Below are 144,179 nucleotides of genomic sequence, written 5' to 3'. Positions count from 1 at the left end.
CAGAAGCCCAGAGGATCTCGGCATCTCTCTTGGACAGCAGGTCCTATGAAACCCTTGTGGATTTTGATAACCACCTGGACGACATCCGAAATGATTGGACGAATCCAGAGATCAATAAAGCTGTTCTACACCTATGCTAGGGAGGGATTCCACTGACTGATTTATGGGCATTTCCACTACACTGAAGAGGAAAAAAGAAATATTTTTAAATGTAAATAGAATAATTCTCCTACCTTGCGTGGAAAGGCAACAGTTTTAAGAAATGGCATGTGGCTCAAAAGAGGCAGTGTGTCTAAGTGGTCACCTTTTTAAAACAAAGATCTCTAGGGGAGATATAAGCTGTCATGTCTAGCTGTCCCTGTGGATTCTTTCCCACTTGTATGTTGCTCTAACCTTCAAAATCAAAGCAATTTCTGCTTGTCCAAGATTGTTCTATTAAATGATTTTAACCAACCTTTTATAATCTTGAGAGAATACTTTTTAAGACATGAACTATCTTTCCAAAAACAACGAATCTTGTCCTTTAATGCATGTTTTGGGGAGTTTTATTTCTGTGTCCATACTGTCAATACAGTCTTAGGACCAGGTCTGAAACTGTACAGTGGATACCTTAGTACCAGACCAACTACCCTGGACAACTGCTTGAGCAAGGAAAACATCTCTGTTAGAGCAGTTGAGTCTGTTTGGGGTTGTAAGACTGTACTACTTAAAGCAATATTGTACTCACAAAGCTGAAGTGGGAATAAGGCTACTGCCGTCTGAGCAACATTTATAGTTGAGGGCAAAAACAGGGCTGTGTCCCAAAGGCTCGCCTTAAAGCACACACAGCATCCCAGTCTCAATCAGCCAGAAAGTTCTAAAACCCAGAAACAGAGGGAGGGGAAATAGACCGTGCTAGGATTTGACACAGTCTCTGCTTTTTGGAAAAAAGGAATCATTCCTAGTTCTTGATTCACTTGCATGATCATCCAAATAGTCTTCAAAATAATTGCCATTGCTTTTGTATTTAGAGCAAAAACTCTTCCGTTCATAAAGCTGAACAAGAGAATGAATGTATCTTTTTTATCGGTACCTTTGGTGGTTTCTAACAAAAATCTTACAAAAGGGATGGGAAACTTTATAGCACCGTTGCATTTGTTGTTCCTTTTTCTATTACTTATTTTGTACAGTGTTCTGTGTACTGTACCTTTCCTACTGTCTGTCTCTTTCCTCTTGCTACATTGAGAAAACTTGTAACAATTGGCTGAACCTAACAATCTTGAAAAGGGTTCACTTTATAGCATTCAGTATTTTACTCTAACCAGTAAAAATCATTTCTTTGGACCATCATATTAAAAAAGCATGCTTTAGTCCATGACCTCATAGGATCATAGATTTAGACCTGGAGAGAACCTTAGGAATCCTCTAGTCCAAGCCCTCATTTTTGCAAATGAGGAAACTGAGGCCTAGGAAGGTTAAGCTACTTGCCAAAGGTCACATGGGTAGTAAGTGGCAAACCCAGCTCCTTGGACCCCAGATCCAGTGGTCTTTTCCATATACCATGCTTTTGCAGATGTTATTTCCCCCTTTCTCTTCCCTTTCCCCAGCTTCCTTCTCTCAAATTTTTCATTCCACAAATAATATCTTTCTATACAGTGCATTGTGGTTACAAAGCCCTCTGCATGCATTATCTTTTTTGAGACTCCCAACCACCCGTGAGGTCGGCTGAGAAGTTGGCATGACCCTCAATTTGTAAACGAAGAAACGCTCTCAAAGAGGTTGAGTGATTAATTTGCCCATACTTAAACAACGTTATTAAGTGTAGCAAAGTTCAGACACAAACCTGATCTCTCAACTCCTTGTCCAGTGTTCTTTCCATTACACCATGCTACCTCTCTAAAGCCATGAAATAAACATTTCATGTGGGGAACAAATATGAAATTTCTGGACACAAATGAAGGAAAATTATATCAGTGAACTTAATCTTTGCACTCAGATGCCAAGAATACCACAAGTGGGATGTATTAGATGAATCTGTTCCTAGTAGAATTGTTTGTTTCAAAAAGGGGGGAGGGGGGAATCACCATGTAAAACTGTGTTTTTTAGGGGACTAGAGTAACAGTGTGTTCTACAGGTCAAGACTAGAATGAATTGACAGACCTGTTTTGACTGTTTTTGTTTTTATATAAGCCTTGTTTTGAAAGCAGCTAATGTGCTGAGTATTGCCATCTTTTTTCCCAGAGGGTCTATATGTTAAAAAGTAAAGAGAAAAATGACAAATATCCAAAGAAGCAAAAACAATAAAAGGTTTGACTTTTATGTTTATGATTTGCCCCTACAGTCAGAAAAAGTAAATGCTAAAGAGTTGGCAAATGTCTAGTAGCACCACTGCCACCTTCAAATGGCATAGGAAAAAGAAATACAACTTTCTTGGAACATCCAAAATCACCTTCTAGCACTTAGAAGTATCCAAGAATGGAATAAGCATCTACAAGGTAGTGTCACTGTAGGTGTTCTGTCAGAGCAATTGATCGTGTTAAAGATACTGTAGAGAGAATCCTGGAATGGCAGTAAATAAGGAGCTAGGTACGATCTAAGGGAAAGGCTCCAGAGCCCCAGGACTGCTCTTAACTAACTTTGTGATACAGGGCAAAACCCTTCCCATCTCCTGGCCTCGGTTTTGCACATCTGTCAAATAACAAGTGTGGGACTAGATGGCATGAGGTCTCTTCTTTCTCTTAGCACTCTGATTTGATGAGGCCTCTGAGATCCCTTTTTTTTTTTTTAAGTGAGGCAATTGGGGTTAAGTGACTTGCCCAGGGTCACACAGCTAGTAAGTGTTAAGTGTCAGGCCGGATTTGAACTCAGGTACTCCTGACTCCAGGGCCGGTGCTTTATCCACTGCGCCACCTAGCTGCCCCCTCAGATCCCTTCTAACCCAGCTCCTGTGACTTTCCTAATAAGATTGGTTCTGTTCAGAATAGAACTCTGCACATCTAAACTTGGGAAGTCTGCTGGTTTTATTCTCTGTAAAATAGTTTCCACTTACTTTGCCTTCTTTCTTTTAAGGCTGCCTCAACTATATCCCTTTGCATAATTAACTTTGATTTGATTTGACTTGGAACTTTCTTTTTGGGTAGAGTAATAGTATTGTAAAAATGCAGTTCCTCCAAGTGCAAATTTTAAAATTTATTACCTAGACTTTTTTGCTTTGCTCTTTAAAAACCAACTTACTTGCTTTTAAAGATACAATCCCTTTTATTTGAGTTCCCGAAGTCATGATCTCCTATGGCATCAGAACTGTTGCTGGGGTGGCTTTTTGTGACATGGGATAAAGAAAATGAGAAAAATGGCAAAATGACATGGATCCATGGGTGGATAAAGAGATCCTCAGATGTTATTTGTGATTATAGGAAAGAGAGTTGGCTTTAAAACTAGATCTCCAGTTTATTAATTGATATTTCTTGAGGCTCTCTATAATCTTATACCCTTTTAAGTACTGCAAAACGTTTCAGTAAAAACAAAACTGGCAGAAAATGCTGCATATGTTACTCTTGCCAAATCCTCGATGTGTGTGTGTGCATGTGTGTGTGTGTGTGTGTGTGTGTGTTGTGATTTGTTACCTTAACCTAACCTCATTTCCGTACCCTTTCAGAAGCCAAAGGATGCCTTTTTTAATTCTCAAGATTTTGACTTGTTCCTCCTTCAAACTTTGATTATTACTTTGAAATATATGTGAAATGTAATCAAGCATTATTTCTTGGAAATAGAGGTTGAGTGTATGAAATTCTTGTTCCTTAAAACTGTCTGATAAAAAGAAAACTTCTTGGAGGGGTGCATTTTCATTATGCACACAGTGAAATCCTCCTATAGGTAATATCAGACTTACCAGTGAAATGAAATGTAGAACTACCAAGTCACATTGCCGTGTGCTCGTCGGTATTTGGCATTGTCTTTAGCTACATTCCTTCAGAAGTAAAAGGGGACTTTTAAGCTGAGCCATGGAAGATCATTGGGAAGTGCTTGCATTGATTGCTCTGCAAGAAACCTTGGAATTGGACTTTTGTTAACATCTTGTAAATCAAAAATGTGCTCCTCTGTAAAGTACACTACTATTTAACATATGAAACTGTAATAATAAATAACTTTGTTCCCTTGATGAATGTGAATGTGATTACATTTTCAAAGCATTAGCTCCATACAGGAGGTGCTGTGGGGGAAACCAAGATGCAGTGCCTGTTCTCAACAACCTTCAAATCAACATGGGGAGATAGTGGGGGAAATGGTTTAGAGTCAAAGGGCCTGGGTTCAAATCTTAGTTCTGGTAGTCATTGCCTGTGTGACCTTGGGTGGCTCACTTCTCTTTTCTGGGCCTCCTTTGAACCACTGACCTCCAAGGCCTCTTCCAATTCTAAATCCATGATTTCATCACTGAGCTATGGAGAAGGTGGGCCTTGGGCGCTGGAAGATAGCAGGAAAGGAGGGATGGGGACTGTGTATTTGGAAGGCAGTGAGTAGACCCAACTGAATCAACAGAGCTGGTAGAGAGGAGCAGAAGAAAAGGTGTCAGGGGTCTTCTGGGTCCTGATTGAATCCTTTCCCCTTGCTCTGATTTCATTCACCTTTCCCACTCACCAGCCATTGCTGACCGACCTGACCACCTTCACCTTTGTAGGAGCTGTGATCAGCTGGCTCCAGCTGTGGTACCAACTGGGGAGGGGGGGCTTTTCATGTGTTAGGATCCCTTTATAACATGAAACCCATCTCATGGACTGCCTGCCCCACCCTGCAGAACAGTAATACTGTTGTGGGAATATAGCGGGACCCCAAGAAACCTAAGGATCCCAGGCCCCAAGGAATCCTTAAACTTTTCCTAGAGAAAAGCAGCTCTGCCCCCCCCAACTCAGGAATGAGTACCCTGATAAGTAATACCCAGGTCTGCCAGATAAAACACTGGATATCCTACTGATGCCCATTATTCAAAGATCCCCTCCCAGTCGCTTTGCCCTTCCCAGTTGTTGCATTTCCTCTTACTTTGTAATTCCTTCCCCCTTCTTTGTTTGTAAACACACAAAAGACCTGGTCTTCTCTGTACCCCCTGCATTGTAGTCCTCTCCTAATAAATCTTTTTAATTTTACAAGATTCGTGATGAGCCTCCAATTCTTTGGGTGAGCTAGCCAACCCCCCCCCATCCAGGTTGCAAGTCCCCCCAACAATACTATTTTTATTCATGGAGAAAGTACATATGGAGGGGCAGCTAGGTGGCAAGGTGGATAAAGCACAGGCCCTGGATTCAGGAGGACCTGAGTTCAAATCCGGCCTCAGACACCTGACACTAGCTGTGTGAACGTGGGTAAGTCACTTAACCCTCATTGCCCTGAAAAAAAAAAAGTGTTATGGGCCCAGAGTACCCCAGAAGTTCTCTGGGGCACATCAAAGAACCTTCTCCTTGAGAAACTAAACCAGGGGACAGACACGCCTAGAGAGATAAGTGGGACCAGATCGGACTGAGCTAGCTTGGGGACCTCCACCCTTCATTCTGATCTCCCTTGCCCCTGGGGAGATAAGATTAGGTGTGGCTGCTTCCTTTGTGTCCTGAAGAGATGGCTTGGGAGATCTGCAGCCACTCCTCACCCAACTCCTCCAGCCACCACCAGTGGGGATGGTCCTCCCTCACTAAAGGAACTTTCGACAGTCAGATGGTCACCCCCATCAGTCTTCTATAAAAGTACCTGCCAGTCTCCTGCTCCAGGAGATTGGTATCTCAGAGCCACATGCTTTGTGATATGCCTCTCTCCCCATGAGAAGTCCAAGGATTTCTCTTGGTTTCCCTTCCCTTCCTCAGCCCCGAAATAAACTACCATCTTATTCTAACTGCTTTTGTGTGCAAGAGGGTGTAATTCTTTAAAGAGGAATTCCTAAGGACCCCAAATTCCTACCCCTACCCCTCCCCAAACCCCATACCCTATTTCCCCATGACAAGAGGAAAGTACATACTGACCAAAAGCTGTAAAGGAGGAACTCTTAAAGGAGTTTGCATTTAATTATCACATCATCTACATACATTTGAAAAATGGTCACATTTGTACAAAATGTTGACTGAGACTGTAGGAACTATTTTAAGAAACTCCTCCAATAACTCCACAGCTCACATGTAGCACTTTAAGGTTTCCAAAGAACTTTCATCACAAGAATGGTGATAAAAAGTGTATTGGGGGGCGGGGGGGGGGGGGAAGGGACAGCTAGATGGCACAGTGGATAAAGCACTGGCCCTGGATTCAGGAGGACCTGAGTTCAAATCCAGTCTCAGACACTTGACACTAGCTGTATGACCCTGGGCAAGTCACTTAACCCCAATTGCCCAACAAAAACACCCCCCCCCCCAAAAAAAGTGTATTGGGCCAAGGAATGGAATAAGAACCAGGACAGTAGGAGTCTCCTTCAGACAATCTAGATATTTACCTGCTTAGGATGTTTCTTGTCCTGACAAATAGTCATGGGTCCTCTGAACTTCCAAGGATTCCTGGATTTAAGTATGGAAGGGATCTCAAAGCTTACCTAAGGCAGCTAGAGTACAATGGATGGAGTACTAGGCCTAGAGTCAGAAAGACCCAAATTCCAATAGGGCCTCAGACCTATAGCTGTATGATCTTGGGCAAGCCCCTTAACCTCTGCCTGCCTGGGCTTCCCCAAGTGTAAAATGGGAATAGTAATAGAATCTGCCTCCCCTCATTTTGTGAGGATCGAGTGAGATAACATTTGTAAAGCACTTAGCAGTGCCCAACGCAAAACAGGCACTATATAAATGCTGACTTATGATCTAGAACAATATCCTCATTCTATTCATGAAGAAACCAAGGCCCTCTGAGAGGAACCGACTTGCCCAAGGTGATAGTCCAAAAACCAATGGAGACTAGGGTTCAGATGGAGAGCCCTTCTCAATTCAGTCTATGTCCTGGAGCTTGTGCACAGCGTGTGGGCAATTTGGGTTGGGGCACAGGCTTTTTGTCCTCTAAATATAAAATGGGGGTGAAAGTTCTGGCCCGACTCGGGGATAAGGTAGAAAAAGAAACTTATTCAAGAACATTTCCAAGTATGTTTTGTTGTTCAGTCATTTCAATTGTGTCCAACTCTCCATTACCCTATATGGGATTTTCTTAGCAGAGATACTAGAGTGGTTTGTCATTTCCTTCTCCATCTTATTTGACAGCTGAAGAAAATGAGACTGATAGGGTTAAGTTACTTGCCCAGGGTCACAGAGCTAGTAAGTGTCTGAGGCTGGATTTGAGCTCCAGATGATGAGTCTTCTGACTCCAGGCCGATTACTCTATGCACTTCACCACCAACTGCCCTATATTTTCAAGTATATGACATTAAATGAAGTAAACTAACAAAGAATGTGAACCAAGGACCTCTGGTTAGATCCAGAGTTCTTTCCACTGGGCAGCAAAGAAAATCAAGACCTTTGTATTCTCAGTCCCTAACTCCCCATTACCAAATCATGCTAGTAAACTTCTTGGTGTGAAATACATTGAGTTGAATCGAACTTGTTTCTTTAACACTCTAAGCCAGAATACTTGGATCTGCTTCTAAGACCTATCATTTACTTCTAACCTCAGGCCAAGTCACTCAATCAACAAACACTTATTAAACACTTACTGTGTGCCTCCCAGACATTGAGCTAAACACTGGGTGTACAAAGAAAGGCAAAAATACTATCCCTATGTTCAAGGAGCTCATATTCTAATAGGGGACAAGTAAAAACTGCTGATATGAGATATATATACAGTGCAAATGAAGATGATCTCTTAGCAAAGGCTCTGAAGGGGGTTTTAGGGGAGGGAAGAACATTCCCAGCATGAGAGACAACCAATGAGAAGACACAGAGCCTAGAATTGTCATGTCACCTTGGAAGGACAACCAGTAGACTAGTTAGTGTCACTGGATTACAGAGTGCTTGGAGAGGAATAAAGTGTAAGACCAGAAAGCTAGGAAGGGTCCAGGTCAGGATGGGCTTTGAGTGACAAAGAAAGGATTTTATTATATTTGATGCTCTAGGTACTAAGAAGTCATAGATTACTGAGTTGGGAGTGAGGAGACGGTTAGAGCTATACTTTAGGAAAATCACTTTGGTAGTTGAATGGGGAGAGACTTGAGACAGACACCAACCAGAAGGCTATCACAAGAATCCAGGTATGAGGTGATGAAGGCCCACAGTGGGTGGCTATGTGGGTGAACAGACAAGAACATACATGACGGATGTTGTGAAAGTAGTAACAATAAGACTTGGCAACAGCCAGATGGGTGGAGTGCATGCAAGTGAGGAATAAAGGATGACACCAAGGTTGTGAGCCTCTGTGAGTGAGAAGATGATGCTAATGCCTTCTATATTAATGGTGAAAGTTGTAGGGAAAGAATGAGTTCCGTTTAGAATGTGTTGAGTTCAAGATGTCTATAGGAAGGACACCCAATTCCAGAAGTCCAAAAGGAATTTGGCGATGCAGGACTAAAGGTCAAGAGAGAGGTTAGGGTTGAATAAATAAATGCAGATCATCCACTTGGGTAGGAGAATAGAATCCTTGGGAGTTGAGGAGATCACCAAGTGAGAGAGTAAAGATTAGAAGTCCCTGGACAGGGCCAAGGGCAACACTACAGTTAATGGGTGTGACCAGGGGAGGAGCCTGAAAAGGATTTCTCCCAACAGGTAGGAGGACAACCTGGAAAGAGCTGAGTCACAGAAACCTAAAGAGGAGAGAGGATCTAGGAAGAGAAAGTGATCAACAAAACTTGGGAGACAGCAGTTTTGGTTGAATGTTAAAATCAGAAGCCAGACTGAAGAGGGTTTCAAAGAGAGTGAAGTAAGGATACCAAACATAAATGGCAAGGAAGGAAGGAAGGAAGGGAGGACCTGAGTTCAAATTTGACCTCAGACACTTGACACTTACTAGCTGTGTGACTTTGGGCAAGTCACTTAACCCTCATTGCCCCACAAAAAAAGAAAAGAAAAGAAAAGAAAAGAAAAGAAAAGAAAAGAAAAGAAAAGAAAAGAAAAGAAAAGAAAAAAAGAATTACAACTCTGGAACACAATACAATTAGAGTAAAATGGTCTTTTTGTTGGGCTCTGGAGAAAGTGAACAAGAGGGAAGGCAAAGACTGCCTTGAGGGGAGGAGATGATGGCTTAGAGACTTCTTTCTCCTAGACATCTTCCTCCTGGACCTGAAGAGAGGCCAAATCCTTTATAGAGAATGGAGGGAGGGAGGGGGGAAATGGATGGGGTAACCACCTGACTACGGAAAATTCCTTTTGGGGTTGGGGAAGGCTTTAATGAGGGGTGGGATGGGAAAGACTTGAATGAGGGGTGGTGGTCCTGACTTCTGGAAGTATTTTTTTATGAAACCCTGGGTTAATAATAGGAACAAAATGTCCTTCAACTGACCTCCAAACTGAACCCAGATAGCTAGCAGATAAAAGACCCTACCTAGTGTTTTCTTTTCCCTCAGGATAGTAAGTCCCTATCCTATGGTGACATCTAGGCATCCTCATCCTTGCCAAACCCTTTTTTTTTTTTAGAATCCTGTAATATGATGCTTTGGTATTTCCCCCATACTTGTTATAACTGAAATTATTAAACTGCTTTTGCCTCTATCATAGTATTGATTTGTTTTTTGGGTTTTTTTCTGCGGAGCAATGGGGGTTAAGTGACTTGCCCAGGGTCACACAGCTAGTAAGTGTCAAGTGTCTGAGGCCGGATTTGAACTCAGGTACTCCTGAATCCAGGGCCGGTGCTTTATCCACTGTGCCACCTAGCTGCCCCCTGTATCATAGTATTGAAACTGACAATGCCCTGTAATCAGTAGACAAAAAAAAAAACATACATAGCCTAAGAAATGGGGAGTCTCTGAGCTCTCTTCTTAGGAGGGAAGTCTCCACATGATCATGTGTTATTTTTCTTCTTGGGACAAAATATTAAATTTATATTATGTTTTTCTGCCTGTCTCTGATCTGTTTTGTAGGACGACAGGTATGGATATCATGTTCTCTGATCTGGTTAGTAGGAGATTAATTTCTCTGATCTGGTTTTGGTAGGAGATATTATCATTTCTCTGATCTATTTATTAATTTTGTAGAAGAGATTAAAGATTATTTCTCTGATCTGTTGTAGGAGACAGGCAGATACAAAAACTATATTTTAATATTCAACAATGGTAATGGAGATGGCAGGATCAAATAAGGATTTTTAAGGGTGGAGAGACATGGGCATGTTTGTAGGTGGCTGGGAAGAAACCAATAGATAGAAAGACTCAACATGGGAGGGGAGGGAAAATAGTGTAGGCAGCATGCTGTAAGGAGGCAGATGTGGTGTGATCAAATGTGCATGTACATGGGTTTGCCTTGACAAAATGGCCACCTCTTAATTCAAAACAGGATGTCTGATGGGAGATCAAGAGAGGAAAAGAGGAACCTCTCTGCAAATGGCCTCATTTTTTTCCCCTGAGTGTGTGAGATAAAGTCCTTACCCATCTCTTTGCCTCAGTTTTTTCATCAGTAAAATGAGAGGAAGGAGAAAGGGAACAAGACTTTATTAATTACCTATGATGTACCTTGCCCTGTGCTACATGCTTTACAAATATTATTTCACCAATACTTGAGGTAAATTTAGCCCATCCAATAAAGGATTAGTATTTTCCAGTTCTAAAATCCTGTGATCCTAACAATTACTTAATCAGCAATCTAGGGCAGATACAAAGATAAGTCAAATATGGTTCCTACTTCCTTGAATGTTTTGGTCCAGTGGATAATCACTTCTCTGGTAATAGCATGTATTTATACTACTCTGTCAAGTTTACAAAGTTTACTTTGTTCACAAACCTATGTGATAGACAATGAGCAAATTAGCCCATTTTACAGCTGAGGTAACTGAGATGTTAAGTAAATTTTCCCAGGGGAAACCCAACTAGTGAATGTCAGGATTCATACTCAGTACTTCTGGTGCTAAAACTGGTACTTTTCCCACTAAACCCCTTTGCCTGTCACATAGTACTTGACAGTTTACAGAAGTTTGATTTATTTACAGATCAAACTTCTCTATCCTAGTGACTTTCTCCTACCTAATTCAAGCTACCAGTCCAAAATCCAAAAGAGACTGGATCACAGAGGTCCCTGATCAATTCAGGCTATATCCTAGAGCTCACAAATTTTGATTTTGGTCAGATCATTCGGTCTTTGTGCCCTTCCATTTCTTTGGCTATAAAATGGGGTTCAAAGTATTGACTCAACTCAGGAGTATCACGGAGAAGGGAAATGAGTCTACAACATTTTCAAGTATAAACTATTAAATAACGTAAAATCCCCAGGTTGTGGGGCAGTGAACCAAGAAAGTACTAACTGAATAGGAGCAGTTCTTGTCAAGTACAATGGTTGCCAGGGGCAACAAGGGGGATTTCAGTTCAGACATACTCCTTCCCACAGGGTGATGTTATAATGATTAGTGGCCCATTTCAAATGCTTAGCTGAGTATTTTGGTCAATGCTCTATATTTAATAATACTCTATATTTATATTTATATATTTATCTAATATTCTATATTTGTTTGCATGTTCTTTTCTCCATCAGACTGTAAACACCTTGAGGTCAGACACTATCATTTGCCTCTTTTTGTATTCCCAGTGATATCCCCATAGATTGATTTGCTGAGGATACATCGTAGCAGTGTTTAACTATAGCATATAAGAAATCTGCTACAAACACAATCCCTACAAAAACATTAAATAGGGCTTGATTTAGCCATCCTACCTAGTCTAGCACTAATCTAGACAAAAGATTCAAGAGTACTTGTAATGGCTAGAGTGGCTATTAGTAAACATTATCAAGTTCTAGAGGAAAAAGAGCTGTTTGAAGTACCCAGTCAATATAAGTGTAGTAGTGTTGGTTTAATCACAACAATGATAAGAGAATTATAACATGATAGACGTAGGTTTAAAAAGGACCCTAGGGGAAGTTAGGTGGCGCAGTGGATAGAGCACCGGCCCTGGATTCAGGAGGACCTGAGTTCAAATTTGACCTCAGACACTTGATACTTACTAGCTGTGTGACCCTGGGCAAGTCACTTAACCCCAATTGCCTCACCAAAAAATATAAATAAAAATAAAAAGGACCCTAGAAGCAACTGAGACCAACTCCCTTGTTTTATAGATGCCAATACATTAAGTCAATGTTAGAGCTGGAATGGGGCGTTAAGACATGGAATCTCAAAGCTAGGAAAGACATTGGAAAATTAAATATTAGTGGAAATGTGTTTTGCGTGACTTCACATGTATAATGGGTATCATATCACTTGCTTTCTCAATGGGTTTGGGAGGGAATGGAGGGAGAGAGAATTTGGAACTCAAAATCTTTTAAAAAATGAATGCTAAAAATAAAAAATAATAATAGAGGGCATCTAGGTGGCTCAGTGGATAAAGCACCGGCCCTGGATTCAGGAGGACCCGAGTTCAAATTTGACCTGAGACACTTGACATTTACTAGCTGTGTGACCCTGGGCAAGTCACTTAACCCTCACTGCCCTGAAAAAAAAATAAACAAACAAACAAATAAATAACTAAAACCTTCTATATTTTGAGTAGATCTATGTGGTGAGCCCAAATTTCAAAATCCAAGAAAATAAGATCCTGAATATGAGGTATCTCTAGGGTACAACCTAATATAAAACACTGCCCTTTGAACACTCTACTGGTGTTCTTTCATTTTGATAATCCTGTTTTCTATAAGTATAAGCAATTAAAAGTGAGTGTTAGTGGATAAAGCATCCACACTGGATTCAGGAGGACCTGAGTTCAAATCTGGCCTCAGACACTTGACACTTACTAGCTGTGTGACCCTGGGTACTTAACCCTTGTTGCCCTGCCCCCCCCCCAGAAAATTAAAAGGCTGAATTTACAACAAATCAAGAAATGAAGGAAGTTGTTAGAAATTATTTTGCCCAATTATTTGAAATAAAATTGACAATCTAGATGAAATGGATGAATATTTAACAATAATGGCTAACATTTATGTAGCAATTAATATGTGCCAGACACTTTACAATAATTATCTCATTTGATCCTCACAAAAGCCCTAGGAGGTAGGTACTATTATTATTGCCATTTTACAATGAGGAAACTGAGGCATGCGGAAGTTTAGTCACATATATAAAATGCCCAGGTTAATAGAACAAAAAAGAACGGGCTCAAATTAGTCAATTTCAGAAAAAAAAAGAAATTGAACAAGCCATAAATGAGCTCCCAAAGAAAAAACTGTGGAACAAGTTGGATTTATCTCCAAATTCTGTCAAATATTTAAAGAACAAGCAATTCTACTGTTATATGCAGTTTGATTTTTAAGTAGGAAAAGAAGGATTCTATCAAGTTCCTTCTATGATACAAATATAGTCTTAAAGCCTAAACCAAGGAGAGTCAAAACAGAGAAATAAAGCTACAGGCCAGTATCTCTCTTGAATGTTGATGCAAATTGTTTTAAGTAAAATATTAGAGCAAGGAGACTATAGCAACACATCACAAAGATTATAAATGATGGCCAGGTTGGATTTATACCAGGAACATTGGGTTAGTACAATGTTAAGAAATATAATTATATATATAAACAATGAAATTCATATTATTAAATCAATAGATACAGAAAAAACTTTTGAGAAAATTAAGTCCTATTCCTGTTTTTAAAAAAGAACACTAGAAATCTTAGGAATCCTTTATTAGATCTTTTGTTAATCCTTAAATCCTTTGTTAACATCATCATTAGTATTTATCTTTTTTTTTTTTTTTGGTGAGGCAATTGGGGTTAAGTGACTTGCCCAGTCACACAACTAGTAAGTGTCAAGTGTCTGAGGCTGGATTTGAACTCAGGTCCTCCTGAATTCAGGGCCAGTGCTCTATCCACTGCGCCACCTAGCTGCCCCATTAGTATTTATCTTAAACCAATATCTAGGGCAAAGCAAGGATGTCCTTTTTAACTATCACTATTTGATATGGTGGTGTTGTTCAGTCGCTTCAAACTCTTCAGTACCCCACTTGGGGTTTTCATGGCAAAGATACTGGGATGATTTACCATTTCCTTCTCCAGCTCATTTTACAGATGAGGAAACTGAGGCAAACAGGATTAAGTGACTTACCTGGGATCACACAACTAGTAAGTGTCTGAGGCCAGATTTGAACTCACAAAGATGAGTTTGAGGCTTAGTGTTCTATCCACTGTGCCTCCAGCTTTTTGGTCAAGTGTTCAAAATTATGGCTATAGTAAGATAAGAAAAGGAATCGAGGGAATAAGCACAAATGAAAAGGAAACAAAATTATCACCTTGAGGCAGAAGATATGGTTTACTTAGAAAACCCTAGAGAGTCAACTAAAAAACTTAAATGAAACAATTAGTAACTTCAGTAAAGTTGCAGAATATAGAATAGACCTATAAGAATTATCAGCATTTCTGTGTATTACCAACAAAACTCATCAGGGAAAGATGGAAATCAGAAATTTCATTTAAAATAACTATAGAAAATATAAGATACATGAGATCTGCCTGCCATGACACACCAGATCTATCTGAATACAAAACACTCCTTATACAAATAAAGACATCTAAATAATTAAGGACTATTAATTGTTCATGAGTAGTTCAAGCCTATGATGAGATTGTATTAGCTCTTTAAGCTCCTATATCATATCATTTACTAATAGAATATGATATAACATAACATAACACAATACAATAAAATAGTATTTTATATTATATTATAACATAATACAATAAATATTTATTGTGTCTAGTATGTGCAGAGTATATGCCTACTGATTCATATTGGGCTTGAAGTGAAGCTCCAGGCAACTAGATGGTGCAGTGGATAAAGCGCCAGCCCTGGATTCAGGAGGACCTGAGTTCAAATCTGGCCTCAGACACTTGACACTTACTAGCTCTGTGATCCTGGGCAAGTCACTTAACCCTCATTGCCTGGCAAAGAAAAAAAGGGGGGGGGGAGTGAAGCCCCAAGGTATTTTCCACACAAACTGTTATCCCATTATGTCTTTCTCATCAATCAATCAACAAGCATTTATAAAGTCCTTTCTTTGTGCCAGGCTTGTGCTGAACACACAAGATACAATGACAGAGGCAAAACTGTCAGTCCCTTCCCTCAAGGAGCTTAGATTCTAATGGGAAAGACATGTATACCTATATATGTACAAATGCAATGTATACATACACAGTATGTATTATATTGTACAATGTGCACGTATAAGACATGTTCAAAGCCAACACAAAGTAACCTTAGATGGAAACATGCCATCCCTAACCTATATTTGTTGATTTTATTAACCCTAAGAGTTTTACATGTATCTCTTATCTTATTAAACCTTTCATCTAGGATTCTATTAAGATTTCCTCTTCTTAGAGTCAGCCTGTTACTACAGTATGTCAGGGTCTTTTTAGATCACTCTTCTGTCATCCCCCTTCTCAGTTTCATGTCCTCTTCAAATTTGATGAACTTTCCATCCGCCCCTCCATTCAAGTTAAATGATAAAAACACTAAGGACCTTCCTCCAGGTTTTTACAAATCGATTAATCTTTGCTCTTTGGACTCAGTCACTCCCCCAGTGAAGCAACATGGTGCCCTGAGGGGACAACATGTGCTAGACTAGTCAAACCACCACCTCGACGTTGACCATCAATCTCTTCTCAGAGGCTGATAGAGATAGCCCAGGACCCTGAGCCCAAGAGTCTTGGGAACAGTAGTGCCCTTCAAATCACCATACCTGCTTCTAGTCCAGCCAATGCCATCAATAAAGCACCAACCTTCTTCATCACCACCAGCAGCAACTGCATACTAAATGTCACCAAAAGGAGGCTAAAGACAAAAGCCCCTCGAGTGGCAGAATCACCCACCCACCACAGCCACCAATTCTGCTTCCAGCCCAATTCCAGAGATGGGTCCTGTGAAGAAGGAGCCAGCCATTCCCACCAATTGGCAACCACAGGGCAGGAGATAGAGACATCCCAAAACCCAGAATCCAAGGGCTTTGGGAATAGCTGGGCTTCCAGCCTAGTCTCCTCAGCCCTCAGCCCTCAGCCCTCAGCCCTCAGCCCTCATCCTAGGAAGCTATCCCTGTGGAGATAGAACCTGGCACCTGCTCCTGCAGGGGCAACAGCCACAGCCACCAAAACCCAGAAAGGAAGGTTCTTGTCAACAAGTTCTTGGTACTGTGAGGTGGTTCAAAATCAGAAACTGATAAGATTTTATTAGTGGAAATTACGTTAAAGAGCATTAACATCTGCTTTGCAGCTGTACCCTGAGGACCAAGGGACCTTTCCATATGGCCTGCAGCTGAAACCTTCCATGTGTGTCTCCACTTCAGAATGGGAACTCCTTGAGAGCAGAGAATGTCTTACCCTCTTTTTGTATCTCCAGCATTTACTTTACTCTTGCACATAGTAAGCACTTAGTAAATGTCTTCTTCATTCATTCATATCCACCTCACCTACCACCTACCCTACAATTTTCTATTCTTTCCATGAGGATATTGTAAAAGACTTTATCAGATCTCTTGCTGTTATACAGGATACTTTCTATGGCATTCCCCTGATCTACCAGGATGTAATAGCTATTGAAAAGGGAAATTAGTTAAATCAGTTAAACCAAAGCTGGCTCTTAGTGATTCCCGCTTCCCTTTCTAATTGTTCACAACTTTTCCTTTAATAAGAAATTCTAGAAGTTTTCCAGGAATTAAATTCAAGCTCATCAGTGTATAGTTTCAAGAAACTACTTGCTTCCATTTGTTTGTTTGTTTGTTTGTTTTTTAAGTGACTTGCCCAGGGTCACACAGCCAGTAAGTGTCAAGTCTCTGAGGCTGAATTTGAACTCAGGTCCTCCTGAATCCTGGGCCATTGCTCTATCCACTCTGCCACCTAGCTGCCCGCTTCCATTTATTTTTGCCTTTTTTTTTTTTTTAGTGAGGCAATTAGGGTTAAGTGACTTGCCCAGGGTCACACAGCTAGTAAGCATTAAGTGTTTTGAGGCTGGATTTGAACTCAGGTACCCCTGAATCCAGAGCCAGTGCTTTATCCACTGCGCCACCTAGCCGCCCCTCCATTTATTTTTAAATGGGATCTTTAGCTGTCTACAATCCTATAACCTCTCTTATATGAGATCACAACCTGCGGTTCAGCTTTCATACATGCACATTATTGTTATACTTTGCGATGTTGTTTGTCAGGGCCTGGTAACTTGAATTAATAAAGGGTAACTAGGTGTTCTCTTGCCATTTCCTAAATTATTTCAGGTTTTGATTCCCTGTCCCTCATTTTTATTCTATACCTTCCAGTCAGAAGATTGTTTTCTTTTGTGGAGAAAAGAGATGCATTCTGCCTTCCCTCTGTGGCCCTTATCATCATCTCATTCAGCCTGAGTGTAGTTATCCTATCCCTTCTTTCATCTTCCTCTGGTCTCCAAGATAGCTTTAAAAAGCTTCTCCCCTCCCCCATTAGGAAAAGCAGTGCCCTTGGGAAATTTTTTCCCCAAACTTTGGGTTTGTTTTTTTGACCTTCACATTTTTCACAAGCTTTATCTTGTTCCAAGGTTTGGCAGTGCCCGGGCTATTCTTACCAGAGCATGGCATTCTGGTGTTTCTCCTCAGATGACTGCTGTTGCTTATATTTTTCTGTACGTGACTTTTTTTTTCTTCTTTTTTTTTTTTGGTGGGGCAATTGGGGTTAAGTGACTTGACCAGGGTCACACAGCTAGTAAGTGTGACTTTCTAAAATACACATACACACAGAGAGAGACTATGTAGTTTTTTCTGTTAGATCACTATGCCAGGGATGTATTTGAGGGAAAAGATAAGAAAAAGAATGAGATCCACAAGCTTTCTCTGAGCCTTCCACTGCTAACAGTTATTTATAGTAAAAGTCTCTGTATTTGTGCTTTTTCTGTTGTAAGAAAGGATTAATTACATGTTCTTCAAAACCCAGCTCAGATGGTACCTTGTCCACAAAGCCCTTCCGGAACTCTCATGTTATAAATAATGTCCCCTTTTCCAAGCTCAAAAAAGCACCTTGTGCTATGTATGTATGCATCACCCTGATACATTTATCACAAAGTGTATATTGTTGTTGTGGATGGCTTTTTGTCCTACTAGACTAAATATCTATTAGGTGCTTACTCAAGAACACTGGGATAGCCAGTGGGATAGGTAACCCAAAAGATCTAGAAGATAGGTATGATATAGCTCATGCACTCAGGGAGTTTACAGTTGAATTGGGTGGTAAAACACCAACACAGATCATTTAATGCACGGCATTTCATAATAAGTACCTTGGAAAGGTGAAGAGAAAAGACATCAGAGAAAGATTCTTTCTTTTTTTTCTTTTTTTCTTTTAGTGAGGCAATTGGGGTTAAGTGACTTGTCCAGGGTCACACAGCTAGGAAGTGTTAAGTGTCTGAGGCCGGATTTGAACTCAGGTACTCCTGACTCCAGGGCCGGTGCTCTATCCACTGCACCACCTAGCTGCCCCAGAAAGATTATTTCTGACAGGAGAAACATCAGGGAGTGCTTCCCTGAGGAGGTGGCATTTGCTCTGGGGTCTCTTTCATCACTGTTTGACCTGGAATCTGTCCCCCATCCCCATGGTGGGAAAGGCCATGTCAGGTAAATAGAAATAGGTGCCCTCATCAAAGAAAACAAAGGGTTGAGATGGGCTGAGAGGCTGAATCACATAAACTTGTTGGCTCTTTTTATAAATAAAATGGAAGCTTCCTTTCTTTCCAGCTAAGATCATGAATGATGTTTCTTGAGGCAAAGTGAGTATCCAGACCATGAATAGTCAAATTCATAATCTAGACCCCAGGCTTATAGACCTAGAGCCTTAGGGGTTGTCCAAGCCAACCCTCTCATTTTACAAAGGAGGAAACAACTCCAGAAAGAAGTGGGTTCCCCAGGGTCACCCTGGCAGGAAGCAGAGTGGAGAACAGACCACAGACCATTCCAGGTCTTTTATCTTGTTTGCCTCAAATGACAAAATTCAAGTTATAAAATCTGCCCTTGCTCATTTTACTAATAGGAATACTACAGGCTCCCAGAGGGAGCCGAGGTTTTGTTTTCATTTTAATTGCAACAGGCCACAAAGTTAAATTGCCACCTAAGAACCATGCTCAAATCAATGGAGGCAAGAAATTTGGCTTGGCCAGGATTTTTGATCACCCTCTTCCAATGAGTATCTTACACCGGCTCCTGAAGATGGTCCTTGTATGCTAAAGAAGTGTACTGTACTCTAGTCAAATCAAATCAACAAGCATTTATATAGCAGGTACTGTGAAGCAGGCACTGTGCCAACTTTCTGAGATAAAAAGAAAGGCAAAAAAACAGTCCCTAGGAAGGAGATGCAGAGGCAAGGACAGATAGAATTTGGAATTCAAAACTCTTTCAAAAAATGTCAAAAAATTTGTTTTTATACATAATTGGGTGAATACATACACACACATAAAACAGTTCCTATTCTCAAGAAGCTTACTTTCTAATTACTTTCTTTTTTGGTTTTTTAGTGAGGTAATTGGGGTTAAGTGATTTGCCCAGGGTCACACAGCTAGTAAGTGTTAAGTGTCTGAGGCCAGATTTGAACTCAGGTACTCCTGACTCCAGGGCCGGTGCTCTATCCGCTGCACCACCTAGCTGCCCCTCTCTAATTACTTTCTAATAACATGCAAACAACCATGCACAAACAAGATATATATGGAGTAAATTAAGAGCATTCTCAGAGGGGAGGCAGTAGCATTAAGGAATATGGGGAAAGTCTTCTGGGAGGCAGAGGAGGGAAAGAGCATCTTCCAAGCCAGTGAAAAAGCCTAAAGTTGAGAGATGGAGGAAAAGCAGAGGCCAGTGTCACCAGATCAAAGAGTACACAGAGAGGAATCAGGTGTAAGAAAACCAGAAAGGTAAGAAGGGCCAAGTTGTTAAGGGTTTTAAAAGTCAAATAAGATTTTTTTGGTTTTGTTTTTTTGTTGTTGTTGTTTTTTGCAGGCAATGGGGGTTAAGTGACTTGCCCAGGGTCACACAGCTAGTAAGTGTCAAGTGTCTGAGGCCAGATTTGAACTCAGGTCCTCCTGAATCCAGGGCCAGTGCTTTAACCACTGCGCCATCTAGCTGCCCCTCATCAAATAGGATTTTAAATTTGATCCTGGAAGTAATAGAGAGCTGGGGCTATAAAGCTAGATAAGCACCATGCTGGGGATATGCGCAAATTACAAAGGGGCTGGATCGAGCTGTGGTTAAGGAAACTCCTTCCAGTCCTGGAACCATCTTATCCCAGCTCATGAGAGCATTTACACCTCAGAAACTGACCAAAAAAACCCCCCTATAAATCAGGCTTTGAGCTATTGTTGGGTTGACTTCTAGACTTGGGAAAGTGATAGATAAAATATAGTAATGCATATTAAACTGTAAAGCATGCCATGTGTTTATCATCTCCCCCCCCCCCCCAGAAAGCCAAGTGTTAAACGTTTACCAGAACTACCCTGTGTTGGTCTATGTTCTTGAAAATCCCCTTGGAAGTTAGACTGAACTGGACTGGGTGAAGCTGGAAAAGCTATCACCTTCTGTTCTACTTCCCCTCAATGGTCAATGACTATATTCCCTTCCCTTAGCAGATGGTCTTCTAGAGATGCTGTGTCCATACACCCAATTGGGAGGAGTAATCTATTTAACCCGACGGGAAAGTAGGAGGGGAAGAGGATAAGGAGGGAAGAGTGAATGAAAGGAGGGGAGAGCAGGGAAGGGGGCAGTCAGTAGCAAAACACTTTTGAGGAGGAATAGGGCAAAATAAGATAGACAACAGAGTAAATATCATTAGAAGGGAATGGGATGGAGGGAAATAGTTATGACGATTGACTACAATGTCAAAACATATGGTACCTACTCTGCTGGGCTATTGTGAAGAAAATTCTCTGTGAAGTTCAAGGTACTATATAAAAATGATGAACAGGATGCTATCAGAAAAACCTGGAAAGACCCACATGAACAGAAGCAGAGAGAAATGTACTGTATACAAAATAACAGCATTAGTGTAAGATGATCTGCTGGGAAATACGTGGTTATTTTCAGCAAGGCAATGATCCAATATAACTCTGAAGGACTTACGAAAATTGCAGTCCATCTACAAAGAACTGATGGTATCTGAAAACAGATTAAAACACATTTTTTTTGACAATTTCTTAATCTGAAGTTTTGTTGTTATCTGTTTTCTCTCACAACCTAGATAACGTAGAATTGTTTTCCATGACTACTCATGTATAATTTATGTTGAATTGTTTGAGTTCATGGGGTGGGGGTGGGAGGAGAGAGAGGAAGGGAAGTTGGAACACAAAGTTGTTTTTTTTAAATTGATGTCAAAATTTGCTTTTACATGTAATTTGGTAAATCAAAGTCTATTTATAACATTGAAAAAGAAGAAGAAAACCTCAAATGGGGTAACGGAGAATCAAACATGATTGAAATGACTGAACAACAATGTATAATATTAAACGAAATTGAAATAAAACAAAAATATGTTTAATTGAAAAAAAAAAGAGAGAGATGCTGTATCCAAACATTGAATCAGTCTGTGACCAACTGGTGAAAAGCCTCTGCAGACTTCCCCAGGCTGGTCCTTTGAGCAGATGTGCACTCCATTTCCCGATGCCTTTCCCAGCTGGCTAGGACCTGCCAGGCTTGTCCTCTGATGGTAGAGTCTTCTAGAAGTTAAGGTCACCTCTATGCCTTAATGAGGCATTGAAGGAGGACTTTAGTAGAAGATTAAAATGCCCGGGAATCAGCTCTTACAAGAAAATACCAGCATCCAGAGAGAAGCCAATGCAACCAAAAGCCATTGCCAGAACAGAGAATGTTCATAAGATGAGAAAAACTGAAAATGATGAGACGCTGCCAAAGATCAAAGTCAGCAAAATTATAAGAGCACAAGAAACCATGAGACCAGACTCTCTGGGGGAATCAGTTGGTCAATGAAGATGGAAAATGTTCAGCAAGGTGAGAGGACACTTACATAAAGACCTTGCTGAGCGAAAGCAGGAAAAGAACAAGTATATGAACATTCTGCATTAGAGTCCCTGAGAAGGAGCAAAGAATTGCCAAAGAGTAGGCAACCCTCTCAAAGATGTTTTCACTGGCAAAAATAGAAATGGGAAACAATTAAAGGAAAAGACTCCAAGGAAAATCAAGAGGAAAGGGATAAGGAAAATGACATTGAGAAATCACCAAAGGCCAGAAAAGGATATCGATGAGAATAAGAAAAGTCCATAGGGAATAAGAAAGAGAGATGGATACTTAGATATGAAAGAGAGGGACACTAGTGACCCCAAAGATTCCCTGAAGGGGGAGGTTGAAAAGGAAAACTACCATAGGAAAGTGAGCCCAAAGGGATCCAAGAAAAGAGGAAATGCAGATAGAATGGGACACAGTGAAGTTGGTGAGAATGGGAGACCATGAGAAAAGACTGGGAAGGAGGGGATAACAAAGCCTTGTACACAGTAAGCATTCAGTAAATGACTATTGAATTGACTATAATTTTGTTATTGCCTCCTCACATTATACTTATATTGTACACCTTAACTACTAGACTGGGAGCTTCTTGAGAAGAGACCATGGATGCTATCGTTCTTTGTACTATATTTGTAGCCACTCAACACAATGATGTGGGAATAACTCTCCACCTGTCATTGGCTTCACTGTGAGCCGGCCCTGCCCAGAACCAGAGATAACATTCATGACTTGGGCACTAGATTGGTTCTTAGAGTATATAACTCACTTCGAAGGGGAAAATTCCATAAAATCACATCCTTTTTAAGAACTGGAAGGGACCTTGAGACATTATCACCTATAATCCTCTTGTTTTACAGAAGAGGACCCTGGAGCCCAGATTCTTGCCTAAGGCTACACAGTGAGTTAGTGGAAAAGCCACGAAAAAGTCCAGTTTTCTGACTCCCAGGCTTGCATAGACATACAGAAAGAATTACTTTCTGGAAGTATTATTATATTGTTTTCTAATTCTATTGCTCAGAGATTCTCCATATTACCCTCAAGACTTCTTCTACCAGGCCTCCTTTTCACAGGATATCCCTGTCTCCCTGCTCCCTTCTTTTCAGCTTCCTTTCATGTATTGTCTTCCCCCACTAAAATGTAAGATTCTTGAGGGCAAGAACTGTCTTTATTTCAGCTTGTATTTGTATTCCTGATGCTTAGCACAGTGGTTGGCACAAAGTAAACAGTTAACAAAGGCTGGTTGACTGGCTGTCTCACTGGCACTGTGCTATCAGGCTGAAATCTTGAAAGATGGTTACTAATTTGATTCAGTTTCATGTGGAATCTAAGCTAAATTAGATCCACAGTTAACAGTGGGAGCTTTTAATCAGAGCCATGGCTAGGAGTGTTTGTTCCTGACAAGTCAGGAAAAGCACCTTCAGTTTGCGGGATAGGGAGACAGAGACCCTGGGACATTGGTGTGGGATGGGGGAAGGGAGGGTCTCACCCCTACAAATCATATGAGAGCTTCCAGTATAATTCAGTAAGCTTTCAATAGGTACCAGATGCTAGGCATACAAATCCAAGATGGAAAACAGTCCCTGTTCTCTAAGTTTTGTTGTTGTTCAGTTGTTTTCAGTCAGATCTGACTCTTCATGATCCCATTTGGGGCTTTCTTGGCAAAGATACTAAAACAAAGTGGTTTTCCATTTCCTTCTTCAGCTCATTTTACAGATGAGAAAACTGAGGCAAACTAGCTTAAATGGTTTGCTAAGGGTCACACAGCTGGTAAGTGTCTGAGGCCAGGTTTGAACTCAGGAAGATGAGTCCTCCTGACTCCAGGCCCAACACTCTATTCACTGTACCACCTAGCTGCTCTCTGTGATGAAATAATGAGATTTAGCAGATACTCAAAGACCCACCTGGAGATTAATCTAGACTGATTGAATCAAGTGAGAGTGATTAACTGCTGATTAGCCTACTTCAAGTTAACTGGATTGTAATCACACCTTGAGAACACCTTCAGAACCAATCAGCTTGAAGCAATGTGTAAGGACTGCCTCTGTTCCAGACCTATAAAAAGCTTCCACAATCAGCTTGCTGGAGAGAGTTCCTGATTAAAGCAGGCTCCTGGAGGAGGACTTGAGGAAGAACCCAACCAGCCTGGAACTTGAGGCTAGACAGACCTTTTCTTAACTTTCTGAACTCCATGTTAATACCTGTATGCTTTAATAAATGTTTAATGCCCAAAGACTGGTGCTGAAGCTTCTAATTTAAGGCAACCACAATTTAGATTTTAAACATCACATCTCTAAGAACTTACATTTTATCAAGGAGGTACAAAAATGTAAACAAATAAACACACCTCGAATAATTTGAAGTGAAAGCTGGTATTCATGATAAGGAGGATTGGGAAAGGCTTCTTCCCATGGGAACTGGCACATGAAGTGAACCTTGGAGGCATTTGAAGATCTCGAGAAGTGAAGATGAGTAGGGAATGCATCTCAGGCTCCAGGAACAACTTATTCAAGGGAACAGAGGCTGGAGGCAAAATGCTGAATTTGGCCAGAACCGAAAGTGTGTGAAAGGACATAATGTGAAGTCCTGGAAAGGTAAATTGGCCCCGGCTTGTGATGAGCATCCAATGCCAAGCGGTGGGGCTCGGATTTTAGCCTATGGACAATGGGAAGCTGTGCGAGGCATTGGGCAAGGATGTCACGTGACCCAACTTGTGCTTTTGAAAGATTCTCTTGGCAGCTGTGGAGGCTGCTCTGGGGAAAAGAAGATGAGAAACCAAGCGTCCAGGCTGACGAGGGTCCAGATGAGGGTCGAGGGTCGCAGCTCTAGGAGTGGAGAGGATGGGAGCGTGATGGTAGAATCAACCGCACTTGGCAGTGGGTTGTAGATGGGTGATGGGGAAGGAGTGATGCTGCCGAAGTCATGAACCTGGGTGTCTAGAAGCTTGTTAATACCCTCAAAAGAAGTTTGGAGGGGACTAAGTGGCGCAGTGGATAAAGCACTGGCCCTGGATTCAGGAGTACCTGAGTTCACATCCGGCCTCAGACACTTAACACTTACTAGCTGTATGACCCTGGGCAAGTCACTTAACCCCCATTGCCCCACAAAACAAACAAACAAACAAAAAAAGAAGTTTGGAGGAGAGGAGGGGAGGGTTTAACGGGGACAGGGAATAAACTCCATTTTGGACATGGTGAGTTCTAGATGCCTATGGATGTCTGCTTAGCAATGGCCAACAGGCAGCAGGTGATGTTGTCTCTGCCTCTCTGCACTGGCTGTTCCCCATGTTCTGGGTGCTCACCTTTCTCCAATCCACTTCTTAGAGTTCCTGGCTTTCTCCAAACTCAGCTCAAGTGCCATATCCTGCAGGCCTTTTCTGGTCCCCCAAGCTTCCCTTCAAAGGTTACCTTGGGGCTACTTTCTGTGTATCTTGAATGTGCAATACTTCTTCTATGTATGTGTTGTCTGCCCCCAATGGAAAAAACTATTTCATCTCTGTCATGTGCACTTAGTAAATGCTTATTGATAAATTGGCTGAGGGATTTGCCCAAGATCAATCACACAGGTCCTAGGCCTCAGAATCGAGACTTGAACCCAGGTCTTCTGACTGCACAGCTGGTCTTCTTTCCCCCTTGCCCATGCTATGCTGACTCTGAAGCACTGGGCACTGCTGACCACCTCATCCTCTGAACGTTCCCTCCTCCATCAGCTTTCATGATGCAGCTCTGTCCTGTTTCTTCCAACCATCTGACAGTCACTCCTTGGTCTCCTTTGCTGGAACATCAAGCATGGACTATGAAGCATGCGCCGACCTTGACCTCCAGGGTCAGTGCCATCCCTCCCTGTACCTCACCCATTTCGAAGGTCGAGTTCCATATCTTTGGGACTCTTTCTGGGCCTGGGCTGTCCTGCTGTGAGGGCACTGCCAAGATCAGCAGCCTGGGGCTTGCCGACCACCCTGGGGCCTTTGAAGGGGGGCCAGCTGCTCATGCTGCTTCATGCTACATGTGTCCCTGACCATCTCTGGAAGAATCAGGAATCCACGCTGTGATCAAGTTGTCTTGACTGGCAGCTGCTCCCTTGGTTTCTGGAGTGGAAGGAATAATTTCCTGTAGCTTCTCATTCTATTTCTTGACCATCATTCAGTCTGGTGTGAGCCTCAGTTTTACAGGAGCAGGCATATGGAGCAGGGTATTTACCTCCTACTCAGGCAGTTATCTCCTGGCCAGATGCCTCCTTGACCACATCTAGGAGCACACTTGGGCATAGTTTTATGATGGAGAAAATGTCAGGTGTAGGTGGATGAAGGTGGCAGCAGTTTAGAAATTTCCACCCAGACAGTGAGGCGATGGGAGCAAGAATTTTCCCACCAGCTCAATCTAGGCCAAGCAGATTCAGGTTCTAGTGGTCTCACCGCCACTGTCCAGAGTCAAAAGGAGTGAATGGTCCAGGTACACTACCCTTATCCTTATTTACCTTGTTCACCGTCATAGGCTTGGCCTCAGAAGCCTCTGTCAGGCACAGGGGGGATGAGCCAGCATCCTATCAAAGTGGGAGATGGTAGGGGATGGCTGTTCCCAGTGCCAATAGGATGCTCCTCCCACCTTGGGATGCAACAGAGGTGCTCCTTCTTCAAGGGTTTTCCAGTCCTGGCTGTCACTTCATTCTGAACAGCTTTCCATCACAGGGGAGATCCCAGAAAGGCCAGGCCCAGGCCAATGATGGGATGACCAGCCAAGGCTCTGGTGGAGCCCACTGCTTGGAGGTAGGGCAGCCCCATTCGCCTGCTCCTCTGCCCCTGGCCCTGTGCCCAGACCCTACACAGAGGTTTACAGATGAGGGCTTACCTCCAATTCCAATCTCTATACCCCTCTTTGGCTTCAGCTTATGCTGGAAATGTCTTAGCCTTGAGATTCAGAGGAAGACCTGGTGCCTATCTTTGAGTCCCCCCAAACCATATGAAAAAGCAATGTAGGCCTGCTGCAGGGCAGACTGGTGGTGTAGAAATCAAATTTGGAGTGCGGCGACATATTCCAGTGACATCCCCTTCCCGGACACAGATATGTGAACATTCACCCCTTTGCCTATAGAACCAATTCGGTACCATCAGATTCTAAGGCACTTGGATCAAAGCACTTCACTGTTTCAGGTTATGGGTTAGCCTTTCTTTATAGATCTCCTAAGAGTTCATTGGATTTGAAATCCCATTTCTCTCAGAGATGCAAGGGACCTCAAGAGTTGGTTCAGTCAAGCCCCTTGCCCATACAGGTCACGTGTCATCCTCACATTTCACAGATGATGCAATGGCCCAGAGTCACAATGCTAGTCATTAGTGGAGTTGGGGATTATAGCCATGGGATCCTTCCCATTTTCTTGTCCATTCTCTTTCCACTCTACTGCCGTTTCATCCTCATTGGATAATAGAGCCCTCCCATCTGTTAGAAGGGAACACTTGCTACATTTCAAGCTTCTCTCTCATCTTCATGAGAGGTGGACTTAACAGCACTGTGTCCTGGAGGACACAGGATTATTGAACAATAGGGCCTTCAGTCTTGGAATTCTGTTTTCTATGTGCAGTCTAGCATGCAGCATGTAGTCACTGCATTTCACTACTTTAAGAGATCCAGTGTTTCACTGGCATGGGTGCTCTCTCCTTTATTTAGATATCTTTTTGTGTGTGTGTATGTGTGTGTGTGAGGCCATTGGGGTTAAGTGACTTGCCCAGGGTCACACAGCTAGTCAGTGTTAAGTGTCTGAGGTCGGATTTGAACTCAGGTCCTCCTGACTCCAGGGCTGGTGCTCTATCCACTGTACCACCTAGCTGCACCAGGTGCTCTCACCTTGAGGACAGATCACACCTCCTCCTCCAGACCCCATTAGGTACTTTAATGAGGTCAACCAACATATTCCTTCATCCAGGAGCTGACCTAGAGCTAAGCCCCTGCTCTGCATACACAGCTAGGCTGGTACAGAGTCCAAGTACACGGTCCATTGTGAAACCTCCTGACACTCAGAGTTTTTCAAGCTTCAGCTCCCTTGGCATTGTCTTGGGAAGACCAGGATTATCTCCATGCCAAATCACGTGTCCTCTCTGAGCTTCAGTTTCTTCAACTGCAAAATGGGAGCAGTAGTACTTATCCTCCCTGCTTCACAGGGTTGTGGTAAGGATCCAGTGAGATAATGACCTGAGAATGTTACATAAACTCAGGCTGATGTTTTGAGAGGAGGCCTTTGCTTCATTCACAGTTTCATTTGTGAACCACATCCTACAAGAAACTTCTTTTGACCCTCTTATTTGTCATTACTCTCTCCCTCCTCAACTCACCACATTTAAACTTATCAGTCCTACAGGTCGTATCCCTTAGGTAGAATGGAAAGGCCTGGGGTGGGGGCAAGAATGTCACGCCTTTGAATATTTCAAGCCTGCCCACCCTGGTGCCTTGCACATAGCTTGATAAAGGTTTGTGGGATTGAATTGGATTGGAGACTTTGGTGATGGTGATAGAGTTTAAAAAGAGCACTGGATTTGTACCCAGAAGATAGAGGCTTGAGTCCAACGCCACTAGGAGTTATGTGACGTTGGGCATCACAATCACTTGCCTACTCCTTATTCAGCATTGCTCATTTCCCCTTTCTAAACCTCAGTATCCTGATTTGGTAAAGCAAAGGCATTAGACTAGATTATCACTCACTCCCCCCTTCCTCCTCCTCTTCCCTCCTTCTCCTCCTCCTCCCTCCCCCCTCACACACACACACACACACACACACACACACACACACACACGTGCACAGGCATATACACTCTCTAAATCCTGTAATCCTTTTAGCTCTATTTTTCTGTGAATCTCTGGGTTTAATGCTGTGCCTAACACTAATAACAAAATACTTTGACAAATGATAATTCAATTCAGTAAACACGTACTAAGGTATCCTAGAGCCATGGGGGTGAATGCACACAGCAATAATGGCTTTTCCCCAGCAATAATAATGAAGGCTAGCTAGCACATTCCTCTGTAAGGTTCCACGTATGGTCACTGAGAACAGTGGGACACTCAGCTGCCCATTGGTTCATTTAATGATTTCCAGTTATTGGAGCTCCTCAAAGCTGGATCCCAGCTCAGGTCCCGGTGCAAAGCTGTCTGATCTGCACTGGGAGTAGAGATCATCATGCCCAGAGTCTCTGGTCCTGGGGGGTTACACAGCACTCCACATAAAACATCTGTGAGCCTCAAAGCAGTCCTGTGAGAGAGACAAGGGTTATGTGGAGAGAAGAGTGAGTGAAGAGTACACCTCTGGGTCCAGACCTGCCCCAATACTAACTAGCTCTTTGACCCTGGGCAAATAACTTCAACTCTTTCAACCTTGGTTTTCCCTTGTGTAAAATAATGTACCTGAGTGTCTCAAAGGGCTCTTCCAGCTCGTAACAACAATGACAACAAGAGCAGTTGTTCAGCTGTTTCAAACTCTCGGTGACCCCACTTGTGGTTTTCTTGGCAGAGATACCAGAGTGGTGCGCCATTGCCTTCTCCAGCTCCTTTGACAGATGGGGAAACTGAGGCAGACAGCGTGAAGTCACTTGTCCCAGATCACACAGCCAGTAAGTGTTTGAGGCCGGATTTGAACTCAGGAAGAGGAGTCTTCCTGCCTCCAAGCTGGGCACTGTCTCCACTTTGCCTGATGACACCACCAACAACAATAATTTATATATTACTTTAAGTCTTGAAAAAGCTTCACATACCTCACTTCATTTAGTTCTCATGACTCTGGGAGATAGGTGCTATTATTCTGCTCATTTTACAGAAGAGGAAGCTTGCTCAAAGAGAGTCTGTGATTTGCCCAAGGTCACACACTGTATGAATGATGAGGCCAAGACTTGAACAAGTCTTTCCATTCTGTGCCCAGTGCTCTTTTTACTACCCCCTTGGTGGGTAATTAGGAAGTGAGCCCTCTTCTGTGAACTTCACAGTTCTTTCCTTTTCCTAAGCCACTGAAAGGATAGGCCAGATTGCCCAGGGTGGTTGGAGGGGTTTGGGAAGAAAGGATGGGTGGCCCCTGGCCCATTCTTTTTCTTCCACCAAATCCTTGCTAGCTCCTTGTTCATTCAGCATTACTCACTTACACCTGCATATGTACCAAAAAGTCTAGGATGAAGAAAGAGTTCTCTGCTCTCCAGTGATGAGTTGGTAACCAGGAGGAGAAATGACCCACCCAGGTGTGAGTCTTCCTGAGTAATAGAGTTCACAGGATTAAGAGCTTAAAAAACTTTAGGGATCATTTAGAGCAAGCCCCTCATTTTAGAGATGAGAAAATTAAGCCCCTGAAAGAAGAATTGACTTGCCAAGGAATCAGTATAATTCATTCATTCAATAAACACTTATTGACCACCCACTGTATGTAGACTCCTAGGCAAGGTGCTAGGGGAGTTACAAAGTTTTTATGATAGGGTCTCTTCCATCTGGGAGCTTACAGACTAGGGAGAAGACACGACCAGAAATAACTCTAATACAGAAAATTAGCCAATCAATGTGTGCTGAATGCTATGTGAACTCCAGCATGGAAGACAGTTTCCAACTGGGGGAATCAGAGACTTCATTAATCATAGCTATTCTTAAAAGGGAAAGACCCTTTAGAGGTGATCTACTCCAGTGGTCTCCAAGCCGTGGGCCAAGGACTAGTGGGTGGGAGAGTGGTAAGACATCATAGGGGATTTCTGAAGTCATGTACACTCCAACCAAGCATTGGGATTTTTTTAATCCTTATTTACCTTCTAAAGAGTGAAGATTATATTTCCAAAATATACGTCTTGGTATTTTCTGAATGTATGTAGGTGATCTTGTGATTTATGAAAAGGCAGCACAGAACAGCAGAGAGAATACTGGGTTTGGATTCAGAGAGACCCGAGTTCAGATTCCATACTTGACACTTGCTTGTCATGGATGGATCACCCAGGCCCCGCACCAAACAAAATCACAGATCCTTGCGGTGTTCTCATGTGGTCAATAAAATATCAACTCATTCAAATTCAAAGTAGCTTCTTGGTATCACTTATTTTTCTCAGTCGACAGATACTTAATAGGACAGCCAGTGTCATGGAAGGAGTCCCTTACATTTCCATTTAAAAGTCCATTAAAAAGTGTTCTTTATACTTGAAGAAGTTGGAAACTCCTGACCAAGTCTTCCCCTGACTGCCCACCCTATTCTACAGATCAGAGGAGGGGAAATGACTGGGGCAGGGTCACACAGCACTTAAGCTATTCCATCAACTCACGGGATTTAAATCTGAAAAGGAACTTTGAAAGGACCTGGTTTATCCTTTCATTTTTGAGAAAGGGAAACAGGCTTTGGCTGAATAAGTTAATTGCTCAGATAATAGCTATTGTGGCACATCCCGAGACTCAAATCCAGTTAGTTGCTCCAGCTCTAGGCCCACGGTGCTGCCTGCCATTTGTTGGATTAGCCAATAGAATTTGTCCAGGCCTCAACCCCGGGAGTCCACGATTGCTAATGTTCTCCGGACAAACACATTGGGCTGTCACTGTGGAGTTCAAAGAAACCCAGGCAATGCATCCTACAGTCACAGGAGCCCAGGCCAGTGCTGGCAACCCAGGAGTGTGCTACCTACGGGTCCAAGACCCCCAGGAAGCAAAACAGAAAGGGTCTTGTTGTGGATTTGGCCTGGTCCAGATCCGTAGCACTGGCAGAGTGCCCCAAACCACAGTTGAAACTGTGCTTTGACAACCAGTGAAAGGCTTTCTTTGAAGCTGGGGCTCCAGTGGACCAAGGCAGGCAGGGCCAAAAATAAAAATCTGTGGTAACCCTTCGGAATTCCAGTGGAGACCGTCTCTCAGAGTGGGACTGTGGAAAGAGCATGGGGCTAGAATAAGTCAGGAAGCTGCCCAGGAGTCCCAGCCTGCCCATGAACTGTGTGACCTTGGATAAATCACTTCCTCTCCCTAGACCTCAGTCGCCTCACCTGCAAAATAAAGAGGTTTAGCAAAATGATCCCTAAGGCCGCTCCAGGGTTAAATCTATGATCCTAGGGTCCTAGGGGCAGCCAGGTGGCTCAGGGGATAAAGCACTGGCCCTGGATTCAGGAGGACTTGAGTTCAAATCTGGCCTCAGACACTTGCCACTTACTAGCTGTGTGACCCTGGGCAAGTCACTTAACCCTCATTGCCCTGCAAAAAAAAAAGAGTAAATGGAAGCAAAAAAATCTGAACCCAAGCCTTCCTGCCTTCAAGTCCCTGGCCTGTCCATTACCCCAAGCTGCTTACTGTGTGCCAAGCACCATGCTAAGCACTGAGGCTTCAAACAGAAAGGAGAAACACAATAGACTTTTCCAAGCTGTGAAGCAGGTCCCCACCCCCCACCCCCAGCCCCCAGCCCCACAGGAGGGAGCAAAACAACAAACAAAATGATGGGAAATTTGTAAATACAAGTCCTGCACAAATACATCCACTTTTCCAAAGAAAACTAAAGTTCAAGTCACTACAAAAAGTGAGAGACCAACATGGCAAATCCACCCCAACCAATAGTGAATAAATAAATGCAACTGCAATTATTTAATACTATCTCCTCAAACGAGGTTAAATTGAAGTCAGTGCATGGGGAATCTCAACAAAGATACAGGCTCATGACATAGATGACTTGTGTCCGAAGCTAAACATTCTTCCAGTGAAATCAAAAGTACCACAGGTGGCTCAGTGGATAGGATACTTGACCTAGAATCAGGAAGACCTGAGTTCAAATTCAGCCTCAGACACTTACTGGCTGTGTGACCCTGGGCAAATCACTTCACCCTCTTTGCCTCGGTTTCCTCATATATAAAATGAGCTAGAGAAAGAAATGGCAAACCACCTTAGTATCTCTGCCAAATAAAACCTCTCAGGAAGAGTTGGACACTACTGAGAAAGGATTAAACGACAAAAACTTAAGTACCATAGTATCTGCCAGATCTCTTAATATCATTAACTTGGATAAGTATAATCTAACAAGATGGCTTCCCCCAAAATTGAAGTAACTCAAGAACAGTTACAGACAATTGGTTGAAATTTTCAACAATTAAATAATTTAAAATTTGTGTCTAAAGTTTTCATCTCTAATTTTTGCAAAAGTGAAATCATATCCCTTTGTGAAAGATAAATATACAACTGGCTTGAAGAGAAAATACCATGGGACAGCTGAAACTGGCGCGAAGACAATAGCGACAATTTATGTAACAAAAATCTAGAAGTACAAATTTAACCTCAATATAGAAAATTGTATGTTTATCAAGTATAAACATATTTCATTGGAAATTTTATATTTAGCCAATAGGCTTTTCATTGGGATTTTACAAGTACTATTACCATTAGAGAGAAGACTACTATTTTTGCTTTGTATGAATATTTTAGCTTGTAGATAGCATGAAACCTAGTAAATTGGAAACACATCTGGAAAACATGCATGCAAAATATGATGGCAAGACAGAAGACATTTTCCAGAGAAAATTCGATATTTTTAATCAACAAAAATGATGTGTGTGACATCAGAAAAGATTATTTGCATATAAAATTGCTTACAAAATACAAAGTATAAAAAGCCTTATTTGCTAGGAGAAACATTGGTGCTGCCCACAGTGGTCAAAGTGAACCCTCATGGTTGAGGTGAAACCTCTTCCATTGGTTACACTTGAAGTTAAGACTGTGGAAAAGAGAATTGCCCAGATGGCTGAAGACCTTTGCAATAAATCATTGAGAAATTAAAATCTTTTTTTTGGATTGCAAGCCAATGAAGAAACAGATGTGGTTGAAGATACTCATTTGGTCAAATGTGTACAATGTATTGCTGAAACTGATGTAAGGTAAGATTTGTTACTCTGAAAACCTATTGATGGCAAAGCCACATTAAGGGAAATTTTCAATTTAATTGCTAGATTTTTTTAAGTCAGGACAAATTTTGGGGGGGGATATTTTTTTGGTTTTGTTTTTTGGGGTTTTTTTGGTTTTGGTGGGGCAGTAAGGGTTAAGTGACTTGCCCAGGATCACACATCTAGTAAGTGCCAAGTGGTGAGGCCAAATTTGAACTCAGGTCCTTCTGAATCCGGGGCTGGTGCTTTATCCTCTGCACCACCTAGCTGCCCCCAATCAGGATGGATTTTAAAGTGGGAGACTTGTACTGGACTCTTCAAAGACAGAGTCTGGGCAATGTTGGGATGAACCATAGGTCTGTCCACAAGCACTGATTAAAAATATGGCAGTCCCTCTTAATTCAATCTGGATGCAATTCATGTGTCACAGATAATCGCCTGAATTGAGAAATATGAGTAAGGATCTAGCTACAAGCTGGGTTTTTTTTAATTATTATAAATGATCAATTTTACAAAAACAATCCATTGCAAAACTTTGCAAAGCTGTATGACAATACAAAGGCAGAGCACAGGGTTCTTCTATATGATCGTAAAACATTCCAGCTTTCTCAGGCCAAAGTAACTTGAAGGGTGTTGGGCCTAAAAGAAGTTGTCATTTTTCTTAGTTGTAATATTAAAGATGAATCATTTCTTTTATGACAAAAAATGCTTCTAAAATGTTCATGTTTAGGGGGCAGCTAGGTGGTGCAGTGGATAAAGCACCGGCTTGGATTCAGGAGGACCTGAGTTCAAATCTAGCCTCAGACATTTGACACTTACTAGCTGTGTGACCCTGAGCAAGTCACTTAACCCTCATTGCCCCATCCAAAATACAAAAAATAAATTAAATAAAATGTGCATGTTTGGTGGATAGTTCTAAAAATTTGAATAAAGAAATAAATGCAAAGAAGGTCCTAAGATTCACACTCTAATCCAGAAAAAAAAAATATAATGACCCCATTTCTGAAAAAGTTAAAGCTGTGGATAATATTTTTGATATGTTTCTTTTGGGTTTTTTTGTTTTTGTTTTTTTTTTGCAGGGCAGTGGGGGTTAGGTGACTTGCCCAGGGTCACACAGCTAGTAAGTGTTAAGTGTCTGAGGCCAGATTTGAACTCAGGTCCTCCTGAATCCAAGGCCGGTGCTCTACCCACTGAGCCAATATGCTTCTCAATTTGAAAATCCCTGCCCTGCAAATAAAATAGAAGAAAGTAAAGATATGTTGTTAATACTTGACCTTATTTAGAAGCAGTCTCATTTTATTCCAAGGACTTAGAAATTTAGAAATATGAATAGACAAGGAATGTATCTGCCACATATAAATCAGTCAATGAACAAGCATTTAAGTAAGCACTTATTAAGGACCATAGAGGGCACTCTGTCAAATACAAAGAAAGGAGAAAGCAAAGGCCCCGCCCTCAGAGAATTCATGGTCTAACAGGGGAAACAATAAGCCAAAAAAAAAGGTGTACATACAAGATACAAATAGTATAAGGGAAAGCACTAGAAATGGGGGAGGAGGGAAGGGAGAGGGAAGAAGAGGGAGGGGAGAAGAAACAAGGGGGGAGCTGGGAGGGAAGCAGGCAAGACCTCGTGCAGAAGGTGGAATTTGAGCTGAATCTTGAAAGGAGCCTGGGAAACCAGGAGGCAGGAGTAAATGGAGTTGGAAGAAAGTGTTTAATGGGGAACATCGAGGCCAGGGTGGACAGATTGTGGGATTTGTGGAAGAGAATAAAGCTTAAAGAAAGGAAGGCAGGAACCAGGTTGTGAAGGACTTTCAAAGTCAAGCACAGGGGGCAGCTAGCTAGGTGGCTCAGTGGATAGAGCACTGGCCCTGGAGTCAGGAGGATCTGAGTTCAAATCCAGCCTCAGACACTTGACACTTACTAGCTGTGTGACCCTGGGCAAGTCACTTAAACCCAATTGCCTCACCAAAAAAAAAAAAGAAAAAGAAAAAGAAAAGAAACAAACTCAAGCACAGGATTTTATATTTGACCCTGGCGATCACAGGGAGCCACTGGAGTTGAATGAGTTGGGGGAAAGGAAGGAAGAGGAAGGAGGAGGAAGGGGAAAGGGAGGATATGACCTCATGTGTGTTTTTTAGGAAGATCATTTTTGGAGGAGGATGCACTGGAGTGGGGAGATAAGCTGTGTCTGGTCCTTCTCCAACTGAACAAAAGCAATTAATAGACTTTTCTATTGAGATAGACAGATAGTATCATGGAAACAATGAAGATGAACTTGGACCGGCTTTGAGAGACAGTGGAGGACAGAAGGGTCTGGTGTGCTGTGGTCCATGGAGTCACGAAGAGTCAGACACAACTGAACAAAACCAAAAATTGATAGTACTTTGAGATAAGCATTTGAAGCTGAAAATGGTATGTTTTTGCTAGAGACAAATGAAGAGGGCAGCATGACATCATGGATCAGGAAGACCTGAGTTCAAGTCCTATCTCTGCTTCTGTTATTATTGTTGTTCAGGCCCATCCAACTCTTCATGACCCTATTTAGGATTTTCTTGGCAGAGATACCACAGTGGTTTGCTGTTTCCTTCTCATTTTACAGCTGAGAAAACTGAAGCAAACAGGGTGAGGTGACTTGCTCGGAGTCACACAGCTAGTAAGTGTCTAAGGTCAGATTTGAACTCAGGTCTTCCTGATTCATGGCCTGGTGCTCTACCCACTGCACCACCTAGCTGCTCACCTGAAGTAGAATAAGGAATAATAATATTAGAAAGGCAGGTTGCAGTCAGATGATAAAGGGCTTTAAATGTCAAAAGGGGGAGTTTGACACATACTAGCTGTGTGACCCTGGGCAAGTCACTTAACCCCCATTGCCCCACCAAAAAAAAGGGGGGGGGGAGTTTGTAGGGAGCCACTAGAGTTTATGGAGTAGGGAAAGTCAGGCAGTTGCTTTTGGCAGATCACTGTTATGCGAAGGTCAGGTTGGAGAGGAGAAAGATGAAACAGGGAGTCCAGTTAAGAGGTTACCAGAGCAGAGCAGGCAAGAGGTGATAGGGCGTAAACTAGTACAGTGGCTGGAGTATGAGTAGACAGAAGAGGAAGGAAACACGAGATGCTGCGGAGGTAGAATGGTTAGCATATTAGCTGGATGAGGAGGAGAAGGAGGGGGAGCTGAGAACTGACTCTCAGGCTTAGAATCTGAGTGACCGAAGGATGGCAGGGGCTTTGACAGAAACTGGGAAGTTAGCCAGAGGGAAAAAGTCATGTGTTCTGGGGCAAAGTGGAATGTTGTTCTTTTTTTATTTTTATTATTATTTTTTTTTTTGCGGGGCAATGGGGGTTAAGTGACTTGCCCAGGGTCACACAGCTAGTAAGTGTCAAGTGTCTGAGGCCAGATTTGAACTCAGGTCCTCCTGAATCCAGGGCCAGTGCTTAATCCACTGCGCCACCTAGCTGCCCCCTTTTTTTAATATTTTGAGTTGGAAATGTATGGACCATCCAGGCCTCCACGCCTCTCTAAGATGCAGATCTGTATCAGTGGAGGGAAGTTTTTACCTATCCAGGTGAAGTCACAAGTCCAGTTTAAAAAAACAGATGAATAAAAAATTCTCTGGTTTATTAGAGTAAACTCAATTTCACTACTGTTGGTAGCATCTTATTTGTGTCAAATGGGGTTCCCTATTGCAGCTGTTTTCAAGACAAAATATTAATCTCAATTCTTGACTGGAAAAGAATTATGGGTAGCAATATCACCAATGGCACCAGGTTTTGAGAAACTTTGTTCCAAAAAACAAGCCTACTATTCAGAATAATAACATAATTATAGTCTTATAAGTATTACAATTGTAAAAGATTTTAGAAAATAAATATCTGTGCATGTTACATTATTTGTATTGGATATTTGAGATTGTTATAAAATTATAATTATTGATTTTTACTAATAAAATAAAAACTAAGAAAATTATTTGTATAAATTACTTTATAAGAAATGGGGGGGCAGCTAGGTGGCACAGTGGATAGAGCACTGGACCTGGAGTCAGGAGGACCTGAGTTCAAATCCAACCTCAGACACTTGACACTTACTAGCTGTATGACCCTGGGCAAATCACTTAACCCCAATTGCCTTACCCCCCCCCAAAAAAAATGTTTTTTAAAAAGAAAAGAAATGAGGATATGATTTTTTTGTTAAATAGGAGAGTATTGCTGTTTTTAAATTTTATATATATATATGTGTGTGTGTGTGTGTGCGTGTATATATATATATATGTATATATATATATGTATGTATATATGAGTGTATGTATGCTTTACCCTACTTTTTTTTTGGGGGGGTGAGGCAATTGGGGTTAAGTGACTTGTCCAGGGTCACACAGCTAGTAAGTATCAAGTGTCTGAGACCAGATTTAAACTCAGGTCCTCCTGACTCCAGGGCCGGTATTTATCCTACATTTTTAGGTCCAAGTCTATGAGAAACAAGTTTTATTTAAATTAACATTATGTAGCATCCAAGGAAGTCTAGCTTAAAGAGAGAGGTGTCCAAAGGTATCTCTGTCTCTGTCTCTGTCTCTGTGTGTGTGTGTGTGTCTCTCTCTCTCACACACACACACACACACACACACACACATACACACACCCATGACTCTAACCTAACATGATTTCAGTTAATGTTTATCGTAGTCTTGAAAAAGGAAAAGATCACAATATGTGAAATAGTTTGGGGGTTAATATTCCAGAATACTTGAGTAGCAAAGTCACCATTCCATTCCCTCCTGGACTACACTTCTCACTCCAAGAGTAAACAAAGGGGCCTCTTCCTCACTTTGATCAATATATGAATCCTAAGGTGTACCCTAGCGCAATTACTTCAGGGGTAAGGAAGGTAAGGATGGAACAGTTAATTTGATAGCACCCTTCACCATTTTGTCTTCAACCCATTGTCCACCTTTCTGAGAGGTTTTCCTAGGAGTCTGAGATAGGTTTGAGAGAAATATTTTCCATTTTACTAAAAAAATGTATATGCTTCCATACTATATAAAGTTTGAGAACCACTGTTCTAGTGAGAATAGCACTAGATTTATAGAGGGAAGAAGGAGGGAGGGAGGATAGAAAGAAGGAAGGATGGATGGATGGAAGGAAGGAAAGGAGGGAGAGAGAGAAAGAGAGAGAGGGAGGGAGAAAGAGGGAAGGAGAAAGAAAGAAAGAAAGAAAGAAAGAAAGAAAGAAAGAAAGAAAGAAAGAAAGAAAGGGAAGGAAGGAAGGAAGGAAGGAAGGAAGGAAGGAAGGAAAAGAAAGAAGGAAAGAAAGAGAGGGGGGAGGGAGGGAGGGCAGGATTGGTTGATTTATGAAGTGTTTGGTATATACAAATAGAAAAGTAAGGCACCCCCTGCTCTCAAGGAACTCACAGTCTAATCTGCCAAACAATACATTTACAAGGTTTCAGCTTCAAGTCAGATGGAAAGGTCCCATGGTCCTCAAGGTGCAAAGCAAATGGTAATAGCTCTTCTTTAATGTCATTTTCACTGACAAAATGGCAGCAGTGCCTGATGTTGAACCATTTGGCGGCACCAAGGGCTTTGCCAACAAGGACTCTATTTTGTGGGTGTCCAGGAGCTGTGACTGTAGCACCTGCCGGAGCAGCTGCCGGGCTAAAGCTGTGGCTACACCTCCACAGGGAGGCTCCCTAGGGTGGTGGCTGAGGGCGCTGAGCTGCAAGCGTTCCATTCCCAAAGTTCTTGGATGCAGGCTCCTGGGCTGTCTCCATCAGGGGGTGAAGGGAGATGATGATCAAGTTGGTGTTGGGAGTGTCTGGCTTGCCTGGCCCAGGCTGCCTCCTGTCTCTCCCTCAGGGTCTCCCCCTTGCTGCTCTAGCAAAGCTCGTTTGTCTGGCCTATGCGTGGCAATCGATTGAGGTTGGTGGGCATGGCCGGGCTCTTCTCCACTGGGGCTGCCTCCCCGTGTGATGACATGAAGGCTGGGCCAGAAGCAGGACCAGTGGCCTGGGCAGTGCTCTCCCTCCACGGGCTGTCATCCTTATCTGCTGACTAGTGACAGTTGGTCAACAGTCACTGCTTGTGGTGATGAGGAAATTGGGCCTCTTCCCCACAGTTATCTCTGCCCTCAGTAACGGCTCTGAGGGTAGCGCTGAAGCAGTTCTGTGGTTTGGGGGACACTGCTATTCACAAGCCTCTTGGGTTCAGGGTCCCCGGCTGTCTCCATCAGGGTCTGAGGGCAGGTGATGGTCCAGGTGGTGATGATGGTTTGACTCACCTGATACAGGCTGCCTCCCCTGTCTCCTTCAGAGAGCCTTGTTGCTTTAGCTAGCCTGGCTTGCCTGCCCTGTAGGTCACAGTTAGCTGGCAATTCGTGGGGATGGCTAACCCCTTCTCCACAAGAACTGCCTCCCTGGCTGACGACTGTGAAGGATGGACTTTACATTTGCATCCCAGCTCTGACACTGTCTTCAGATGTAATGGAAGGTATTGAACCACTAGATAGTCATTCCCCTCTACGTCTCAAGTCCCTTGATCTCTACGGTCTTTCCCGACTCTAATATTCTCTAATTCTTTGATAATACCTTGGATGAGTCCCTTAATTACTCTGTGACTATAAAATGGAGGTGACAATAGTTGAGGTAGAAAGGTGATGAGGAGAATAAATAAATAGAATGCATCATCTCCCATTGTACTTCCCTCTCCTATAGCCTTTTAAAAAAATTTTTTTTTTTGCAGGGCAATGAGAGTTAAGTGACTTGCCCAGGGTCACAGCTAGTTAAGTGTCAAGTGTCTGAGGCTGGATCTGAACTCAAGTCCTCCTGAATCCAAGGCCCAGTGCTTTATCCACTGCACCACCTAGCTGCCCCTCCTATAGCCTTTTGAGGGTGGAAATCTTCCAACAATGCATTATGGACTTCTATACATCTGAAAAAGATCATGACATAATTTAGCCTTTTCCTATTAACTCAGGGTTATCATTATGAACATCTATAATGCTACACTGTAATATGATAATACCTTCAGGGGCTACTGAGCTATATGGGGTTATTTGTACCTGTACCAAAAGATTGCTGTGCTTGATGTGTTTGTGTACAATTTTTATAGTTTTTCTGCCTTCTTCCTCAATCAGCTTAATAATAATAACAATAACAATAATATAATACCTACCATTTATATAGTGTTTTACCCCATTTTATCTTCAAAGCAACCCTGAGAAGTAGGTGCTATTATTAGTTCCATTCTACACATGAGGAAACTGAGACTGACAGGTTAAGACTGAGGCAGAAAGAGATTAAGTGACTTGCCCAGCGTCACACAACTTGTTAAGTGTCTCAAGCCAGATTTGAACCCAAGTTACCCTGACTCCAGGCCCAGTGCTATCTTCACTGCATTACCTACCTCATCATCTGTTTCTTGTTTGTATTTTTGTGATATGGGTTTTTGGCTGCCTTAAGACCTTTTCGGGGGGCGGGGGGGGGGTGGGGGGGTGTTGCAAATCCAGCCTCAGACACTTGACACTTACTAGTTGTATGACCCTGAGCAAGTCGCTTAACCCTTATTGCCCCCCTCCCCCCCCCACAAAAAAAAAGATCTTTAAGGCTTCCTTCTGTCCTCTCTAGACTTCACCCTGAACTCTCCAGACTTTCTCTACCAGGCCAGAGAAGCTTCCTCACCATAGAAAGTCATTCCCCACCCTGAATTTCTTATACCTGAAGTCCATATGCGCCTGTGGCCCTTTCCTCTGATTGGCTGGTTCCTTCCAGAATCTCCTTTTTAGAGAAAACACCCAAGCCAGTCATGTCTTCTTTCCAGGCTCTTCTCCTGATTTTTCTTGCCTTTCTCTACCATGCTCTTCTTTCATAGAAACCTTTTGTTCTCCCTGACACCACTCACAGTACCCTGCCACACACACACACACACACTTCTTCCTTTTGTTGTGGTATCTTCCTCTCTTAGAATGCAAGCTTCTAGAGTTCAGGGATGGTATTTCTTTCTACTTGTATTTGTATTCCCTACCCTTAGCACAACCCTTGACACATGGTAAGTAAGTGTTTTGTTTTGTTTTTTAAAAAAAAAAACATTTGTTGACTTGTTCAGTCATGTCTGATTATCCATGACACCGCCCCCCCCCCGCCCCAATTTGGGGTTTTCTTGGCAAAGATACTGGAGTGACTTGCCATTTTTTTTCCAGTTCTTTTTACAGATGAGGAACTGAGGCAAATGGTTGAGTGACTTGCCCAGGCTCACTCAGCTAGGAAGCCTCTGAGGTCGGATTTGAACTCATGCAGAGGAGTTTTTCTGATTCTAAGCCTAGTGCTCTATCCACTGCACCACCTAAGCTTGACTTAGTGATTTTCATTTGTATTCTGGACAGTTAATGGTTTGCTAGATAACCCTGGATAAGCAAAGTCTCAAGACAATTATGAAACAATGAATACTTCTTTAAATACTTCAAGAACCCGTGCTTGTATCTACATGGGTCCTTTTTCTACCACTGTACATTGATATGATTCCCCTTCCTAGTAAATGGTCTCTGAAAATTGCTGTAACCAGAAAAAATCATCCCCCAGTGGCCAACTTGGTAGCAAACCGCTTTGCATTTGGCTAAGCTGGTTGCTTGTTTAACATACAGTCCAAGATACTATTTGTAAAGTGCTTAGCCCAGTGCCTAGCACAATAATAGGTGCTTAATAAATACTTATTCTTTTCCTTGTCGATGACCTGAACTCCAAGCCTTTCTAGAATGACAGGGCTGACAACTCGTTGGCATAGTGCTCAAGAAGAAAGTCCCCTCTGCCCCACAATGAGGTTTGGGGAGTGGACTTGAGTTAAGCATGAAATCATTGAGAAATATAAAAAGTAACTTCCCTACAGGTTGCACAACAACATAAATCCTTCTCTTGTGATGAAATAATGACGATGAAGGCTCCATCGTCACCTGAATTTGGCCTTAAGGGATGGAACAAAGCATGATGGTTGCGTTGGACACTGTGTCCAAGAAAGCACGAGGTGTTTTCTAAACTCAGTTAGGAAACCAAACCAATCAACCACTCCTTGACACGCTCTTCCCATAACTGGAAGCCTCCCCAGCTCTGGCTTGTCAGAACTTGCATGAAGAACGTTTTGATTCTTTGTATGTTTTCTATCCTTGAGTCTGCTCCTACCTTTGCTCTCTGTCTGGGCTTGGAAACCCCCTGGGGCAAGAAAGATAGGAAAGTGTTCCACTGGGTTTTGAAAAGGAAATTGAAATGAGTTTACAGATGGGAAAGTGTTGTAGTTATTTATGATGAAGTGTTGTGCGGTGTGCGGTGGATATAATGGGAACCTTGGGAAGTAATGAGAAAAGAAAAAGAAAGCCAAGCAGAGTCTGACATGCTGGTCAGATTTTAGCCAAGCAGATCACAGATGCTTCCAAGAAAGGAGAAATAGGATCCCATGAACTAAAATTCTATAAGAAAAGTTATGCCAGAAGGAACTAGAGGCTTTCAATTCTGAGGACCCCAAAAGAAAAAATTCTGATAAAGAGAAAAAGGGGAATTTTTGTATAGAGACTAATATGAATGCATAGAAATCATACCAACTAATGTACACAGTACAGAAGATGGAAGCAAATACATCAACAGAGGATGCTTACAAAGTATGGTGTAGTCCTGTAAGAAAAGTATCAGGCTGTCACAACACGACTAATGCAGAAATATGTTTAATGTGATTGTACATATATAAACTATATCAGATAGTTTTCTGTCTTGGGTGGGGAGGGAAGGGAGGGAGGGTGAGAAATTTGGAACTAGAAATCTTATAAAAACAAATGTTGAAAACTATCAATACATGTAACTAGAAAATAATAAAATACTTTTATGATGAAAAAAATAAAGAACCATCTAAATATGAAAAAAGAACAGTATCAGGCAAGTCGAAAGTCCAAATGAGTTGAGATTGATGAGGAGAAGCATAGACTCTGACCTCAACACGGGACCACCCTCAAGTCCAGTGAACCAGTGGATTTGGGTGATGCTAGCCAATTAGCTTGAAGCAGTGTGCAAGGACTGCTTCTCCTCCTGATACGGATAGAAGCTTCCAATGGCAGTTCCTCTGGTGAACAGGCTCTTGGATGAGGACTTGAGGAAGAACCAAGCCAGGCTGGAACGCTAGGCTAGATAGGCCTTTTCTTGACTTTCTGACCCAGGTGTTCTCTCTTTTTTTTGTTTTTGGTGAGGCAATTGGGGTTAAGTGACTTTCCCAGGGTCACACAGCTAGTAAGTGTTAAGTGTCTGAGGCCGGATTTGAACTCAGGTCCTCCTGAGTCCAGGGCCAGTACTCTATCCACTGTGCCACCTAGCTGCTAGGTGTTCTCTTTTTACTAATAAATGCTTAATGCCCAAAGCTGGTGCTAAAGCTTCTAACTTATAAGTAACAAATATATTAGAAGCCCCAGCTAATTTTTCCCAAACTTGGGACAGAAATAAGGTGACCACACATTAAATTTTAAACGTCACAAGGGGGTTGGGTTTTGCTATTTGTGGAGAAAGAGAAGGATCAAAGAAAGGCTAGCTCTGAGTGGACAGGAAAATTATGATTGATGCAAGAAAGAAGATAGATCAGTTCAACTCTTATCCTCTTTGGTTTTCATCACCAGAGAGAATGAACTTTGGATTAGAAAGATAGCAAACATGGCTAGTCAGGCACTGATGCCTGTGGTAGGGAGGGAGATGGTAAGAGAGCACCTAGCTATCCTTGATGAATCTACAGCACCAGACCCAGATGCACTACATCCCACCATGCTGTAAGAACTGCTGGGTGTGATTACTGACCCACTGCCAATGATCTGTGAAAGACCATGGGGGGAAGCTAGGTGGCAGAGTGGATAAAGCACTGGCCCTGGATTCAGGAGGACCTGAGTTCAAATCTAGCCTCAGACACTTGACAATTACTAGCTGTGTGACCCTGGGCAAGTCACTCAACCATCATTGCCCACAAAAAACAAACAAACAAAAACAAACAAATGAAAGACCATGGAAAATGGGAGAGGTACTAAAAGACTGAGGAAATGCCAAAGTCATCTTGACTTCCACAAAGGGAAGAGAATGGAACCTGCAAACCATATGCCAGTGAGTTTGACTTGACTTTGCCTTGCAGGTGCCTGGTACTACTCTAGAGCTTAATAAGAGATTTTGATTAATTTGATGGATTGAATCCTGGCAAAATTCTAGAATGTCCCATTAAAGGGATGATTGGCTAACATCTAGAAAGGGAAGCACTGATCAGGAATAGCTGACATCAGGATATACCTTCACCAGGAACAGGTCAAATCATGCTTTTATTTCCTTTTATGTCAGAGTAACAATGTGGATAGATCATGAGAATACTGTAATTATTTTCCTGACTTTAGTAGAGAATTTTACAAATATTATTCTTGTGGGAAAAAGAGAGAGATTTTGGGATCCATAATGCCACCATGAGTGGATAAACCTAAAGATAAACCTAAAGAACTGGGTTTTATTTGGTTTTGAGGCAATCTGGGTTAAGTGACTTGCCCAGGGTCACACAGTTAGTGTCAAGTGTCTGAGGCCGGATTTGAACTCAGGTCCTCCTGAATCTAGGACTGGTGCTTTATCCACTGTGCCACCTAGCTGTTCCTAAGGGTAGATTTGAACTCAAGTCCTCCTGATTTCCAGGGTCAGTATTCCATCTACTGCACCACCTAGCTGCCCCTAACAATTGTTTTAACATCTCTGTGTCAGCTTTGAAGAAGGTCATTATTAGAGTACCCCAAGGATTTTTGTTTGGTCCTGTGTTATTTGTTTAGTATTTGTATTAATGATTGGCTAAAGGCACAGAATGCATTATTATTACATTTGCAAATGACACAAAGCTGGGAGGCAAAGCTAGCATGTCGGCTACGTCAGAATCCAAAAAGATCTTAAGGTTGAGCTGAATCTAATAAGCTCCAACTCAATGAGGATGCTTCCAAAGTCTTGAAGTCCTTCCCTAAGAGAGAACCCAGCAGCTGCGAGTTAGCCCACACCAATCTGGATGGATCTCATCCACATGAGGCACATGAAGCCACTCTGCAGCTTCTACTCCTTGGTCCAAGTTCTACCCTCTAGGACTAAGCAGAAGAAATCCATGTTTGTTCTCTCAGATCCTGCAAGGCTCTTAGCACATGCCCTCAGAGGCTTTCCTTCTCCAGACTAAACATCCGCCATTCCTTCAGCCAACCCTTGTATAGTACATTCTCTCTAGTGCCCTCAATATACCTTCTAGACAGATTCAAGCACGTCTGTGATCGTCTTCAAATGTAGTGCCCAGAGCTGACCACGGCCCTTCACATGTGGCCTCCTGGCCAGGGCAGATGCTGGATAATTCACCCTTTCCCTCATGCTGGATGCGATGCTTCTCTCATACAGCCGATGATAGAATTCACTTGGCAGGGCTGCTACGTCATGCTCTTCAGAGCTTTTAGTAAATTAAAATTCACAAGTTTGTTTTTGTTTTTGTTTTTGTTTTTGAAGGGCAATGGGGGTTAAGTGACTTGCCCAGGGTCACAGTTAGTGTCAAGTGTCTGAGGCTGGATTTGAACTCAGGTCCTCCTGAATCCAGGGCCGGTGCTTTATCCACTGTGCCACCTAGCTGCCCCCACATAGATTTTTACAGGAAACGTTTCTCCCTCTCTGGGCCTCAGTTTCCTCTTCTGTAAAATGAGGTGATTGAACTGGATAATCTCTACCTAGTTAGTTATGTCACTAATGGGCTAGAATTGCCTCTAATTCAGCAATTCCTTTATCATCTTTCTATTCTCTCCTATCTCTTAGTCCAGATAACACCAAGCCTCCACTCCGGTATTCTCTTCCTCACTTGCTGATCAGATCCCTTCCTGAGCCCTCCTTGTGTCCTTTTGCCAACTTTTCAGTGTCTGCCCTCCTAAATTAAATGCCAAAGCTGGGACCACTTTCCCCAGGCCCATCCTATATGGCTTTCTCTTTTCCCCTCCCCAAGCTTTCTCTCCACTGGAGTAAGTGCCTTCCTCGTTTTTCTCCTCTTCCCCTTTTATCTATTCTTTAGCTTCTCTCTCTGCCAGTTTCACCATAAGGCTGAGTGCTCTCGTATTGGTCTGGGAATCTAGAGATGTGCTTTCAGGTCATGGGCCTGCCATGGCCTTGCTTTGTGACCTTTTACCATTTAGTTTTACTAACCTAAGCCTCTCCGGGATTAAATGTTTCCTTCTGTAAAATGAAAGGTTTCTGTTATCCTTTCCATCTTTGACACTGTATGTTCTAAGGATTCCTCCAGGTGTCACATTCAGCTTTATAAAGTTCTCTCCAGGGGGCAGCTAGGTGTCACAGTGGATAGAGCACCAGCCCTGGAGTCAGGAGTACCTGAGTTCAAATCTGGCCTCAGACACTTTAACACTTACTAGCTGTGTGACCCTGGGCAAGTCACTTAACCCCAATTGCCTCACTAAAAAAAAACAAAAAAAAAACAATAAAGTTCTCTCCAGCTCTGACATTCTTTTTTATAATTCATTTATTTTATTTTCAGCTCTGAATTCTTTCCTTTCTTCCTTCTCCCTCCTAACCATCAAAAAGGCAAGAAAAACAAAACCCATTATAAATCTGTATAATCATGTGAAACAAATTCCCACATTAGTCATGAAGGAGAGAAGGAAAGAGAGACAGAGACACAGAGAGAGAGAGAGAGAGACACAGAGAGAGAGAGACAGAGACACAGAGACACAGAGAGAGAGGCAGAGAGAGAAGTTTTGATCCATACTCTGGGTCCATCAGCTCTTTATTTGGCCTTGCATAGCATGTTTTGTCATGAGTCCTTGGGAATTGTGGTTGGTCATTGTGTTGATCAGAGTTCCTGTCTTTCAAAGCTGATTATCATTACAATATTATTGCTATTGTGTCAATTGTTCCCTGGTCCTACTTACTTCATTTTGCATCAGTTCATACAAGTCCTCTCAGGTTTTTATGAATCCATCTCCATCATTTCTTTTTTTTTTTTTTGGTGAGGCAATTGGGGTTAAGTGACTTGCCCAGGGTCACACAGCCAGTAAGTGTTAAGTGTCTGAGGCCGGATTTGAACTCAGGTCTCCCTGACTCCAGGGCCGGTGCTCCATCCACTGCGCCACCTAGCTGCCCCTACCCCCATCATTTCTTACAGCACAATAGTATCTTAACACATTCAGGTACTGTACCTTGTTCAGCCATTCCCCATTTGAGGGTATTGCCTCAGTTTCCAATTCTTTGCCACCACAAAAAGAGCTACTATAAATATTTTGTATATAGGCATCCTTTTCCTCTTTCTTTGATCTTATGAGGTATAGACCTAGCAATAATATCATAGGGTAGGAGAAAGTAATGGGATTTGCCAATGCCCAAAGGCCCCACCTGGAGGAAATTGATTTGGATTAATTGAATTGAGTGAGAGTGATTGATGTCTACGATTAACCTACTTAAAGTTGACTTGATTGAAGCCACACCTGCCTGGCCCTTAAGAGTATTGTTCTCAAAAGTTGTAGGCTCAAACCCCCACACACAAACACACACACACACACACACACACACACACACACACACAGGAACTTCTAACTGACTAAAGGAAGTTAACTAACTTAAGACCACCTTCAAGTCACGTCAGTCAATGGACTTGAATGCTACCAGCCAATTAGCTTGGAGCAGTTTGTGGGGACTGCCTCTCTTCCAGACCTGAAGGGAGTTTCCATTCACACAGGCATAGGAACTTTCTTTTTTGGTGTTGGGAACTCCAAGGTGGTGGCAGGAGATTTGGGAGAAGAACCAAGCCAGGTTGAACTCTTATCTCTCCTCTAGAGTAGATAGGCTTTCCTATTTTTCTGAACTCTACATGTTTTCTCTTTACTCTTTCATAAATGCTAAATGCCCAAAGACATGGTGCTTGTGAAAAAAATTAATTATTCATAACTATAACTAACCCGGGAAAATTATATATAATTGGATTTATGAAAAATTATGATTATATAAAAAATGATAAGTTTAGAAAAATTATAATTGGGCCGTAAGTCCTGCCGTGGTCGCCATTCAAATGTAAAAATATTTTTGACTTGACTGGGCCTAATTTGGGGGAACTGATGCTATGGATGACTAAACTGGGGACTATTGACTATTTAGCTATCTGACTGCATTTAATTTAATATGGGCCATTTATAAAGTTCCACCACACTGCTCCCAAACTGATAAACTAAAGATTAAGAAGGCTCTTAACCAAATAATCAAAGCAGAGTTTATTTATGAGATACTGTTGAAAATTAAGAATACAGGGAAATAAAATGTACAACCTGACTGCTTTCCTGCGGTCTCTTTCCACTGCTTCTCTTTCCCACCTGCTGCTCTTCGAACTTCTTGAATACAATAAGGGCCTTAGCCGCCTCCAGCCTCAGGGCACGTTACACTTTCCCTGGTTTGTATTAAGGCCTGTAACCTTGTCAGACCCGTCTCTCCTTTTCCCAGTCGAACTCTCCTCCGTCCTTGTCCGGGCTCCCCTCTAGTCAGCCTCTCTCCTAGTCCGTCCTCGAGTCTCCTCTAGTCTGTCCTCTTCTAGTCAGCCCCCCTTCTTTCTAGTCCATCTCCCACCTCCTGTCTCACTCCCAGGTCTATATATACCTTTTCTTCTCTCCACTCAAATCTCGGGGCTTCCTTAGCCCCCACAGACCAAGCTAATCTGCCAGCCAGAGCTGCAGCTGGGGGGGGGGTGCTCTCGAGCCTCATGCTTCAGCACAGGCCATCCGGGATCCTTCAGATAGCTCCGCTCAGGTTGAAGGGAGCTGGGGACTTTTTTCCCCCCAGCTGCCTGACCTGGCATCTTGTATAGCCCACGGGGCTTTTTCTGCTCAGCTGAAGCTGAGGAGGAGGGGGAGAGACCCTGAGGGCCTAAGGCTTTCTAATCTCAGCCCAAAGGTAGGGTCCCCAAATCAAAATAAATTTCCACATGCTAAAGCTTCTAATTTATAAGTAAACCCTAGCTAGTTTTACCTACACTTGGGACAGGAATAAGGTGACCACACATTTAGTTTTAATCATCATACAGGGTCAAAGGGAATGCACAGCTCAATAGCTTTGGGGGCATAATGCTAAATTGCTTTCCAGAATGCTTAGACTCGTTCACAGCTCCACCAACAGTATATCAGTGTGCCTGTTTTTTGTGGTTTTTTTGGCTTTCCAACTTGGATTTATTTCTTTTGTGTGTGTGTGTGTGAGGCAATTGGGGTTAAGTGACTTGCCCAGGGTCACACAGCTAGTAAGTGTTAAGTGTCTGAGGCCAGATTTGAAGTCAGGTCCTCCTGAATCCAGGGCCAGTGCTCTATCTACTGCGCCACCTAGCTGCCCCAGTGTGCCTGTTTTCTGATATCCCCTCCAGCATTTGTCATTTTTCTTTTTTGTCAACTTTGCCAATCTGATCAGTGTGAGGTGACACTTAAGAATTCTTAAATTTCTATTTCTCTAATTCTTAGTGGTTTAGAGAATTTTTAAAATGTGGCTTTTAGCAGTTTTGGTTTCTTCTTCTGAAAAATGTCTGTTCATATCTCTGGACTATTTATCATTTGGGGAATAGCTCTTATTCTTATAAATTTCAGAGACTACCTAATCCAACCTAACCCTAAACAGCATCTCCAGCCAATGTTCATTCAGCCCACACTTGATTTCTACTCGTGGAGAACCCAATACTTCCTGAAGCAACCCATCTTCCTTTTGGATAGCTCTAATTATTTGTAAATGTCTTCCTTATATCAATCCAGAATGTGCTCCCCTATAACTCCCACCCATTGCTCCTCATTCTGCCCTCAGTGGCCAGGAAGAACAAGTTGGATCCCACTTCCACATGATGGCTCTGTAGATACTTGAAAGACAATCATCATGTTAGCAGCCCCCTCCACATCTTCTCTTCTTCAGGCTAAGCTTCCTCCTTTTCTTCTGCTTACCCTCCCATCATCTTTTTTTTTTCTTAAAGTAATAAACATTTGTATTTCTAGTTTTGGGTTCCAATTTTTATCCCTCCTTCCCTCTCTCTCCTCCCCCCTCCCTGAGGCGGTAAGCAATCAGATATGGGTTATACGTGTGCAATTATGTAAAATATTACCACATAAGTCATTTTGTATAAGAAAACTTGAATAAAAGAAAAAATGAAAGAAAGTGAAAAACAGCATATTTCAGTCTATGTTCCATCAATATCAATTCTTTCTTTGGTGGTGGATAGTATGTTTCATCAATAGTCCTTTGGGATTGTCTTGGACCACTGTATTGTTGAGAATAGTCAAGTCATTCACAGTTCTTCATCAAACAATATTACTGTCTCTATGTACAACATTCTCTTGGTTCTGCTCACTTCACTTCCATCAGCTCATACAAGTCTTTCCAGGCCTTTCTGAAATCATCCTGCTTGTCATTTCTTAGAGCACAATAATATTCCGTCACCATCCTATACCACAGCTTGTTCCCTCCCGTCATCTTAGAGGAACAATAGGGTCTTTCTGCTTGTTCTGGCAATTGTGTTTCTGTTGTCGATGCTGTGGTTCATGCTCTTGGTGTGAGTTGTGCCTTTTCCTGTTGTGCTTTCATCTCCTTGGTGACACACACGACTGTGGCTGCTCCTGCTATATCTGTTTGGCATGGGGATGGTGTTGTTCCTTCTGGGTGCTCCTGGGGGCCTGGACTGGCTCCAGAGTTGTTCTCTGCTGTCTCTATGAGCCTCAGAAGTTAGGCAGCCTGTGACTGTCCTGGACAATAGTGGTTGGGGTTCCTGTCTTATCCCCTCTACCAGACTCTAAGCTCCATTAAGATCGGGCCTCTGTGATTTTCATCTGTGTATCCTGCACTAAATGCAGCTGTCTGCACCTAGGAGGCCCTTAATAAGTTTTTAATTAATTGAATAAACTTTGAAAAACTCCTTCTACTTAAGTAGGGATCTGTGCTACACACAATACTGTCATCATAAATTCATAGAATGGTTGAGCTAGAAGGCACCTTAGAGAGAAGACTCCTTAGAGATTATCTAATCCCTTCATTTTACAGAGCGATAATGACTTGCCCAAGGTCACACAGCCAGCAGATGATGAAGCTGAGATTTGAACCCAATGTTTCTGACTGAAAATCTAATGCTTCTACTACATCACTGATGTCTACCCACAGAGTAATAGCTTATATTACTTTACATAGCATTTCAGGTATATCTTCTCTTTGGTTCTCACAGCCCCAAGCGATGGGTAGTTCACACGTTATTCCTATTTTACAGATGAGGAAAGTGAGGCTCATGGCGGTTCACTGACCTGTACGGAGTCCCAGAGGCTCAGGTCCTCTGGCTCCAGGGCCAGGGCTCCGTCCACCACACCAGGCTCCATACATCATGAGTGTTCTCCACAGCAAGTAGCCCTTAACAGTGATGTGTGATCATAGACAAGTCAATGAACTTGCCCAAGACTCAGTGTCCCCATCTGTCAAATGGAGACAATATAATACGTGCACCACCTACCTAATAGGGTTACCGTGTGAAAAGCTTTATAAATATTGCAGTGTAAATAAGTGTGATCTAGAACAGGGCTTCTTAAACTTTTTCCACTCATGACCCCTTTGCACCCTAGAAATTTTTACTCAACCCCAGGTATAGAGGTATGCAAACTAGGTAAGCGTCACTTTTCACTGTTGCCAAATTTTTGGCGATCCCCACAGTCAGTTATGGGGTCATGACACACAGTTTAGGAAGCTTTGACCTAAAATATCATGAATAGCAAAGTGCTGGCATATAGTAGGCACTTAATAGATGCTTATGTTTTATACGGATGGTAACAAGTTTACTTAGTGCCTGTGGAAGATGTGCATTGGCGGAGGGGTGTTATTAATGGACTTGTGAAAACATACCTTGTCCTACCCTGTCTGGAACTGCCCAGAAAAGAATGTGTTGAAGAGAAAATATCATGACTTCCATGTGATCCTGACCTTTCTTGCATGAGCAAGTTCAGCAAGTAAAACTTGTTGGACAGACTTTGGGGGAGCCTGATTAAATTCAACACCCTAGTACTTCTGCTCTTCTTGCCGCTGCCTTCCCCACCCTGCTGGCAACAAGGCAGGCGACAAGCTCTCACTTTTGAGCTCTTCCTTAGCACAGGCTCTGTGCTAAGCTCTGGGGCTACCACACTATGTCCCTACCCTCAGGGAGCTTACACTCTTATGGCAAAACAGAGGGAATGAGGAAGAAGGTGCCCATTCTGGGGGCAAGGTGGCACAGTCAGAAACATAACCAGGGGGGGAATGAAGCATGGCTAGCCGACACCCAGCTGCAATTAATTAATTGGGAGAAGAGGATCAGCCCAGCCTAAGGCTATTCCAGGAGAAGAAAACCCAGGCCATAAGGAAAGGTCCAGGCTTGGAGGTGAACGGGTCAGGGAGTCAGAATTGTAACTGAGAGGGAAATGAAGGACGGCTTTGGGGTCGTTACTTGTCTCCAGGGGACTAGACACTTTTCTCTAAGCTGGGCTTCTGTCTCTCTATTTACCTTCACTCCCAGACAAGCTGGCCTGTCACCGTCTCTTTTGGTTTTGGTTTTGGTTTTGGTTGGGCAGTGAGGGTTAAGTGACTTGCCCAAGGTCACACAGCTAGTAAGTGTTAAGTGTCTGAGGTCGGATTTGAACTCAGGTCCTCCTGACTCCAGGACCAGTGTTCTATTCACTGCGCCACCTAGCTTCCCTCACAGTCTCTTGCTAATGATATTCATCCCCAGGCTTGGCCCCAGCTGGTCCACATGCCTGCCCCTGCCTCTGTGCCTAGCTGGTTCTCAAGGCTGCCACTGCTGCCTGCCAAGGCTCTGGCCATGCTCCCCCATCCTGTCCTCCCTTCATTTCCTCTTGTTTCTTTTTTGCTCTCATTCTCTGATCCTGCTGCTGCTTTTCCAGTCAGGTCTACAACCTCACGGGGGCATGTGAAGGCACTGACTCATTTCGTGATGCCTGGTCCTCAGCTGTTAAGAGGTTTTCCTTACTTTGAGCTTAAATCTGTCTCTGCAACCTTCTCCCCACTGGGCCTTAATTATGCTCCCCAGGGCCAAGCAGACCACAGATCTCATCTCCTTGGAGCAGTCTGAGGATTCCAGAGCATCCGCTTTCTGAGTTCAGACTGCTGCCTCCTTCCTTCTTCCTGAGTTGGATCCTTGGAAAGGGACAGGGAAGGATGACTTCTCTTGCTGTCACTGAATGAACGATCTGCCCACCAACAGGTGGCTTACCAAGTATAGCTACCACTGGCTAACCTGACGAGGATGAACAGCCCAGCCAGCTGGTGCGTATTCAACAGGAAATATTAATGTGCCCAATGAATATTTTTGCAGAAGCCCATTTATAAAGCACCTACTATGTGCCAGGCACTCTGGCACTTCCAAATGTGATCTCATTGGATCCTCAAAACAACCCAGGAAGGTAAGTGTCATTATGATACCAATTTTACGGTTGTGAAAACTAAGGCAGGCAGAGCTTCAGTGACTTGCCCAGGCCTACATAGCTACTAAAAGATAACAGGAAGTTATCTTTTCATTTGAACTCAGGTCTTCCTGACTCCAAGTCCATCAATCTATACATTGTACCATGTGGCTGTGAAGTACTTGGGACCCACTACCAGCTGAGCCTCTAACCCAGTGCTAACCCCAAGTGCATGACTTCATGCTCAGCTGCAAAGCCTTCTGGGTTGTATGGTGGAAGTTCTTCACCATATAAGCACAAGCCCGATTCTGCCCTCTGAATGGATCTAAGAAGGCCAGATATCAAGGGGAGCAGCAGCCCCTCCTCCCAACCTGGGATCACATTCCCCCAAGCCGGCAGCTTCCGACAAAGCAGCTTCCTTAAGATACTTCAGAGCCAGCCTGGCCCGAGGAATCTCTCTTGGAGAGCACCCAGCCAGACTGGATGCTCGTGCCAGTCACTCTGCTTCCGCCCCAAATCATGCCACCCTCTGGGCAGGGCAGGCCAGGGAATGCATTCGACTGGGGAAGAGAAGTCCCCAGGGCCATAGGGACTGGAGGGAAGGGACTCATCTTGTCCAAACCCCTATACAGGCGAGGGAGCCAAAGCCCAGGGTTGTCCCCACATTGGACGGTGAGCGCCCACAGGGCAAGGACTGTTTTACCTTTCTTTTTATCCCCAACAGTTTACACAGGCCCTGACACCTGTGATTAAGAGCATCTTAGGAGAAGTGGCTTGTGACTGGCTGCTTTTCCCGGGGTCACCCAGGTCTTTAACAAATACCCCTCTAACTAAGAAGAGTTCAGCACCCTGCCAAGGCTGAGCTCCCATTTCTGGCAGACTTTGAGGCTTCCAGAGTACTTTCCTCTCAACCATGAAGTTAGGTAACGTGTTATCCTTATTTTATGTATGAGGAAGGTACAGCTCGTAGAGCTCACGTGGTTTGTCCAGGGACACAAAGTTAAGATAGAGATTTTGGATTCGAAATAAGATTTCAGGATTTCTTACAACTAGACTTAGTCTTTTCTTTTCTTCTTAGAACTGGCATCTGAATGCAGGTCCTTTGACACTAAATCCAGCTCTCTTTCATTTTGGGGTGGGGGGCAATGAGGGTTAAGTGACTTGCCCAGGGTTACATAGCTAGTAAGTTTCAAGTGTCTGAGGCAGGATTTGAACTCAGGTCCTCCTGAATCCAAGGCCGGTGCTTTATCCACTGTGCCACCTAGCTGGCCCCAACTAGACTTAGTCTTTCTATCTATAGCACAACTAACATTCCTTCTTGGGTTCAGGGAGAAGAAAACCTCCCTCTCCCTTCCAGGCTCTTGATGGCCTAAATCAGAGCAAGTCTGCCACACTTCTGAGTGTGACCCAAACCAGATTAAACGTAATTGATTATGTAAATGTAGCAGATTAAAGTCTAAAATCTAAACATTTAACAAAATAAATAAAAACACAATAGAACATAACACTATGTGGCATTCTAAGACAATGTGAAGCCTGCTGCAGGTTTGGGTTTTTTCTGGTTTTTGTTTTGTTTGGTTTTGGTTTTGGTTTTGGTGAGGCAATTGGGGTTAAGTGACTTGGCCAGGGTCACACAGCTAATAAGTGTTAAGTGTCTGAGGCCAGATTTGAACTCAGATTCTCCTGAATCCAGGGCTGGTGCTTTATCCACTGCATCAACCAGCTGCCTCTTGCTGCAGGTTTTAGAGGTGATTCAGGAGCCCCCTTACTACTTGATTTCGACATCTCTGACCTAATCACTGGACTGACACAGATGCTACATTCCAAACAGCCCCACGACAGAGAAGCAGCTTCTAGGACAATTTTCTGTCCTGTAAAAGGGAGATCTCAGAAGCGTTATCCAAGGAACTGGGCATGCTCTGGCATGATGACTAGTCACTCTACTACTCCGAGACCTTCAATGGCCTCCTATGCCATCGTTTCCACGCTCCCAAGCTGGCCCTCTGCCCCCAAACTACCTTTCTGACCTTCTCTCTCACTATTCTCTTACATGCCCCCAGTGCCCAAATTGGACTGTTCTCTCTAGCCCCAGATTCCGCCTCCCATTTTCCCTGCTAGGAATGTCAGTCCTGCTTCCTTTCCACCTATCAGAATCTTTTTCATCCTTCGAAGGCCAATTCATTTCTCACATCTTCCATGAGGCATCTACTGACCTACCCAACAGGAAGTTATCTTTTGCCTTCTCTGAGCTCCTATTAACATTTATCAGCTGTTCTAATGTTCCTTTAGCACTTGACATTTAAGTCCATTGTGCTGCTAGGTATCTGTTAAAGTATATGCATCCTGTCTCCCCAACTAGCCTGTAAGCTACTGGGAACTGTGCCTTATGTTATTGACCCTAAACACTTGGCGTCATCACATCTGGGTCCCCTCCCTCTGAAGAGAGCTTTCATTATTCTTCTCCAACAATGTGGTTGCTCATTACTGGGCAAAGGTTATTTTTTATCCCCCTGAGAGAGCTCCTGAAGGATTGTCACACAGAAGAGAGATTAGCCTTGTCTTGCTTGGCCACAGAAGAAAGATAGAACATGGGGCGATGGAGAGGAGCTATGGAGAGGCTTAATTAAGATAGAAATTCAAGGGGGGAATTTCCTAAAAGTCCGAGCTGTGCAAAAGCAGAATAGGCTTCCTTGAGAACTAGAAAGGTCCCCCCAAATCTTCATGGAGAAGGCTGTTGGAGATGCTGTAGTGAGGATTATATTCTTGTGGGAGTTTACCCCTTTCAGCTGCTCTCTGGAATGTATGAACTCTAGGGAACAAATCTGCTTTCACCTTAAACCCTTTCCATAGTCGGTGCCTAATAAGTCTTTCCTCCCATCTTCGGGCTCTCACTGAGACTTGACTTCCTCTTAATGACACACCCTTCACAGCCCTGGCTGCATTTTCAATCATATTCCCCCTTCTTCCAACTGTTCCAGGTTGGAGAATAATCCTTGATCCCCATTGCCAACAACAGGACTTTCCACAACCACCATCCCTCTCCTCCTTTGAGGGTCACTCAGTCCATATTTACTGGACAATCAAGATTCCAGCAACTGTTGTCTACCAGCCTCCAGGATGCTATCCTTTCTTTTCTTTTTTCTTTTCTTTTTTTTTTTTTTGGTGAGACAATTGGGGTTAAGTGACTTGCCCAGGGTCACACAGCTAGTAAGTGTCAAGTGTTTGAGGTTAGATTTGAACTCAGGTTCTCCTGACTCCAAGGTCATTCACTGAACCACCTAACTTCCCAGACACTATCCTTTCCTCAGTGACTTCAGAACCTGGCCCACAGACTTTCTCTCCTTCCTAAATCCTGCCTTCATAGTAGGGGACTTCAACATACATAGTAATACTCCCTCAAATACCCTAACCATCCAGGTTCTTCAATTTACTCTTTTCTGAGGACCTCCTTGGCCCTTTATGGTATTATCAATCTTGCCCTGCCAAGTCTCAGCCTTGGATTACTGCCACCATCCACTGACTTCACTCCTACTGATATGATGCTGAAAGAAGCTGGAGAAAATGACACAACTGTTGTGACTGGGTCTTCTACAAATTTATGTCACATAATCTCAACTGGGCTCTCACTGCTGTATAGCAATCTCTTTACAGCTCCTTAATTGACTCACTAGCCCACTCTCCACAATAGCTCTTCCAAACCTTTCCATCCCTCTTCAAACCTGTGTGCCCTTTCCCATCTTCTCACCTAAGAACCTTGCCCCATATTACACTGAAAAAACTGAGGCCGTCGGCTGAGAACTCCCACTTCTCACTTCATATCATTCAGATGCCTTTTGTAACTATATCCTCTTTCACCTCTGTTTTACATGAAAAGAAGGTCTCAACCAAGCTCTTATCTTATTCAAGAAGCCTTTCCTAGTCCTCCCTAATCTTAGTGCCTTCCCTCTGTGATTGTCTCCAGTTTACTATTTATCTTGTTTGTACACTTCTTTGAACATTGTCTCATTTCAAGCTCCCAAGTGCTTAGCACAATACCTGGCACATAGTAAGTGATCAATAAGTGCTTATTGACTGACTGGAGGGAACCCAGCAAAAACTAGACATTTGCCTTTTCCAGCGCCTAGCCCAGAAATATACAGAGATACTTAGAGATGCTTAGTATGCTTGCTAGGGTGTGTGATAGATACAGCACTGAGTGAGCCTAGAGTCAGAAGGACCTGAGTTTAAATCTGGCCTCAGACACTTACTAGCTGTGTGACCTGGGAAAAGTCACTTCATTACTTCAGTATCTTCATCAGTAAAACAGGGATAACCACAGCACTTACTTGTGAGGGCTGTAGAGAGGATCAAATGAGATAACATTTGTAAAGTCCTTAGCACCATGCCTGGCACATTGTAGACATTATATAAATGTGTATTTCCTTTCCTCATGCCCTACCATACAAGTTATAAATAGTAGCATTAGGAACAGCTAGGTGGTGCAATGGATAAAGCACGGGTCCTGGATTCAGGAAGACCTGGGTTCAAATATGACCCCAGAGATTTGACATTTATTAGCTATGTGACCCTGGGCAAGTCACTTAACCCTCATTGTTCTGCAATAAATAAATAAATAAGAAAATAAATAAACATGAATGAATAAATAAGCAAATGAATGAATGAATGAAATAGATAGGTAGATAGATAGATAGATAGATAGATAGATAGATAGATAGATAGATAGATAGATAGATAGATAGATAGATAGATAGATAGTTGCATCAGGATTCTAAAGTCAGTGCTCTTTCCACTGAACCACACCAATGATGCTCAGCTCAAGTGATCTTAGGACTTCCCAGGAAGGGCTCCTCCATGAAGCCTTCACTGATCTCTTCCCCAGCTCCATTCCGATAATTTTGGCTCTCTCTAATGTGCTATCATATATTTTCCGTGATATCTTATCTCCTTGCTAGATTGTAAGCTCCTTGAGGACAGGGACTGTCCTATCCAAATTCAGTCTTGGTGCAACATCCAGTAATTTGGATTCGGAGTAAGAGGACCCTGGCTTCAAATCCCAGATCTTTGTCACTTACTACTGTGGGACCCACAGCATGTCACTTTCTCTGGGCCTCAGTTTCCTTTTTTGTAAAAAGAGAGGGTTTGGGGCAGCTAGATGGCACAGTGGATAGAGCACCGGCCCTGGAGTCAGGAGTACCTGGGTTCAAATCTGGCCTCAGACACTTAACACTTACTAGCTGTGTGACCTTGGGCAAGTCACTTAACCCCTATTGCCTCACTAAAAAAAAAAAAAAGAGAGAGAGAGAGAGGGTTAGATGACATGACTGCTGAGTCCTGTCTAAGTTTTCCAGTGGTGAGCCTGTGGCCTCTAGTCCCCGTTGCACTGTTTTGTACTCAGTAATCATTAAATGTTGACTGGATACCTCTGGCTCATAATCAGTCCATTCAACATCCCTCTCCTACCCCATACCAGATCAGAATGCTGAGGACTTCCCTACATACCTATGAGCATCCATCTCAGGCTAGTCAGGTTTCACCCTGAGATCAGGGGGAACATGGTGGGATTGGCCTCAAGACCCAGTCTTTTCCCAGAGTTAGGGCTGCAAGGGTTCCCAGAAGCCTCCAGAGCAGAGACTAGGATGGGCTAGGGAAGAATTCTGAAGAATGCTGCTGAACAGCCCCAAAACAAGATAGCAGTGACTGGTTGCCTCCTAAGGGGAAGATGTGGCCGTCATCCTCATCGTTATTATACCAGACAACCTGAGAGCAATTTTTTAAAAATTCTCTTGAGGATGAACTAGGTAATGGCTTCTTCTGCTCCAGCACAAATAAATGGTCCCCAAGTGGTCTGAAAGAAGTAATCCACATCCCGAGCACCTAATTCACCACTGGGGCTGCCTTCCGCACAAGGGAGCAAGAATCTGGCTCAATCAATAGCCCTAAGATGTTTTGAGTTCCTCGGGAAGATGCAGAACATAAATGCAAGGTGCTCTTGATTATTGGATCAGACTCCAACTTCCTCCACTTGCTGTGGGTTTTATTCGATTTGTTTGTCATAGGTTTTAAATTCAGGCAGCATGAGTAGGTGATTTTGATAGAGTTGGAGACGGGAAGACCCGAGTTCAAATTCAACTTCAGACACTGGCTAGCATGACCCTAAGCAAGTCACTTGGCCTGTCTACCTCAATTTCCTCATCTGTAAAATAGAGATAATAATAGCACCCAGGGTTCTTGCGAAGATCAATAAGGTAATGATTGTAAAGCACTCAATACAGTGTTTACACACAGTAAGTCCTATATAAATGTTAGCTATAATGACGAAATACCTTCTTTCAGCATAGTGTCAGAGGGGATGCAGCATGTTTGCAGATAAGAAGCTATCAAATATTAATATAATTTATTATATTATATAATACAACATAATTAATTAATATAACATAATACAACAGAACATAATAACATAGACATGTGATACCTGTATGTGTCGTATATGTGTATATACACATATATCTCTTATTGTTTCAGAATATCAGAGCTCGATGGTCCTAGATAGATAAATATGGGCAAGGCATGGACTTTCTCTTGATCTATTTAAAAAATGAAGTGTTGGGATAACTTGATGGTTAAAGTCCTGTCCAATTCTGACTTCTGCTGTTCTATGATCTGACAGATGAGATACTGCTAAGGATCCTCTCTCAGCTGTAAACACACACACACACACACACACACACACACACACACACACACACACACACACACACACTTCAAGTCAGAGCTGACTTCCCAACATTTCCCACCAGATCTCCATGGGGAGGCATTTGTGGGGGCAGCCAGATGGGAGAGGGGTTGCCACTGAAGGAGAGAGTGGTTGGAATGGAGATAAGATCGCTTTGGCCCATCTAACCTGAACATACGTCTGCTCGAGGCATTCCATAAAATGGAATTTTAACTCCAATCCCCACATTGGGGGAGGAGGGAGAGAGGAAGAGGGAGGACCAAAGAGGAGTCTTGCCCTGCCCCCACATCCACTAGCCCCACTCTCCCCCTTTCTATTTAAGTTAGTCCATGATCCTGGCTGAATCATTGTCGCCATCGTCTAAAACATTTCCATCTCCCAGCTATACACAGTCTCTCTTTCACCTCTGGACTTAATTAAGGTCAAGGGAACCAACAGATTGCAACATCATCTTGAGGAATGACTCAAAATGTGACCATAGCTCCGAAAGTGGTAGCTGGCCGCACCCATTCTAGCACTTCCCCTGATTCACCCTCAGGCCATTTTCCTATTCGGTGACTCAGTTTCCCGTTGGCATGATGAAGCCAAGGATCTCTTTCCTTTTCTTCTTTTACTTCTGAGGGCGATTGGGTCATAGATTATGGGAGAAGTGAGGAGGAACTCATTTAAGTACTTAAGAGAAAGAAGTTACAGACATTTTGTAGGAAACCTTCCGACTTCTTCCACAGGATGCAAACGTCCTCCCTGTCTATAGAATCATAGATTTAAAGCTGGAAAGGACCTGAAGGATCATCCAGTTCATACCCGTCATTCGACAGACGAGGAAACTGAGGCACAGAGGGTTAAATGATTTGTCCATGATCACATGGGTAGGTTTTAACACACCACTGCCTCCTACTTCACCATCTATAAAGTTGTTTTTGGTTTGTTTGTTTCCTAAATACTCTTAGCAAACAATGGGGTGTTGAGGGATTATTTGATAACCAAAGCAGGGGTCTAGGAGCCATCCATAATCTGAAATAAACAGTATTTTCTGAGTTGGCAGGTCTTGGGTTTTATGTAAATACATGAGAGCATATCCAAGCCAAGCTCCAGGAATGGACCCTGAAAACATTTTAGTAAAGACTGAACTTTAGTTCAATTCTTTGTTGTTGTTGAATCATTTCAGTCTCTTCATGACCTTTGGGGGGGGGTGGTTCTTGACAAAGTGCTTTGCCATTTCCTTCTCCAGCTCATCTTACAGATGAGGAACTGAGGTAAACAGGGTGAAGTGACTTGTCCAGGGTCCCACAGCTAATACATGTCTGAGGTCAGATTTGAACTCAGGAAGATGAATGAGTCTTCTTCCCGATTTCAAGCCCGGGGCTCTATCCACTGCACCCCCTAGCTGTCCAGTTCAATGCTACTGAATAGAAATGACTAAGGACCTACTGTGTGCAAGGCACTTCAAAGAAACCTAGAAAGGAAGTCCCAGGAAAAAACACGCACTGATCATGTGTTATTTGAAACCTATAAGTGATGAAGCAAGTGGAAAAGAAATATTGCTTACGTATCCCCAGAGATTTTTCCAAGCGGAACTGTCAGGTTGCACAAATGTGAAATAGAAGTGCCCCCTTGACCTCATCACTCCCCCAACATCAAAGCCACAGGGATAGAGCAAAAGACATTCATCCCTCCATTCCCCATTCCAACCATCCTCCTCACCCTGTTCTTTACCTGTGTAGCCAAACCCTGAAAAAACGGGGGTACATATAGCTGGAATCCCCCTGGCCGTGCCTGAATCTCCTTGTTTTTCTTTTCTCCTTGTACCTCACCTACACTATATCCATGAAACTATAAAAAATAATCAGGGGGCAGCTAGGTGGCGCAGTGGATAAAGCACTGGCCCTGGAGTCAAGAGGAGCTGAGTTCAAATCCAGTCTCAGACACTTGATACTAGCTGTGTGACCCTGGGCAAGTCACTTAACCCTCATTGCCCCCCCCCCAAATTTGAAAATTAAAAAAATAATCAGAGCTGACATTTGTATATTGTCTCATACATTAGATATGCATAAATTATTTCATTTGAGCCTCACAATTCTGAGACATAGCTACTATAAGTATTATATTAACCTCTCTTTTACAGATGAGGCAGAAGAATTCAGTGGAAAGAAATAGACATTTGGAATCATAAGAATCCCAGTTCCAATCTTACCATACAATTTGCCACTTGAGTGATGGTGAGTAAATCACTTTCCCTTGCTAGGCCTATCTACATCCCATGAGTCACTGAAAAGTTAAACAATTTGTCCACAGTCATACAGCTCTAGGCCTGGAGTCCAGAAGACCTGAGTTCAAAATTGGCCTCAGACACTTCCTAGCTGTGTGACCCTGGGCAAGTCACTTCACCTTGTTTGCCTCAGTTTCTTCATCTGTTGAATGATCTGGAGAAGGAAATGGGCAAACCACTTCAGTCTGTTTGCCAAGAAAGCCTCAAATGGGGTCACGAAAAGTCAGGCGCCACTGAAAACAACTGAACAACAACAAGAAATGCAGCTCTGGTGTCAGAGTTTGAATGCACATCTTCTGACTTAAGTGTCCACTCCAATGCAAACAGTCTGCTGCCTCTCTAATGTGAATCAATACTATCCTTATTAAAACTCCCTGGGAAGCCTCAAAGCTTTCATCCCCCCCTCTACCCAGCTCCCCAACCAATGAACCTCAATGTGATCCAGGAGGAAGGGGGTGGTACTTCTGGGACAGGCTTCCTGGAAAATGGCCACCTCCTCTAATAACCCACAAAGCACTTGGATTGGGCCTCCAAAGGACACGATTCATATCCCAGCTCTCGCTATCTAATTACTGAGATAGCAACAACTTGGGTTGGTTTCCACAGCACTTTTTAAGGGGTTTTTTTGCAAGTATTTTCTTGGCATGTACCCAAAGAGGGTTGAATCTAAAGGCAGAGGACGGATGCCCCAAATCCTGACTTGACCACTTAAAGCCCGCTACCCCTGTGACCTTGGGCAAATAAATCACAAGCTTTCTGAGACAGTTTCATGAGAGGCAGTTTGGTGAGATGATGAGTGCTGCAGCTGGAGTCAGGAAGATCTGGGTGTGAATTCTGTCTCAGGCACATTTTTAGCTGTGTGCTCTTAGGTAAGTCACTTGAGTTCTCTGGTCCTGTTCCCACAACTGTAAAATGGGCTACTTGGCCTCTGAGGTCCCTTCCGGATCTCTCTGATTTTCAAAACGAATCTGAGATTGGGATATGAAGGTAGGTTTTTTAGACTCCGAAGTCTTTTCTTTCCCTGGATGACTGCTCCTTATCCCTGTGAGCCTGGGCCAACGACAACCTCTCTAGACCTCCTCTGTGAAAAGACGACTTTGGAACAATTCTCTTAAAGTCCTTTTCCGAACAAAATCCGGTAACCCCTGAGCCCCGCCGTGGTCTCCCAAGCTATTGAACAGGTCATGCTCCAGCCCACCCCAACCGCAATGTTCTCGAGAACTTTTTGCTCCCCACACGTGGCGTTCCCAAGTCCAGCCCCCAACCCTCGGTAAAAGGGCTCGGCTCGGAGCACTGGGCTTGACATTTGGGGGGTGTGGGGGGAAGGGCTTGCGCCTTCCTCCAAGACAGCAGAGAGGAGCAGGAAGAGGGGAGCTGAGAAGGGGAAACTGTCTCCCTCCCGAGCCCGAAAGCATGACCCCTCCCGGGCCCCCGTCCGAGGCGTCGGCAGGCTGGGGCGGGGGTCGGTCCGGCGGGGCTGGGCAGCACTGGGTTGGGCTGGCGGCGCCCGAGAGCCTCCCGCCGTCCCGGGCCTGATGTCAGCAGTGATTTATAGGTGAATCAGGAAGGTGGGACCAGAGGGAAACATGCAAATCACTCGGGTCCACCCCCCTCCGGGCTCGCCCAGGCGCTGGGGCTCCGCGCTGCAGCCGCCGCCGCCGCCGCCCCCGCCGCCACTGCTCTTCCCTCAGTGGCCCCGCGGCCGCTGCCGCTGCTGAGCCGTGCAGGGCCGAGCAGAGCAGGGCAGGGCAGGGCTGGGCTGCGCCGAGCCGAGCCGCGCTGGGGAGCCGCCGCCGCCCCCGACCCACTTCGGACCGGGAGCGATGAGTGGAGCTGATTTCGGCGGCGGCGAAGTGCTCGGGGCGGCTGGAGCGGGGCTGCAGCTGGGGGCGGCGGGGCCCGGAGCGGGCAACCCCGGAGGCGGGCACATCCCAGAGGCGGTGAGTTTCTCTCCCCCAGCATCCCCCGGGAGGGCGGCCAACCTCGGGGGAAACTGTGTCTGCCAGCCAAGCTGGTGCAGGGTCCCTCAGGGGCGTCCGCACCCTCCCCCTTGGCCCCTGCCCGCCCCCTTCCCCCGCAAAGCACACACACACACACACACACACACACACACACACACACTCACACACTCACACTCACACTCACACTCACACTCACACTCACACACTCAAACATATACACGCGCGCGCACTCTATTTTAGAATCAGCATCACTCGCGCTCCCCCAAATGAGCGCGCACGATTCAGCAGCAGGGGGGCATTTCTCTGCCTGCCTTCCCAAATCCAGGCTTCTCGGAGCGCTTGGATCTCCAAGCGCCCTCCTTGCCATCTCCCGGCTCCGGGATTCGGTCCCAAACCCTCAGTCTGAAGGGAGTGAGCCAAGGAGGCAAGTAGGGGAAGCGGCGAGGTCCTGAGCGAGACGAGGTGCCCACGCGTGGGCCATCGCTGAGCTGGGGCTGGAGAAGCCTACAACTTCCCACTTCCCTCTCTGGCAGGACCTTCTCTAAGTTAGCCGGCCCCCCCTCGGCCCGGAGTGATTGGGACCTTGTGGGTGGGTATGTTTGCTCACCGCGAGGCTGCCTTTATCTCCAATAGATCAGTCTGGAAGAAAAATAAGCATGGGCAGATTTCTGGGCAGGTCACTGGCAGTGAAAATGTGTTTTCTGAGAGTTGAAATGAAAAGAGATAGGGATGGGGTGGGGAGAGAACACTTGGGAGGTACCACTTTCCCTTAAGACGGGCTTTTCAAATTCGGGATGCCTTTCATTGGTGGGTTTGTACTCTCCTTGGGCATCCCAGAGACATCTATAGTCCGAGGAATCACTTACTCTGAACTCGCTCAAGTATTTCTGGCTGTTTGAACTCTGAAGGTGTTTAGGGACCAAAAGGGTTGCTAAGGACTACCCTTCAAGACTTCTTCTAGCGCTAACCTTTTGTCCAATATCCTCCTTTCTATTATTGTAAACTCCTTGAAAGTAGGGTGTGTTGGGGTTTTTTCTGTTTGGTTTTTTTTCTGAATTGCTGGCACCTACGCCTTGCATGAAGTAGGTGCCTAATAAATGCTTGTTGAATGGAATTTTAAGAGCCTTTCCAGTTCTGACACGTTGTTTTGAGGACCCCTTCCAGCTACAAGGTTCTATGTCCCGATGTCCTTCCCAGTTTTGCCTTAATTGGAGAACGAGGGAGAGGGCTTTCCCTTTACAGTTAGAAACATAGAATGTTACAACTGGAAGAGACTTTAGAGATCACCTAGTCCAACCCCTTTGTTTTTCAAATGGGTAAACTAAGACGGTAGAAGGTCAAAGGACCACCAAAGGGTGGGCTGGAGTGAGGGAAGCCAGGATTCAAATCCAGACCTACCTCCGGGGACAGTGTTTTTCCCCAGCCCCTGTGTCTTAATCATAGCTTTTTCTCCAAACTCCAGCTATGTTATATACTGGGGAGGAAAAAAAGGAAACAAAAACATATTTAAAAAAAATGATTTCTGAGAAGGTTTTGAATCTCAGAGTTACAGCTAGGATGGACCTTAAAAAAATCATCTAGCCCCATTCCACCATCTGACAGATTAGGAAGTTGAATGGAGGAAGGGAAGGGAATATGCATTTATATAGCACCCACTGTATGCCACATGATGTGCCAGTCACTTTACATATACTATCTCACTTTATCCTTTTTTTAAAGTTGAAGGAACTGAGGCAGACAGAGGTTAATTGACTTGGCCAAGTGTCACACAGCTAGTAATCGTATGAGACTGGATTTGAAATTGAGACTCCTAGAGGGGAAGTGTCTTGCCCAAAGCAGCCAGTAGTTAGTGGTTGAAGCCAGGATTCTAACTCATTGAAGTTCCCATTTCCATAGTTCTTTAAGATCTACAGAATTTACCCCTCACTTCCCTGTGAGGTAGGTATCATACTATTCTGATCCCCATTTTTCAGTTTCAGTCCTGTCTGACCTCATTTGGTGTTTTCTTGGCAGAGATACTGGAATGGTTTTGCCATTTCCTTCTCCAGCTCATTTGACAAATGAGGAAACTGAGGCAAACAGGGTGAAGTGACTTGGCCAGGGTCACACAGCTAGTAAGTGTCTGAGGTCAGATTTGAACTCAGAAAGAGGACTCTTCTGGACTTCAGGCCTGGCACTCTAATGCACTGTGCCACCTAACTGCCCCATTTTATATATATATAAACTGAGGCTCAGCGAGGTTAGAGGACTTGCTTAGATCTCTTGAATCCCGGTCCAGAGGTTTGGGGTTTTTCCCCCCTTCATGGTACTAATTGCCTTCATTTCAGCCTTTGACCTCAACCATAGCTCAAAAAGTGACATTTAGGGCAGCTAGGTGGCACAGTGGATAGAGGCACCAGCCCTGGAGTCAGGAGTACCTGAGTTCAAATCCGGCCTCAGACACTTAACACTTACTAGCTGTGTGACCCTAGGCAAGTCACTTAACCCCAATTGCCTCACTAAAAAAAAAGAAAAGAAAAAAAGGAAAAAAAAAAGTGACATTTACTTGTCACAGAGAACTAGGCACTTCCACAGTGCAAGACCATAAGGAAGTCTTGCAGCATCCTTTGACCCCATGGACTTTTTTGAGGCAGAGATAGGAAAAGAGGCTATGTATTTTGGAAAGCCTTCCTGCTGGCTCCAAAGAGGTTGAAGGTCCATCTAGTCTAATCTGATCTGTTGGCAAGTGTATTCCCGCATGCCGGCTAGCATATTAAGCATGTTATGTGAAACTTTGTTCTAATATTTTCCATGAGGATAAGTGTTCCAAGAGGGAAGGGTGGTTTACATTGCATCCGGGGGATTTAAGGGAGAACTTTTCTCCCCTGGATATTGGAAAGAAATCAGAATCATAGGAAGAGACCTCAGAAATCAATCCTTGCCATTCCCTTTCATTCCTAGGGGTGGGAAGTGATATGTAATGATGTGCCCAAATGATGCTGGTTTAGGAAGAGCCAACACTCGAACCCAGGTCTCTTGTTCTTACTTGGGGCCCATCCTACAGGACTGAAGTTCGAAAGCCATCATCTTATAGACAAGTGATAGAAGTCTCCCATGGGCTTGAAGTGACAGGAACATTTTCTTTGGTTGCCTTCTGTGCACTTGGTTTCTGAGTTACCTTACCACCCCGAAAAATCTTCTTAGAGACCACCATGGCATGCAGGGAAATGGTGGGTCATTCATTGCCTTGGGCTGCCCTCCTGTCCCCTCTGAAGTCTTGCAAGGACTTGAGGCTGAAAGATGCCTACCTGTGTGCGGGAGATAACGAGGGTTGGCCTTAAAGCAGACAAGCATATGAAAAACCAGCCTCTTTGTAGTGGGGCATGACTTCCGACTTTATTACAAGAGGAAGTTGTACCTTCTCCAAGGGGCCCAAGCTGCTTGTCAGCCATCACTTTCTTTCTGCGTGTTTTTGTCATTCCTTGGGGAAGCTCTATTCAAAGGGGGAGGAGGAGCTAAAGTATGAGACACCATCTAAGTTCTTTCTGATATAGGACGCCTTTAGTCGCAGTGACAGGAAGTAGGAGTTAGAAGGTCTGGGTTCTAGTTTTCTCTCTGCTGTTTATTTGTCTCCTCTCTAGGCCTCAGTTTCTTTTCTGAAAATGAAACGTTTCAATGCAATGACCTCTGCCCTCTCTTCCCATGCTAACATTTTTCATTCCAACATCCCTCCTTGCTGAGACATTCTATAGGCTAAGCCCCTCTTCACTTCTGGTGTTTATTGATGCCTCTAAATGGGAATTTCACCATGGAACTGAACCTAAAATATCCATAAAATTGGCATCTGAATGCCAATAGATGGTGAAGATGGCTGCTTGCTTGGGATTGCTAGGATTGATTCTTATTTATTTTCTCTCTGTGTGGATACTGGAGTGTAACCTAGGAAGGCTCTTTTACTCCTACCATCCAAGGCTGGGAGATCTGTGATTCCTATATACAAAACTGGTGTAAAATCACTAACAATTAGCATTTCTAGGATGTGTTTTTATTTGGAGCTACTCAGAGACATTGGTGGTATGAGAGCCCCCCATGGAGGGCCATAATGCCCATTTTAACCTCTCCCTGGAGAGGAGATGGGTCCTGAAATGACTGCTGAGTGTAGAATTGCCTGCTCCTTCGACAGAAATCAGGCTTACATGAAGGCCCTTTCGTGTTAGGAGGAAGATCCAAGGTCCCTTTTGGTATTAGGGGGAAGATCCAAGGTCCCTTTGATGTTGGGGGGAAGATCCAAGGTCCCTTTGATGTTATGGGGAAGGTCCAAGATCCCTTTGGTGTTAGGGGCAAGATCCAAGGTCCCTTTGGTGTTAGGGGGAAGATCCAAGGTCCCTTTGGTGTTAGGGGGAAGATCCAAGGTCCCTTTGGTGTTAGGGGGAAGATCCAAGGTCCCTTTGGTGTTAGGGGAAGATCCAAGGTCCCTTTGGTATTAGGGGGAAGATCCAAGGATCCTTTGATGTTGGGGGGAAGATCCAATGTCTCTTTGATGTTGAGGGGAAGGTCCAAGATCCCTTTGGTATTAGGGGCAAGATCCCAAGGTCCTTTTGGGTGTTGGGGGAAAGATCCAAGGTCCCTTTGGTTGTTGGGGGAAAGATCCAAGGTCCCTTTGGTGTTGGGGGGAAGACCCAAGGTCTCTTTGATGTTGAGGGGAAGGTCCAAGATCCCTTTGGTATTAGGGGCAAGATCCAAGGTCCTTTTGGTGTTGGGGGAAAGATCCAAGGTCCCTTTGGTGTTGGGGGAAAGATCCAAGGTCCCTTTGGTGTTGGGGAGAAGATCCAAGATCCCTTTGGTATTGGGGGAAAGATCCAAGGTCCCTTTGGTGTTGGGGAGAAGATCCAAGATCCCTTTGGTGTTGGGGAGAAGATCCAAGATCCCTTTGGTGTTGGGGGAAAGATCCAAGGTCCCTTTGGTGTTGGGAGAAAGATCCAAGGTCCCTTTGGTGTTGGGGGGAAGATCCAAGGTTCTTTTGATGGTAGGGGGAAGATCATGCCAAGATCCAAGAGCCCCACCTCTTACTAGCCATGGAGTAAGTAGTTTACAGACCAATACTCTATGGAGGACAAAAAAACCTCCGATGCTTTCAGCTCCCCATGAAAGGCACACTTTTGTAGTGTAGCAAACTCCGTGGTGCAGGCTGCCAGACTTCACTCTTCTAACAGCCAAGCAACCTGAGCTTTTTCTTTAGGGCCTCTTCTCCCTCCAGCTTGGCCTCCCTCCCATCTCAGGTCCCTGGCTCCCCGCTGATCACCTGTCGTTATGTAAACGGAGGTAAAGCCCCAAGGTGCTTCCTCCTCCCAGAGTATGATTGGGGCATCATCATAGCCTTTGCTGTGGATAATACTATTCACGGAGTCCTAGAATGCTAAACCTGGAAAGTGCCTCAACTGTCTTTCAATATGGGTGGTTTTCTTTGAAATTCTATGTATTTTATTTTGTGCATCCCTAGGCTTTCCCAGGATGCCAAAGGGTCCAGGACACACAAAAAGTTAACAACCTGCCCAACCATCCATGTTTACAAAATGGGAGTCTGAGCCCCCTCAAGAGGCTGGGACTTGTCTTCATGTTGCATAGCTGTACAGGGCAGAGGCAGGATCCTAAGCTAGCTGCCACATTCATCCCATGATGCCAAGGTGCCTTCCTAAGCCTTTCCTTAGGAGCAAGCTCTATCATTCCGTGGTAGCCTTCTTAGTTGGACTCCATGGGGATGCCTCCAGGTCCTGCATGGGCCAGTTGGTTTTGCTCTGCTTCAGAGGTCACAGTCTGAAGCCCAGAAGGCAGCCAGCATCAGACTAGCTCCTCCCTTCAGCCTGGAAGCAGCCATGGGTGCTGGGTGAACATCCATCCCCACCACTGGAAAACCAGTTCACAGAACCCTAGGCCAGCAAAGCCAGAGGGAACCACTGAGCACCAAGCTGGAATGAGTCTTGGAGGCCATTTGGTCCAATGCTCTCATCTGACAGGTGAGGCAGCTGAGGCAAAGGGGAAGTGGCATAGCCTTATAAAAGCTGGGTATTCGAATAGAAAGGACCTAGATTTCAATTCCTCATTCTGTCATTAATCCAGCTGGGTGGCCCCAAACAAGTCACTTCTTTCTGCGTGCCTCAGTGTCCTCCTCTACCAAATCAGGAGGTTGGACTGGGTGATCTTGCAGCCTGCAGGAGCAAAGCAGCCCTCAAAACTCTCAAGTGCTTGAACCAGATTAAAATGTAATGGGGGGGGCAGCTAGGTGGTGCAGCAGATAGAGCACCGGCCCTGAAGTCAGGAGGACCTGAGTTCAAATCTGGCCTCAGACACTTAACATTTACTAGCTGTGTGACCCTGGGCAAGTCACTTAACCCCAGTTGCCTCACCAAAAAAATGTAATTGGGAACTGTTTTAAACAAAATAAATACAAGTACAATCTAGCATAGATAATGTCAATTTGTGGTCTTCCAAGTCAAGTGGGGGCCCCTGGGATCCTTTTCTATTTGTCTGATGCCACTATCTTAGAGAGCCCCTTCTATCTCTCCCATACTGTGATTTATGACTCAACCAAGGTCTGCTAGGGTCAGAGCCCAGGGCTCCCCCCTCACTACCCAACACTGAAAAAGCTATGAATGAAACATATCCAATTTTTTTAAAAAAACCACGTTATTACATTCCCTTCTGCTCAGCAAAAACATAAGCAATATCTAGTGGTCTCACTAAGATCCCTTCCAATCTAAATATCCTATGGTTATTACAACAAAACAAACCCCCCAAAAGCATTTTACAAACCTGAAAGCAATCTATGAATGTAAGATACTGTGGGTTTGCTCCTCAAGGCTCGGGCATGTACTGGTTGGGTGTCAATGCAGAGGGTACAGAGTCACAGACTCTCAAAAGAAGGAGGAAGACTCAGAGACCTTCTAATACCATCCAAGACCTGAAGCCTCTGGAAGCCTTAGTTTCCTCATCCTTCAGACTGGTATAAGAATATTAGGGTCTTGTAAACCTCAATGTATTCTAAAAAATATGAAGCATTATTATTATTATGCATTCTGTGGCCGGAGTCTAAAAAACCTGAATTTAAATGTGACTCCAGTACTTACCAGCTGTATGGCCCTGGCCAAGTCATTTAACACCTTTCATTTCCAAGTTTCCTCATTTGTAAAAGGAGAGGGTTGTGGTGAAGGATTCACATCCACAAAGTACTTTGCAAACTTTAAATGTTAGCTATGATTTTTATGAGTAATCAAGCTCAGTATATTGAAACTCACCATTTGGAAATGCAAGAACCAAAAATATACATACATGTTCAGCATTTGCCTGACCCTTTGATGTTATACCCATTCCTGTTCCCAGCCTTGTCTGAGATGATTGGGCTTCCCTGACCACTAGCACACAGGTCTGGTTAACAGTCACCTGGGTAGCAGCATAGAACTGACTTCTCTACCCTAGACTGACTATAAATAGCAGCCTAAGAGGTGATTTCAGTCTCACTCTGCATTTTCTGCTTGTCTGCCTGGCTGGGAGGTTTTTCACATAGAAATTTATATGAAAGCTGTTGTACGGCTTTTCTGAGACTACCAGAGCAGTCGTTTACCCCCCTTAAAGAGCTCAAAGCATCTGTAGCACATCTGGAGTGCGAAGGAGCCCAGTACAGCATCATGGGGAATTTAATTTAAACGCTGCTCTTACCTAAGACTTTTCAACTGCTATTCCCATGAGAATGCACCTTGAGTTTTGAAGTCAATGGCAGAATAAGTCAATGGAGGGAGTAAGATTCTTTATGTGAAATTTCACTTTGCAAATAACTTTTCAAGGAAGACTCCAGTCCTTTTACATTGGGATTCTTTAAACATTTATGAGACCTCTATGGTGTGTTAGGCAGCTTGGCTTTTTGTCAAGGTGGAAGTGGCTGCCCTAATGGGACCCAGGACCACCTCCTGTGATGTAAGCCAAGTATCTGGGAGCCTTTTTCCATAAGCCTCACCCAGAACATAGTTAACTTCTCCCATGATGCTTCCCTTAGCTTCTTTAGCCCAGTGCTTGAACACTGATTAACAAATGAACTGTAGAACTCTCCCATAAGCCTTCAGAGAATCGATGTTGTAATGATGTCCCTCCACCAAGCTAGGGGTAGAGGTAAGAGCTCAGGAATACAAGAATGGGACCCGGAGGGTGTCTAGGAAAATAACAAGGACACCTCTGAGCACAGAGTTAGGGATAGAATATGACTTCATTCCTGGAGGTAACACAATAATGGAAGGCAAAGATTGGTAGCCAATAGAAACGGATGGCTTCCATTCTTGGGTGTATCAGAACTCTGATCTCCCTCATTGGGTGGTTTGTACTGTGGTAACACAGAGAGTGCCCTGAGTGGTGTGCATAGGACCAAAAAATGGACTTCCTATTAAAGTTCCAACACCTGTCCTCATCCTTTATAGAAAGCTATAGTGGCCACTCTGACCCCCACACCCTAATCTGTTTCACTCTGGTGTCTCCAACCTCTGATTTGATTCATGGCCCTGTCAGCAGCTCCTAATTAGAATCTCTTCCGGGCTTATCCCTGGTACAGATGAAATATGGCATCTTACCATGGTTCCCCTGGGGCACTTGCTGCCCATCTTTTCTCTCTATCATTTTCCTGGGCTTTCCAAAGATGTGGCTCCTCTGCTTTGTCACTTAGCCCCCCAGAAAATTAAAAGGGGACCAGTAAGTGACAAAAACTAGATAGGGCTGTTCCAGGGAGGGAGCTAAAGAGGGAAACTAGAGTCCCCCAGGCTTGTGGAGGGTGGGTAAGGGAGAAGGGAGGGAAAAATTATGCAGGGAGATTATAAGGGGTGATTATCTCCTTTTCCTCAGTCCTACGGAACCTTGGTTTTTGAAAGTTGGTTCAAAGGCCACTTACTGATGGAGTCTCTGTCTCTCTGTTGCTCTGTTTCTCTCTCTCTGTCTCTGTGTCTGTCTGTCTCTGTGTCTGTCTTTCTCTCTGTGTCTCTGTCTCTGTCTGTCTCTGTCTGTCTCTGTCTCTGTCTCTGATTTAACCGAAAAGATTTATCCTTTTCAGGATAAAAGATTGTTTGCCTACTTATTTTGTTTTGTTTTGGTTTTGTTTGTTTGTTTTTTTTGTGGGGCAATGAGGATTAAGTGTCTTGTCCAGGGTCACACAGCTAGTAAGTTTCAAGTGTCTGAGTCCTGATTTGAACTCAGGTCCTCCTGAATTCAGGGCGGGGGTTTTTTCCACTGTGCCACCTAGCTGCCCCTTGCCTACTTATTTTAATGTCATACTACATTTTGGGGAGGAGCTAGGTGAGGATTGAAATGACAGTGCTTGATAGACATAGGGATGTTTGGACTCCTTGCAATAATTTCCCCCAGTTGTCCAACACCCACAACTTGGGAACCATTGGAATAAGAGACTTTTTTTTTAAAGGGATCAATGCTTCTCACTCAAGGGAAATGGAGAAGGATCTGGCCAGGACCTTGATCCCCCTAACCCTGAGTCTTAAGTGTTGGCGTTGGAGAATAGAGGGAACAGACAGAACACTAGATTGTGGGATTTAGATTTCTCTCCCAGTTATTATCATCCAGGGTTTCTCTAGACATTCAAATATTACTTAAGTGACCTATGTCAAACAACCCTACAGTTTTTCTCCATCTGCCTTCCCTCTTATCAAAGTCTGTTTGCTCTTAGAAAAACACTGATAAATCCATTCCCCTGAGGTGCAAATGACTAATAGAGCTTAATCATATCTCACTTTTCACTAGCACTTCTAAAGCTTGGTAAGCATTTTCCTCCCAGGAACCCTGGGAAGTGAGAGCGTGCAGTTATTACAATTCTCGCTTTCCAGAGGACACAACAATAATCTAGAGGGAGCAAGGTGACTGTCACACGGCCAGTAAGTATCAAAGCTAGAATCCGAACCCAGATCTATTCCTGACTCCCAAATCCATCATTCCACTGTCCTCTGCCACTCACTAACACACGGTCCTAGAACGAACTTTAGCATTACAGGGTACTTTATCAAATGAGATAATATTTGTAAAAAATATGTGGCATGGCGCCTGGCACATAATAGGTGCTATTTAAATATGTTCTCTACTTTCCCCTTCATCTATTTTTCTATTTTACTATTTATTCATTTATTTGTTCATTTGTTCCTTTGTTTCTTCATTTTTTTCCCCTTTATAAATTTATTTCTTTGGAGCCCTGGCCTCTCTATCTCACGCAGGCTAGAAGTATAACAATCATTCATGGACTTGCTCCCCTTTCTGATCGGCATATTAGATTTGACCGACTTTCTTTCTAACCTGGTCCAGTTCACCCCTCCTTAGGCAGCCTCAGAGCTCTCAGAGCTGCTCTCAGAGCTAGACAGAGTGGTACTAGGAACAGGGATTAGAAGCATGCACTATCATGCCCAGTATATATGTGTGTATGTCTGTGTGTGTGTGTCTATATATAGACACACACATATATTATATATACATATATATTATACAAACACATATATACATACACACATATACATATGTACATGAGCAACTAGGTGGCACAATAGATAGAGCAGTGGCCCTGAAATTGGGACGACCGGAGTTCAAATCTCACCTCAGACATTTACTAGCTGTGTGACCCTGGGTAAGTCACTTAACCCTGTTTGCTTCAAACATCCGGAGCCATCTCCAATCATCCTGATGTATATCTTGCCACTGGACCCAGATGGCTCTGGAGGAGAGAGTGAGGTCGCTGACCTTGCACAGCCCTCCCTCACTTAAATCCAATTCAGTGCAAGTCACGACATCACCCTGATGTCATTGTCCTCTTTGAGAATGAAGGCCAGGGGTGGGGCAGCTAGATGGTGCAGTAGATAGAGCACCAGCCCTGGAGTCAGGAGTACCTGAGTTCAAATCTGGCCTCAGACACTTAACACTTACTAGCTGTGTGACCCCAGACAAGTCACTTAACCCTCACTGCCCCGAAAAAAAAAAAAGAGAGAGAGAGAGAATGAAGGACAAACAACAACAACATATATACACACACATACATATATTTATACATATAGGATAATATGTATATCATCTATATGCACATATATATGCACACACTTACTCTTCAGCTACAAGGGAAGTATACAAGTATTCATCTCCATATTACAGATGAAGAAGAGGAGACCAAGATAAGCAAACTAATTTGTCTAATCCACAGTCACACAACTGATAAGGAGTAGAGCCAGGTCAAGAATCATTCCCTCTACACTCAAGTCCTCTCCGTCCTTCTTTCCCCCTACACTTCAAGGACCTAACTGAATGATGGGACCCCAAAAGATCCCCACCTGCTCCAGGTCCTGTGATCTTCCCTTCAAATCAGCCCTGGACCGGTGTCTTCCTCTGTGTTCTCTTGAGTAGAGAAGCACTGATCCTCTCACCTGAAAAAATCCCTTACACTAGAACTTCTCATCTTGTGGGTATTGAACCAGTGGGGGACTTATTGTCCAGGATTCAAAAAACCAAATGTTCATCAAGCATTGTTGCTTTGATCTTCATCTAGTTCCCCAAAATTCAGTGTGATATAATAAGTAAATAAGCATACCTAGTGGATGGGAGGGTCCAGTGGATAGAGCACTGGGCCTGAACTCAGGAAGACATGAGTTCATTCAGATCTGTTCTTGGACCCTTACTTATCAGACCCTTATTTCCAGTCTCCAGCTCAGGCTGAGAACTCCTTACTCCTTTATTAGGTGTGTGACTCTGGGATAGTCACTTAACATATATCTGCCTCAGTTTACCTCAGACCTCTACCTCACAGGGTTGTTGTGAGGATCAAATGAGATCATATTTGTAATGTGCTTAGCACTATGCCTGGCACATAGTAGGTGTTTCATAAATGTTTGTTTCTTTCCCCTACCTGACTAGATAATATGTCTTATCCATAAAACTTGAGGGTCACCCAGAAAGCAGTGGAGGGGTGTATGATGGGGGTGAGCAGGCTTCTAGACTTGCCAGCCATGAATTCCTCAAGACAATAAAATCATAAATGTAGAGCTGGATTGAATCTTAGAAATCATCTATAATTCCCCCTATTAGGGGGAGTAGGACCTGAGGTTAAGTAACTTGTTCAGGGTCACACAGCTAGTAAATGAAAATGAGGGGATTCAAACTCAGGTCACACCAAAGCTATTCTTTTCTCTGCTACACCAGCCTTTGGGCTTAGACCAAGGATGTTATCAGCAAGATGAATGAATGAATGAAACATTAACTTATATACAAAGCATTGTACTGAGTACTGGGTATATAAATAAAAAGTAAGCCAGTCCCTGCCCTGAAGGAGCTCACATTCTATTGGGGGAAACAAAACATATGAAAAGTTTCAGCCACAAGTCAAATGGAAAACTCCCATGATCCTTAGGGGGCAGCAGCCAAACAGATGGTAGGTAATGCTTCTTCGCTTTAATATGATTTAAATTAATGAAATTTTATCAGTTCCTGATGTTGAACCACTTGACAATTCCAAGGACTTCAGTGGTGAGAACTTTCTTGTAAGTGTAGATGCTATTAATAATAATAATAGGGGCAGCTAGATGGAGCAGTGGTTAAAACACCGGCCCTGGATTCAGGAGTACCTGAGTTCAAATCTGGCCTCAGACACTTGACACTTACTAGCTGTGTGACCGTGGGCAAGTCACTTAACCCCCATTGCCTAAAAAAAATAAATAATAATAATAATAATAATAATAGGGTTAGCTAGGTGGAACAGTGGATAAAGCACCAGCCCTGGATTCAGAAGAACCTGAGTTCAAATCCAGCCTCAGACACTTGACACTTGCTAGCTATGTGACCCTGAGCAAGTCACTTCACCCTCATTGCCCTGCAAAATAATAATAATAATAACAATAATAATAATGGTTGTGATAATAATGATGATGGTGATAATAAAGTAAACATTCAGTTAAAAAGCATTATTCAATTTCAGAGTTGCTTTTACCATTAAAGTAGGTTTCTCAATAAACCATACCAGTAGAAATTTTTTTATATTAAAGAAGGGAACCCTCAGATTTCAAAAAGAACTGGGATCTAGAGCCCCAGAGAGTTTTCTTTCAACTACCCAAAGAGTGCCCTTCACTCAACATTTAACTGGCATCCACTGCCAAAGCCGTGAATAGTGGCTTGACTGTCTATTTAGCTTTGGTGCCCCCTGAAAGTTTCTGCGCATGTACACCACACACACACACACACACACACACACACCACACACACACACACTCTCTCTTCTCTCTCTCTCTCTCTCTCTCTCTCTCTTTAAGGAAACTGAAGGTAGATGTAGTCACAGGCGCCATGACATCACTCAGTGGTTTCTCGGGGTGGCTTTTTTCTACCACAGCTTCCTGTTGTGTGCTAATTTGGATCTGTACCGAGGGGACCAAAAAACACACGTTCCTTCCAATACAAAAAACTATGGTAGCTTAGCATCAATGGTTACCCTTTCTGAACTTTTCCAACTGCTTCTCTCCTTACAGGAGCAGTAGAGCAGAGGCCTACCCCAGGCTAAAAGAATGAAAATATGGGACTTAAGTTATCCTGTCTGAAAGGTAAGGCCTGGATAACACCTTGTGTTTGTTGGTGGCAAAAATCCACGGAGGCTGTTTAGATGAGGGACCGGGGCCCAGAGACAGAACTGGCTCAGCTGAGCTGTGACTAAATGTTTTGAGGCTGGTTCCAGTGATCTTGAGTGAAAGTATCCTGTCCCTGGTGCAGAGTCCATATGTAGCATGCCCCCTGTACTCTGCCCCTTCACACTGGGAGGAAATGGGAAACCGTGCTTCCGACCATCCCTTAGGAACCTCTTGCAGGGAGATGGGCAATGATGTGTGACAAGGGAGAGTTCTCCTTATCAGTAAAGAATAATTTTCCTTTATTAACGAAAGTCTTTTTTTTTTAATTTAGAATTTTATTTTCCCCGAATGACATGTAAAAACAAATTTTAACATCGATTTTTAAAACTTTGTGTTCCAAATTCTCTTCCTCCCTCCCTCCCCCCACCCCCAACTAAAGTTTTAGTAAGGAGTTGGGTTATAAGCCTGAGACGGTGTTTGTGATTTTGTGGGCTTCCCTCTTAACCCCCAAAAGATCTACATTCATGTTACACTCTGACCTTACTCATGGAGGTGTCAGGCAGATGTAGAGATGCAACCCAGGCTGACTGGAGACCCACTGTACAGGAATAATCCGGTATTACAAAATTATCCCGAGAAATAGATATATCAGTGTATATGGTGGGAAATGGTGACGAAAGGAACTCCAATTTCTATTGTACTTTAAGGTTTACAAAGAATTTTTTTCCCCAACCAACAAGCCTTTATTAAGTGTCTAGTCTTTTTTGGGGGGGGGCAGTGAGGGTTAAGTGACTTGCCCAGGGTCACACAGCTAGTGTCAAGTGTTTGAGGCTAGATTTGAACGTATTTAAGTGTCTAGTCTTAAAGTAATTTGGTTGCTCAGTGGGTAGAATGTGGACCTAGAATCAAGAAGACCTGAATTCAAATCTAGCCTCAGACCCTTCCTAGTTCTGTGACCCTGGGCAAGTCTCTTCACCTCTGTCTGCCTCAACTTTTCATCTGTAAAATGGAGATAAGAATGCTCCTTACCTCCCATGTTTGTCATGTGGTTAAGATGAGCATTTTGCAAACTTTAAGGGATTTCTAAATTGTTCTTAGGCACAGTGCTAGGCACTGGAGTTACCAGACAGAAGTGCAGTTGTCTGTGCTCTCAAGGAGGTTACAGTGCCTCCAGGGAGACAACATGTACTTATATAGGCTCGTACAAAATGGGGGTGGTGGGAGCGGCTAGGTGGTGCAGTGGATAAAGCACCGGCCTTGGATTCAGGAGGACCTGAGTTCAAATATGGCCTCAGACCCTTGACACTTACTAGCTGTGTGAGCCTAGGCAAGTCACTTAACCCCCATTGCCCCACACAAAAAAAAAAAATGGTGGTGGTGGTTTCAGTCATGTCCAACTCTTCATAACCCCATTTGGGGTCTTCTTGGCAGAGATACTGGAGTGGTTTGCCATTTCCTTCTCCAGCTCATTTGACAGATGAGAAAACTGAGGCAAACACGGTGAAGTGACTTGCCCAGGCCCACACAGCTAGTAAGTACATTTCTTTCTTTCTTTCTTTCTTTCTTTCTTTCTTTCTTTCTTTCTTTCTTTCTTTCTTTCTTTCTTTCTTTCTTTCTTTCTTTCTTTCTTTTCGCAGGGCAATGAGGGTTAAGTGACTTTCCCAGGTTCACACAGCTAGTAAGTGTCAAGTGTCTGAGGCCAGATTTGAATTTATGTCCTTCTTAATCCAAGGCCACTGTTTTATCCACTGCACCACCTAGCTGCCCCTAGCTAGTAAGGATCTGAGGAAGATGAGTCTTGCTGACTCCAGTCCCAGTGCTCCACCCACTGTAGTATACACAAGGTATTTGGAGAAGGGATGTTCTGGCAGCTGGGTGGATCTAGCATCCAGCCTCATGTAGAAGGTGGTTGTTGAGCTGAATTATAAAGGAAATAAGGGCTTTATAAGAAGTGGAGGCAAGGAAGGAGTTCATTCCAGAATGGTACAAAGATTAAGAGGAAGAGGAAGAAAGCCAGATTAGCTGAACCATAAAATGCACAGAGGGAGTTATATGTGTGACAAGGCTTAAAAGAGAGGTTGGGACCAGGTCATGAGGGGCTTTAAATGCCAAACAGGGGGAGTATATGTTTCATCCTAAAGGTGATCAAGGTCATTGGGAGCACCAGCAGGTCATTGAGTAGGGGAGTAACATGGTAAGTTTCCCAGATCTATCTGACTATGGAATGGGAAAGTTCCCTCAGCTATATTCTCAGCCCAAGGCTAGAACTCAAAAGTAAGGGCAGACTATGTTTCTATCCTCCTCTTTGGTCACAAAGAGCATCCATCTGTCCTCTTCACAATAGTCATGTGAGGAAGGATGTTATTGTAGAGTATTGCGGCAATATCAAAATCTCAAGATGCTGTGGTCTCCATTTCCTAGATGGCTGGTATGACTGTCAGCTCTTCAGAAGAGGAATGAACTAGACGAGAAGTAGGAGTCATTGGGGAACAGTGACCACCACATGACAATATGGACTGATGGGTAGAACACTAAGCTTAGTGTCAGAAGACCTGGGTTCGAGTCATGCCTCTCCCATCTCCCAGCTGTGTAACTTGGAGCTGTTTCTCTGGGCTTAGTGAAGGGGGTTAGGGCCTGCCCTTCCTCCCTCACCAGGGTTGCTTGTGGTTGGGAGGATCAAAGGAAATGGGATGGAAAGTGCTTTGTAAACCCTAAAGCACAATTTTTTGTGCCAGCCATCGCTTTCATTATTATGAAAAAGAGGCCATCTCTCAGCTCCCCAGACTTCCTGACCTCACAAATGTAAGAACCAAGAGGAGGCATGACCGTGGGGCTGCAGCCACGGTTAAACGTGGAGGAGAAAGGAGCAGAGAGGCCTGTGTGCTAGGGGGAGGGAAAAGAAGCTCTTGGAATGTTTGCCAGGATTTCTTTAAAGGCCTTGGCTCCTGGGATCAGGGCTAAGTGCTGGGAGTGGCGCAGAGTGGGTGAGCTGAGTCCTGCCACTGCCTCAAGGCAGGAAGGGCACACCAGCTTTCCACATGCATTTTTTATTGCTCACCATCCCCGAGAAGACTTTCCCCCAACTGCTGGCTCTGGGGGCCAGGGATGGAGAGGGCAGAAGGACCTGGCATCAGGGAGAAGGCAGAGCCCGCACTAGGCTTCTGGTTTTTTTCTCAGTAATTCATCTCCCTAGTCTCTTGAGTCTCCAAGGGGGCTATAACAATTCCCAGTACAACCTACCTCTTTTAATGCAAAAAAATACTATACAGGGTGTCCCAAAAATCTTGGTGCTGCTTAATCTATTAAAGCTTTTGGGATACCCTGCATAAAGTCCTCTAAGGTTTGTGCTCTCCATATATCATCTCATCTGGTCCTCATAACCTTCAAGGTGACTATTATTATTATCCCCATTTTAAAGATGAGAAAACTGAGGTAGAAAGCAGTGAAATGACTTGCCCAAGGTCACATAGCTAATTGGTGTCTGAGGCAGGATTTGAACTTGGGTCTGCCTGACTCCATCCACTACATCACCCAGCTTCATGTGTGACCCTGGATAAGTTACAACTTCTGTAAGCTTCTGTCTCCTTATCTGTAAAGTGGGGGCGGGGTGATAAATATTTGTACCAAGAAGCAGCCACAGTGTAATATTTAGAGTAAGGGGTCCTGGTGACCCTGGGCAAGTCACTTAGCCTTTGTGCTCCGAGCACCTAAGATTAAGTTTCAAGGCAGATCATTAGTACAAGGTGTTTTGTCATTGGAAGTTCCCTTTGCCACTGAAGTTAGTATACTGATCTAAAAAACAAACAAAAAAGGCACTCATACTTCCCTTCTCATACAGAATATATCTTATAAGCCTTAAGGAGTTACAGAAATATGAATTATTACTATTATGCTTAACAGTAATGAGAAGCATCTTTTCCATTCTGCCAACATTTATTAAGCCCTACTGTGTGTAAAGGGAGAATTCTGCAGCATGGCACAGTGGAGAGAGAGCTAGGCTGGAATCCAGGTAGACTAGGAAGACCTGGATCCTACCTCTGACACATAAAAATTATATGACTCTGGGCAAGTGTTCTAGGCTGCTCTCTAAGGTGATGTTGCAGAGAAGGGGCCTGCATTGGGAGAGCGAGTGTTCTCACCTAGTAGTTCCTTCTGTTTCAGTGAGATCACAGGCCCCATCCTTCTATAAAGAGGTGGTGCTAGATGCTGGAAGGGATACAAAACTTACAGGAGACATAGCCACTGCCCTCATAAAGCTTACAATCCAGCAATGAGAAAAGGGAAAAAAATCATTAGAAAAAGCAATATCATATGCAAAGTGCATTAAAGTGCTGTGTGAAGTTCAAAGGTAAAGCTGATTACGCAGCAGGGGAAGTCAGGGGAGGCTTCATGGAGGACAGAATGAGAAAGCATTTGAGTTGGGCTTTAAAATGGGGGAAGGTGAGAGGAAAGAAGAAAAGTTATTCTAGGTAGAAGAAACAGCATGGGCAAAGGCAAGGAGGTGGGAAAGCACAGGATATTTTAGGGACAGAAAGGAGCACAGATGGATTTTTTTCATAGAATTGATAACTGGCAATGAATGTCCTCTGTCTCAAAGTTCATACTTAGAGAGATTTTCAAGTAATGAGTCTGGGATGGCTTTTTTTTTTTTTTGGTGGGAGGGAGGGCTGTGGAACAGAGAAGCCTGTTGTAACTTCAGCAAGCAAAGTCAAAGCAGCACAAAGCCAAACTGAGCCCAGCCCCTCAAGCCCCTTCCATTGCCTATAGAGCACACACAGAGAGGAACCCAATCTGGAAAATGAAAAACGAACTTCCTGAGACAAACAAGGCCTCTCTGTCTCTCCTGGCTCCCTCTGAGGAGCTCAGCAAGTGCCTGACTTCGTGTGGTCCCTCTTAACTTTGAGCCACTTGGGTCCTCTCTGCAGGGGCTGCCCTATTGGAATGCTCCCAGCATTCTAGAATGATTCTTCCCACTTCTGATGAGAATCAGTTGAGAAAATACATTCAGAAATACAGAAAACCCTCAGATAAATTGGACCCTCCCTCCCAAAGAATCTGCATTATCCTGACTCAGAGACTGGGTTCTGGTTTCTAGAGGGAGAAAATTTCTTATACTACAAACAGCCCTGGAGGTGGTGTGAAGTCAGAAACCCTGGGTCAGCAACTGACCTTGGACAGGTAACTTTGCCCCCTGGGCCAGAGTTTCTCCCCTTGTAAAATGAGAGCATCAGATTAGATGATCTAGAAAGCACCTTTCAGCACTAAATTCCTATGATCTTTGTATTATCTTGGAAAAATATTTGCTAAGGAAATTAATGGAATAAAATATCTGTTGAGCATTTCTCTAATACCACTGACCTTTGTACCCTAATTACAAACCATTCTTCTCTAGTTTTTAAAGTGGGTGCCTGAAGGACCAAACAATAGTAGGAGTGTTTGGTAGCAGTAACAACAAATTACAAATTATATAAGCTGGGTTTTTATGCCTCTGGGTCCTTTCCTCCTGCTTTCTCCATTCACCCCTTATGATCTCCGTTCCAATCCATTGTGCCATCTCTGAGAAGGCAAGGGACCTCATGAAAGAACTTGAACAGTGATTTAATGCTGATTAAACATTAGCCTTTGTTTGATGCATTTTTTTTTTTGGTGGGGCAATGAGGGTTAAGTAACTTGCCCAGGGTCACACAGCTAGTAAGTGTCAAGTATCTGAGGCTGGATTTGAACTCAGGTCCTCCTGAATCCAGGGCTGGTGCTTTATCCACTGCGCCACCTAGCTGACCCTGATGCATTTTAATATATACAAATGAAGGCTATGCTTGACTTAAGACAACCAAGGATGAACCTCTTCTCCAGAGGAGTCAGGGTGGAGACTGACAACAAGGGAAGGAAGACACAAGGGCAATAGTGGGGTGGCAGCCATCGCCTCCAAAGCAAAAGTGAGGGACAACCAGAGAGATGACCAGAACTGTAGGTGAGATGACCTTTAGAGGCTGGGGCAGGAGGAGGGAGGCCAAGGCAGTCCTTTGAGATGGACAGCAAACTTCCATCATTTCTCCCACATTTGATGGATAGAGTGCTGGATCAGGGATCATTCCAAGTATCAAGATAGCTCAAGGATGCTGAAGAGAGCCAGGCATCCCATAGTCAGGGAAGGAGCCTTATTTAACTTCATTTGTTGAGTTTCTCCCCCGTGATCTCACAGGCTCAGGAGGGCCAATTAGCAAAGTTATTGGGGAAAAGTTTCTAGCATAGAAGGTTCTAGAAAGTGATGGGGATGCCAAGCAGAAGAAGGGGGCATGTCTAGAGCACAGTCAGCCTGTGGAGAGAAAGGCTAGACCCAGAAAGCCCAAGGCTGCCTTCGGCCAGCTCATTATGCCTCAAGACAATTATACACCGCAGCCCCAGGCACGTAGGCCCTCTTTGCCAATAATGTAGAACACTAATGATATCGGAAGCAAAGTCTCCCTCCTTTTAAACATATTCTTAGGAGAGCAGGTTCACGGCTATTAAAATCACCCTCTTTAATTGCTATGGAGACACATAGAAAGAGTTAAAGATAGAGAAGAGCTTTTATTTATATTATCTCATTTAATCCTCTCATTATCCCCATTTTATAGATGAGAAAATTAAAGCATAAAGAGATTAAGTGACTGGCCCGTGTTAACAATGGTTGAGAGCAGGGCGAGTCTAAGGAGCATAAAGGGCAAGGAGGGATCTCAGCTCATAGGACTCCGGGACCCTGAGAGACCATTGAGTCCAAGCTCCTCATCTTAGAGATGACCAAACAGAGGCCCTGGTGAGGTCAAGTGACTTAGATCCCACAGATAGTAAGCAACAGAGCCAGAAACTCACCATTGTCATCTCTCTCCGGGGACACCAGGCCCAATGGTACTTGTGTGCCCATTGAGGAGATAACAATGACATCAAGCAGATCAGCCAAAAGAGCCATCCCATAGGGAACCAGCCTCATGAGTCTTAAACGAGGCCCTGTGCCCATGTTCCCTGCTGCCATCTTGTACAGCTTCCATAGCACCGAGGCCAAACACCAGAGCTCCTGAGCAAGACACTGGAGCTGCTCCCACTGTTCTCGAGAGCTCCCTATTGCCCCAGTCAAGCTTTCCAGGGCAGTAGGGTGGAGGTGAGGGGAACCTCAATCGTGCTGCTGATTATCCTTCTCAGGGACCAAGACACAGTCTTTTTTCCTATTTCTTGATTGATGCCTTTTGTTGTTTCATCACTTTTATTTCCACATCTATCTCTCCCTTCCTCCCTTATCCAGTGAACCATTCCTTATAAAAGGGGGTGGGGGTAGAGGTGGAAATATATTAGGTCAGCAAAACCAACCAGTATATCAACTATGTCTGACAGCATAGGCAGTATTCCATGCCTTTAGTCCACCATTTCTTCAGTGAAAGAAGGAAGGTGCATTTTCTTAACTCTCTCCATGTCCAAGCTTAGTCATCATAGTTACAAATCTCCCAGTTGTGTTGTTCTTTCCACTTACATTATTATAGTCTTGTGGACATCTTTTCTTAGTTTTGTTTATCCCATAGTACAGCAGTCCATACAAATCTTCCCATGTTTCTCTGAGTTATTCATTCATTGTCAGTCGATCAACAAGCATTTGTTAAGCATTTACTATGTGCCAGGTACTATGTTAAATGCTGGGGATGCAAAGAAAGGAAAGAATGTGATCCTCTTCCTCAAAAACGTCATTTCAGTAGGGAGACAAAAACAAACAATTGGGTGTATATGCAAACAGATAGATGTATATGCACACATATAGATCTGTTGACAAGTCTTGTTTCTACTTCATCATATCTCTTGTACATGTCCCCCTCTTTACATATATATACGTACATGTGAGTATGTACTTATAGGAAGGTACTAATATGGAAGGGGCAGGGAAGGGCCTCTTGCATAAGGTGGGATTTGAGATAAGTCTTAAAGGAAGCCAGCAAAGCCAGGAAGCAGAATTTAGAAGGGAGATTATTCTAGGCATGGAGGACCACCAGTGAAAATATATAAAATTGGGAGATGGAGTGTCATGCAAGACAGTTAATGCTACTCCAATATATAGTAAATGGAAGAAAATAAAATGTTAGAAGACTGGAAATATAGGAAGGGGACAGGCTGTGAAGCCTGTGAAGCCAAACAGAGGATTTTATTTTTGATCCTGGAGGTAATAGGGAGCCACTAAAATTTATCAAGTTGGGATTGAGAGTTACATGGTCAGGCCATCGCTTTGACAGCTGAGTGGAAGATCGTCTGGAGTGGGGAAAGACTCAATGCAGGGAAATCAACCAGAATAGTCTAAGTGTGAAGTGATGAGGCCTACACCAGAGGGGTGGCTATAAGAGTAAAGACAAGAGGACATATATAAAAGATAATATGAAGGTGGAAACAAGACTGGCCAATGGATTGAATATGTACTCACTTGAGTACAAGTGAGGAGTCAAGGATGACACCAAGGTTACAAGCCTGGGGTGACTGGCAGTATGGTGGTGCCCTCAACAAAGAGAAGTTGGGAAGCAGAGGAAGTTTAGGGGCAAAGGTAATGAGCTCGGTGTCGGACACGTTGAGTTTGAAATGTCTGTGAATGTATAGTTCAAGATGTCCGATAGGGAGTTGGAAATGAGAGACTGAAATCAGAAGAGAGCTTAGGGCTGGACGATCATCATCTTTGAGATAATGAATGAATAAATGCATGGGAACTAATGAGATCATCAAGTGAGATGATATAGAGAAAGAAGAGAAGAAGGCCAAGGACTGAACCTTGGGAAGACATCCATGGTTGACAGGCATGACCTCAATGAAGATCTTTCAAAGGAGACTGATTCTGGAGAGAAATTTGGAACTATGTCCAAAGAGCTGTGCATACCCTTTGACCCAGTAATGCCAGTACTAGGTCTTTATCCCAAAGAGATCACAAAAAAGGGGAAAAGACCCACATGTACAAAAATATTTATAGCAGCTTTCTTTGTGGTAGCGAAGAATTGGAAATCAAGGGAATGCCCATCAGTTGGGGAATGGCTGAACAAGTTGTGGTATATGAATATAATGGAATACTATTGTGCTGTAAGAAACGATGAGCAGGCAGATTTCAAAGGAGACTGAGAAGGACTGGTCAGAAAAGTAAGAGGTGAACCAGGAGACAGCAGTGTCCTGAAAATGGAGAGAGAAGAAGGTATCCAGGAGGAGAGGGTGATCAACAGTGTCAAAGGCTAGAGAGAGGTCAAGAAGGGTGAGGATAGGGAAAAGGTCATTGGATTTGGTCATTAAGAGATCACTGGTTGGGGCAGCTAGGTGGCACAGTGGATAGAGCACCAGCCCTAGATTCAGGAGGACCTGAGTTCAAATCTGGCTTCAGACACTTGACACTTCCTAGCTGTGTGACCCTGGGCAAGTCACTTAACCCCAATTGCCTCACTTAAAAATATATATAATTTTTAAAAGAGAGAGAGAGATCACTGGTGACTTTGGAGAGAGCCATTTCAGTTGAATGATGAGCTCAGAAGCCAGACTGCAGAGGTTTAGAAGAGAAAACTGTGGGAAACAATGTAGATGACCTCCTCAAGGAATGTAGCCTGAAATGGGGGAAAGATACAGGATGATAGTAGGAATGTATAGATCAAATGAGAGTTTGAGATTTTTTTAAAGATGGGGAAGGCAGCAGGGAAGTAGTCAGGAGACAAGGAGGGATTGAACATTATCCAGAGAGTGGGGATGATAGAAGGAACAATCTCCTGGAGAAGGTGGGTTGGATCCAGGGTGTAGGTAGAGGGGTTTGCCTTGGAAATGAGAAGGATCACCTCCTCAGGAGACAGGGGTGAAGAAGACCATGGTTGGGAGAGACTTTTGAGTGATATTAGATGAAGAGGAAAGTAGAAGAGGGAGCTCTTTTTTTTTTTTTCAGTGAAATATGAAGCAAAGTTCTCAGCTGAGGAGGTGAGGGAGGGGTGGCAGAGAGACTCAAGAAGGAATAACAAGGTTTGGAATCATCTTCCTGGTGAGTGGGAGAGTGAATTGTTTGGAGATGCTGCAAAGGATTGTGGTGCTGGTGGTAAGAACTGTTGAGGTTCCCCAGCATAAATTTGTTGGGGACCTCAGTGGCGTGGTTTCATGATTTTCTCCAGCCCTGTTCAGCAGTAAGTGAATAGAAGCAAAGGCCTCGGATGGTCAGTGTAATCCAAGGATGGAACTCCACAGGGCACGATCAGCAATAGGATAAGGGGGCAAGGAGCCCAAGTGCAGAGGATTCACTAGGCAGGAAATATTCCACGTACCGCAATTGGTTTAGCCACCTAGAGGCATGTACGCTGCTTCCAATCTCTCACACTCTCACACTGTAGGCCCACTGGAGACTCCCTGAGCACCTTTCCCTTCCCAAATAAACGGTTCCAATACCCTGTTTTGATCAATGAAGGGCCCCAGAGTAGCTTAACAACCACTGATGTGGTCTGAGTGCTTCTCCTGTTTCCCTGATCTCCAGCCTCATCTTAAGCTACCAGCAGCCCCTTAGGGCCAGTGTTCCTTGCAATTCAGCTTCCTCCATCATTCTTCTTACACATCCCTGGGAGCAGAAGGAATGAGTTTTTGCCCAGAGGCTCCAGTTTCTCTTCCCCATAAAGATCTTGGTTGTGTGTATGATGCCAGGTGATAGAGATCTTGTGACCAGCCCTGGAAGCTATCCATGAGTGGCATGTGAACTCAGAGGTTCGGCATGGTTCAGCGGGCTGAGCAACAGACTTGAAAACCCAAAGCCAGGAGATTCTAAATTGGATTCAGCTGTTTGCATTTCTATAGTCTGGGGAGAGAGGGGAGGGGAAGAAAAGAACATTATTCCTTTGACAAACATTTATTAAGTACCCACTGTATACAGAGTAACAGAGTAGTCTAAGCTAGGGAGAGGTTCAAAGTCTTGAAAAGTCAACAGTTCTTTAGCCTCATGGACGACAGAGCTCTTTTCTCACAACCACTCCGTGAGGCAGGTTATATGAGTATTTTTTCCCTTATTTTACAGAAAAAGAAACCAAGATTTAGAAAAGTCACATGGCTTGCCCACAACTAAGAAGTGTCAGAGCCAGGACATGAAGCCCGCCCCGGTCATCTGACTCCATAGCCAGCCTTTTTTTCTTTTTTATCCCCATTGCTTTACCTCTGACTTAACCTCTCATTCACCAACCTCTAAAAACAGGAAGTCAGGGTTACTGTCTCAATAATAATGATCAGAAAGGACTCGGGAAAAATAAAAAGTGGGTGAGATGATAACAGTGGGAAAGTGAGAAAGATGGGCACACAATGGTTGGACAGTCTACAGGTATCCACTCTCAACTGGGAGAGAGAGCAATGGCAATCATTAAGTGTGAACATTCTCCCTGAGGTGGAGGGGAAGGCTGTCTTTGGACCAGGCCAGTAGGACCAGGGCGTTATGTAAATATAAACTCGAACCTGTCAAAGTGAAACTGGAGGTGAGAGAGTGTGGTTGGCATTTCCCCGTCAGTGTTGTTGAGTTGCTAGGTTTTTATGTTTGGCCTCAAAGACTCGGGGTAGCCAGGGTTGCTGCTGAGATCAGAGGAGGGGCTTCCCCCCTTTTCCCTGGGCATCCCCAGAAGATGGGGGAGCAGATACTGCATGGATTTGGGCAATAAACTCAAGAGTTCTTAACCTGAGGGCCACATGTTTGTTTCCCCACTGCTAGTACCTTCTGTCCCCCAATAGGAAAATGTCTCCCACACCTGAATGTGGGCTCCTTGAGACCAAGGACTGTCTTTGCATTACTGTGTATACTTAGCTCTTAGCACAGTGCTTCAAGCATGGTATAGTATAACAGAGTATATAATACTATATAATATAGTATATAATAAATAATAAAACAACACAATATAGTATAGTATGTAATATAGCATGTGATACTGTATGTGGTATTATTGTATATAATACTATAATGTAAAATATAATATGATTAATAATATAACATAGCCTAATAATATAGTATAATATATAGTTTATAATACTATAGTATAGTATTATAATATAACATAATCAGAAATACTTGTTGACGGACTGACTGTATTTCTATCTAATTGGTTTCCTTTGTCATCCAGTGTGTTTTATTTTATCTAGTTGAAAGCCTTACTCTGAGAAGGGGTCCACAGCTTTCACCAGACTGCCCAAGGGGTCCAGGACAAACAAAGAGGTTAAGCCCTAGATGGTATAAGTGCTGAATTTCAGTAACAATCAGCATCAGGCTTTACAGCTTTCAACATGAGTCAGTAATGATGGGAATAACTCCCATTTCTGCTTACAAAATGCCTTCTACGTAATCCCCAAAGAGGTAGGTAATGTTAAGCATTATACCCATTTTATAGATGAGGAAACTCAGACTCAAAGAGAGAGTGACTCATAGATTATTAGGGCTGAATGAAACCTGAGAGGTCATTTAGTACGGGCCCCTGGGTTCTACAGAGAGTCAGTAATAGCCAGTAGATATTTATTAAGCTCTTATTCTACATCAGGCACTGTACTAAGTGCTAGGGATACAAGCAGAAAAAATAAAGACAGTTCCTGCCCTCAGCTTACAATCTAATGAGGAAAGACAACGCACCAAAGATAACTGGGAAATGGACAGGGGGAGGGGTGGGTGCCTGGTGGGGAAGTCCACATAGTCCAGAATGAGCATATCGAGATGCTTGAGGCCCATCAGGAGGAGGTGACTTGCCCGTGTCATATGCCTCAAAAAAGCCCAGCGTCTGAGTAAGAAGGAACTTTTAGAGGTGGCTACCCCAGCCCATCCCTCATCGAAGAATCTCTCTGGAACATCCCCCACTGAGTAGCTAGCTACCCAGCCTCTGCTTGAAGAGGACCTCCCATGGAAGGGAACCCACTCCCTCCCAAGGCAGCCCATTCAACTCTTGTACAGCTTCAATTGTTGGGAAATCTTGGGGGCAGCTAGGTGGCACAGTGGATAGAGCACCAGCCCTGGATTCAGGAGGACCTGAGTTCAAATGCAGTCTCAGACACTTGACACTTACTAGCTGTGTGACCCTGGGCAAGTCACTTAACCCTCATTATCCCGCAAAAAAGGGGGGGGGGAGTAGTTCAGCAAAACTAACCAAGATATCATCTGAGTTGGATAGTATATGTGATGTTCCACATCCATAGTCCCCTGCCCCTGCCAAAAAACAAACAAAACAAAACAAAAAACCCAACTTTTTCATTTCTTCTTCTTCAGCGTCAATCTTCATTCACTTCCACAGAGTCGATCTTGATTACAACCTCCCATCTTTTCCATACCAAATTATAATTATGTAGCCTTCAGTTTTGATTCTTTTTAAAATGCTTTCTATTTACGTGGTTGTCATTATTGTGTATGCTGTTTTCCTGGTTCTTGATGCATCAGTTCATCTAAGTCTTCCTATGCCCCATTGATCAGAGTCTTTGTTTCTTAGGAAACACTCAGTATTAAATGCTCTCTGATTTCATTCTTGTGTTCCTTTCCACCTACATCCTACAATCTGTAGCCATCCTCCCCCATCTGTTTAGTGTTCAATTCTCTGCTAATACAAAAAGGGCTATTATAAATAGTATGATGTATTTGGAACCTTTCTTTCTGTCTTTGACCTGCTTACCCTCAGATCTTTTCCAAAAAAAATTTTGTCTGGTCATGACTTCCCACATCCTCTACTTATGAAGTAGAAATGGGGGGAAAACAGGTTTTTTAACCCAAGGATTGAACTTTACATTTATATCTATTAATTTTTTCCTTCTGATACGGAAAGAGATTTAGCACTGAAAAGGACCTTAAAAGACCATTAAGCCAAACCTTCACATGGAGAAGGCAAGAGACTTACCTAGGGTCACATAGTCCTTAACGGTCCAAGGCAGGATTTTGAGTTCAGGTCTTCCAGACTCCAAGCCTAGTGCCCTGTCTGCTATGCCATACATCTTCTCACTTTAAATTCAATCACTCAAGCTTGTCGGTCTTTTTTAGATCCTTATTGTCATCCAGTGTGTTAGCTATGATCCCAACTTTATGCCAGCTGTAGATTTGACAAGCATACCATCAAGGATTGTTGATGATGCTGGTGGTGGTAATGATGGTGATTATAACTAGTATTTATGTAGTGCAAAGTAATTTACAAATATTGTCTCTTTTTACCCTCACAACAACCTTGGGTAATCCTGATTTTACAGATGAGTAAACAGAGACAGATAGAGGTTAAGTAACTTGTCCAAGGTCATACAACAAATAAGTTGTCGAAGAAAGGATTTGAATTCAGGTCTTCCTGACTCCTGGTCCAGCAGGCTATATACACTGTACCAACTAACTACCTGTGGCATTCTACTCAAGGTGTGATGATTAAAATTTATGTGTGTGTCCTTACCTGCCCCCACCCCAGTGTGTGTGTGTGTGTGTGTGTGTGTGTGTGGGGAACTAGTTAGGATTTACTTATAAATTCAGCAACAGTTTAAGCTTTTAAGCATTTATTAAAGTATATTAGAGGGGCAGCTAGGTGGCGCAGTGGATAGATCACCGGCCCTGGAGTCAGGAATACCTGAGTTCAAATCCGGCCTCAGACACTTAACACTTACTAGCTGTGTGACCCTGGGCAAGTCACTTAATCCCAATTGCCTCACTAAAAAATAAAAAAAATAAATAAAGTATATTAGAAATTAGTAAAGAGAGGAGAGCACATGTCTCTGAAAGAATGGGAAAAAACCCTAGCTCAGACCTACACTTGAGAGAGAGAAAGAGCTCCTTCACCTAACCTCTCACGATTCCCAAGAGACTGAATCAGTCAGTTCGACCAGAAGCCCCCTGTGGAACCGGACGAGGGGTGGTCCCAAGCAGCTACAAGCTAATTGGCCGATTGAATTCAAGGCCATTGATTGATATGACTTAAAGGTGGTCTATGAATAAAGGCAACTTCTTGGATGCCAATTTGACCTTAGAAATCTCAGAAAGGTCAAATGCTTTCTTGTCAAGGGGAGGGGCCCCTGGTTCTCACAGAGGCTTCCTTCTAACTTGATGTCAGTTCATTAACGATTGCTCTTTGGACCCAATTCCAAAACCACCTATCTTATTGCCTTGCTTACATCCCCCCATCTTTTCCATACCAAAAAAAAAAAAAGTATCAGAAATTTTTATCAAATGCTTTGCTGAAATTGAGGTAAACTTTATCAATGGCATTTCCCTGATTTACTAGTCCAATAAACCTGTAAAAAAAAAAAGTCTTTTTTTTTTTTTGCACTGGGCAATGAGGGTTAAGTGACTTGCCCAGGGTCACACAGCTAGTAAGTGTTAAGTGTCTGAGACCAGATTTGAACTCAGGTCCTCCTGAATCCAGGGCCAATGCTTTATCCACTGCGCCACCTAGCTGCGCCCCCCCCCCCAAAAAGGCTTTGAAGTGAGGGCCCTGTGGCCTGCTTTTAATAAAGCTGGCTAATTTTTAGTGGTTTTGTTAGTGACAAAGCCTAGAAGGGGTCAAGTGACTTGCCCACTGTTGCCTCATTAGCAGAAGTCTAAGCTGGAAGTGAAACTTGGAGCTTCTGGCTCTGCAACCTGTGCTTTGTCCACTCTACCAGCACACACCCCTTCAAGGTACATAGGACACGGGGTAGCTAGGTGGCGCAGTGGATAGTGCACCAGCCCTGGATTCAGAAGGACCTGAGTTCAAATCCGACGTCAGACACTTGACACTTACTAGCTGTGTGACCCTGGCCAAGTCACTTAACCCCAATTGCCTCACGAAAAAAAAAAGTACATAGGACACATCTTTTCATCCTCATTTTATAGAGGCGGAAACTGAGAGTCCCCCAGCTAATAGGCAGCAAAGTCAGGACCAGAACTCAGATTTCCCATCTCCAGATCAGTGCTTGTTCTCCTGGATACCACTGATTCCCAGGAGCTGGTTGCCATCCCAAACTTAGGACAGAGGAGAGGTGAGATCCAGCAGCTTTGTTTACCTTTCTGAATTCAAACAAACAAGGGAACAGAATATCCTAAGCCATCTGCCCTGTTCCTGGGATAGATACTGGGGCCAGTGGCCTTCACTAGTGCCAGGCCTAGCCCAGAACAGCAACTTAGCAGCCAGTGGAAAATTCCCATTCACGGTGAGCTCCAGAGCCCAGCCCACAGCATCGCTAGGCTGCACCTCACATTACCCAGCATGTCCCAAGTCGACTCCATGTATAGGTTACATGAGTTTCAGAGACCATCAAGCTTGTCAAAAAAAAATATAAAGTCTTACTCTTGGGTTCAGAAAATCAAGTTCACAAGTATTGTGATTGAGGTGGGGGTGTGTGGGGGTAGAATAGTTAGATAGCAGTTTCTCTAAGAAAGATGAGGGAAAGGTGTTTAGATTACCATCAGCTCAGTATGGGTCAACAGACTGATTTGTTGTTGTTCAGTTGCGTCTGACTCTTGGTGACCCCATTTGGGGTTTTCTTGACAAAGATCCTGGAATGCTTTTCCATTTCCTTCTCCTGCTCATTGGACAGGTGAAGCAACTGAGGCAACAGAGTGAAGTGACTTGTCCAGGGTCACACAGCCAGGAAGTGTCTGAAGATGAGGTCATGCAAATAGCAGATCTGGGATTTGAACTCATGAAGACGAGTCTTCTTGACTTCAGGCATAACCCTCTATCCATTGCCCCAACAGAGTGATAGAGAAGCCAAAATAATCTAAGGGTTAGGGTTAGAGTTAAGTCTCGTTTAGCTCCCTCATTTCACAGTTGAGGACCAGAGAGGGGAAGGTGACACCCCAAGTCCCACAGCTAGTACTAACCAGTGCCAACGTGGTCTTGGGTTAGAATGGGAAAAACAGAACAGGGCTGATGGCTCTTGTTTGGGGGTGGGGGAGATGGGGAGAATCACAGTGTTCTAAATACCTCCTTCCCCCTTAAATCCCCTTTAACTCGATGACAGAATCTTTGATTCCTCCCGGGAAGAGAAGAAGCTTAATGGGCTAATCCTCCGGAGAATGTGAATACTGTACATTGAAATCCCTTCCCACCTGAGTGCACATTTTGATAAGGAAAGGTCCTGGGCAAACATAGAGGAGCTTTAAACCCAGAAAGAAGGTAGAAACTGTGTCTAAAGAGAGACACTGGATTGTGCCTGGTTCAGAATTCTGCCTAAGGCTAGACCTGGGGTAAAGCAAGGTGGCTTAGAGACCAGGGGTATTCCAGGTCTAAACAGGAAATAGACCCTACCCTGGAGGTGTTTTCGGCCAAGTGAGGCTCTATCATGCCTAGTGAAAGACCAAAGATTCCCCCCCATATTTTTTATCTACAGATAAGAGAGATGGGGCAGGGAGGACATGCATGGGGGGAGGCTGGATAAAAGATATTAAAAATATTTTGGAAACCTTCAAGTTCAAACCTTGAAACTCAGATAACTAGACAAATAAAAAACTCGGCAACCTTTAAAGCTCGAGGAAAAATGAATAATAATTATTATTGGTATAGACCCCTATACTAATAACTATATTATTCCGTAATTCTTGGTAAGTGCCTTAGAGAGATGTAAAACAAAGTGCTTTCTTTATATGTGGGGGCTGGAAAGGAAAGGAGGTCCAGTCTAAAGGCTTCCTGGAGAAACTGGGTTTAATCTCTGTGAGTTTAATCTAAATTGTTGAGGGGCAGCTAGGTGGCACAGTGGATAGAGCACCGGCCCTGGATTCCGGAGGACCTGAGTTCAAATCCAGCCTCAAACGCTTGACACTTACTGGCTATGTGTGACCCTGGGCAAGTCACTCAACCCTCATTGCCCCACCCAAAATAAATAATCTGAATTGTTGACCCCTGAAGGGTTGTAGTGGAAGGAGCCCAGGATTGGAACAGTGGGTTCAAATCCCAGATCTGCTATTTACTGTTTGCATGACCTCAAGCAATTCAGTTAATTGTCCTTAGCTCTAAAATAAAGTGTTGTATGAGATGGGGATCCTTTAACCTGTGATCATTGGGGTCTTTTTAAATAGTTTGGGGGGGACAGCTAGGTGGCCCTGGATTCAGGAGGATCTGAGTTCAAATCCAATCTCAGACACTTGACACTTACTAGCTGTGTGACCTTGGGCAAGTCACTTAACCCTTATTGCCCTATTCCCCTCCCCTCCAAAAAATAGTTGGATAACTATGTATGGTATAACTGTAGAAATTACAATATAGAAAATATGGTACAGAAACAGTAGAATGGTTTCCTTTGTATTCTCTGTATTTTCTTTTCTGCATTTTAAAACATCCCAAGGAGTGATCCATTGGCTGCCCAAGGGGTTGACGATGCACTAGTCAAGAACCCCTGGCTTACATGATCTCTCCCATCTCCCTTGACTTTCAGTGCTATCAGCTGGCAGGCTGAGGCCTTCAGCAAAAATTGCAGCCCCAGCTTCCCCAACCTTCATCTCACTGCCAGAATGGCTCAGCTCTGACGTGGGGAAAGCAGTCCCAAGGGCCAAGTCCCTGGTCTCCCTAGACCATCCTTCTCTGGATCTCTGCTGGGGTTGCCAGCATAGAGTCCCTGGTTGTTCCTAGAGAGATGGCCCGGATCTGGGCTGCTCAGTGACCACTCCCAGAATGACCCTGATGTCTCGAATGAGGCCAGGAGGCGTTCTTTCCCTCAGTGTCCCACACTGTGCTCCTGGGGCACTTAGGGGTTTCCTGAAGGAGCCAAGTTCCACCCATTGGACTGAGTTGATAGCCAGTGGCTGGAAAGAAGAGTTTTTGTCCTTTGGGATTAGGTTGTTGTTTTATATGTTGTCTTTGCCTGACAGGGGCCCTGGCCTTGAGTCTTGGATCCAAAAGGCCCCGGGAGGATAACTGAGGGAAGGCACAGTTCTACTCCTCCCCAAGAATTCTGTTAGATGCCTTAAAGCTCTTCCTTGGTGCAATGAACAAAGGTCTGGGGGAAGAATCCTAAGACCCCTATTCCGGGTCAGGCTCTACCGCTTGGACAGTGATCAGGAACAAGCCGTGTCCCTTTTCTGAACCTCAGTTTCCCTATGTGTAAAGTGGAACTAATAATACTCCCCATGCCCATTCAACAGGGTCACTGTGATGAAAGCTTTGTGTTAAGTTATAAAAATGTGAGCTATTATCTTTACCCTCTCTGCGAGGCCGTATAATATGGATCTCCTCCTTTGGTGAAATGAGAGGGTTGAACTAGACAGTCTTTGGGGGCTCTTTCATGGTTGACCTTCTGTGATTCTGATCCCTCCTTTTCTAATGGGGTCGATGGAGGCACAGAACGGCCAAGCAATTCATGGAGAGAACAAAAGTCTTGGTGCGGGGCAGCTAGGTGGCACAGTAGATAGAGAACTGGCCCTGGAGTCAGGAGTACCTGAGTTCAAATCTAGCCTCAGACACATAACACTTACTAGCTGTGTGACTCTGGGCAAGTCACTTAAACCCAATTGCCTCACTAAAAAAAAAAAAATAAAAAAAATAATAAAATAAAGTCTTGGTGCGACAAGGTTAAAATAAGTTGAGGATCAGGGCAGCTGGGTGGTGCAGGAAGACCTGAGTTCAAATCCAGCCTCAGACACTTGACATTTACTAGCTGTGTGACCCTGGGCAAGTCACTTAACCCTTATTGCCCAACAACAACACAAATTTAGTTGAGCATCTACTATAAAATGGTGGAAGAAAAGCAGGATCTGGAGCTGCCGAATAGGCGAGTCGTAAAGGGTCTCAATGGACACGTTGTTGAGCTGTCAGCCGGTGGAACCAGCATTTATTAAGCACTTGTTGCGTGCCAGGCACTGTTCTGGGGATATAAAGGCAAATTCAGCCCCAACCTCAAGGAACTCACGGTCCAACGGGGGAGACAAGATGCGAACATCTATACCCAAACAATGCACAAGCTATGGATAGTATAAACTGGAGATGATCAAGAGGGACATCATTAGAATGACGGGGGATCGGGGCAACTAGGTGGCACAGTGGATAGAGCACCAGCCCTGGATTCAGGAGGACCTGAGTTCAAATCTGCCCTCAGACACTTAACACAAGCTGTGTGACCCTGGGCAAGTCACTTAACCCCAACTGCCTCACCCCCGCCAAAAAAAATTTTTTTTAATTAGAATGAAGGGGGATTGGGCAGCAGAGGGTGGGACATTAGCCAAGCCTTGAAGGAAGTCAGAGAAGGACAGACCTGGAGGTGAAGAGGGAGAACATACTACGGTTTCCCTGTACAAAGGAATCCCCACTAAAATATACCTGAGAAGTGGTTGTCCAGGCTCTCAATGAAGACCCACCACCTCCTGAGGCAGCCCATTCCTCTTTGAGACTGTCAGCTAGCATTTATTTAGCACCTACTATGTGCCAGGCACTATCATCTCTCTCTTCCTGGAAGCTAGCCTAATGCAGCTCAAGATCACATTCATTTTGGGGGCAGCTAGGTGGTGCAGTGGATAGAGTACCGGCCCTGGATTCAGGAGGACCTGAGTTCAAATCTGGCCTCAGACCCTTGACACTTACTAGCTGTGTGACCCTGGGTAAGTCACTTAACCCCAATTACCTCACAAACAAAAAGATTACATTCATTTTTTTTGACTACCACAACATACTGGTGGCTCATATTAAGCTTGCGGTCCATCCATACTCCCAGATTCTTTTCAGAACAACTGCTGTCTATCCATTCCTCCCTGCCTCTTATATCTGTGGAGCTGATTCTTTGCACCCAAGTGCAAGACTCTACATTTATCCCAATTGAATTCCATCTTCATAGATTCATCCCAGTGCTCTGCCTTGACAAGATCCATTTAGATCCTGACAGTGGCATCCCCTGTGTCGTCCACTCCTCCCAGCTTTGCGAAGACTACATATTTGACAAGCCTATTATACCTGCCTTTATCCAAGTCCTTGCTAACAAAGTTCAACAACAGGGAACCAAACCCAGAAGCCTGGAGGATCCATTGGAGATTGCCCACCATGATGACACCCATTTACAGTCATTCTAGAGGCTAGCCCTCTGACCAGATCCACAGACATGAGACTGCATTATTATCCAGTTCCCATTCCTCTCCATCTTCTCCACAAGAATAGGCTAAGATACTTCATCAAAAGCTTTGCTAAAATCTGGGGAAACTGTATCCAACATATCCCCCTTGTGGGCTGGTCAGCCTCTGAAAAAGCTCCTTACCTTTGTATAGCACTCTAAGACCTACCAAGAACTTTCCTCACAATAACCTGATGAGATGTGTAGGGCGAGTTTTATTATCCCCATCTTCCAAGAGGGGAAACTGAGGCTCAGAAAGAGTGAAATGACCTTCCTAATGTCTCAGGGCAAGGACCAAAGCCAGGTTCCTAAGCTCAGTCCTCTTTCCACTGTTCCCAACTGCCTCTCAGATGGCAAGAGGGGAAGCATGTATTTTATAGAGTATGAGAGCCAGGAGGAAGCTCTCTTGTTTTGAAGAGAAGGGAGTAGGGGGGCAGGTAGGTGGCACAGAAGATAAAGCACTGGCCCTGGATTCAGGAAGACCTGAGTTCAAATTCAGCCTCAGATACTTGACACTTACTAGCTGTGTGACCTTGGGCAAGTCACTTAACCCTCATTGCCCCGCAAAAAAAAAAAAAAAAAAAACCAAAACAAAACAAAACAAAAAAAGAGAAGGGAACTGAGGCCCACAGATGTCAAGTAAGTTGAGCACAGTCACACAGCAGAGGATCCAGGATCAGAAAAGCCACATAGCAGGACATGTGTTGACCTCTTATTATTTGCATGACCTTGAGCAAATCATTTGCCCATCCTAGGCTTTGGTTTCCTCATTTAGGTTAAACTAAATAGTCTCTGAATTCTCATGCAGCTCTTTTTTTTTTTTTTTTTTTTTGGTGAGGCAATTGGGGTTAAGTGACTTGCCTAGGGTCACACAGCTAGTTAAGTGTCTGAGGCCGGATTTGAACTCAGGTCCTCCTGACTCCAGGGCCGGTGCTCTATCCACTGTGCCACCTAGCTGCCCCTCTCATGCAGCTCTAAACACTCTGGGATTCCTGGCCCAATGCTCTTCCCTCTGTTGTCATCATTTAGTCACGTCTGACCCCGTGGACCGTAACATGCCAATGCTGTCTATGGGGTTTTCTTGGCAAAGATATGGTATGGTTTGCCATTTCTCTTTCCAGTTCATTTGACAGATGTCGAAACTGAGGGGTAAAGTGACTTGCCTAGGGAGATACAACTAGTGAGTGTCTGAGGGTGGATTTGAACTTGGGTCTTCCCGGAGCACTATTCTCTGAGCCACCTAGCTGTTCTTCCCTCTACACTGTAATATACAAAGCTTTCATTCTGAACCTTCAGCTTTAAACTCTGCCCAGTGGGCTGTTCCTACAAATTAGTCCCCTGCAAAGGAGTATAAACAGAAAGCCCTCCTTTGGATTGCCGTCAACCCTGAAGCAGATGGTGTTCAATTTGAACCTGGAACCCCACCTGGCCCCACAAGAAACAGACCATGTCAACTTTTTGGCATGTTGTAAGAGTTGAGCTTTGTTTCTGCAGTCACCACTGATCAAATAAAATTAACCACTAATGTTGTTAGTTGGGAACAAGGAAGAATAGGACTCAGTGTGACATGACAGAGGTATCTGTCCCTCCCTGTGCGAGCTCAGGGCGCCCACCCCAGCCACCTGTTAAGGGTCTGTGAGTTATAGAAAGAGGCACTTGTTAGCTTGGATGTTTCTGGGCTCATTCCACAGCCCCCTGAACACTACTTCTGTTCAAACAAAGCATCCTGGCAGCAAGTTATTCCCCCATCTTGCCTAATGAGTGCAGCTGGTCCTGCTGCAGACAGAGCTAATTACCACTGGGGAATGTATAGTGTGCCCATGTGAGAGCAGTGATTAGAGGGGGAATGCACTGGTCCTTGTCACCCTAATGAGCAACAAACAGCAAATCCTTGAGCAAACACAGAAGTCTTACGGGAGGATCGAGGAAGGGAGGGAAAGAGGCCTGCCCGGGTAAACAGAACAAGACACACACAACCTTGGCAACCCCGGCACGGCAGCAATGCACTCACCAGCCTTCCCAGCTGCCTCCTCCCACCCCCACCCCCCCCAGAAGGATGGAACGAAAACAGCGGGGGAGGCAGGGCAGCCCAGAGAGGCCACTGCTGGGATTTGGTAAATGCTCGGAGACCTATACTCCATCCACTTAGCTGATGTTCCTGAAGCAAACTTGTATAACTCTTAGAATCCTTGGACGCTATCCTCCTGGGCATTTCGTGCAGAAAGCATCAAGAAATCCTAGCCCAGCAATTATCAAACTAACTCCCAGGCCTCGAGCTGCTTAAAGGTGACCGTTACCCTCTCTCGTGTAATTCATTATTTTGGATCCCGTGGGGCAGGATTTCCCAGAACCTGTTAGACCCATAATGGTAAAAGGACCAACTTAATTCCTCTTGGCTCGAATACATTTCCAGGCTGTGGATCTGCCTTCCAATCTCATTCCTGATTCATTCTGACTTTCTCTTTTGCTGGGCTTCTCACAAGGGCGGGAGAGAGGGTGCCAAGGAGGCCTTGGAAAAGCAAGACCAGCAGATGCCACACTCACTTCTCATCCCTAGCCCTCCCGGCATAGCACCTCCCCCATCACCTGTCTCAGGCAGAACTGGTGATGGTGTCGACCCACCTACTAACTATAGTCCAGTTCCATGAGCTACACCCTGTCCTCACAACCTATGAACTTCCCAATTCAGGGGGCTTTTTAACTCTCACTTTCCTGGTTGCTTCCTGATAGGCCCAACCCACCTTTCCAACCCTGTTCCATATAACTGGCCCACCCGAGCCCTCCACTCTAGCTTGACTGGTCTCCCACGCTGTCCATGTCCCAACATACCTTGTCCCTTTTGACCTCTGACATTTATTTAGACCATTCCTCTCCCTGGAAAGACCTACTGCTTCACTTCTTTGAAGAGTACCTGCTCTTCAAAGTTCACCTCAGTTCTTAAGTCTTCCATACATAGATAGATAAATGGATAGACAGATAGACATAGATATCTTTAGATGTGTGTCTGTAAGTACATGCATATACACACACATCTAAATGTGAATATATATATACATATACACACATCTAAAAGTATATATATGGACAGGCATGCATACACACCTGTGCACACCTGTGCATATGCATACATCTAAATATATCTACATATATACACTGCACAGTTAAAATAAAGATGTGTAGAAGAGGATGCATGTATACATGTGTGTTTGTGTACATATGCATGCACCTAAAGATGTCCGCGTATACACACATCTAAAATTAAGACATGTGGAGGACCATACATACATTTGTGTATGCATGTGTACATGCACATGTATCTGCATATATATACATACATGTACATTGCACACGTCTAAAGATTAGGACTGGCCTGTGATTTATTAGTAGAGGGAACTTTCTAGAACAAGGAAACTCCCTCTATTGATACGAGTCAGCCCCTTCTCTGCACCTTATTGAATCTTAGACAGTTGTCTAGCACCCTAAGAGATGGAAGGACTTATCTTGGGTCAAACAGCCAACATCCACTTCTGGCAGAATTAAGAATGAAATGTAGATTGTTCCAGGTTCGAGGCCAGCTCTCTATCCACTCTGCCATTTTATATCATAAAACCTCCTGTCTGTCCAACTAGACTTTAAGTTTCCTGAGGCCAGGACTTGAGCAGTGATATTCCCTAGCACATGGCCTCCCACAAGAGATAGTTTGATTGCTCTGGGGAAGCTTATAAGACAAGACAGGAATTGTTGAGTTCCCAGCCTGCCAGACAGGCATATGAGTAGCAGGCAGGGTATAACCAGGTTAGAACTCTTGCTCTTAACAGCCTTCAGTCTAATTTGGGAGCTCTAACATGGAATCAAGAAGGTATTAGGTGGCACAGTGGATAAAGCACCAGCCCTGGAGTCAGGAGGACCTGAGTTCAAATCTGACCTCAGACACTTGACACTTACTAGCTGTGTGACCCTGGGCAAATCACTTAACCCTCATTGCCCCCGGGAAGGAGGAGGAGGAGGAGGAGGAGAAGAAAGAGAAGAAGAAGAAGGAGGAGGAGGAGGAGGAGGAGGAGGAGGAGGAGAAGAAGAAGAAGAAGAAGAAGAAGAAGAAGAAGAAGAAGAAGAAGAAGAAGAAGAAGAAGAAGAAGAAGAAGAAGAAGAAGAAGAAGAAGAAGGTATTAGGGACATTCTTGAAACAGTTAGTGGAAACTTGCATTATTACTATTACAGAGCTGATGTGAGCAAAGACCTGGGTAAACTGCAGAGAAGGGTGTGGCATCCCAGGATCATTGATTTCAGACAGCAAAGAAGCTTAAAGTTCTTCTGGTCTGACTCATTTCATGGAAGAAGAAACAGACCCAGAGTTCAATGTCTTCCCCAAGGTCACCCAGCTAGGAAGTAACTGTCAGGATTCAAACCCGTGACTTCTGACTGCTATCATTTTCCAAAATTTTCCAAGAACTGATGAGGGTATGCATGAACAAAATAAATGTATCTATAATGCAACGTATTTCTATCAATAAGCTTCAGATAAAGCAATCAATAGGAAAGATACATTACACCAATTCCCAAGGAATGCTCTAAATCTTTTGGCTTAGTTCTACTAAAGATCTGTCCCTGGGACATCTCTAGCAGCTCAGTCGATCTATCCCGGCCTGAGAGATCAAGATTCTGTGTCTCGGGGTGATCGCAGCCTTAGTTAATTAGGGATGACATGCATCTGAACTCCTTCATGCAGGGTAGGAATGAGCCTGGATCTTCTTGCACGTTGTGGGTAGGGGTGCAGGAAAGGTGTTATCCAAACAGACAGGCTAAAATGCAGTGTCTTTGGAGCCCCAGATCACCACCCACAGTGGAGGTTTTTGTTCTTCCTCTTCTTGCTTGGCTGAATACCAAGGCTGAAGACTGTTTGGGATTAAAACTTTGGCTTCCCCCTAGGAGTAAAGAACACCCACTTAGGTCACCAAAACATTGTGGGAGGCGCCCTATCCTAACCATGGGCTTTCCAGTTCTGACTGTATTTTCAGAAGACTGGAAGATTTAGAATGAAAAAATACCTTAGAGGCCACTTTGTTCAACCCCCTTATTTTAGAGGTGAGGAAAGTGAGGTACAAAGCAGGAAAATGATTGGTGGCACAGCCAGGAAATGGCAAAGCTCAGGCAAGGGTCTATTGGCTCCTAAGACAGTGCCTTTCCCACTGTAACACACAGCCACTAAAACAAGACTATGCCAGTGGAACCCAAGCTGGGGCAGATCCTGCCAAGCAGGAAAAGCTTCTTGGAGAGAGGCTAGGTCTATTGGGAAGACCTTAGAAAGGCCTATCAACCAAAGCTAGCTGGCAGGGGATGAAATGATGGAACTTTTTTTTTAATGATGAAAAGTGTTTGCTGAGGGGTAGGGAAGCCCTTGCCCTGATGATGCTGTGGGTCCTTGGAGTGTTAAGGTATACCTGTATGTTTCCTTAGTACGCAGCAGTGACTGTACACAGTGTTAATATCTATCCTTTATGTAGCACTCTGAGGTTTGCCAAGGCCTGTTATTGTCTTCATTTGACAGATGAGGAAACTGAGGCAAACAGAGGCTAAGTGACTTGCCCAGGGTCACACAGCTGGGAAATGTCTGAGGCCGGATTTTTTTTTCTTTTCTTTTCTTTTCTTTTTGTAGGGCAATGGGGGTTAAGTGACTTGCCCAGGGTCACACAGCTAGTAAGTGTCAAGTGTCTGAGGCCGGATTTGAACTCAGGTCCTCCTGAATCCAGGGCTGGTACTTTATCCACTGTGCCACCTAGCTGCCCCTTGAGGCCAGATTTTAACTCAGGTGCTCCTGATTCTGGGTCCAGCGTTCTAACAGCTACCAGTGTGCTGATCCTCAAGCATGCTCCATAATTTCCCACCTCTGAACCTTTGTACTTTACCCAGAATGCTTTCCCCCTCAGCCCCGACCACCTAACTCTTACCTGCCCCTCATCCTTCAGGGCACAGTTCAAATGACATCTCCTCCAGACAGCCTCTCCTGAGACCCTCAGTGGGAATTTCTCCACCCTTTTCATTCATGATGCCCCCGCCCAGAGCACCCTCTTGGCTTTCCTCGGTTGGCCAACATCTGACCTTGCCAGAAAGGCTCGAGTCAAGTTCTACTTGATTCATGAAACCTCATCCCAGCCCACGGTGATCTCTCTCTCTGTGGTTCTGTCTCTCTGTCTCTGTGTGTGTGTCTCTCTCTCCTCTGAATCTCTACCCACTGGTCTGTTCTTCTGCAGGGTAGACCTAAGTGGGTGTTCTTTGCTCCTAGGGGGAAGCCAAAGTTTTAATCCCAAACAGTCTTCAGCCTTGGTATTCAGGGAGGTCAGGGGAGTGAGGCCGGGATGGCTATAAGCAGGATGGCTGGGTGTAGAATCCACAGATGGAAAAGTCCTTAGAGATGCTCTTGTCCAACCCCTTCATTTCATTGATGAGGAGGTTGAGCCCCAGAGGGTAAGTGACTTGGCTAAAATCATATAGCTAATAAATGGCTAATCTGGGCTCCTTACACTCCAAATCCAGAGACCTTTTTGCAACACCAGCATTTTTCCCTCTGGGGGAACAGCTAGTGAGGTCAATTACCGAGAACATTCCCCAATTTGGCTCTTCCTCGGACCATCTCTGCCTTAGATGAGCTTTCTATTTGGAAATCTGTCCCTTATGTAAGATGGGGCTTTTTCCTTAATTAAAAAGAGATTTTAAATATCAGTGGGGGGAACAAAACCATCAGTGGCGGTCTCCATGGAGCATTTCCCGGTTTTGAAAAGTACAAATCTGTTGATCTTGCCTCTCTCCCCTTCCCTAAAGCAGAGCTTTTCCCTTAATTGGGGAGGGGGGCGGGCAGAGATTAAATGCATCTAAAAATCTCAGAGGCATTTTTAGTTTTCTGGTGTGTGCTTTTTTAAGGGCATAACTCAATTTAAAAAAAAATCCTTTTATCTCTTGGGAATTAACGCTGCCCCAGAGGCTTCTCCTGGGACCCAGGATGTGCCTGCCTGGTCCAGCCCATATTTTAAATGAGGATTATGCTCAAAGAAAACATTTATTGAGGATCTGTTCCATGCTAGGCCCAGGACTGGGGACCACAGGGGATGTTCCAGAAAGAACCAGGTAGCCCTGCCCCAAGGAGCTCACATACCTGGGAGGGTGGCCCTAGATCCTAGCTGGCAGCAGTGATCAATGAGATTCTAACCAGCTCTGCCATGCTGACCGCTCTGTTTGGCAATAGGAAAGATGTAGGGCGGCATCATGATGTAATAGCCCTGGGCCCAGAGTCAAGTTTTATTTTCTGTGTGACCCTGGACAAGTCACCCCCCTCCCCCTGCCGCCTCTCTGGACCTCAGTCTCCTCAACTGGGAAATGAAATTTTGTCTGACTGTCCTGTTTACTTGTGTCTATATGCCCAGTACTTCATACAGTGCCTGACACAGAGGAAAATGTTTCACAAATGTTCTATCTGTCCATTTATCTATCTGCTTGTCTATCTGTCCATCCATCCATCCATTCATCTCCCTATCAATCTGCCTGTCCATCTATCTTGCTTTCTCTATCTATGTCTGTCTGTCTATCCATCCATCATCTGTCTGTCTTTATCTATCTCTCCATCCATCCATCCATCCATCCATCCACCCGTCTACCTGTCTGTCTGTCTGTTCATTCATCACCTATCTGTCTCATTGAATGTGATTCTTCTCCTCCCTGTCTTTCTGCATATCCCCCATGGAGAACCTACCCATCATTCTAGAGTTCTGCCTGTGAAACTTTATTAGCTCATCTGTACCAGTGCAGCCTGGGGCCAGCCTTGGTCTCACTCCATGACCCTTGCAGCAGTGCTCAGGGGGATCCAGGCAGCCGGATGAGGGAGGTTCCCATCTGGGATGCACCAGGCAGCCTTCTCTATGCAAGAGCATTGTTAAGTCAGTGTCTACAAAGTCCCCTGGCTCCTGCTGGGTGAAAAGAACTGAATGAATGGAAGGTATAAGACAAGGCTGAACAACAATGGACTATAAATTCTGACTCCAAGCACCTGCTCCCATATCCCTGCCTTAGAAATGACAAGTCTTGGGGCAGCTAGATGGCGCAGTGGATAGAGCACCGGCCCTGGATTCAGGAGTACCTGAGTTCAAATCCGGCCTCAGACACTTAACACTTACTAGCTGTGTGACCCTGGGCCAGTCGCTTAACCCCAATTGCCTCACTAAAAAAAAAGAAATGATGAGTCTTGGCTGCCTTCACTTGTGGCTAATGGAAGACAAGGATGAAAGAAGGCTGTCCAAAGAGAGAATGTGGAGCCTCCTGAGGTAGTGGGCTCCCCAAACCTGGAGGGTTTCAAGCAGAGGCTGGATGAGCCCTTGGCTCAGATAGGAGAGAATTCCTATTCAGGTCCCAGATTAGAAAACTGCAAAAGTCCCTTCCAACTTTGAAATTCTGTGACCCTGATGCTGGAAATGTCAGTTTTAGAACCTCCAGGGCTGCCCCAGAGGGCCCAAGTGGACCCTGAAGAACAGGGGGGTAGGGGACACAAAACTCCACCAAGAGGCCTTTGCTCTGAGAAATCAATCTCTCTCTCTCTCTCTCTCTCTCTCTCTCTCTCTCTCTCTCTCTCTCTCTCTCTCTCTCTGGAGGAGCAATGAGGGTTAAGTGACTTGCCCAGGGTCACACAGCTAATAAGTGTCATGTGTCTGAGGCTGGATTTGAACTCAGGTCCTCCTGCATCCAGGGCCAGTGCTTTATCTACTGTGCCATCTAGCTGCCCCTGCTATGAGAAATCTCAGACTTAATTAACAAGAATTTTTGCTAGCCAAGATTCACTTTTTAGTTAATAAGAGAAGACAACTTACAGGAGCCAGGATTTCCTGACTTAATGGGGAAAACACTGTACTTGAAGCCAAAAGACCCAAGTTCCCACCCTGGCTCCATTTTTCCCCCTAGCCATGTGGTCCAGGACAAGTCACTTAACTTTGCAATGTCTTTTTTTTCTCATTTGTAAAATAAATGTGATGCTCCTTGCCTTCCTGCCTCTCCCCAACCACCACTACCATACAGGGTTGTCGCAAGGAAAGCCTTCCATAAACTGTGAAATGCTCTAGAAATAGGAGATATCTCACTTGGAGGCTTCGTAGAGCCCTGGAATGAGAGTGTGAGGCTTGGGTTTGAATCTCTGTTCTGCTGCTTTCTTTTTTTTTTTTTTTTTTGCAGGGCAATGAGGGTTAAGTGATTTGCCCAGGGTCATACAGCTAGTAAGTATCAATTGTCTGAGACCAGATCTGAACTCAGGTCCCTCCAAATCCAAGGCCAGCGCTTCATCTACTGCATCACCTAGCTGCCCCTTGTTCTGCTGCTTTCTAATGATAATAGCCAACAGCTCACAAACATTGCCCCATTTGAGCCTCACAACAACCAGAAGAGGCTGTGTTGTTATTATCCCCATTTTACAAATAAGGTAACTGAGGCACAGGGACGTTAAGTGACTGACCTCGGGTCAAATAGCCTGTAAATATCTGAGGCTGCATTTGAACTCAGGCCCAGCGCTTTATCCACAGTGCCCCCAACTGCCTGCGTGACCTCAGGCAAACCATCCTACCTCTGAGATTCACTTTTCTGGTCTGCAAAATAAGAAGGTTGAAGGGCCTAAGTCTACAGTCCTTTGAGAATTTCAGGGCTATTTCCCCCAAGAGACCAAACTCACCAACCTCAAAGGTCAGCCTGGAGGCTTTGGAGAAGGATGACAGTCTCAGAGAGACTTGGTGTCATAGCAGGACTTCTGGCCCCCTATAAGAGAGGTTTTCTCAGGTGCCAGTACCCTTTGTGGTCTCCCCCTGAGTGACTGAAGTTAAAAGTAAAGAATTCCCATTCTCTAGCTCAGTCTGACAGCTGGTCCTCATTCCTTACCTGTGTGACCCTGGACTAGTCACTTAACCACTTCCTGCCTCAGTTTCCCCATTTATGAAATAGGGATGACAATGGCACCTATTGGGGGCAGCTAGGTGGCGCAGTGGATAAAGCACCGGCCCTGGATTCAGGAGTACCTGAGTTCAAATCCGGCCTCAGACACTTGATACTTACTAGCTGTGTGACCCTGGGCAAGTCACTTAACCCCCATTGCCCCGCAAAAAAAAAAACAAAAAACAGACAATGGCACCTATCTCCCAGGGTTGCTGTAAGAATCAAACAAGATAATATTCATAATGTACTTAGCACAGTGCCTGACACCTAGTGGGGGCTTAATAAATGTTTCTTTCCTCCCCTTGTTCCCTTCTCTTTTCCCCAGAGTATGATATGGAACTATATGTCATATGTACAAAGTGGATCTTATGCCGTTTTGTTGTTTTGTTTTGTTTTGTTTTGTTTTGTTTTGTTTTGTTTTGGGGGGGGTTGCTTCTTAGACTCTCCACAGATGCCAGGAAACAATCTACATGATTAGGTGGTCAGCATAGCTTCTCTCCTTCCCCTACTTCCCCCACGCACACCTAGTCTATACCACCCTTTCATGTTTGCACTTGCTTTTTATGAGTGGTATCATGAAGATCTGAGTTCAAATCCCGGTCAGCTTCTTCTTACCTGGGCAGGTCAATTTCCATCTGTACATGTTCTTCCCTATAAAATAAAGAGGCTAGAGTAGATGGCCTCTCAGGGTGCTGCCAACCCTGAACCCCATGACCCCAAGTGGTCATCAGGGGGCACCCAACCTAGAAAGCCAAGGGGAGGGAGTCCTGGAACTGTGAACACTGCCCTCACAGACCATCTCAGTAGGATTCCCAGGCAGAAAACATGACAGCCACAGAAGCATTCCCATCCCCTTCCCGTTCAGGAATCCCTTCAGAGCTAAGCTAACCACCATGCCACCCCCTTCCAGAATAACAGGAGCTCACAATCCTCCCACAACTCAGCATCCCCAGAGGAGGCTTTGTTCACAGCCAGTGGAAGTGGTGAATGTGAGAGCGTGAGCGAGTGAGCGAGACAGAATTCACCTTCATGTTCCACCAGCAGACAATTAATTATCAGGTTCTTTAGGGAAGTTTTCCATCTCACAGCTCTTGGGACTTAAAAAAGAAAGAAAATAATGCAGCGTGGGCTAGAGAATCAAACTGGAGGCCCAAGCTTCATCCTTTTTGTTTTAAAGAGAAAGCTTAGACTCATATGTGAGGACACCACCCTTCCGGCTACCCTTTATAAGAGGTGGACAATCAATCAACAAACATCTATTAAACCACCTACTGTGTGCTGGGCACTGGGCAAACACAGGGAATGTACAGGGGGCAGCTAGGTGGCACAGTAGATGAAGCACCGGCCCTGGATTCAGGAGAACCTGAATTCAAATCCGGCCTCAGACACTTGACACTTACTAGCCGTGTGACCTTGGGCAAGTCACTTAACTCTCTTTGCCCTGCCCTCCCCAAATTAAAAAAAAAATTAAATTATAATAAAAAAAGCACAGGGGATGTAATAGCAAAATCAAAGCAGTCCCTACCCTCAGGAAGCTTGCTCCCTATGGGGGAAGACAACACTCACAAACATATTCCTGGCTTTGCTTCCAACCAGTGCAAGAAGAGTCTGTTCTCCCTGGGACCCAAGTTTCTCCACTGCCTAAACAGTGTCAAGAAAGTTAGCCATCTAGCACCACAAAAACAAGGGAGGGAGGAAGAATTTATTAAGCAACTACTATGTGCCTGGTACTATGCAAAGCACTTTACAAATATCTCATTTTATCCTCACAACAACCCCAGGAAGTAGGTGCTATTATTGTTCCCATTTAGTAGTTGAGGAAACTGAGGCAGAAAAAAGAGGAAGTGACTTGTCCAGGGTCACACAGCTAGTAATCTGACACCAGATTTGAACTCAGGAAGATGAGTCTTCCTGACTCCAGTCTCTATCCACTTCACCAAGGACCATTTCGCTTGTGTGTCCCCAGTGCTTGTCTAGTACCCAGCACATGGTGGGCAGTTATTTGTTAATTGGCTGTCCATGTATCATTAAATATCTTGAAAGAGTGGCATCCTTCTGCACAAAGCCTGAAACAAAAAGAATGAGCCCCATGATTTCTAAGGTTCCCTCCTCTGCCAATCTGTTATAAGTCTATGTTCACCACACTTAGGGATCTTCCCAGACTCAATATTCGATGATTCCAGCTTCTAATACCAATAGCCAGATGAGGTAGGCAAGGTTGGAAGCCATCTCAGAGAATAAATGCTACTATTTCCTTTAATACTTACTTCCTGGGGCAGCTAGGTGGCGCGGTGGATAGAGTACTGGCCCTGGATTCAGGAGGACCTGAGTTCAAATCTGGCCTCAGACACTTTACACACTTACTAGCTGTGTGACCCTGGGCAAGTCACTTAACCCCAATTGCCTCACCAAAAAAAAAAAAAAAAAAACCAAGTTCCTAAATCATTAGACTATAAGCTTCTAGGGTCATATCTTATTTAAGCTCACTCACCGCCACCACCACCACCATCATAGTGACTCAGTGTTGCTTAAACCACTAAATGAATGAGCAAGTAAATGAATGAATAGTAAGTATGCAGGAATTGTTTGGTTATTTCATTTACATAAGAGAAAACCTGACTTGTCCAAGCTAATTGTTAGGAAAGTCAGGACAAGAGCCTTGGTCTCTTAAGTCCTAAGTCTTTTATTTTGTCTCTACTACACCATCAATCTCGTGTTGACAGAAGAAATTCCAACTTACTTGAGTTTTATTAAGCAATAAATGGTCGCACTAAGTGGTCCCACTAAGCTGCAGAGGCTTTGATACGGGTCCAGGCCTGGCCTAGCTAAATTCTGAAAGTCCCTTCACTGGACTGGCCACAGAAAATCTTTAAGACTAATAATAATAGCTAACATTTAGATAGTGCCTACTATGTGCCAGATGCTTTCCAATTATTATATTATTTGATCCCTGAAACAACAACCCTGGGAGGGAGGTGCTATTATTATCATCCCAATTTTACAGATGAGGAAACAGAGGCAAACAGAGATTAAGTGACTTGCCCAGGATCATACCACTAATGAGTGTCTGAGGCTGGACTTGAAGGCAGGCCTTCCTGACTCCAGAACCAGTGTTCTAACCCACTGTACCACCTAGCTGCTTATAGAGCCTCAGCGGTATTTTAGTCTGCAATGATGGAGGGAATATCAACACAGACAGTCACAGATCTTTGAAGTGTTTAGTTTGGCTGAAGTTTGGGATGGTACGTGCCACTCCTTGCCTAAAAATGAAGAAGACTGCCCTGGGAAGGTCAAAGAGTAGGAAGACTCCCTAGCAGTCCCCACCTAGAAAAACAGTATGACTCATACAGTTGATTGTTTTGTGTTGGGTTTTTTTCCCTTCTGGTACATTTTTTTTTTCCTTCTGGTACATTTTTTTTTTTCCTTCTGGTACATTTTGCAATTCATCTATCATTTGAGTGACTGACTGAGGGTCTGCCCACACACAGGTCAAGGATGTGGCTCAGGGTGTTCTATGTCCCTTTCCAGCCTTGGGGAAGTGGGTGGGGATGCTCATGCTAGAATTATTAGATTAACATTTGGAGCTGGCGGGAAGGGACCTCAGAGATCATCTAGTTGTATGTATGACCTCCTCCCTTCTTCTTCCTCCCAGTACCATTTTGTTTTTGTTTTGTGAGGCAACTGGGGTTAAGTGACTTGTTCAGGGTCACGAAGCTAGTCAGTGTCAAGTGTCTGAGGTCAAATTTGAACTCGGGTCCTCTTGACTCCTGGGCCGGTGCTCTATCCACTGTGCCACCTAGCTGCCCATCCCCTACCATTTTACGAATGGACCACCTGGGGTCCAGAAAGGTAACTTGTCCAAAGTCGTGGGTAGTAAATAGGAGAGCTGGGATTTAAACACAAGTTCTCAGTTACAGGCTCAGTGCTCTGAACCCAGTTGACTTTCATAGACATCCAGGACTGCACACCATGGCTTGGTGCTTGGCCTAAGGGGATGAAGGGTGTTCTGGGTCAGAGTAGGCCTGGGCTCCGGATAAGAGGAGCCATGCAGAGAGAACTTCTGAGGCAAGTCCCTTCCTAAGAATCATAGGATTTGAGAGTCAGCAGGTTTCTCAGAGGTCAAGAAGTCTATTCCAATCTATACCTGAGCAGGAATAGACTCATCTAGATCCCTAACAGCATCCATCATAAGGCACGACCCTACCTCCTTCTGTTTCTTTTTGTCCTTTGCTTCCACAATCCTCTCCTCTCTGATCTTCTCTCTCTCCCTCTCAACTGGCTCATTCTCTGCTGCCTACAAACATGCCCAGATCTCCCTCATTCTTATAAAACCCTCACTTTGCTCTGCCATCCCCTCGAGCTATACCTCCTCCCTTTCATAGCCAAACTCCTTTAAAAGAAAAAAAATGGTATCTACATTGGTGGCCTCTTCTAGCCTGGAGGCCAGCCTACTCTCCTCTCACTCGCCAGCATCTTGCAGTCCTGTTTCAGAGTCCTTCATTCACACGCTCTCCAAAGTTACCACCGATCTCTTCGTTGCCAAATCCTTTCTCAATCCTCATTCTTCATGACCTTTCCAAGCATTTGTCACTGTTGACTCTCCTCTTCTCTTGGTTGTCCTATACAACTTTCTCTTGGTTCTCCTCCTGCCTGTGTGAATGCTCCTCCCTTCTCAGTCTTCTTTATTGGCTCAGCATCCATATTCTGCCATGTGCCTTCTTTCCTTCTCTCTTGGTGACCTTATCAATGTATATAGGTCTGATTATCATCCCCGTGAAGATTATACTGAGATTTATATGTTGTTGTTCAGTTGGTTTTCAGTCATGTCTGACTCTTCCTGACTACATTTAGGGTTTTCTTCGCAGAGATATTAGAGTGGTTTGCCATTTTCTTCTCCAGCTCATTTTATAGATGAGGAAACTGAGGCAAACAGGGTGAAATGAGTTGCCCAGGGTCACACAGCTAGTAAGCATCTGAGGGTAGATTTGAACGGAGGAAGATGAGTCTTCCTGACTCCAGGTCAGGCACTCTATCTACTGTGCCACCTAGCACATCTCAAACTAGATGTCCCAAAGATACCACAAACCCAACATGGCCAAAACCAACCTCATGATCTTTCTCCTCAAACCCTCCTTTTTTCTTACCTTCCTTATGACTGTGGGAAGCACCACCATCCTTCCAGTTATGTAATTCACAACCTTGGAGTTGTCTTCAGTTCTCACTCACTCTCATTCCATATATCTAATCAGTTGCCAAGTCTTGTTAATTCTTCTCCTACAACATTTCTCCCATTTGTTCCCTTATTCTCCATTCACACAGCCACTACCTGAGTTGAGGCCCCCATCATCTCTCACATTTCCCCATCACAAGTGTCTCCCCTCCCCAATTTATAACCTAAGTGCTTCCCTGTTACTTCTAGGATCAAACACAAACTCTTCTCTTGGGCATTGAAAGTCCCAGTCTGGCTTCAGCCTTACCATCCTTTGCACCTTCTGTTTCAAACAAACTGGCCTTCTTAATGTGCCTCACCAAGATATCCTACCTCCCATCCATCTGTGTGCTTTTGTATGGCTGTCCCCCATGCCTGGAAGGAGCTGCTTCCTTATCTCCTGCCTTCTCAGAATCCTTAGTTTCCCAAAGCTCAGATCAACAGCTATTTTTCACATGAGGTCTTTCCTGATCCTTCCATTCACCTCACTTCTAGTTCCTCCCCTCCCCCCAAATTACCTTTGATTTACTTTGTATACACTTATATTTATATGTGTTGTCTCCCTCAGTAGACTATCTAGCCAAGTCAGCAAGCATTTATTAAGTTCTTGCTATATGCCAAGCATAAGCACCGGGGATACAAAGAAAGCCCCTGCTCATGATGAACACATGGAGACAACATAAAAACAAATGTGCAAACGAGCAACATACAGGAGAAAATGGAGGTAGCCTCAGAGGGGAGGCTCAAAAGTTAAAGTGGACCTGGGAAGGGCTTCTTGAAGAAGGTAGAACTTTAGCCGAGACTCGAAAGATGGAAGAAAAAAGACAGAGATGAGGAAAGAAAACATTCCCAGCCTAGGGAACAGCCAGATAAAATGTCCAGAGTCTTAAATGGGATATTTAGTTAGAAGGACAGCTAGGAGGTCCGTGTCACTGAATTGCAGAGTTTTTAAGGGAGGGAGGTGTAAGAAGACTAAAAATGGAAGAAGGGAACAGGTTATGGCAGGTTTTACAAGCCAAATAGAAGAATTTATATTTGATCCTGGAGACAAGAGGAATTGATTGATTAGGGTTGTAACATGGCCAAACTTGTGCTTTCGGAAAATTGATTTGACAGCTGAGTCTAGGATTGACTGTATTAGGGAGAGACTTGAGACAGGGGTACCAACCAGCAGACTATTGCAATAGTCAGTGTTAGAGGAAAAAAAGAAGCATATACAAGGGATGTTACAAAGGTTGAAATGACAGGAATTGTTTCATTTTGGTTTTCTCTCCCTAGTACCTAGCACTGTTCCTGGTTTCTAATAAGCACTTGATAAATGCTTATTGATTGAGTGAGTGACTGAGTGACTGAGCTTCTTGAAAACCTAGAGTGCCAGAGAGCTCATTCTGTCCTGAGGTAGCCCATCCTACTTTGGGACAATGCTAATTGTCATTGAACTTCAGTCTTTCCTCCCAGCACCTTCCTCCCAGTGCTCCTACTTTTGCCTTCAGGGGCCAAGCAGGATGAGTTAAATCATTCTTCCAGATGACAACCTTCTCCAGATTGCAGATTCCTTTAATAAATGCATCCTGGAAGTTTGCTCCTTCCTGAAAAAGAATCCTAAACCCCATTGTTAAGAAAGAAACTCTTCCTGCCCATCACAGTCCTTGCACATTACACATACAACCTCTATACTTGCTACAAACACACATACACATACAACTATAAATATTGAGATTTCAAAAAACAAGCTTGTGCCTGGAACCAAGTTCATATTTACATAATTAAATTTTCATCTGAAATCATTTAGCTTTTGACTTCTTTTTATTTACCATTTCCATATGTGGATCTGTGTGATTGTTAATGGTAATTGACAGGTTATATGAGTGTGATGGTTCTGTGTGACCCTGGGTACATCACCTAACCTCTTAGGAGTCCACACAACTCTTTAGTACTAGAAGTTGTGGAGAAGATGCTGACCCCCACTGGTGACTTATCCAGAGTCATGCTGGTATTAAATAGCAGAGCTATGAAGACTCAAACCCAAATCTTTTGACTCCAAACCCAGCATTCTTTCCAATATACTTTGCTCAAGTAAAGAGAGACCCCCTATAGTGGAGGGGGAGTGGGGTAGTAGTTGGGGGAATTAGGGGAAAGAGCTTCATAGGATAAACAATTTATCATTGGGAGGAAAGTCAGAGGTCATTAGCACCAACTTCTTCATTTTACAGATAAATCTAGGGTCCAGAAAAGTGAACTAACTGCCTAAGGCCACATAGGTCAAGTAAAAGGCTAAAGAGATTAATACAATGCTAATGGTTCCATTATAGTATCTTCAGTTTTCTCATCTGTAAAATGGGAATAATAATACCACCTACCTCCCAAAGTTGTTGCCAGGATCAAATGAGATGATAATTGTAAAGCTCTTTGCAAACATTAAAACTTTATAGAAATAGGGGCAGCTAGGTGTTGCAGTAGATAAAGCACTGACCCTAAATTCAGGAGGACCTGAGTTCAAATCTGGCCTCAAACACTTGACACTTACTAGCTGTGTGACCCTGAGCAAGTCACTTAACCCTCATTGCCCTGCAAAAACAAAAAAACAAAACAAAACTCTATAGAAATAACTATCAGCATTTACTATTGTTGTGGTTTAGTCATTTCAGTCATGTCTAACTCTTCATGACTCCATTTGGGGTTTTCTTGGCAAAGACACTAGAGTGGTTTGCCATTTCCTTCTCCAGCTCATTTTACAGATGAGGAAACTGAGGCCAACAGGGTGAAGTGACTTGTCCAGCATCAAATAGCTAGGAAATATCTCAGGCAGAATTTGAACTCAGGAAAATGAGTCTTCTTGACTAGAGTTCTGGCATTCTATCTCCTGCAGCACCACCTAGCTGCGCACTATTATCATTACTATTACTGTCATTAGTTTCTTCTTATTGAGTACCACTCAGAGCTTATTACAGCCCACTTTGTAGAACCTTGTGTCCACCGGTAAAATGCTTGCAGTGGCAAGCAGCTGTGAATTTTTGAAGCAGGCCTGGCCTGGTGCTTAGTTGGTTCCTGAGCTCCTGTCATGCCTCATTTAGGCAGGAGAGGGCACTCTTGAGACATCATTGGCTGCAAATTTATTCTTTTTTTCCGAGGGAAGACTGAGCTTGGCCCTGGCGGGATTCCCAATTTCAAATTCTCCAGCCCCATTACCAAATGTCACTGAGTAATGGAGGTGTTTGACTGTGGTATTGGCCCCCTGACTTGTATTCCCTGTCAATCTAGGCTGGGTGAAAGGGCTCTGGCTGGGGGCAGGCCTCTTCAGCACCGTTCTATTGTAGGAAACAATGTGCTCTCTGGGCCTATGGAAAAGGAACTGTAGTGAAGCTGAACATGCCAGATCAGTATAGCCCAGGGCCTGAGCACCCCAAGTGGCGATCAATCTGGGGCTAGTTTTAGTGAGAACAGCAGGGCCCAGGTGTGGAATCTGAGCACCAGCCCACAATAACAAGGGCAGCCTTTCTGGACCACCCCAGGTCTGAGAACAGATCTTGGACCCGGCCTTTCTAGCTCAACTGGCTGGAAGAACATTCATGCGGCAGAGAATCACAGACTCAGAGAGAGAGGCAAGGGAAAACAATATGCATTTATGAAGTGCCTACTGCATGCCAGACTCTGTGATAGGTTATTTTACTTTTATAAAACAATTTCACAATTATTTTTTGTTTTACAAATATTATCTTATTTGAGCCTCACGACAACCCTCTGAGGTAGGTATGGCTATCATTCCCATTTTATAGTCAAGGAAGCTGATATAGAGGGTAAGTGACTTGCCCAGGGTCATATAGCTAGTAAGTATCTGAGGCTGGATTTGAATTGTCTTTTCTTCCTGTATCTGCTTGTACCTCTGAGCTTCAGAATATTCAGAATGGGAGAGAACCTAAAGAACAGTTAGTCTAACACCCTTATTTTGCAAGAGACAGCTCAAATTCTACCTTCTACTGGCCTTTCTCAAAGTCTTTCTCCTTTCTCTTGGTGACCCCATTTGGGGTTTTCTTGGCAAAGATACTGGAGGGGTTTGCCATTTCCTTCTCTAGCTCATTTGACAGATGAGGAAACTGAGGCAAACAGGGTGAAGTGACCTGCCCAGGGTCACACAGCTAGTAAGCATGGGAGGGTAGATTTGAACTCAGGGGGATGAATCTTTCTGACTCCAGGCCCAGTGCTCCGCACACTATGGCACCACCTAGCACGCCCAATGAGGATTTGTGCCTTCTTCAGAATTTGTGGTCTTAGTCTGGTACCCTGAGAAGTTAAGTGATCGACCCAGGGTCACACAGCACCAGTAGGAGCCAGAGGCAGGACTTTCTGGTTGGGAGGCTGGCTCTCCATCTTCCATACCAGCCTGCTTTGCTTCCAGGTTTTCTTCAGGTCCACCATACTGTGGGTGAGTCACACACAGAGTGTCTGAGTTTAAAAAGGACCCTGGAGGTCTTCGAGTTCAGCCCCTACCTGACCTGGGGCCCTCTCTTCAGCATTCCCATCATGGGCCAGCCTCCTCACACAGAGCTAGTGAAGGGGGTGCCCAGAACCTCTGGAAGTAGCCTGGCCCATGTTTGTCTCTACACTGAGCCCGGGATGGGTTCTGCAGCTTTCTGGTTCTACCCCGTTGAGTCAAACAGAACAAGTCTGACCAGCGTTATGACCACCCCCAGCCCCACTCTCCATGCACAACTGTGTCCACTCTTCTACCCAGGCCGCTTGCCCTGCTGTGGAATCCCTCTCACTTGTTTTTGATCCTCTGATAATAACGCTACCCCAAATGGAACCTACTGCTGCGTCAGTGGTCTGAGAACCGAGGTGTGGTGTTAGACGTGTGCTCCCCGCCACACTGCAGAGAGCTGCCAGGCTCTCCCCCGGCCTATCCACGCTCAGCTAGAGGCTGAGGCCCCGAAAGGGGCCCCACTCCCAGAGCATCATGACCAGCCTCAACAGAGGGCCAATGTGGTGCTCTCAGGTGGTGTGCCCCACAGCTCTCTTTCTGTTTGGGCCTCACTTGTCCTATCCATCCATGCCTGTCTGAGTGTGGGACCATGGAGGAGGCACACTTCCAAAGAAGAACTACTCTACTTCTCTGGAACTTTTCCAGACCATAGTTCCCTTCCCTGGCCACCACTCCCCTATAGATGCTGTCTCCCCCCATTGGAACATAAGCTCCTTGAAGTCAGGGATTGTCTCACTTTTGTACTTGTATCCACAGCACTTAACCCAGTTCTTGGCATAGAGTAGTAGCTTATTAAAAGCATTTTACAGTGGATAGAGCACCGGCCCTGGAGTCAGGAGTCCCTGAGTTCAAATCCGGCCTCAGACACTTAACACTTACTAGCTGTGTGACCCTGGGCAAGTCACTTAACCCCAATTGCCTCACTAAAAAAAAAAAAAAAAGCATTTTATTCATCAATGCTGCATCACACCTTTAACTCATAAAGCTGTGCCATCCATTAACACCCCCAGATCTTCCCGGCTCCCTTTTCCGGCCCTTGTGATGTTTGTTTCTTTAACTCAAGGATAAGATTTTGCTTTTTTCTTTATTTAATTTAATCTCATCAAATTAGGCCCCAAGGTCTTGAGATTTTTTTTAATCCTGATTCTATCAACCACCAGCCATCAGAGGCGTTTTTTTTTTTTTCCCTTTTGGGGGGTGGGGGGTGGGGGGAGGCAATTGGGATTAAGTGATTTGACCAGAGTCACACAGCTGTCTGAGGTCAGATTTGAACTCAGGGCTTAGCAATGCACCATCTATCTGCCCCTGCCCTCAGAGTTTTTTGTCATTTACAGGTTTAATAAGGAGTCCTTCATCCAAATCATTAATAAAACTGTTAAGCAGTTCCAGGGCAACACTCCACCAGAGACCTTCCTCCCAGCTGATATCTACTCAGTAATGAGTATTCTTTGGTCATTCAACTAGTTCTAACTCCACCCAGCTGTGTGGGCACAAGGGTTTTATCTTTCCATCTTGTCCTTAAGATATTCTATCAAAGGTTTCCCTGAAATCTGGGTACTCCATGCTCTCTATCTGTGGCATTATCTTTATCTACTGATCTAGTTACCCTGTCAATCCTTTAATGGGTTCCAGCCTTGGACAAGATGTACATATAAGATGTTATAAATAAGGGTCATTGTCCCCCATGGAGGACCAACCTTGGAGTGTAAATGACTCAGTGTGGCCCTTCCCTCTTCACTGGAAATGTGAACCCATTTCTCACTGATTATTGCATACTGTAGACCCCAGGTGATGGGCAAGGTTTCTAGCTAGTGGGGTCTTGGATCCAGCTCACTCTGGCTCAAGGAACTAATTGTTAAATTTTTGCTGTGATTACCTCAGAAATTGGCAACCACTCCAAATCAAGCCTAAATGTATTGTTTGGTTGATTATCTAGACTTAAGAAAGTGATGGGGTACAGTGGATAGAGCACTGGCCCTGGATTCAAGAGGACCTATGTTCAAATCTGGCCTCAGACAATTGACACTTACTAGCTGTGTGACCCTGGGCAAGTCACTTAACCCTCATTGCCCTGTGAAAGAAAGAAAGAAGGAAGGAAGGAGGGAGGGAGGGAAGGAAGGAAAGAAGAAAGAAAGCGATGGAGAAAATGTTAATGATGCTGATTAAACTAAAAAGTGGATGCTGCTGGACTTTTTTTTTTTCCCAGAGAGCTGGATGTTAAACATTTACCATCATACTCCTGATCTAGCTGCCTCCTGACAGTATTATGTGGGTGAGGCAGAAAAAAAACCTTTGGGTCTTACTTTTGGATAGACAGAGACCCAGAGTTTTGGGACTATACCAAAGCAAATGGCAACTAAGGTGTTCACCTTCATTTTCTGCAAAAATACTGATTTTGGGGCAGCTAGGTGGCACAATGGATAAAGCACCAGCCCTGGATTCAAATCCAGCCTCAGACACTTGACACTTACTAGCTGGGTGACCCTGGGCAAGCACTTAACCCTCATTGCCCCACACCAAAACAAACAAACAAACAAACAAATGAGGGAGGTGAGGGAGGGAGAACAGGGAAAGAATTGCTGGCAGGGAAGACACCATAAGCAAACTAGCTATACTCTTGAATGACCTCTCTTCTACCATGGTGGTAGTGGGGACATCTACTCAGGTATCAGGTGCCTTCCATCTTACCCAAATGCAGGAAGTGGTGAAACTGGGACTCAGTTCCCAGGACTCTCTGCAACACTCCATGTTGCCTCCTATGATTGCCTTTTTTTTGGGGGGGGGGGGGTAGGGCAATAAAGGTTAAGTGACTTGCCCAGGGTCACACAGTACGTGTCAAGTGTCTGAGGTTGGATTTGAACTCAGGTCCTCCTGAATCCAGGGCTGGTGCTCTATCCACTGTACCACCTAGCTGCCCTATGATTGTTCTTTTATTGAGTAAATGGTGAGAGAGGGAAGTATTCTTTTTCCAGATGTAAGAGGATCGCTGCAGACTTTGACCCCCTCATTTTACAAAGGCGGGAGCTGATACCCAGAGGTTGGGGTGCAGCTTTCCCCTGATCATCTGAGCCAGCTTGGATTTACTCTGTAGAAGAAGTATTTCACTCTCCTCATAGAGATACAAATTTAATTGAGCATCTGGCATGTGCAAAGTCCCAAACTAGACAGGAGGCACTGTGCTGTAATAGGTATTATCGGGAGACCTCAGTCCTTTCCCTTGCCTCCCCATTTAGAGCTAAACACACTTACAAAAGCCACTCAACCTCCTCCCTGCTTTGGCATTTCCATCTTTAAAATGGGGATGAGGCTATTTTGTTCCCGGTCAGCTGTGAAAGAGATTCATAGTCCTCTGATGAGAGGTCACGCTGTCCCAGTGACCAGAGTCTGATGGGATTTCACTCTCTTTAATAGTTTTAGGAAGGTCCAGCAGGCTCCCTGTGGATTAAAGGCCCCAGCTGGAGTGAGCCCTACTGTTAATCTGACCTGATCCCTATTCCATTTGAACTCAGAAGCACTAAGCCCGAGCATGATAGCCGACCCAGTGCCCACGGCAGGCCAGGAAGTAATCAGATGCTTTGAGTGAAGGTTCTGGGTGTGGATCCCAGAATCTGAGAACTGAAGTCAGTTATTTCATCAGCACATTCCCTCCCTCCTCTGCGGCAGAGCATAGCCCCTCTAGAGCTTAGGAAATGGTCGCAAAGAGCTGCTGTGGATAAGAAACTTCATCTCCCGGTGGCCAGCCTGTGGATGGTTGATGCTCTCTGCACTTGGCTAGATTGGGCTGGGGACAAACAGGCTCCTAGTCTGTCCACAACTCGGCCCGTACTTGAAGCCTTTGCAGGTTGGCAGGATGTATCCCAAGCTAGGGCTCTGATGAAACAGCTTTTCAGGACCCAGGTTACCTCCATGCCACGATGAGGCATCAAAGGAGAGTTCTAGGCTGGTTATGATAACAGAACAATACACATGATCATCTGAAATAGAAAACAAGTGATATTCTGGCAATACTATATGCTAAAAGCTAGGGGAGTACTGTGAAGAAGGAATGTAGTGAACTTAGGGAAAGGTGAGGTCACTTGTGGCCTTGAGTGCCCTGGGAAGGATTCATGGAGTAAGTCATTCATTCATACATTAATTAATTAATTAATTCCTTCATTCCTTCACTCATTCCTTCACTCATTCATTCACTCACACTTATTGAGTGTCTGCTGCATCTTAGGCTGGGTGCTGAGGGAACCACAGTCTCTGACGTCATGGAGTCTATGAGAAGAGATCAGACAGAAAGTCAAATATCCAAAAGCCAATTGGCATTCAAGGGGTTCAGGCCGTGCTGTCCTGAGTACAGCGATGTCATTTGGTGGGGGTGAAGGATCATGGAAGACTTCATGCAAGACACAGGCCTTGAAGAGTGGGTAGAGTTAGAACAGGCAAAAATGGGAAGGGAAAACATTCCTTGTCCAGGGATCCTGATCACAGGGTTTAGGGCCAGAAGAGAGAGAACTTAGAGATCACCTAGTTGGGGGACGGCTAGGTGGCACAGTGGGTAGTGCCAGACCTGCAATCAGGAAGACTCATCTTCCTGAATTCAAATCCATCCCCAGACACTTACTAGCTGTGTGACCCTGGGCAAGTCACTTAACCCTGTTGGCCTCGGTTTCCCCATCTGTAATATGAGCTAAAGAAGGAAATGGCAAAACTCTCCAGTATCTCTGCCAAGAAAACCCCAAATGAGGTCACGAAGAGTCTGAAACTACTGAACAACAACATCATATCCAACCTCATGGGTTTTTTTACAGCTCAGGAAACTGAGGCCCAGGAAGGCTAAGTAATTTGCCCCGTAGTCCCACATATGGTCTGTGGTAAGGCAAGGATTCACACTCAGACCCTCTCACACTAAGGCCAGTGCTCACAGCCCTCCACTCTGGCCTGGAGCTGGGGGAAGTGCTGGCTATGTATTCAAGGAACCCTTCAGGGGAAGCCCGTGACACTGGGGGACCCTCCTCTTTTGCTTTTCTCCAAGGTCAGCCCAGGCAACTGTCTGTTCCACAGGGGATTATTGCCCAGGCTATGAACTCTTTTTTCCATCCCTTTGAGGCCTCTTCACTGCTTGTTAGCGCCTCAGCAGGGAGGTAGGCAGCAGCGAGCATTGGGGGAGATTCAAATCAGATGTAGTTAATAGCTCTGGGAAAAGGTTGGGTAGTGAAGGAGCTTGAAAATAATGGCTAAAAAGGTTTAATTTTTAAAATGTCTATGAATGTAATTTATACATGCTCTCCCTGCCTCCCATTACCATAGATAATCGAGAGGAGGCTAATTTAAATTCCCATTCAATGCAGGTTAGTTGGACTCCTATGGAGCAATGAAAAGTCTGCGATGGGGGCTGGGGTCCTCTCCTCCAGCTGCTGCTTTGGGGGAAGGGGGGATGCCTCTGCCAGGATGAATCTTCACATATGACAGACTCAGAATCCAGAGATGCATGCTATATACATATATGTGTATATATGTATATATATTTATATTTCTATACACACACATACAGAATCCCTTTGGTGAATACTGGTTTCTCTCTCTCTCTCTCTCTCTCTCTCTCTCTCTCTCTCTCTCTCTCTCTATATATATATATATATATATATATATATATATATATATATATACATATATATATATATATATACACACACACTCTCCATATATATATATACACACACAAATATATGTATACATAGATGTGACTGTTTTGTGAGCTCGCACAAGTACACACACATGTATATACATGTGTATATATACATACACATACAAATATATGTATATATACATACATATACATACAGATGTATATACAGATGTGACCATTTTGTGAGCTCGCTCAAGTACACACACACACACACACACACACACACACACACACAGAGTCACCTTGCCCCAGGATGTCTCACCAAACTGACCAAACTGAGACAGATATCACTCAAGTGAGCAAGGTAGCCTCTCCTGTCTCCTTTATCATTCTCAACCCATTCCCTCATCTCCCTCCCGCTCAAGCAGTTCCAGTCGTTGACTTGTTGCAACAGCAGATAGGAGCCTAGCTTTGCAAACCCCAAATCCTCTGTTGCCGTCATTCTCCTCTATACTAGGGCTTACTTTGTTCAGCTGACCTAGTAATCCCGGGCCACATCCTCACTCACCTGGTTAAATTTCGGAGAAATTCATCAAAGACAGATCAAAACTGCTCGGGGTGTTTCCCAGTCTTTGAGGTGGCTTCGGGCCCGCATATTTCACAGACTCTCATATCAGAACTAGAAGGGACCTTAGAACATAGAATGTCAGAGCCAGTAGGAACCTCAGAGAACATCTCATCCACCCCCTGCCTTGTACAAATTAAGATTCAAGGGATAGCTAAGTGGCGCAGTGGATAGAGCACCAGCCCTGGAGTCAGGAGGACCTGAGTTCAAATCCGGCCTCAGACACTTAATACTTACTAGCTGTGTGACCCTGGGCAAGTCACTTAACCCCAATTGCCTCACTAAAAAAAAAAAAATTTTTTTAATTAAAAAAAAAAGATTCAACCTCAGGTAAACTGAGTCTCCTGGGTAACTTCTCTAAAGTGCACCTGGTTGGTCCTATTTGTAAAGAACTGCACTAGGTCAAGAGGGCACAGAGGACCAGGATATAATGTAATGTGCCCTACGAAGGCTTTCGATGGAAATAAACCCATCCAACGGGTAACCAACCATCTATAGGACTATTCTCAGTGCCCAACAAGAGGGGAGAAGATGCTGCAAGGTTGACCTTGGCGGGAGGGAGCATTGGGAGGGTAACAGCAATATTTGTCCCCTTCAGGATCAGGGGGAGTGACCAGTGGCCCTTTGTCCATTCCTGTCCGTCTCTGTCCCATGCGAAGGTTTAAGTGCTGTGGGCTTCCTGTGGGAGGAGGGCTCTCTCCCTGCCTCCCTAGTCCCCACTGCGGGCTGATTGAAGGTTCAGCCTCTCGAGTTGCCTGACAGGGAAGCTGCCAGCCCACCACGGTTCCCCCAGATGGTACTGATAGTTGTTTTTTTGTTGTGCGTGTGTGCATGTGTGTGTGTTTTTCACGGCTTGCGCTCTCAGGCTTCAAAATGTGTGTCAGCAGCAACAGCAGCAATGAAGAGGCCCCCGTCTTGAATGCAAAACAACTGGACGTCCCGGACATCATCGTCACACCTCCCACCCCCACGAGTTCCACGACGGGGCCGAGGAACTCGAGTCAGTCAGGTGAGGAGCCCCCGGTGTGACAACTGCTCAGCCAGATGCTGTGAAAAGATTGTGGGGGTGGGAGTGGCAGGGGAAGGGGGGGCAGCTGAGGGAAGGATCGCCACAGAGGCTGGGGCGCATATTAGAGATGCCAAACAGTTTCTCAGGCACTGTGAACAGCTTGCAAAAGGCCCCATCTGTGCAATTGCTTTCTCCGGCTCCTATCCCTTAACCGGGGTTATTAAAGATTTATTAATGAATCTGCATACACCTTCACGGCTGGGCCCTTCCCACGATTACTAGCCTCAGCAAGATGTGGCATGTTAAGTAATTAACCAGGCAGCTCCTCTCGGCAGCCAGGAGAGGATTGATGAATGGGCCCGGCCTTGGGAGGGAGGAGTGGGACCATAGCGCTAGGAAGCCCATGGAATTGTGAGTTGTGTTTTCATCTGTCCACCCGGCAGTGCTGCCATTTCCTCCTCCTCCTCCTCCTGGAAATATGGCCCTAGATGGCAAACCAGGCTGAGCTGGGCAGGACATGCCATTCCTCTTGCTGCTAAAGTCACCATGTCCCTCATCCATCTTGTTTGAGAAACTGCTGCCCCTCAGGTACCCAGGGACTGATGGCTTTGCCCTCCAAAGGTAGCACTGAGAGGCAGCAGAGAGAAGGGTCAGATCGGCCGGCAGGAGGTAGTAGCCCCAAGCTTCTTTCTCCCTCCTGTGAGCTCACTTCAGAGGAGCAAAGTAGCTTGTCCCAGGTCACATGCCCAGTGTGGGGTAGAGTCAGGATCCAAGCCCATTTTCACTCCAAGTCAGAGGTTCCTTCCACTGTGGTACATGGTGTGTATGGTAAACAAAGAAAGAACTGTGTCAGGCTACTGGGGGGATAAGAAATATAATATCATGGTACCATTACTACGTAGAAGGCCCTTTAGTAGAAGGGTATCCACGATGAGATAACTAACAACGGCCGTATGATATAGTGAATATAGTATTAAACTCAGACTCAAGAAGATTTGGGTTCAAATCCTACCTCATACACTTTCTTTTCTTTTTGGTGAGGCAATTGGGGTTAAGTGACTTGCTCAAGGTCACACAGCTAGTAAGTGTCAAGTGTCTGAGGCCAGATTTGAACTCAGGTCCTCCTGACTCCAGGGCTGGTGCTCTATCCAATGTGCTACCTAGCTGCCCTCCCTCCCATACACTTTCTAGTTGTGTCACTTTGAACAACAGCTCTTACCTTCAGTTACCTTATCTATGAAGTGGAAATAATGATAGCCCCTTACAAGGTTATAAAGATCAAGTGAGATTATATGTGTAAGATGTTTTGCAAACCTTGTAATGAATATTAGTATTGAGACTCAGAGTTGGAAAGAACTGGGTTTTGGTCCCACCTTGAACATTTTCCACCTAGGTGACCCTGGGCAAGTCATCTCTGGAGCCTCAGTTTCACCATCTGAAAAATAAGGGGATTGGACCCATTGTCCTTTAAAGTCCCTTCCAAGCTCTAAATCTATGATCAGTGGCCTTAAATGCTACATTAATGTGAACTGCTTATTACCACAAAAGCAAATTATCCCGGCAGATGTAGGAAACCCTCTGAGCTGGAAGTCAGGAAACCCAGCTCCACCGCTTACTGATATCATTCATTTCATCTTTGCGAGCCTTATCTTCCTCTGCCTGGAAGTGAGGATAATGATCAGGCATCAGTGTGGAGGCCTGGCTTTGAGTCCCGGCTTTAAAATTTACAAGCTGAGACCACAGGGAAATCAGTTTCCTTCCATGGGCCACACAATGTGGCCCCTCCAGAGATAACATGGTGTGGGTCTGCGACACCTGTCAGCCTGCCAGGAACATAGTGCACAGATCAGATGGGATCCCGAATGTAAAGCTTTGGAAACCTAGAGTGCTCTAGTCCATATAGGGGTGATAATATTGCACCAGGCCCCTGGGGGGCCCATTGGCAAAGCCAGACACAAAAGACCCCCGAGTCACCCCACAGGCAGATGCTCTGTGTCTCTAAGCAGAGCAGACAGAGCCAGAGTGTCCAGGCAGGATCTCTCCTGGCTACTAAAAAGTCCCCATCTCAAAAGCAGGAAAGCCAAATTCTAGTCTTGTCTTTGCTATTAAAATACCTTATAAGTGTGCCTCCATTTCCCCTGCCTGCAAAATGAGGGGATTTGACTAGAAAATCCCCAAGGTCTTCTAATTCTTGGAATCTAAAGCATCAATGGAGCCTGGAATAAGCAGCCAACTGTGGGCAGTGGCTTGGCTGGTGGGAAGTGTCTCTGTATTTGGGGGATTTTGTCTATAAGTAATTTCTAGTGGGGACATGTTGAAGTGAGGTGGGATTATGTCTCTGTAGCAGTATGGGATAAAGAGATGGTTTATGGGGAGCCTTTGGAATGAAGAAACAGGCTTAAGGAAAACATGGAAGACCCAGTGTCCAGGTTATCTCCCTAAACTCTTAGGGACCCTCATAACAGTGGCATTTTTGTGACACATAGCAATGCCACTACCCAGATGGACCAGGGAAAACCATAAAGAGTTGATGAGAGCTTTGGGTCCAGATTGCTATTCACAGATATAGATGTTGCTTCTCCATTTCCCCCCCAGTGTGGCCAGATGAGGTTGCATCTTACTCCGATGATGGAGAGATAGATATCGAACCTTGAGAAGACAAACCAAAGATGTCATGTCCTTGGCACCCTTCTCTGATGTTTCTCTCTGAGGGAGGAAGACCGTTCTGTTTCTTCTCACACTATGGCCTCGTACCTTAGCTTCTTCCTATCTCCAGATGCCCTGATGGTGACATGCCCCACCGGGTGAAATCCGTTAAGTCTGTTGGAACAACAAAGCCATTCACTGCTTCAGGAAAGTGGCACAAAAGTGGGGAAGGAGCAAGGCACCTTCCTTGACCACGTCAAACAATGGTCAACAGCAACAGAAGCCTGGAGGAAGGGAGTCAGGCTCACTAGACCTTGCCATTCCCTACCCTCATCAGCATGGAGAAAGAAAGAGGGAAATCTAATGCACTATGGTGGTTTTTCCCATAATCCGATGGGAGTTTTCTCCACTAGAAAACCACATATCTGCACCCCATGGCATGGGTGACGTGCCACCAAAAAAAAAAAAAAAAGGATTGTGCAATGTAGCTGTGAATAAGACATTACAAGACAAATGGTTTCTTTTTGTTTTTTAATGTTTTACAAGTATTGGAAAAGATTAAATATGGTCTATAAATTGAAGATCTGGATTTGGTGGGGGTTTTTGTGTTTGGTGTTTTTTTGTTTTTGTTTTTCATTACAAATAAAGATCATCTGAAAGACACTATGGATGTCACTTCCTGGGTGGGTAAGTCAAAAGAACTCTCACAAGGCAGGTCTTAAGAAGATGGGAGAGAACATAGCTATTGAAGGCCAGAGGCCTAAAGCGCTGTCATTTTGTGGCTGTGGCTTTCTCTCTGGGCTTCATCTTCCTCAGAAACGAGAGAATGATTTCCCAATGTCCCTTCCAGCTCTACTAGGCAGCGTTCCAAAGGCCATTCTGCCTTTGAGATTCTATTAGTCTTAAGTAACAGTCAATCAATCTAATGTTGGAAGGGTCTCTAGGCCCCTAGAGGATGCCCTTGCTGATTCTCTATTAGAAGCTAGACATGGTTCCCTTTATGCAGCTTCAACTTATATCCCCTCCCACACACAAAGAAGCCAATGAATGGGTGGTAGGATGACAAGAATGCCAGGTTTATGATCAGATGATATTAGTTTGAATTTGGGCTCTTCTACTTACAACCTTGGACAAATAAATCATTTGGGGTGCAGCTAGGTGGTACAGTAGATAAAGCACTGGCTCTGGATTCAGGAGGACCTGAGTTCAAATTTGGCCTCAGATACTTGACACTTACTAGCTATGTGACCCTGGACAAGTCATTTAACTCTCATTGCCCCACAAGATTAAATTTAATTTAATTTAAAAATAAATAAATCATTCACCCAACCTGAACTACATGACTTGTATGATAGTTGCCAGCGGGGCAGCTAGGTGGCACAGTGGATAAAGCACCAGCCCTGGATTCAGGAGGACCTGAGTTCAAGTCCGGATTCAGACACTTGACACTTACTAGCTGTGTGACCCTGGGCAAGTCACTTAACCCTCACTGCCCCCCCCCCAAAAAAAGATACTTGCCAGCTCTAAAATCCTATGTTAAATTCTAATGATTCGGTTCTTTCCCAAATTTTCTTCCAGTCTTTGTCCACACCCTTAGGTATATGATCAGTGTATACAGAGAATGGCCTATGTTTCACTTTCTTCACTTGACATAGTTTCATATTCATGGATCTTCCATATGTCCACCTAGTCCTCAAACATGACATTTTTCCTAACTCAATTCCTTTCCATTGACTTATAAAGGGGAAACATGAAAAAAAACACCTCTTTGCAGCTAGTCCCCTACAATGAAAACAGAGTAGTTTCCCATTTTTACATGAGCCTTCCTAATTGAATCCACCTAGAAATTCAGTCCATCGCCCCTCTCTCTTAGAAATTTCCCATCGGAATTCTTTTTTTCTTTTTCTTTTGTTTTTCTTTTGATTTTTTTTGGTGAGGCAAATGGGGTTAAGTGACTTGCCCAGGGTCACACAGCTAGTAAGTATCAAGTGTTTGAGGCTGGATTTGAACTCAGGTCCTCCTGACTCCAGGGCTGGTGCTCTATCCACTGCACCACCTAGCTTCCCCTCCCCCATCAGTATTCTATAAATAATATAGTGAGAATAATCCAGGCTTTGGTGTCAGGAGATGTGAGTTCAAGTCCTGACCTTTGACTAACTAGCTCTGTTGTTTCCCCACTCAAGGCAAGCCTCATTCTCCTCATCAATAAAATTGGAGGATTGGAAAAAAAAAATGATCTCTGCATTCATTCTTTTTTAGTATTATCATCACTTACCTAACTGGTTTAATTGGGTTGGGTGTTTGCTAAAGGCACACACAAAGGATGGCAGGTGTGATTATAAACATTAACTAAGACAACAATAGGAGCCCAGCAACAGACTGTGAGTCTGTCTTTTGAGGATTGGTCCAAAAGAGTTGGGACAGAGGCTCAGCATCAGAAGTCTGGCCCTCAAATAGGAGTGTTTTTAGACATAGAAATTTATGAAATGAGCAACTAAGATGGGAGGAACCACAGACTGCCTTCCATTGGTCACAGATCCTGATGGTTCCGAAGTTAGCAAGACCACAATGCTATGAGCCATATGGAGAGGGACTTTAAAGGATGTGCTTGTGCTTGGCTACGTAGGAATCTACGTAGCCAAATGGACACCTGCACCAGGACCCAGAAGCTGGAAGGAGCCCAGGTTAGGTGCTGCTATCCATAACAGAGCTAATCCTAAGGGCTTGGAAGGAGGAAAGTATTTTATCACCTGGCTCAGGGTAAGTCAACCTCATTGTCCTTTTCTCCCTAGGAGAGCTGACAGATGGGACTAGGAAAGTTGTTATCTTAGATTGGACCATCTTTTTCTTTAAGAAAAAAAAAATGCCCTTTCTTGGAAACTATCAGCTTTGCTATTAGGGTTGAATTCCAGACACTAGCTATGTGATCCAGGCCAAATTAAAAAACAAAAACAAAACAAAACAAAAACCTCTGCCTGCCTCAGTTTCCCCATTTATAAATGGAGATAAAAATAGCACCTACCTCACAGGATTGTTAGGAAGATGAAATGAGATAATATTTGTAAAGCACTTTGAAAACCTTAAAGCACCATATAAATGCTGCTGCTGCTGCTGCTGCTGCTGCTGCTGCTGCTGGTTGTTATTGTTCCAGTCCTGGGTCTGGCACTAAATTTGGACATGTCACTTCCTTCTCTGATGCTCAGTTTCCTTATGATCTCTAATGCCCTTACTAGCCCTGACCTTTGGTACGGTCCTTTCTAATCCTTGTCAAGAATAGTATGTTCCAGGGCAGCTAGGTGGCGCAGTGGATAGAGCACTGGCCCTGGAGTCAGGAGGATCTGAGTTCAAATCCAGCATCAGACACTTGACACTTACTAGCTGTGTGACCCTGAGCAAGTCACTTAACCCCAATTGCCTCACCAAAGAAAGAAAAAAAGAAAGAATAGTATGTTCCACTGGGTATGCCCCATGGGGATATATATATTTTTTTTAAATAGGCAATTTGTCTTAAAAACAAGACCCAAAATGCCAAACTTGTTTTATTTTTTTGGCAGGGTAAAGAGGGTTAAGTGACTTGCCCAAGGTCACACAACTAGTAAGTGTCAAGTGTCTCAGGCCAGATTTGAACTCAGGTCCTCCTGAATCCAGAGCTGGTGCTCCATCCACGGTGCCACCTAGCTGCCCCTGCCAAACCTGTTTTTGGAGCTGGGTATCCATACCCATGCTTCCAGCTTGGATGTTTTGTATTCAAATGGCCTTTCCAGATCCGACATTTTCTATGTTATTAAACCCCTTCTTGCTCTAACGTTCTATAGGCATAATTGTGGAGGCCAATGAGGGTCGTCCTCCCTGCCTCCAACTTGCCATTTCTATGCCCTTTTCCTACCCCACCCCCCTCTTTTGCTTCTCTCATAGCCCTTTGCCTTGAGGAAAGCCTCTGCCATCAGTCATTTATACCTCAGTATGAATTACTTAAGAAATCAATATTCAGATACCCAGGAGTATTTCTATTTCAAGCCTTATCTCTTACTCAGGAATTTAGAAAATCAGGATGCTCCTTAGCATCTAGGATTCAATTTAAATCTTTCCCAATGTGTATCGATAGAGATTCCTGAGATGAAAGAGCAGCACCGGGGTATTGGTTTTTGTGCTGCCTACACCTTCCCTCAGCCAATGAACCTGGTCGTGTCAGCCCCTGGATGCTGGATCAGACCTCAGAACTCCATTGCAGAAGGCCAGGGAGCCGGCGCAATCCCTCGCCTACTCAGAAGAAGGACCCATTTTGCCAAGCAGTGCCAGGGATAGAGTCCGAACCTGTAGTTTCATTGCTATTGGCATAGGGGAACTCCCAAATGACAAAACTCTCTCTACAGATGCAGGTCAACACCTTCTCAGCAATTTAGTCTTAGAAAGTTGCTTAGTGGGGGCAGCTAGATGGCGAAGTGGTTAAAGCACTGGCCCTGGACTCAGGAGTACCTGAGTTCAAATCCGGCCTCAGACACTTGACACTTACTAGCTGTGTGACCCTGGGCAAGTCACTTAACCCCCATTGCCTACAAACAAACAAAAAAAGAAAGTTGCTTAGTGCACTGCACTTCCAGGTTAAGGGACTGTCAAAAGTCAGGGCCTGGGGCAGCTAGGTGGCTCAGTGGATAGAGCACTGGCCCTTAACACTTACTAGCTGTGTGAACCTAGGCAAGTCACTTAACCCCAATTGCCTCACAAAAAAAAAAAAAAAAAGTCAGGGCCTGTTGAAGTCAGGATTTGAATGAGTCTTCCTGGTTTGTTGGCTGGTTCTACTAGGAGAGAGATACAATAACCCCCCCAAAATGGTCTGTGTTCCCCCTTTTGTACTTCCATGAGAAGACTTGAAAGAAACTAAGTTGGCTGAGCTTCCTTGAGAACAAGAGAAATAGGCATCATGGAGCATCAATCCAAGAGGCGGGAGTCCTAGGTTCTTGTCCTGTAGCTGTTCACTAGATGAAGGGTTCTTAACCTTGTGTCATGGACCCCTTTGGAAGTCTGAGGAAGCCTCTGAACCCCTTCTTATGGTTGCCTGCCTTCATCATTGAACAAAATACTAAATTTCAGTTAGAAGGGAGTGAGAAAAAAAATGTAATTGTTTTCCCAGTCAGGTTTATGGAGCGGCTAAAATATGTTCACAAACCCTTAGGGGCTCATGGAACCCAGCATAAGAACCCGTGGTCTTTCCAGTTAATTCTTTGATTCTTAGATATTTCTGGCCCTTGAGCTGCAGAGAGGTGGGAGATCCATGGAAGAGGTCTTAATTTCACCTTCTGTCTCCAGGATTCAGGAAAGAAATCGGCATCATGGGTCAAGTGTGTACTGTAATCTGAATCAACTGCAAGATCTTTCCTTTGGGTACTAGGAATAGAGCTGATTAACCACCCTAAAGTTCTATCCTCCCCACTGTCCCACAATGGGAACAAGAGTGCAACTCAAAAAAGATGGCAGCCTGGTGAAAGGGGTTGGCTCAGCAGCTGGTGGTACAGTGAAAGATGGAGAGTTGTTCTTCTAACTAAAAGTAACCCCCAAACCTACATCACCACAGAAGCCCTTCCTCTCCCACCCACTCTTCTTAGCCCCCCCCCGTTTTGTTTTTTTAACTTACCAAATTCCTGATTTCACTGGCATAGAGAACTCCTACTCTATAAGTTCCCTTCTACCAACGCCAGTAGAGCCCCTCTGCTCCTTATAGTCTTTGAAAACTTCCTGGGGGCACTAAAAGGTCTGAGATCTGCTTGGGGTTCCTTGCCCAACCAGGCTCATACAACCAGCGGGTCTTAGGGGCAGAACTTGAAAAACCAGGTCTTCCTAAATCAAGGACCGCTTCTCTATCAATTATACCCATGTGTCAAACTCCAGTAGAAGTAGGGGTCACTAAAGTGTGACACCTCTATGTTACACCACCATGCTTCTCCCTGCTGGCCTTGCATCACTTCTCAACATGGCAACCCGACAAGGTTTCTCTTGCCTTTTTTTCCCCTGACTTCTCCTTGATGAAATGACCCCAGGTGACCGGAGTCTCGGGAGAGAAAGGTAGCTCAAGAGAGAAGGGGAAATATTAAGAACCCAGGTTTAAGACCATAATCGAGAATAACTCCACTGAAGAAGCAAAAGGTGCTCCCTGGAGAACTCAGATATGAAAAGGAAGAGTATGAAAGACAAGAGGGATGTATAGTGAAGAAGGCATAAAAACCGGGCAGGATGTGTGTGTGTGTGTGGGGGGGGCTTATGTGTCTGTAAGAATAGGAGAAAAACTAAGGCTCAGAATGAATTGTAAGAAAAGGGGGTCTTGGGGTCTTTTGCGGGGGGGGGGGGTTGCAAGGCAATGGGGGTTAAGTGACTTGCCCAGGGTCACACAGTAAGTGTCAAGTGTCTGAGGCCAGACTTGAACTCAGGTACTCCTGAATCCAGGGCTGGTGCTTTATCCACTGCACCACCTAACTGCCCCCAAGAAAAGGGTTTTTTTTAAGCTTCTGTTTGGGGAACTAGAAGACCAAGGAAAGGATAAGGACCTGAGAGGGAGGATTGAGGAGGAAACCCCTGCTTGGAGCAAACAGTTCAGTGTTAAAGGAAAGGGAGATTCCTCAGCTGTTCTGCTTCTGTTCGTTCTATCAAGGAGCCTTAAGTTTGAAACAACTAAGATAGAAGAAAAAAAAAAGATTCCTTGGGAATTGAAACCTAAGACAGGAAGAGAAATGGTAAGGAAGCACCTAGCTGCTCTAAATGAGTTTAAATCACCTGACACAGCAAATTACATGACAAGGGCTTGAAAGGGTTTGGGGGATGTGATGGTCGAATGGCTAATCTTGGGAAAAATTATCCCTGCCTGGCTCCTTAGGTTATGGAAGGAAGGGGGCTTCTGGGAAAGGCTTTGAATTGGGGAAGCCAAGGAGCCCATCAAACAGCCTGTGTACCCTGGGGCTACTGTGGTTACAGCCTGTGTTTCCAGAGGACCCCTGCCCAGAGGCCCAATGGCTGCCCTGCTTCTTGCTCCAGTTTCCTTTACTCTGGCTAGCCCCTGGTCTCCATTTGTTTGTAATCCTCTGCTCTTTATTCTAGGCTTTTAGTGCCCATGGCAACAGGAGCAGAGTGGGGAGGGAAGGAGGTGAGTGTGCCTGCGTGAGCCCACTGTTCCACCCCCATGAGGTTTGCACCAGAGGCTGGGTTATTGACACAAGGATTCCTGCTTCTTCCCGAGAAAAGTAGGGGGTGAGGAGGGGAGTGGCAGAAGGCCTGATCTCAGCTGTTCCTGCAGGGCCTCATTCAGATGCTAACACTGGGCTGTCCCTCTCCCACCTAGCAGGGCTAGATCTTCTCACCTTGTAAATTCTGCAGGCTTAAAAAGCTAGGCATTTGAAAATGCTAATAGGGGGCCTATTTGGTCTAGTCCGCATCAGGAGTGTGTCTGCTTATTAGAGATAAAGAGGCCCATTTCGGCTGATGGCTGCTTCTCTCCTTACAATAAAGATTGTGACTTTCTGCTCCATTTGTGTCTTCTGCCTCCGCTTTTTAATCCCCCCTCCCACTTTTATTTTTTTTTTTCCTGCAGACCAGATCCTGGCAGTGGACTTAACCTTCTAGCTTTGAGTCATAACAGTCCCATATGGGACTGCGGATGATTCTGGGTCAGAACCAAAGGAACACGGCACAGATAGGGCTTCACCTCAGGGTCCTGACAGGCCAGGAGATGAGCTTCCTCCCCAAGAGAGTGATTTCCCTCCTCTCTGTTCCTGCCTCGTGATCGTCCAATGGCATGTGGCTGCAGATGTCCTGGTCCGCTGGTCCCAGGGTCTTGTGATCATGCCATTCCTCTCCTGGGGTTGGGCTCCCTTCCAATCCCAGCCCCTGCCCTCAAGGGAAAGACTCTCTGGGGGGCAGGTTAGTGGCTTCTGAATGTACCACTACACACCTCCCCCTTTGCTGAATGGATCAAAAGCCAAGAGGGCTGAGGCATTTTGATCGCACCTGGACAAGAAATCCTGGTTCTTTTACTTACTTAACCACATAGTATAGGAGAAATCACTTTCCTTCTCTGGGCCTCAGTTTCTCTATTTATAAAATGGGGGTGGGAAGGACTTAGCCGACAGCTTTGAAGGTCACTTTCAGCTCTACGACTCTCCATTTTTTTATTCCAAGGATACCGTTCCCCAAATGTTCCTTTTTAATTTTGTTTTCCCTTCTATAGACTGTTTATGGCTCCCTTACTTTTCATTGATTTTTAATATAAAAGCAAAGTGGACTAATTAAGAACAACAAATTTTTTAAAGCTTTTTAAGTAGAGCAAAAAAAGAAAGGGGGGGGGGGACTTAGTCCATGGTGTGTGAAGAGGAAATAAATGGAAAATGTAGAGCACTAATCACACACTGAGCCTCTTAACCTTGACCCTGATGTGGCATAGGAAGACCCCCAGGTTCCAAGAAGAGAGAGGTAGGGCTTCGGGACCAGGAAGGAGAACTCATCAGTAATCCTGTGGGAGGGGGCGGGGGAAGAAAAGTGTGAAAACAGATGGAAATTTAATTTTTTAATGACAGCAGCAGATGGCAAAAGACACAAAAGTGTATTCACACCATGTCGGAGCCATTTATAGAATGAACGGCTGGCACCGCTGTAATGCATATCAATGGGGTTTGTGTTATCACTCCCCTGTGAAATGGAGGAGAGGAGCAGTGTTTGGAGCCTGAGGATTGTGATCTTCTCTCTGGGTGAACTTCAAAAAATAGAAAAGCCGGCACTCCTGGGAGGAACTTGGACTCGGTGCCAGGCTGAGCCACAGGTAGGTGGGGAAATACCTGTGGCAGCACGGTAGATGCCAGCTGCCCAATTACTGGCTCTGCTTGGTAATCCCTGCCTCTCTCACAGCTTGGGCCCAGGGACAGAAGAATTAGGCTGTGAGGAGATCTTTTCCATCCGGTATTCCTCTGTTGCCAGTCATTTCTTCCTAATGCTTTCCTTCCCCTAAGGAACAACTGTCCCCGCCCTTAACTGCTGGTTATCTACCCAATTCCACAAACATTTAAATGTCCCCATGTGTAGGACACTGGGGGATGGAAGAGAAGGACAGAAGCAAAGACATATTCCCTGCCATTCATTTATTCATTCAAAAAACATTTATTAAGGACCTATTGTGTACTAAGGTGGTATAGTGGATAGAGTAACAAGCCTGGAGTCAAGAAGACTCATCTTCCTGAGCTCGAATTGGGCCGCAGCTGTGTGACCCTGGGCAACTCACTTTATCCTGTTTGCCTCAGTTTCCTCATCTGTCAAATGAGCTGGAGAAGGAAATAGCAAACTATTCCAGTATCTTTGCCAAGAGAACCCCAAATGGGGCTGCGAAGAGTCGGACATGACTGAAACAAGTGAACAATAACAAATCCAGGAATGATGGTAGAGTTAATTTGATGATGGTTTATGGTTCCAGAATTAGAGAGGTGTGTGGAATAGGCAGGAAAGGGTCACCAAAGGCCAAAAGGTCTATAGAAAAAAAAAAAATCTGGAGATCAGGGAGTGTATTAAAACATGATGGCTCAGGCTTTCATGAAATAACGAAATAGTGTTCAGGAAGGGGGGAGGGGGGCAGGGATAACCAACCAGAACAGCAGGGATCCAGGGCACCAAAGTAATTAGAGGCTAGATTCAGGTTGTAGTTGTGGAGATTCATAGTAAAAACAGAAAGTGAGAAATGTTCTTTTTTTTTTTTTTTTGTGAGGCAATTGGGGTTAAGTGACTTGCCCAGGGTCACACAGCTAGTAATTGTTAAGTGTCTGAGGCCGGATTTGACCTCAGGTCCTCCTGACTCCAGGGCCGGTACTCTATCCACTGCGCCATCTAGCTGTCTCGAGAAATGTTCTTAAGGAAAAATAAATGGGATTAGTGTTGGGGATAAGTCAGCATTAGATGGACACACAGACAGATACATCCACGCATGCAATATTTAATATATGTTTACAATGTGCCCAGTGCTGTCTAGTAGAAATACTGTATTTGAAAACCTAGGTTTGGATCGCAGCTAGGTATATACTATGTGTGCCGTCATGGATATGACATTTCACCTCTTGGTGAAATGCTTTTCTCTATAAAATGGGGAAGGGGAGCAAGAGCCGTAGCACATGATCTCTGAGGTCCCTTCCAGAATGTAATCTTAAAATTTCCCATCACCTATAGTGGGTTGGGATAGCTAGGTGGTGCAATAGTGCACAAAGTTCTAGGCCTGGAGTCAGGAAGGCTCATCTTCCTGAGTTCAAATCCAACCTTAGATACTTCCTAGCTGTGTAACCTTAGGCAGGTCACTTGACTCTGTCTCAATTTCCTCATCTGTCAAATGAGCTGGAGAAGGAAATGGCAAACCCCTCCAATATCTCTGTCAAGAAAACCCCCAAATGGGATCACAAGGAGTCAGATACAACTGAACAACCACAATAGTGACCAGAATCAAAAGAAATATTATGAGGGCAGCTAGGTGGCACAGTGGATAAAGCACTGGCCCTGGATTCAGGAGGAGTTCTAGAATTTTTTTTTTTTTTTGCGCTGGACAATAAGGGTTAAATGACTTGCCCAGGGTCACACAGCTAATAAGTGTCAAGTGTCTGAGGCCGGATTTGAACTCAGGTCCTCCTGAATCTAGGGCCAGTGCTTTATCCACTGGACCTGAGTTCAAATCTGATCTCAGGCACTTGACACTTACTGTGTGATCCTGGGCAAGTCACTTAACCCTCATTGTCCTTCAAAACAATTAAATAAATAAATGAACAAACAGACAGAGAGATAGATAAATGAGTGAGTGAATAAATGAATGAATGAATAAATAAAAAGAAACATTATAGTTATTATCTCTGATTAATGAACTAAAGATGATTGATCTCTTTCATAGTAATAACTTCTACAAAACCTGTGGAGCCTTGGAAAATGACAGAAGTTAGTCAGTCAGGCAACCAACATTTATTAAGCATCTACTATGTGCTAGGCAGTGTACTAAGGGCTGGGGATACAAAGAAAAACAAAAGTCAGTCCCTGTTCTCACGGAGCTCATGATCTAATGGGAGAAGCAAAATACAATCATGCACAAATGAGATATATGCAGGACAAATTGGGGGTAGTTTCCGAAGGAAGGTGCTAAGATTCAGAACTAACAAATGCTTCTTGTAGAAGGTGGAACTTCAGTGGGGACTTGAAGGAAGCCAGGGGTAGGGATGAGGAGAGAGTATTCCACGCAGGGGGCATAGCCAGAGGAAATATCTGGAGTCTGGAGATAGCAGATCTTGTGTGAGGAACGGCAAAGGGGCCAGTGTCGCTGGACAGCAGAGTGTGTAGAGAAGAGGAAGGTGGAACAAGAGTAGAAAGGTAGGAAAGGGAAAGGTCATGAAGAGTGATGACCTTTATTGGAGTAATTAGAATATTTCAGAAAATGTCATCCAGTAGATGAAGTGCTAGAATTGGAGTCACAGGCTCTAGGTTCTAAGCTCAGCTCTGCCAAGTATTACCTCTGAGACCTTGGGTCAGTCATGATATCTCATGGCCTCACTTCCCTCATTTCTTTTTTTTTTTTTTTTTTGGTGAGGCAATTGGGGTTAAGTGACTTGGCCAGGGTCACACAGCTTGTAAGTGTCAAATGTCTGAGGTCGGACTTGAACTCAGGTCCTCCTGACTCCAGGGCCGGTGCTCTATCCACTATGCCACCTAGCTGCCCCCCTCATTTCTAAAATGATAAAATTGGACAAAATGATCTCTTTTACCTCTAAAGCTATGATCTCATGAGCTATGAGCCCAAGACCAGTTGAAAAATTGCATCACAACAAAATAATTTGAGTAGGAATGTGACCAGTACTGGGTAGGGGCCAGACATGGCACCATACAGAGGGTCCGTTGAAGCAAATGGGGATATTTAAGGAAGGAGAAACAAAGATAGGTCAGCTGTGCTTGAGGACACGATGACTTTTTTCAGGTGTCTGAAGGGTTGCTGTGTTAAAGAGAGTCTGTTTATTGATTGATAGATAACAAGCATTTATTAAGCACCGTGCCACCCAGCTGCCTCTGAAGAGCTGAAGAAGGGAGAACACATCAGCTCATTTTCAGACTTGTTATTCAGGCTTCAGTACTCGCCTGACTCATAAAAGAGTCCCTCAAGACCTTCTTCAACAACAGAAGTCACCAATCTTTCCTCCTAGCTGGGTCGGAGCAAGTAAATCACTTTAATCTCTTTCCCCTGCTTCACAGGACCACTTCTACTTTGAAGGGAAGTGATACACATCCCTCCTGCACTTTGAAACTTCTAGGGGTCCTCAAGTCTTACAAATTGCCTCGGAGCTCTGATGAGGCTAGGAAGGCACTGAGTAACACTTAAGCAGGGACAGGCCCCAAATCCTCATTATTCTTGCAATAGCATGTTTTACAGGGCATCAGGCTGCAAGGGAGCTTTGGCATCATCTAGTCTAACACTCTCATTTTATAGATGGGGAAACTGAGGCCCAGAGAGGAAGTCATTGCCTCAAGGTCACGAAAATAGCAGAAGTGAGATTGAAACCCAGGTTTTCTTTCCTCTTGGCCTCTGGGATTAGTAAAATCCTCTGGAATCTGGAGGAATTTTTTTTTATAGTAAGCCTTTTATGGGATTAAAAAACCCTACTGAGTGTTTGTTTCAAATAAGAGGCAACCTGGGGTAGCAAAGGAGCTCTCCTTTGCTCATCAGAGGACCTGGATTTCAAGCCCTGCTCTGGGTTACTGCGTTTTACTCTCTATGGCAGCTGGGTGACCAGGAGTCAGGAAGATGGATTCTACTATTTAAATTTGGCCTGCTATTTCTCAGCTGTGTTTGCCTCAGTTTCCATCTTTAGAATGGAGATAATAATAGCACCTTCTTCCCAAGACTGTTGTGAGGATCAAATGAGATAACACATACAAGCACTTTGTAAATCTGTCGATGCTACTGATTACATGTATGACCTTGAGCGAGTTGTTTCCCTTATCTGGACTTGTTTCTTGTTCTGGATGATCTCTGAGGTCTCTTCTACCTCAACATACTAGGACTGGGTCCAGGAAGTATAATCCCAAAGTGCTATTCTCTTCCTCCTCTCAATTCAAAGGCTGTGTACTTTGGAACACAAACCTTTGTCAATCAAGGAGACACCCACCCATCCATCAATCAAAAGCCTGGGCAATTTGGCAGAAGCTGCCATCAAATGCCTGGAGGAGTTTCTATATTGGGAAGGGGGTAGGAGTGAGAAGCCTATGCAGTCTTGTGGAGTTTGTCTTCAGACCTCCAGTCTTCCCTTTGGGCATTCTTTCCCCATCTTCCACTTGATTCTTCTTACACCGTCTCAATAATGCAAAGTCCAGCTGTTTGCTTCTCTCTCCCTCTCTTTTCTTCTCTTCTTTCTTCTCTTCTCTTCTCTTCCATTCCCTTCCCTTCCCTTCTCTCCCTCTCTCTTTCCTTAAGACACTTGCTGGGGCAGCTAGATGTTGCAGTGGATAAAGCACTGGCCCTTAACACTTACTAGCCGTATGACCCTGGGCAAGTCACTTAACCCCCACTGCCCTGCAAAAATAAATAAATAAATAAATAAACATTAAGCACCTACTGCTTACCAGATTGTTCTTCCTCTGTTCTCAAAGAGGGCCATGATGTCTGAGAGGTGATGTCATGACTGCCAGTGAATTGGATTTAAGTGAAGCAAGGCTATGCAGTCACCTGACTCTCTCATACTGTGCTAAGCACACACCTAAGTCACTTCATTTCTAGGCAGGGAGTTGCTAGTAAATGTTTAAGACACACTTTTAAGTTTAATCTCCATCATTAACATTTTGTTCATCACTTTCTCAAGTCTAGACAATCAATAAGACAATAAATCAGGCCTGGATCAATAGCCTTTGCTAGTTTCCAAGGTGTAGATGCTCACACTGAAAATTTAACAATTATTTGAGCTGGCTGCCCTCAGGGCTATAAGCAACTCTAAAACTATAAATTGCAGAGAACCTCTAACTCTGCATTGGTAGAGAGTTTTCTTCTCCAGGAATTCCCTATAACAATGGAATCACAGGACTAGTCCCTAGCTACTTCAGATATTTTCTTCAGTTGCTCCCCCTCCCCCCTTGCCTCAAGTCTGCTCCCTATCTGTTTTCAGACTCAATCTATGTTACTTCCCATCAATCAATAAACATTTATTAAATACCTACCATGTGCTAGGCACGGTGCTAAGCTCTGGAGATACAAAAAGAGGCAAAAGACAGTCCCTGTCCTCAAGGAGCTTACGATCTAATAGGGGAGGCTACATGCAAACAAATCTATAACTCAAACTATGTACAGGATAAACAGGAAATAATTAAGAGAGGGAAGGCACTAGAATTAAGGGGGATTGGGAGAGGCTTCCTCAAGGAAGATGGGATTTTAGTTGAGATTTAAAGGAAGCCAAGCAAGTCAGTAGGAAAAGCAGAGGAGAGAGATTATTGCAGACATGAAGGACAGTCAGAGAAAACGTCCAAAGTCAAGACATGGTATATCTTCATTCATTCATTCATTCATTTATTTATTTTGCGAGGCACTGAGGGTTAAGTGACTTGCCCAGGGTCACCCGGCTAGTAAGTGTCATGAGTCTGTGTCTGAGGCTGGATTTGAATTCAGGACCTCCTGAATCCAAGGCCAGTGCTTTATCCACTGCACCACCTAGCTGCCCAAGACATGGTATATCTTGTTAATGGAACAGCTAGGAGGCCAGTGTCACTAGACCAGAGT

The 144,179-nt window shown here is 44.3% G+C and overlaps 2 protein-coding genes across 2 annotated transcripts in view; both read left to right on the top strand.

The window, feature by feature from the left end:
- EMC8 (ER membrane protein complex subunit 8) overlaps positions 1–4,138 on the top strand; it is a 17,752-nt gene extending 13,614 nt beyond the window's left edge. The window contains exon 5 of the mRNA XM_043980134.1: positions 1–4,138. This exon is cut by the window's left edge and continues 20 nt beyond it. Within this exon, the coding sequence (XP_043836069.1) occupies positions 1–140 (140 nt within the window). The 3' untranslated portion in view covers positions 141–4,138.
- A 60,884-nt stretch (positions 4,139–65,022) lies between these two features.
- Positions 65,023–130,039, top strand: C2H16orf74 (chromosome 2 C16orf74 homolog). Its single transcript, XM_043980138.1, has 4 exons — positions 65,023–65,271; positions 78,801–78,872; positions 126,641–126,784; positions 129,380–130,039. Exons 2-4 carry the CDS (start codon positions 78,845–78,847, stop codon positions 129,436–129,438), a joined length of 231 nt encoding a protein of 76 aa, XP_043836073.1. The 5' UTR covers positions 65,023–65,271; positions 78,801–78,844; the 3' UTR covers positions 129,439–130,039.
- The last annotated feature ends 14,140 nt before the right edge of the window (positions 130,040–144,179 follow it).

Source organism: Dromiciops gliroides, chromosome 2 (genome assembly GCF_019393635.1).
Source record: "Dromiciops gliroides isolate mDroGli1 chromosome 2, mDroGli1.pri, whole genome shotgun sequence".
In the NCBI taxonomy this organism is placed as follows: domain Eukaryota; kingdom Metazoa; phylum Chordata; class Mammalia; order Microbiotheria; family Microbiotheriidae; genus Dromiciops; species Dromiciops gliroides.
The sequence above is the reverse complement of the archived record's forward strand: the minus strand, read 5'-3'. Positions and strand labels throughout refer to the sequence as shown.

Excerpts from the sequence above, each read along its gene's own strand:
- C2H16orf74 (XM_043980138.1), top strand. The coding sequence starts at position 78,845 with ATGGGACTTAAGTTATCCTGTCTGAAAG. Across the intron at positions 78,873-126,640 it reads TAAGTTATCCTGTCTGAAAG|GCTTCAAAATGTGTGTCAGC; the intron begins GTAAGGCCTGGA and ends TTGCGCTCTCAG. Across the intron at positions 126,785-129,379 it reads GAGGAACTCGAGTCAGTCAG|TGTGGCCAGATGAGGTTGCA; the intron begins GTGAGGAGCCCC and ends TTTCCCCCCCAG.